At 38.3% G+C, this 133,458-nt stretch overlaps 1 protein-coding gene across 3 annotated transcripts; it reads right to left on the reverse strand.

The window, feature by feature from the left end:
* Positions 1-36,089: 36,089 nt before the first annotated feature.
* On the reverse strand, positions 36,090-121,376 carry NUBPL (NUBP iron-sulfur cluster assembly factor, mitochondrial). Of its 3 annotated transcripts, none has more exons than XM_031049131.2 (11): positions 121,227-121,376; positions 120,103-120,250; positions 114,815-114,849; positions 102,842-102,932; positions 90,675-90,714; positions 90,499-90,589; positions 67,440-67,533; positions 56,160-56,245; positions 51,037-51,157; positions 45,483-45,565; positions 36,090-37,024 (listed from the first exon to the last, which is right to left on the reverse strand). In XM_031049131.2, the coding sequence occupies exons 1-11, from the start codon at positions 121,359-121,361 to the stop codon at positions 36,962-36,964; spliced, it is 987 nt and encodes a 328-aa protein (XP_030904991.2). In that variant the 5' UTR covers positions 121,362-121,376; the 3' UTR covers positions 36,090-36,961. The 3 variants fall into 3 exon arrangements, with proteins under 3 accessions (XP_030904991.2, XP_033918440.1, XP_033918441.1); XM_034062549.1 differs by lacking the exon at positions 121,227-121,376 and adding an exon at positions 120,576-120,681; XM_034062550.1 differs by lacking the exons at positions 90,499-90,589; positions 90,675-90,714; positions 114,815-114,849; positions 121,227-121,376 and having other exon boundaries at positions 120,103-120,124.
* Between the last annotated feature and the right edge of the window lie 12,082 nt (positions 121,377-133,458).

Below are 133,458 nucleotides of genomic sequence, written 5' to 3' on the forward strand. Positions count from 1 at the left end.
TGACAGGAGCGCAGCTATGCAACATCCAGCTGGCTGCTGTCCCAAAGCAGTTAGAGCAGCCACTGACTAGAGAGAGATTTACACCCCTGTGGGCTCAAATACTTGTAGCTTCTCTTGCAGAGCTCTGCCATCCCCTGCTACTGTAACCCACACTTCCCAAGTGACTGTGCAGAACTGCTTGCTGGGTGTTTTTGCATTGCATTGACCCCAGCAATCTTGCCAAGCCTTGGGAGAGCTGGATGGGCAGCTGGCTGCTGTGTCAGTCTGCAAATGCTGCTGGAGGGCTGGATGATGCTGGGATCTGCCCTACATGCAGCCTTGCTCCATGCTGGCTGAAAAATCTTTGCAGCCGAGTTTCTTCATGAAGTAGGGTGGTAGAGAGCTACAGTTTGTGATTTTCTTTGGTTTCAACAAAGAATTTCCACTCTTCCTAATGCATAGGATTCACTTGTTAGTTAATCTACACCCAGAAAAAAATATTTCACTTCTTATTAAGATCAATGTGATGCCTAATATGCGCTCACTCAACTTGATTATGATGATGGTATAAAGCCCATTATTCTATTCATATTGTCCCTTTATAGTCGAAGGACTCAATTCTATCCCCAGCTCATTTGATTACTGCTATTTTATTCCTAAACTGAGCTTGAGGTAATTATTAGCCTCCCTCTTTTATTTCCCACAAATGCTCAGTAATTCAGTCTCCTCTGCATTGTTCTGCCTCTCCTGGGATAGAAGGGGTGACAGAGACAATCAATCATTCACGTGAAAAGGCTGCAGCGGCTGCAGAGTATTCCTCTGTAGTGCATACAGGGCCACTATGCAAGTATTACCAACATCGTCTCTGTCATCTCACTTCCCCATTTCCCACTCACCCCCTGGAATTTCCTGCGGAGTTCTCAGGGAGCTATTGGGGTGCCAGTGAATCAAAAACCTCCTGTGCAAACTATGCTGAGTAAAGACCTTAGGTATGAAACTCATATCCTAGTGATGTAAACCCACCCATGGCCACTGCATTAGTTTTGAGCAGACCTCTGCAAGGTTATGACAGCAATCAATCAGGTACAGTGACAGCTGTTGTTCTGGGGGGCAGCTCCATAATTTTCCCAGTACTCGACAGCCTGTGCCCATTTCCCAGAACTGGTTTTACAAAAAAGTTGCTTGATCTTTGTCACAGTGATAGGACAAGAAGAGTTAATGTCAAGCCAGAAGCAACTCTGGACTGCATACTGGTATTTAAAGCCTGGGACTGAGACCAGAGCCTCATGCTGCACCTGATGTTCAGCCACAGGGCAAACCCATTTGCCTAGGCCAGGATACCTTTTCTCCAATGGGCAAGGAAGTCTTACAATCCTCAGATAGCTACAGGCTTATTAAGAGAGTCTGACCTTCCTCTTCAAAGGCTGTATGAATGGAAAAGTACAGGGGCGTCAGTGCCAAGCTCCTCAGTTCGCTTGGGAAACAGCTGTAGCAGTTTAAGAAGTAAATATGTCACAGCTGCTGCAGACAGTAAATTCCTAGTGTTTGCATGTGATGAGAAGCAGAAGATAAATACATGAAAACTCTTTTATGTATTTCACTACAAAGTTAAACCATTACCAATAAGGCTTAACCTAATCTGTCTCACTTGGCACCGAAAGGAACTGGGAGTACTTACCCAGTCAACCCGAAGTGCTCCTCATCTGAAGGCCTGGAACCAGTAGCTGAGAGTTCAAGGACACAGCCAGGATGTATCTGCAGCCATTACAGTATGTGCTGAAGATTTTTAAGCAGAAGCACAGCTCTGGGCTTGGATTGTTCCTTTAACCATGTTCTGCTCAGGCAGCGTGTTTCAAAGTATGATGAGGATGGATGGGGGGATTAAAAGTCTTAATATGCCACTGCCCCAATCCCAGACCTGTGGACACAGGAATGTCTTTTGGTTTGCCACAATAATGTCTTTTAAAGACCCTTGTACAGATGATTAATTCATCTAAAAGGTTAAAAAAATTGCAAATGAAGGTTAGGTTTTTAAAAGAAACCGAATGGATTTAGGCATTCAAATTGCATTGAGCTTAATACCTCAGGCTTTACTGAGGTAATTTTCTGACCTCCAAGCAAAACATGCACTTGACTGAAGTAGACTCACAGCTACCTGCTGTCTGCTTCATACAATTTTCCTTATGAAAATGAACACCCAGAGATTTCCTCAAAAACATGGAGTGTGAATAAAATAGAAGTGATCTTGTTCACCTCATGTTGCTTTAATGACCGAAGAGACTTCCAGTGAGCGTTGCCAAAGAAAATGGCAGAGAAGATTACACTGAGACACAAGATGTCCCAGAGAAAACACCAACAGATGGGAACTCAAAGTTTCAGAGACAGAGCCGAAGGGAGGCAGAGGAGCATGACTTGCTATTTGTGCATTGCTGACTTTGAAAAGCAACTTACTGGTTCCTCTTTGCAGGCCACATTGTTGCAGGCTGTTACCCTGACCCCTGGGAATCCCAGTACATCAATTAAATGCCACTGCAAATGATGGGTTTTGTCAGCTCCCAAGAACATTAAGTTCTTAAAACAGGAACTGGCAGTTTGACATGCATTTAGAGGGACAGGGGGAGGGCAGAAGCAGTGTCCAGAAAGGAAAGGTCTTGAGGCACTAGTTCCAGGAAAGATCCTGATAAAGTGCAAGAATAGAAAGCAAGACAAAGCGCACCAAAAGAGTTAAGCTCTAGGCGATGCATGCCAAGAGATGGACCTCTGTTGCTGAAATACAGGATTTTTGCTCCAGTGAAGGAAGATGCTCTTCATTTTATCCCCTGGCTGCTCTCTCCAATAAATATCAGTATATAAAATAACATACATGCACAGAAAGGAGAAACTTGGATCCTGCCCTGGAATATTTCTCTTTCAGCTTTGGTGCTGAAAAGTATTACGTCTGGGGTCAACATAACTGTGGTCAGTATTTAAATCCATTGGGAAAAGGAAAACCTCAGGACAAAGTCTCAGTAACATTTCCAGAAATATTTTACCCCTGTTGGCCCAGCTCACTGTTTCTCATCAACGTGTAAGAGGAACAAGCAGTATTCTACCTTTTGCCTACCTGGATTTCAAACATGCACAAAGTGAATATATCCTGTATGTTTGTATTTCAGTATCATCACAGGCTGCAGCTGTGGGTAGTATAAACTGTAAGTTGAATTACTTAGAGTGTGTCAGAAAAACAAGGGAAGGACAGAAGGTGAAGCTGAGAGAGGACAGTGCCTGAGGAAGCAGTATGACCACAGCTCAAATGCATGTGGAAAATACACTCAGGAAAATTTAAGGATGTCAGGGCTGGGAAGGGATGGGACAGAAGAAATGGGATACTATTGATGAGGAAGATGAGTGCAGACCCTTTTCTGTGTTTACCTTTCATGGAGAACAGTAATCAAAGATGTATGGTCAGGGGATATTGTGTTTCTCCCAGCTAAACAGGGTAATTAAGTATAATTAATAAACTCATTAAGAACAAATACAGCTGACTATACTGAGAAGTTATGAAAAGTAGGAGTGAATCAGGCAGCAACTAGAAGACCGTTAACCTCATCCTTGCATAAGCTGAAACACATGATAAATGAGCCTCCATGAAAGGAAAGCAGCTGAGCAATATGTAGTGCAATATGGACTGTAATGTTCAATGATAAGAAAGCACAAGCACGCAGGATATACACAACTTGTGGGGAATGTCTGTGATGTGATAAGTTTGGCAGCTGTGCACACCACTAAAAAAAAGAAGTTTCTCTTGATTCTATTACAGCTTGTGCAGTTAACACATTCCAGGACTGATAGTGGGATCGAAACAATTCATTAAAGAAATGGACATTATCTGCACATTGCCTTCGCTACTCATTGCTTTTGCTATTTACTTAACTCTGATCACTTCTGAAATAGATCACCAAAATTCTCTAGAAAGGCAGACTTCCCAGTGACCCTACTGAGCTGTATAGTGACATATTCCTTTGTAGGGAAAAATGTTTCTTATCATGACTTTTTGCTCTCTCCATACATCTAATGCAAATGAGGTAGAAAAGCTTGGACTATTAATGGAGCTAATCAGTTCAGATCAATCAAGTTAACATAACCTGGCTCTGATGTTTACATTCAACACTTTGGCATCAAAGCTGCTGCATCCCTGTTATAACTGGAACACAAATGGACACAGATCATGTGCACGTATTTATGAGTCAAAGGCTGTAATATTTCACATCACTCTTTCCCTTGCCTGCTATAAACAGAGAGAGAATAGAAAAAGAAAAATGGGCATGTAGAGATTGTTCGGAGAGGAAATCTGGATTAGAGGTTTGGCTTTACCTTTCTTATCTTTGCCCTTACTGAAAGACAAGCTTTTACCTAGGAGATGGTATTGAAGAAGATTAAGGAAAGTCTCTGTTGCCTCTGTGACTAGTGTGTTATTACATACTGTTCTTTCATTTAGTGTATGTTCATTGTTATTTTAAAATATGAGTTTAAACCAGAATGTACATATTTGTATGAACAGAATGACGTTTAAAAATAAAACCCATGCAAGTCTTACCTATTCAGTAATATCTACAATCATTGTAGGAATACACTCTTGTTCTAATTTCATAAATCATTTTGCATTTACACAAGTTACACCTGATTTAAGTCAGTAAAACAATAATAATAATTTATATTGGCTAAATGTATGAACCTTTAAAACAGTGTTTATACTACATATTTCTGATCTTCAGCCAAAGCATATCTGTGAGAGTTTCTCCTGAATTAAAAGGTTTTAACTGATTTTATTTTATTGATAATCTAAGAAAAAGATTGGGTTTTTATTGTTTTTTATTATTTGTAACAACAGAGAACATAGTGTTTCTCTGTTCAGCTTTCTCAAATGTTAAATTGTTGACAATTACATTCTTGCGATGAACATAGAGTCTGCCAGTTTTGATGCTGACTTCACTGTGGGCAGGGTAACATGTTTGAGCCTGTTTCTATGAAAGACAGTGGAGAAAACTCCCCTAAATTTTCATGGCACATGAATAGACATGATCTATATTGAGGGGGTGTTAGGCAGATCTTTGTTCAAGAATCTCCCAGAAATGGACTGATTTGGTTGGCTTGAATGAATACCTTAGCACAGTTTCCAGTCAGAAGCATAAACCCATCTGAGTTAATGTGATCTCTTCAAGGATGCCAGTCTTTTCCAATGACCTACTAATGGTTAACACTTCAAAAAATCACATGGTGTAGACAGCTCATACAGAATTTAGTGTGTGTGGCAGCTTTCTGGTTTAGATCTTCTAATAGCTACACATGATGGGGTTTTGTTTGCTTCGGGTTTTGTGTTTGTTTTCTAAATACTGATGGAGGTACAAAGTCCTGCTATTGGGTCAGTGTTTGAAGAACTGGTATGTCCGAGTGGGGAAAAGTTTCAGTTGAGACAATAATAGTTGCAGGGTGCTTGGGTCTGTTTTGTATTATTTCAGTGAATTCCAGCCTTACAACACAGGTGACCTCAGCAAATAATTGAAGCTGGAAAGCAGATAGGGAATTTAAGTGCAATTACTACAGCCAGTATCTGTAAAAGTATAAACATAAAAGTCACTTGTGGAATTTAACCCATCCTCTACTTATCTGTTATCAACACTTATTCCTGTTGATATGATAACCAAAGGTCTTATTAATATAATGAAAGCAAAAGTAGAAGCTTGGCATAGCCCACACCCAGTAACACGATCTGTGGCTCAGAAGGGGATTTTTCCACTAATCTGGCAAAGGAGTAATGAAAAGGATTTCTACTGATAAAATTGAAGATACTAGTACAATGGAAGTAAGCAGCTGTGCTAGAGAAGCACCCCCGGTCACATGCTGGTTCCTGGGTTATGCAAAAACCAAGAAAAAGTGAAATCTGCTTATAGGCATTTTATGACATCAGCTCAAAGACAGCTAATTAAAAGCAGATAGTTTAAGTAATCACAGCAAACAACCTAAAGAAATAACAGATATTAAAGAAACAATAAGAAGAACATGCATTTACAGTAAGACAGACACAAGCTTCAGCAAATTTGTAAAAATCAGCTATTTACAGTAATTTGTGAAATGGTAAAGAAAGCCTCAATTCAAGTGAGGAAGAAAACCTCAGTATTCCCTGCTGGCTCTCAGCCTACTGGTTACTGGTTGACTGATCCATACAGACAGGCCAGTAGAAGCAAGTACAGAAGACAACTTTGAGGTGGAGTAGTTGGTTAGTTTATTGTATGTTCCTCTAAATGCAATCCAGCATTTGTGTTCACAGAATGAACCCCTCACTATGATCTCTAAGTGTTTGTAGACTGTCTAGTATATAAAGAATGCTACCATACATAAGCACAGAAAAGCAATTTTAATCCACATTCTTATTCATTCCTAATATCTCAGTTTATGCAAATTTTCACTAAATTTAATAGGACTTTCCCCTAGGTAAAGGCTGAAGACACAAAGAGATCATAAATCTGCTTAATATCAAGCCATTATTCTTCTGGTTTTAAATGAATGTCTACTCACCTGCAGATGCTGGATACAAAAACGCGCTTGACATGCCAAAGACATGGAACTCCTGTACTGTTACCTGGGGTCAGGTGTCTGCAGCTGGAAGCTGCCAACACACACCTCGCAACACCCCAGGTAGGCCTGGGAGCAGAAGCTGCAGTACGGTTGTGAAACTGTGCTCGTCTGCTGTACTGTGATAGCTTCTCAGGTGCTTTGGCTGCAGCTGCACGAACAGATTCCCAGAAGTGACCTGAGGGCCTCTCACTAGTGTCAGCATCCCCCGACTCTAGTGAAAAGCCTCCCCCTCTTTGCAGTTGCTTTCTATGCCCTCTCTAGAGAAGAAACCAAGGAAACTTCCTTGACAGAACTGCCACTTTCTACAGGTGAAAAGATGTGGGAATGTGTTATTTCAATGTAACTACCAGCCAGGGTGTTCGCAGTCCTATTCTATTCCCTACTCAGGAGGAAAAAAGGAAACAGCTTTTACCTCCAGAACCCTCCAGAAGCTGTTTCTCAAACAGAAATGGTCTGCATCCTACTTTCCTGTGTTGCCTCTCACTGACTTCAAAGGTGCCCCTGTTTTCCCCCCAGTGTTTCTTGGCATTACTGAGTTTTTATGGTATAGACATGAGGTTTTTTTTCCTCTATGCATGCAATAGTTTTCTATTTGGAAATTATGCCTATATTTTCCAAGTCCTAGAGGTTCTCCTGAGTTGCCTCATCTGTGATGGCTGCTCTGTATTGTACCATGCCTTCTTCTGGTGAACAAAGTTAGGTAAGGGACCCTTAGGAGACACAGAGCTGAGCACCAGTCACTGGTAACAGCCACTCCTGAGCAAATAAGAGTTCCATAGAAGGGAAACGTAGTGCTTTCATAGTTCTTGCAAACCTCCCAGGTTGGTGATGTCGCATAATGTCATGCAGAACACTTCCGTTTGCTGATGGCCAGGTGCAAGTTTGGGTGAACCAATGGGTGTGCCATTCTTCCTACACTGCGTATGGCTGGAAATAGTCTCTTGCTCTCAAACTGAATCCTTTATGTTTTCCCTGGTGTTTATACAAGAACATGAGAATAAAGTCTCCAGGCATGACAGATGGGAACAGTAACTAAGGAAAACAATTGTAATGAAGAGAAACTTACCCAAACCAGGGGGGGTGCACGTATTAGCTTTATTGCAGAAGCCTAGAGACATAAGAACACACATTGCATTGCCTCCTTCCTCTCTTGGTTTGTTCTTGGTTTGTTATTTTTCCTGACTGCTGCTGCTGCATCAAAGCACTCACAGAGAAAAGGGCCTGGCATGACATGCCAGGAACAAGATTGTGCTCAGGCATGAGGCTTTGATCTTGAAGATTCTTCAGCTGTGTACAGCACACAAAGGTGCAGCCTTGGTACAAACTAGCAGAGGGGAAAGATTCCAGTGGTGAGTTTTGCCTGGTGACGGCAGAGTTAGTGCAGGTCAGTAATAAATGCTGTGTGCGCAGTTTTCCATTGCTGATGCAGTTTTAAAACACTGAGCATATGCAGAGGAAGTCCCCACATGGTGGTAATTGCTGCATGCAGATTTTATTTCTTTTTTTTTTCATATCTATGTATTTTTAGAGATGCACAAGAAATGAAATCTTGCGCCAGCAGGAAGTGTGAAAAGAACTTTCTCTGCAATTTGAAGCCATTAGTGTATGTAAACCAGACATATATAGAGAAAAAAAGGGACAGGTAGAGCAAAAATAGTCGCATTTTTTCAGGTTCTTTCACACATATTAATACCCAAACCATATCCAGAAAACTCCCTCTACTCACCATTTTACTATACGCATTTTCAATACTTCTTTGATTTCTTGATTTATACCCATGAAGATGAAAACCAAACAAATACACTTCATTTTTTCTCTAGAACTCCATGTTCCATTATAAAAAACAACCCAGCAGACTTTTCTATGACAGAAATAAAAAAGAAGACACAGAATGTGCTGTGAACTTCTCTAAGGATAAGTGATGTGCTGTGAAATAAACAAGCACGTGCTCCCCAGGCAGGTGCAGTATATTTAGGAAAGGCTGCAACCTCACAGACCATTTTTCAGTAGCATTAGTATGATGCTATCTGTGAGCTAAAGCTGGCATATATCTATCTTTCTTTTTCATTCCTTTTTTTATTCTCATCAAGGGAGAACAGTACCTCAACAAGTGGTTTTTAAACCACCACCAATAACCTAAACTACACTTATAGCTACAAATGTTAAATGCACATCAGCTGGGTGGTTTTGTCAGAGGCAGATGCTTACAGAGAACAGCATAGGCTAAGCACACAGCATGCAAAATTTGGCTTGGCACGCTTAGCCCCATAAAGACCAATACACATATCTTAACACTCAAGGTAAGGTTTTAAGTAGTAAGGTTTTAATTAAAAAGTTTTTAAATAGTAAGTTATCATTCTATCTTTGCGTTGGGTAACTTCCACCTTCACAGTTACAGCGATATAGCGGCACCTTTTCTAGATTAAAAACCATTTTTCAAGTTCAAAAAACCTGAGTATAGCTGATAGAAGTAACAGTGTGTTAATGTCGACATCTGATGAATACAAAATGCAGAGGGAATTGGTTGTTGCTGAAATACATTAGATCATAGAAGCAGCAAAATGTAGCAGTGAGACGCCACCATCATCATTTCAACGTCTGTTCCATATAATTGCAGAGTGACTGCAAGCTAGCAGGGAAAGCTATCTGTCTTTGGGAGTCTTGTAAATGACATGCTATTTAGAATAAGACATCAAGACTGTGAAAAACATTCAGAGGCTTTTCAGCATCTACTGAATTGTGTACAGTCTTCGTGGAACATCGTAAACACAGTTCTCAGAGGAAACAAATGGTTGTCTGAAGACACATTCCTACCAATGCCATTAACACAACTCATCAGCTAACAAGAACATACTTATCTGTCTAGACACAGATGATATTTGAAAAGTAATCACCATAGATCATATTCATGTCCCAGTCCTGAAGGAGCTTTGTGCGGTTTGATTCTGTACCTGCCCTGGCCGGCAGTACTGAATGCAGTCGTCCTCACTCACTGATGGCACTAGTTACCCATGCTCTGCATGAGCAGTGGAGCTCCTGCTGTCTGGACCTGATGAAGTGTCGGTCTGGTGCAGATAAATAGAGAGCTCATTGCCGAACTAGAGCTTTAAAATGCCAAGGAAATAGCTTCTTGTCTCTCCTTCTTCCCTGATGCTACACAGAACGTTTAGATGATTGGCTTATATTAAGCACCCAGCTTTTCAAAAGGTAAAGAAAAAGGACATGATTTTCATCCAACTTGTTAAAACTCTGGTTAAAATACAGAAGCACAAATATTTGCTTTTATATATTATGTTCTGTTAATCATAGTGCTCTAGGTTTAATATAACACTCTGTTATCATAACACTCTGTTGCTCATCATATTCAAGCAATGTTTTCTGCTTGAAATTCATTTGTATGTTTAATCCCTTTCTTGAATTTTCTCTAAACTCTGCACTTGGAAATTATTCTGATTGACTCTCAAAACCACACTGAACCTTTGTTAAAAGGTATTTCTTTTGATCTGCTATGGTACCACTATTTTTTCTTTTGTCTGTGCTTTCATGTAAACGTGATTTCTGTTTAATTCTGGCCAGTTTTCTTAGCTTTGTTATGTAAAGGTTGTCATCAATACTAAGCACATTTGTCCTGTCTTGCTGTATATTGTAGCAGAGTCACAAGTGAAAACTGTCCAAGTCTCGTCTTGAAACTGAAGGTCCAATATGGTCAGAAGGGCACTATCTTAGTTACTATCAAATGCATATTACAGAAACAGCAAAGACTCAGGATATTGATTCAAAGTTATTAAGGAACTTTAAGCTGGCCTTTATGGCTGTGAGATTAGCCTAAGGACACAAGCCTTGGAAGATTTATAAGCCAAAATCTAGAGACAGAAATGATGGTACTTAACTAGTTTCATGTAACTAGCAAGTTGAATGAAAACCTGAATTTATTTTGCTCACATGAGGGAAATAATTGTCTCGAGTTCTGTTTGAGACACTGTAATGATTTTGGGATACCCAGGCTGTGAAGTGTCTGTGACAAAGGCTGGTAGGACACACAGATTAGAAAAATGCATTATGTCTGTACTGCTTCAAACATTGTGCCAGATATGTGAAAAGGTAATAATGGTTATAGATATTATTTGTTTCAGCAATAGCTTTGTATGATAGCAGATTGAGGTAAAATCTGATGCCATATGAATATAAAATATGAATGTACACAAATAGTGCATTTTCTGTTGCAGAAGCTTACACTGTCCATGAATACCTACGAAGTGGACAGAGTACATTTTGTAACAGCCTTGTGTCAATTTTGGTTGGAAAAATACAAGCACCATCTTATATACTTGGAATATATGTGGCCCTTTTTTTTCTTTTCTCTGTTAGGAATCACCTTTCCCCCCAGAAAAAAAAAAAATGTTTCTATAGTAATTTGAGAAGTAAAATATTTATAGTGGGAAGGTTTATCAAAGTCTGAGATTTACATTCACTTAAATTTGTAGCTTTGTAAACAAGTGACACAACTCAGTAATACTTCCATAACAGAGTCAGAGGGAGTAGCACAAGCAGATGATTATTTTGACACCTACAATTTTAACATCTGCAGGGTGACCATTTCAAGTGAGTTAGTGGAGAGAATAATTTTAAAACATGCGTATTAGAAGTTTCTAAACAGTTTATACTTTTTTATTCCAAGTGTGGCAAAATAACCATTAAGTTAAAGCAGACAGTGGTGCTCAGGGTGATTTTGTCTCTACTGAGTCACTGAAAAAGAAAGAAAACAAGAAAACATTTGGAAAATGGCAGACTGGCTCCTCAGCAAAGTTCTTCACGCACAGCTGCTGGCAGATAGATGTATTTTGCTCAGAACTGATATTCAGAGAGATGGATTGAAAAAATGTATCCTAAAATCCACATTATAAGAAAGAGAAGGTTAGTACAGATGCAAAAAGAATTTCAAACAAAATTTAAACATGTTAAATAACTTTTTCTTTCTCTTTGGGATAATTCAAAACCAATATTCAAAACCCATCATTGCTATGTTATACAGATCACAGCACCTCACTCAGGAGAAGATATGCCAAGGCACCTGGTTCCATATGGAAGTCTGAGAACCAGGAGCAGAACTAATCCAGGATGAAAGTGCAGATTCTGCCCTCAGTGTATCTATCATCACATGAACATGTCCAAGAGGGACACTGCCAAATAGCTCTTATAAAGGGAGGGAGAACCAGACCCTGGGTATTCCTTCAGCTTCATCACCAGTACATGGTCAATAGTTCACTTCACAGCTCTAGTTAAGACCTGAGTAAAATGTGAATGCTATCACTCTTTCAGGATGTTCTCACCATCTCCATTCAGAACAGGGTAAAGTACCAGAGCTCTTGTGAGAACAGTAAGTTTAAAGAAATCAAACTTTGAATGCCACTGACAGTTTTATACTCTGCTGAAAGGTGAACTCCACCATTCTTACTGTCACTGTTATTAAACTTCACCCAGTTTTAGGATGTAATAATATCCCCATTACTACCCCAGAGAGAGGCTGCACCTGTTCCCAGATTTGAACTTGTATCCCACAGATTCATCCCTCTCCTGCATTTAAGAGTCTAGACAATTCATTGCCCACTATGGACCAGTATTGATTCAAATCACAAGGATTTCTCCAAAGAATGAGAGAAGTTAACCTTTTAGGGAAAAAAATAGGGCTCCAGGCAGGCAGTTTTGTGTACTGCAGAAACCTATTACTGGCACACAGGACAAAAGCAGGCAGCACAAAACATCATAGCTAAGCTTGACAGTTAACGCTGAGTCTGCTCCCAACAGCATTGATCTCATTAGCGAACACACAAAGCTTCTTCTGGTTCAATGCCAGCACAAGCTGCACAACATGTGCCTGAAGTTATTTAGTACATCACAGACCAGACAGGAAACAAAGATGGACAATCGCCTGTATTTGCCTTCTCATCAGACACCAGATTTCAGTCAGGCACCCCAGATGAGATCAGCTTTGTTACAGATCATTTATTTCAAAGTAGGTATCAGAACTTAAGTATATCCACAGGCAAAGGAACTCTGATCCTTTTTGTTGTGGTACTAAAGAGTCCACAGGTTTGTCACTTTAGAGATTTCAAATAAACAGAAGCAACAAGGTCAGGACTAAACTGCCAAAGCTCCTCTCCTCATTTGCTTCCCCAAGCTTAGCGTGGGCATCCCAGACTCAGGCATTACATGCAGTCCTGCTGTGCTCCTGATTTCACACAAAATGTCAAGGAGGCTCTCACAGCAGCCCTTATCAATAATGCAGCTGCCAACCCTCTGGTAATAAGAATCCCAGTTTCACCAGTGATCCCAGTTTCACCACAATAACCTTGCAGGCAGTGGCTTGTTCTCAGCCCACTAACAGGCACTGCAGCCAAGAGCACCTGCTAAGTCCCTGTCATTGGGTACCTTTGCCTGTGACATGCTCAACCTTCCCATGGATTTCATGAAATCCACATGGATTTTCACAGCTTTCTGACACCTCCAGCTAGATAAGGAGAGAGAAGTGGAAATGTGACATAGAGAAAAATTACAGAGAAAAATGAAGGCTGAAACAAACAAGGCTAAAGATAAAAGATGGCTCCAAGATTATCCCGCAGCTTCCCTGTAAGGCAAGAGAATTTTCTCCAGTGTTGCTGCCTCATATCAGTTCCTAGAGCTACTCTGAAATGATAAATGACATCATCAATCCCAAGGAACAACATGCAGCAAAGCTGAACATTAACTGCTACAGAAACCAGCCACATTGCTGTAAAGATCACACATAGCTCCGGAAGATATTCTCTAACTCCAGCTCTGCTGAGCCTGCGACCACTTGCACATCTGAATTCCTACATGGTTTTATATTTATGTGTCTCAGGTATCTATTAAATATTCATAATACTTAAGTACAAGCTGGTGCTTATCTCCTCATCTGTCTGCATCATAAGCTTTTCATTGCCCTCAACAGAAGGAAACATACTTGAAAGTGTAAGTTAGGTCACAGAAAAACAAAATAAAGGCAGAGGCAAAATCAGAAAAGAACTGAATTAGATAGATACAATTAGGAAGAAACATCCATGGCAACAAGCGTGTATTTCTATAAATAGGTTATTAGTAAAAAGAAGACCAAGAATCAGTTTGCTGCTCATAGGGGAAGAAACCTGTCAGCAGCAGATCTGTAAATGTCAAAGCATCAAATTCATTTAGCTGTAGTCAGTTCACTAACACCAGTAGTACAACAACACGTGGGTTAATATCTCTGCCTAGAAGAAGAGAAAAAACATTTGAAAGAGTAGCTGGATGTTTTCAGTTCACCTGACCGGGTTAATTTAATCATGGGATACTTGAAGAAGTCAGTGAAACAGTGTCAGAAGCATTAGCAGTTATCTCTTGGAGCTCACAGATAGCAAATTATGAGGTCCAGGAAAAGGGAAAAAGGCAGCACCATTCAAAAGAGGTAAATGGAGGGCCTAGGAAATTTCAGATCATTCTATGTAGATACTGTAGCAACAGCACAGATTTGTAGCTTAGATATTGTAGAGATACACATCAAGAAACAGTTAATAGGGAGATGTAATTCATTTTAATAAGCTAACTGATGTAACTTATGAAACAAACCCCAAAGTAGAGACAGTTTCAGGAGCAGTATTGGAGCAAATAAACAAACTACTTAAAAGAACTGAGAAAAGAGAGAGAGGGAGAGATGAGTAAAAGCCAATAACGGATTTGCCAAGAACAAGTCATGTCAAACTATTGTAATTTCCTTCTCTGACAAAGCAGCAGACACAGAAGACAGATAGATAGAAAATAGTAAGTAAGTGCATGTCATATATCTTGACTTATTAAGGCTTTTGGCATGGTCTCACATGACATTCCCAAGCACAAACAGGCTAGGGAAATACAGTTTAGATGAAATTGTTCAAAGACAGGTGCAGAACTGGCTGATAAAAAAACCTATACACTCAGAAGCAGCAGAATGTCACTGTTGAAGTGAAGGATACAGGGACTATGCAGGGAGACCTGCAGAGATCTGTGGGTCTCTGCCCAGCTCTGCTCCTACTGACTATTTTTATGGGCCAGCTGAACATGGGAATGTGAAGTGCATTTGTTGCACCTGCAGGTGACAGAACTTGGGGCATTGCTTTGCTGTGGTTACATCCGACTCCAGCTTGGAAACAATACATAAAGTACAAACAGCAAGGACAACCCTCCACACTACTAATTTGAACGTTTTTAAGTGGTCCAATGAAAATGTTGCTGTTGTCTGAATGACCAAACAGTCTTTATAGGCATCAGCCAGGAAGGCTGATGGGGTGGACAGCTACTGCAAAAAAACACTGACAAGGTACATACTGACATCCTAATAACTGGCATTAGCTTCTGAAATCACATACTAGGCACAGTAAAAATTATCAGTGCAGAAATTATTATTGTAGCTAAGAGACAATCCCTGAAAAACACTATTCATTTTAGTGGCAAATTACTGGGTAAGTCTCCAAGCCGAAGGAGGAACAGTTGTAGCTCACACCATTCCTGTATAAAGTGACACAGATTTATAGCCCATAGAAAGTGAAATTTTGTGTCTTACACACACCAAGTACTGCAACATCCGATTTTGGTTTGCTCAACTCTTAGCCGAGAAAAAATGTTTTGTAGTTCTAGTCTGACAGGGAAAACCACTGCAAAGGTAAGGAGTGAATAAAATGAAGGAAAGAAAGAAAGGAAAAAACACAGCTGGAAAAATCAACCCACTTACATTTATAGTGGTCGTTTTCCTGTCCTATCCCAGCTGAGAGGTGTGATGCAGCCCTTCATTAGAAACTGAATGGCAAAGAATACACTGCAGAATGAACACAGTTCATTTGCTCTTCTACATTCCAAAACATAAAGCAAATACTTTAAAAACACATTTATTCACCTGCTGAAAGATACAGCCCTGTTTATCACACAAGCCAGCTTTGCTCCCCATTATTGCTGCTGAATTTTAAAAGAGAAACAACACACAGAAAGAATTTACCTCCACTAAAAGTATCTTATCTTTAAAGCACACATAATTTTATTATGATCATTGAAGTGGTGCATTACCTGCAGCATTTGCTACCCAGAACTCACTGCTTCCCACAAACGAACAGTAAACATCAAGAACATGGGCGCGTACATTTTGCACTAGATTTGAAGCAAAAGAATAAAGCTAATCAAGTCACCTATCTCATGATTGTTTTCACAGTTCACATCCAGCTGAGTTTACAGCGTGGCAGCAAGCAAGGGGTAGAGCAAAAGCATTTCACAAAGGCAATTTGAAAACGTAATTGGCTTAAGTCATTGTCAAAGCCAACAGGGACACAAGTTTATAGGACAACTATTAACAGGGCACAAATACTTCTTGTATGAAAGCTACTGTGCGTTTAACTGTGTGGAAATTAGTGTGTAGTGCCAGACTAACAACACAGTGAGTACCATATCATTACAAGATTATAGCCTGCTGAACCACAAGGCAAGAATACAGGTTATATGCTAATTAGATTTGGATCGACTAAAGGTAATTACATGGTAATCTCCACGTAGTTACATGGTGTTTAATAGGAAACCCTATTAACTAATCATATAATTAAAGAGCAATTGCATGATACTCCTGCTCTGTGACATCCATGGTGGCCAGAGAAATTAAAGCTCATGGAATTTCATGGCACAGCCTGTTCCTGTTATCAGACTTTAGGGCAGAAGCATGCCTCTCAAGTGGGAAGGAAAATGTACCAGAAGTCAGGGCACTTATCACTCTCTCGATGCACAGAAAATGGCACCTCATACCCAGAACCACTGTTTGTTTCCACAAAATTACTAGGAAGGGAATCTCACCATGTTCTTTGGGTTTGTCTTCACTTGATTTTCCACTTCCCATTTTTTCCCCCACCTTCTCTATAATTGCATTTTCTGTAGCCTCTCAGTCACAGCCATCCTGTCTTCTCTATCAGCATGTTTAAGGCAGCACTGAGTCACTCAGTGCCCCTTCACTTGTTCACAATCATTTTCCTCTTTTCTTCCTCTTAGAAAGTTTTCCACAATTTTGCTATTTTTCTGTTGTCAAAAACTTGATCTTTTTCTTCTTTATATTTCCTTTCCCCTCTTCTGCTTTCTTTTCCTAGGGACTCTCTTTGTCTCCTTTCTGCAGAAGACACTGCCATGTATACATAATAAAGATACTGAAGCTCTCCCTGCAGACTTTTCCAAACCCAGGACTGCAGCCAGTCAGCTCCTCTGCTTCCCTTCCCCTGGCCAGGCATACTTCCTTCCTGTCCTCTGCAGAAGTTGCTCTCTGCTGCCACACTCTTCTCCAGATCGATACTTAAGACAACCTTCCCAATGGTTCCCAACAGGTCACACCACTGACCACAACACAAGTTGCGCAGCACTACCAGGTGGGAAGAGGAGGATGAGCAATGCAGATCAGGTCACAGCAGTGGTGGAATTTCAAAATGCCTCTCTCATGAATGGATGATGTTGCAAAAACAGTTTCATTCCAGAGTGAACAGAAAAAGCTGGAATGTCCCACAAAACAGCATTAAAAACCCACATCAAAACATCTCATTCTTGTTTTCATGGTTTTCTTTTTATTGTGCATTTCATTTCATACCAACTGAAATCAAGGTTATGAAATAGTATAATCTACACCAAAAAGCAAGTGAAAAAAAAATCCAAATCAATGTCCCCTACACAAGTCAGTTTCAATGACAAAGCATTTTTCGAAAGCAAAAGATCTGTCCAAAAGTGTCAAACACTAAGTCTGTTTCTGGGGCTTCCCTAGCCAGATGGGGATGCAGAAATCTCCATTCAAAACTGAAAGCAAGTGAAACGTCAGACTAATGAACTGCTAAGAGCACAATGTGCAATAATCTGTGGACTGTGAGAGCACTACGCACTCTGCTTAGTTTTAAAATACCAAGTCCAATTCTGAAGCCCAAGCCTCAATATGCTGCTGAGCCCCACAGAAAGGAATGTGCCCCCTGTTTGGTTTTGACAGACCTCCTTTTACCTGACCAGAGCATAGCACCAACAGTGGGTACTGCTCCATCCTCAGCAAGTGAGGAATAAAATAAAGATGGGTATGAACACTGGAAGAAGAGAAGCTCCTGTGTTAGAGCCCCATAAAAAGGTAAGCAAAGCTGTGCAATGCTATAGCAACATATAGAGAGGGAGAGCTAACAATACTGTCCTTAAAAATAGAATAGACAAAAGAGAGCAGAAATTATGATCGATCGTAATATTCAATACAATGTCCTGTTCTCACCTTTCACTTTATTATTTCGTATTTGTTTGCTCTATGCTTTTTATAAAGATCTAGAGCTAGATTTACTCAACAATAACTGAGGACCCTTGGGAGTCTGCTGTTATCCTTGAACCCAATGCAGCCTGAAAAGCAGTGGGTTCTGAGTGAAGAGAGCCCAGAGAAGTGCCTATAAAATGCATTATTTTTGTCTTTCTAGTATGCTGAACAACTCTGACACCTTGGTAGGTGATACTTCTGCTTTTGTCCTCCCACGTGAGGGGCCTTGAAGGAATGTGACAGACTCAATACAGTCCATTGTGCCAGTGGACCAGTGATGCTAGGAAGTACCATTCCTTTTCAGTAAAGTTGGCCTACAACTTTTAATTGTGTAGCTCCTAGAAGGGATAATGCAATGCCCATACAGTTTAAAGGTAGACGTAACAACCTTTATTAGACTACCTGGTAGAGCTGGAAAGGCTGGGTAAGTTTTTAGGTTTCTTCAGTTCTATAGCAGTATTGCAGTACTAGTACGTTGAGTTTATACTGAAGCTTCTGTTTTCAATCCAAAGGCCGAAGTTGGGGTTGAGGGCCTGATAGGCTCCCTGAGCTGATATCCCCAAAGATATTCTCTCCACCTGCAAATGTCTCATTGCTTATATTGTTGATCTATCACAGCTGCAACAAGGTACCACCTCAAGCACAGGCAGCCTTTCACAGTGCACTGCATTTACTTACAGCTCAACATATCTGTATGTGCAGGTTGATACCTGGTCAGGATGAAAGAAACCCCTTGTGAATTACAGGGGTATCACACTCATGGCACCACACTGTTAGCATGCCAAATTATACCATCTGCTCTAACTAAAGAATTAGGAGTTTTCTTAATTTCATCTTACTTTACCTGTATTTCAGTCCTACAGCTCCTAGTAGAATCCTGTGAATTACAGTTTCAGAGGCCACTGTGAAGCTAAAGGGAAGGGGGAGAAAGAGGACAACTAGATGCTTTCATGGCTATTTCTACCTCAGCAGTGGAAGGGATGGGAGGTGATGTGCAAGCCATGTAAATCACTCCCAAGTCTCAGTGCAGATTTTACTTCCGTGATCTCTGAGCACCTAATGGCGTTTCAGAGAGAAGAAAACAAAAGCCTGTATGTGTCAGAAGGTCCCCTGAAAAGGAATGTGAGACTGAAAAATTATGTCCGATTGTGAAGCACTGGCACTGGAACAAGTCTGCCAGGCCAGCATATTCACACCACACAGCAGTTCCCACGTGTTCTGCATTCAGTGGCAGCTTGCTAACTAATAGTCTCCGAAGAGCAGGGGAATGTATTAGCATATGGACTTGGCATCTAGGTTACTCAGTGCTGAATCAAATGTCTGGACAATTAAGTAAAGCTCAGCAACAAGAGTGAGTACCTCCCAGTATTAATTCAATTTAGAGATAACAAAGACTTATTAATTAAGAGCAGTGATTACTAGAGTAGAAGAGACTATGAAGTTACCTCTTTCTTTTCCACTATAAAATTCTGTATAAAAGTCTGCATCCAGTACTGATATTGACACAGTTCAGAAATGCAATTCCATTTTATTAGCATACAGAAATCGGCTTCCAAAGTGGATTATGGTTTAGTAAAGGACACTGAAGAGATCATAGAATCACAGAATGAAGTAGGTTGGAAAAGGCCTTTAAGACCAAGTCCAACCATTACCCCAGGACTGCCAGGACCACCACTAAACCATGTCTGAGGGCCTCATCTACATGGTTTTTGAACACTTCCAGGGATGGTGATTCCACCACTTCTCTGGGCAACCTGTTCCAATGCTTGATCACCATCTTGGTGAAGAAATCTTTCCTAATATCCAACCTAAACCTCCCCTGGTGCAACTAAGGCCATTATCTCATGTCCTACCACTTGTTACATGGGAGAAAAGGCTGACACCCAACTCTCTCCATCCTTCTTCCAGGTAGCTGTACAGAGAACGATTCTCTCCATCACTGTTTCTCTTTCCACCACCACTGGGAGTATCATGACTCAGTCTCTCAACACCCACTTCAGCCCCAAAGTTGTTACAGCAGTGCCTGCTTTCTCCTTGCTCTGTGAAGCTCTGGGTCTCTGTTCTTACAGCTGTGGAGCTGTTTAAAAACACCATGGGGCTATTATCCCAGATGCAACCTGTGAGGGAGCTGAGGATGGGAGCAGTCACAGGCATGGGGCAAGGGGTTTCCTGAGCTCTCAAAGCAATTCTTAGTCACTGATTGCTCAGTATTTCCATTATCTCACAAATCATTAGATAGTTACAAACTCTCCAGGAACCCTGTGGACACCATGACTGAGTAGTACCCAGGGGATGGTTTTGACAAGTACAGTCCAAACTAGATGCACCAAAGCCTAATGGAAATGGAAACCAGCACTTTCCTAGTCTGTGAGAACAGTCAGTCACTCTGGGCCCTCAGGGTGGAACGGACATCTGTCATATGTGTGAGCGGTACAGGAACTTGAAGGTGAGCTTTAAGAACTGAAACTTGCCATAAGCAATGATTTTGGGCCATACCTCTAAATTTTTATAGAAAACACACTGACTCACTTGGCAACCATGATCAAGACGTTTTACTTGGCCTGAATCACCAGCCTTTTATGTGTTTAGTAGACACCAGTTATTAAGGCTCATGCTGTGAGTATGTTTCCTTGTGTATCCTTCTTTTCATCTCTCCCTCTATCCAGGATGGGAATATCTCACCTCTTTGACCTTCACCACACACAAAGGTTGTTGCTACTGAGGAGCTGTTTGTGCTAGCACTCCTTCATCAGACGAAGAAAGAAAGAGAGAGGAAGTACAGATAGGAAAGCATTAGGTATGAAGAAAAACCCAGAACAAAAAGTCCAGAAAGTAAATTCACATGGATCAGTCACCCCTTCACCTCACAGGTTGTTTATGCACATGTGAGACAATACCTGAATCTGAGAGCACTGGGAGCACTGTCAAGATTAAGGATTTTAACAGAAAATAAAAAGCTCAGCAGAACTGAATATACAATAAAGTTTAATTTTTGTTAGTCTGAATTACTTACAAGCCCAGCAGAAGCAGGGCCTGGGACTGGAGAAACAAAAGGCAGAGACCACAGCCTGTCTGCAGAAAGTTTCAATTAAAAAGTATATATATGGACAAAAAAAGGAAAAAAGGTAGACATAGAGGTTGTGTGTAAGCCATGTAAAGTAACTCCTTGGTCTGAGCATAGTTTTTACTTCCTGTATCTCTAGATACCTGATACCAGTCTAGCAAGAAACAGAACTGCAACTAAGAGATGCTATAGGCACAGGATTGCAGCACTGATAACTGGAGGAACAAAAGGGATGAGGTAGGAAGGAGGGGAGGATGGGAGCTGAAGAGAGGGAAGGAAGAGAAATGGAAATGTGGAGACTTGGTTTTATTCAGTCACCACTTACTGATGCAGCACTATTTTTCTAGAAGATTCCCAACCAACCTGATGTCTTCTGCATCAGGGATAGAGCTTATTATAGTCTCAGTGTTATCTATAGGGATCCACTTGGCTCAAAAGAGCAGAAATCAGAGCAGTCAGGTTACTGCATAAAGTCCTTATTAGCCCTTTCATTCAAGTGCCAGTAGGAATTTGCTATGTTTGTTTGATGTCAGAGGGGGATAAGGATGTTTGCATCCAGCAAAGTCCCTCATTTTTTCACTCTGGTCCCTCTGATTCAGGAGATAGGTGAGCTCCTTCATAGAGTCATCTGTCCAAGACCTTCATTCACTGAGTATTTATATTTGCCACACTGCAGCCACTGTCTGTTTCCTGCCACAGAATTTCCTTCACTGATAAGCCCTATCTACAACCTTGTTCATCCAGTACCACAGCAGCTGCATTAAAATAGAGCCATGGAAAGCTAATCCTTTGTCAGTGCCTAAGCAAAAAATTAACAACAGTGGGGTTTTGCCCTGTATCTCCACAACCTGCAAGTCTACTGACTGTCACGATTTCACTTAAATATTCCTATTTTTTCCCTCATATTGCAGCTCTGTGAGTTTATTATGTTGACTTCCATTAATACAAAATAACGTCCTAGTCTCCACAGTTGCAGAAACATGAATATAGTCTCAAGTAGAGTCTCAAAAACTACAGGCAAATAAAAAGAGGGTTTTGGTTAGTTGGCTGGTTGGTTGGTTGGTTGGCTGTATTTTTACTTCTCCATAAGCACATTATGAGTTTTACGCAGCCTGATGACTTTTAAATTCAGTTTTGGCAGCACTGAACTTGGGATCACTCTGAGTCAATATTAGCTCCTGATTTTCTGTTCTCACCTTCACTTTCATTTGCCTATAACTGGAGGTCACATCAAGAAATATAAAACACGTGTTTTAAAATATTAACCTTTCTAAGATCTTACAGTGACTTTATTTTAGCCACTCTGACCTCTTTCTCTCCTGGAAATAAAGCCCGAAAAAGCCAGCAGTGACTGAATTCTCCCCTTTTAGCATCAGCTGGTGCCAGCTGAAGTCTGTGAGAGGTGTCTGAAAGCTTTCTGGTGCCTGAAACATCTGGTTCCAAGCTGGATAAAACAGTGGTTTGCAGTTCCCTGTAATTTCTTATTTCTTGATCAGCTTTAGTTGTCCCATCTTGTGCAAATACACCAAGCACTCACATTTCAGCTCCATCACCCACTCAGATCCCTATTTTGATAATGCTTCCTTTGCAATGCCGTTTAAAGCCGTAGGTCAGAGAACAGACCAGGATTTGAAATGTTTGGTTAATTCACATTATGCAGAAAAAACAATACTCAGCAAACGTCCAAATGCCCTGACAGGCCATGGACAGTCTTTGCCAGCTTGACAATTATCATTTTTTTAGTAGGTATGCCATGCATGTAAGGAGATATGCATAAAAGCATATTGGAATCAGAGAGGTTATAACTAGCTCCTCAAAGCTCCAAGCCACAAGGAAGTAACCTTGACATACAAATCCAAGTGGTAAAAACCTAAACTCTAACTAAGCACATCTCAGTATGGAAAAGACAAAACCAGCAAGAATGTGGATGACTGCACTGCTGCAGGCTAAGGCCATCATTCTAATGCAAAATCAAAAAGCAAAACTGGGTACTGGTTTTGCTTCCTTAAATTATTCACAGCCAGTGGTGACCATCCAGGGCTGGGTTCCCTGTTCAGCATTTCACTGTCTCATTGTATTGAAAAGATGTTTTCCTTGACCTTTGCAAAGTTTCGCCTTTTGTGCATAATTACCTGGTATGTTGATAGAAAATGTAGATCTCTACAACAGACAGAAAGAGAAAAAAATCAAACTCCAAACTATTTTCTCACTTCTCTAAAATGAAAAATAAAAATTATCTCTCAAACATAAATTTTTAATGTTTTTTTTACAAAAAAAATAATCATTTATTAAACAGCATGAGCTTATTAATAAATTACAAGGTAACCAGATGTAGAAGTCACTTTCAATGTGTTGTTGAAGGTGTTTATGCTAATGGGCATAAGCAGAAGCTTTTTCAGATGTTTGTTTGCATGGGAAAAATACTAGAACAAGGCTGTGCCAAGAACTAAAATAGAAGTGATAGTTACATAGTGTTCTTAAAGAATATCTGGCAGTATTTGTTCATACATGCTCAAGATGACCTCTCCTCCGTAGAAGTGATTCCCACTCACCATTTTCCAAACCAATTTCCTGGCAGCCCCTTATTCCATAAAATGCATTTTCATCCTTACACGAGTCATATCTAGACAATTGAATCAATAAAACAGTACCATTTTAATAGAAAAAGTATTTTAATTGTTCTGTGAAAGCAATATTAAATCACAAACTTTTTCTATCTCTGGCATATAAGAAAGCACATTCAACCCAACAGGAGGATGGTGAAAAGAACACCGCTCCTACCTAAAGGAATAGGAGAATGGCCTTTGCTTGGTTATTTTAGCATAACAGTTGAAAAAGACACTTCTTTTCTCTTACAGCTCTTTCAGAAGTACATTTTTCCCCCAGAACAAACTCAGGGTTACCAAAGAAGAGCATGAGGGGTATCAGGGCCTTCTGCCACACACGGGTGCAGGCAGCGACAGCAGCATGTACCAGACATAGGCTGGCATTTAGCATGGATGTTTACAGTCAGGTCTATATGCAATGAATTATGAAAGCATACAGGTTTTAGAGCATTACTAGGCACAATATATAAATAAACGTACCAAATATTGTACTTTTATACAGTAGCTACCCAAATGCCTTGTTGTTGTACATATGCTGAAATTACAGACATGGAGAAATCTGGGCTGAAAAAGCTTCCAAATAGTTTTGGTAGTCTGGTTTCCATCCTTTCCTAGAGACAGGTTTACACCTCTTTACAGGTAGTCAGTTAATTTAGACCTGTTTGGTCCCTGGAGCAGGGATTCTTTTGTATGCCAGATTTGAGTATGTGAGTATTTTCTGTAGAAATATTACACCTTCTACATATGCAGGTATTGATAAAAAGCTGTACAAACTGTATTTAAGATGGCTGTATCAGAGACTGAGACGATTCCATCATGTATTTTTTTACCATTACAAAACAGGGCTAAAGTCCAATTTTCCTCCTCCTGGAGACAGCCACCTAACCCAAGCTATGATCTGTGCCATCTCCTTGTGTTTTATTGCAGCAATACAACAGGGTGGATTTCTCAGATGACACAACTACCAAGGCAGAATTTCCTTGCCTCTGCTGTTCACATCTGTGATGAATACATTTATTGTGTAGATCTTGGGGGAAGACTCATGCGGTATCTGATCAAGTAATCTCGAAACTGGACAAGAAGAACAGAGGCTGCAAGGCAGATCTCTAACTCAGTACATGCTGTGGTACTTTACCAAGCCACGCCACCTGTGCTTTAAAACGGGGGAGGAGGCTGGCTCCCTTTTCTTTTTTGAAATCTCAATATTAGCATAAGCTGGGTCAAAATAATGTTATAAATGTAAATTACAGCATATCCTGAAATATAAATGGTAAGCTTTTAGAAGAGAACATTACAAAAACACAGTCACAATCAAGTAGTTGAATTTAGAAGCAATTACATGTGGTAGATATCCTGTCATTATATACTTAGAAAAAGATCTGAAGCAATTGCACACCTATTTATTTTTGTCATAGCATTTCAAATTCATGCACATAATAGGAACTTGCAGAAATAATTTTAACAATGGGCTGGTATAAAATGTACTAAAATTTGGAATAAAAATTCTCATAAGTTGCAATTTGTTCCAGTTTGAAAATCAAAACTTTAATATTACCCATTCTGTTTTGAAAATGTAAAAATATATTTGACAAGAATAAATAAATGTCTTGGAAAAAAAGCTTCTTTTAATGTATTGCATGGGTAGGCGTTAAATATTAAATCATCAGAGAATGTAAGTTTCTTGGTATCCGTCATGAAAATAAAGCCAAGAAAAAAGGATATTTTATGGGAAAGGCCTAAATTAATGGAATCTACCTGAAATGACTACACTGCTTGGGCTGGTGCTTTCTGAAAGTCTTCACCCAAATATTGCTGCTGGCTCCAAAGCTTCCTGCTATTTAGAACTCACACCTAAGACCTAGCTCAATGCTCTCTGTTCAATAACTGAGTCATTTAAAGGAAGCAGAAAAGGGTGAGAAGCAGGGAGGTTTGGGGTTGGTTGGTCAGAGCTTTTTTAAATAATGAAAGGCAAAAGGAAAGTCAATGAAATGAAAGCCAGTGCCTTTCCTAAGGGGAAAAAAATATGAGAATAGTGTTTATTTTTCTTGCCTCTGCCTCTCTGCAAATGCAGTTTTGGGTGGTTAGCTGCAAAGAAACTGTTGAGCACATTTCTAACAAATATAATCTGATTTTTTTATCCTATTCCTAACAATGATTAGACAATCACAAGATAAACGGCCATTTGTTGTTTCATTCTTTTACAGCCACTGAAACAACCTTGTTGATGGCGCACAAGGACTAGGCAATAGTAGTCATCCTACCGCAAAATTGTTTGTGCAGAGCTGATGAAGAGTTTAGCACCATGACTTTACTCTGACATTAAAAAGGTGACTCTATACGCTGCAACAGCTCAACATATCCGTGATTGGCAAGCTGCTTGGAATGCAGAATGAACCTTAAGGGTAAAAAGCCTACCCCAAGCCACTTACTTTCTTTTAGATAAGTAAAGGCTGTTATTTCATCCCTGAATGAAGCAGCAAGATTAAAGTTATGAAAGGAAGCATCCCCTTGTTTTGGGAAGTTACAGCAGGAACGGTGAGTGTCACAGTCATTGTGAGGAAAAAATGCAATGTTTCTCTTTGGAAAAGAGCAGCCAGGTCAAACTTCTAAATTGAAGAATTACTGCTTTAGTTACACATGTGAGAGCTCCCTTATAAAACCACAACCCTGCACTTCTGCTCCCATCTTCTTTGCCTCGTAGTGAAAACCACACTTCTGTGGGACTTCTTTCTTTAAACAAACCCTGCAGTTAGTTTGCAAACACACACAGACTTGTGGCTATCTCTGTATTTCCATGTAGTCTCCGTACTCACCTTTGCATGCAGAGCTTCATGCCTTCTTGAAAACTATATCCAACTTCCCCTTCCACCAGTGTGGCACCCGAGCAGATCTCACCTGACACACACTCCCCTCACCAATCCCAAAGAACAGGCAGGCAGTGCTGGGCAGGTGGTAAAGTAAAGCAGGTAAAAGCAAAGGGGGTAAAAGGGATCTGTAGTGCCTGCATTTGATTTAGAGCCTACAGAGATCTAAAGGGTGAAATCCATTAGGAAGCATTAGGACGGACAGGCTGTGCCCTCATCATGGGCTCTAGTAGATGGACCTTGCTCAGCCTGTCACTGAGCCCCAGGGCTGGCAGCCCATTCCCACAGCCTAGCTGTCTCCCAGGGGGTCACTTGGTCCGGAATATTTCCTGTACCAGAAAATGTTAAGGAAAGCACATCTGTTTTATAGCCCTCATAGTGAATTAAGTGGACTGATATTTACCTTTCCAGAGAAGTTAGTGCTCTGAGCCTCTCTAACACAAAGAAGGAGGTTGGTCCAGGGTGCACATTACAAATGCCAACATTTATTTACACAATGTTCTGCAGTTCATGTGAGTGCTGACTGTCAGAATCACTGCATCAGACTGCGATGAGCCAGTGTGCTGCTGATGGCCCAGTTCAGAGCAGTGCTATTCCATGCTTGCTTTGCATGAAGCTGGCATGCCAACAACACTGCATGACTGAAACAACAGCACTGGTAACACAGCAGACAGCACTGTTAGGCTGAAATCAGGATTGGCGTGCAGAATGGGTGTCCCCCCAAAAAGACGCTAGTCTGCAGGTGATTGCTAACTGCTAGAAACATGCTTAAACTGGATCCAGCCTCTGAAAGCAGTGTGATTTTCTGCTGTTGTTAGATCACTTGACATTGCTTACACCAAAACAACAGCTGAAGAAAACATAATGACAAACACTGGTAATGAGCAGTTAATACAAGCTCCAGGATGAATTAGCTTTGACAGTATTTCTGCTCTTGTGGAACTGCTGCTTCATAAGAGTATCTTCCAATGTTGCTTGCTAAAAGGGAATGAATGCTCAAAACTCTCTTAAGGGAAGCAAGGCTTGAAGTGAGCCAGGGAGAGGTTTCCTGGGAGAGACTATGCATTGGTGCAGCTTCCGCAATGTATGACTGCCCCATGCATAAGCAGAGCTGTGCTCCTCACATTGGAGGTCAATCAATGATTTTTGGGCTACCTACAAAATTAAAGTCTCAGGTGTCTTATGAGACAATATCCCTGGAGGCCAACATTCAGCAATTTCAACAGCTGAATCAAACAGTTTGTGTACAGTAATGCCAATAACTTGTTCTTAATCAAAATGCAATAATCCTTTTGAAGAGCAAGGCTTTCATTGCTAGGAAACTTCACTGCTGCCAGTCTTGTCAAGCTGTTAACTGGCCTCCTACAGAGAGAGAGTGATCTGGTTCTCCATAACACATCACAGGAGTGAAATGAATTAATTTTTACAATGAGGGATTAGTCATCTTAATATTTCTAATTTGCAGAGATCTCTACCCTTAGAGCTTGGCTTTGGGAGGCAGGCAAACTTCTTACCTTTGAGATGCTACAATGTGAACAATAAATGATGCCCTTTGCATTTTAGGTTGACCACTTCTGCACAGATATTTTATATCTTAGTGGCACTAAGCTAGAGAGCAGAAGTTATAAAAAATACGCATGTTTTATGTCCCATAAGAAATTATAACCATAAACAGCTTCCCTCCAAGTTTCCTTCCTTACTAGTCTCATGTTCAAACATAATGTGGAAGACCATTTCCTCATACCATTTTACTGACCCTCAGTTATCTCTGTGTTCCAGCAGGCCCAAATATGTCCTTCGTGGCAAAGAGGAAAGTGGACCGCTCTGCCACACTCTCCTATTGCCCATGCAAAGCTCCTCCCAAAGTTACAAGGGTAGGGTGTCACTATTAGAGTCATTCTCAACACAGGGTTTCATCTTGTGAATGGTAACACTTCAGAATCATAGGGCCACACACTGCCTACAAATAACACAACATTAACTCAAATGGAATGTAAATCAAAGCAACAATCACAACCCTTAATAACTGCCAGGTGCATTCAGGTGCAGTTCCGGAACATAGTTTCCAAGTATTGCACACAGCAACTGTCCTTCTACAAACAGTACCAGCTACTAACAAATATTGACCAGTGCCAGCCCCAGCAGGGATATTGTACACTCTGATAAGCACCACCGGTACACTATGGAGTAAATAGATTCCTGTTTTCCTGGGAAGAGTCGATTGCAAGGTGAAGAACAAACATTTTGGTGAGTCACTTCCTGTGCTGGTGACATTTGAACCTACAGTCTAAAGGTTCAATGCTGACATAGTTTAGGTGTGACTTTTCTCAATAGCAAATCACAGAATGAGTTTGGAGCTCACCTAGGAGGCAAAAACTTCTGTGGCATGGTTTGAAAGCTGCTGGCTCCTCCAGTGTCTGTGCATGCACATGCCAGAACTCTGGGTTCAACAAGTATGTTATTGTGATTCTTAACCATGACAATTAACTGACGTGCTTCTCAAACGTCCTTTGCATTTCATCTGCCATAGTGCATTACTGTTCCCCTGCCAATGAGACAAGATTAAATAAAGACATTCATATACAAAACCCCAGAGCTTCAGGTTGACTTGTGTATGCGTTCTCGAGATACAATTAGTGCCTGCTTAGAATAGTTCCACTCAGACTATCCAAAATTACATCCAACTGGTATTTTACCTCATGATGACTGTAGTTCCTGAAAACTAAACAGAAAATAAACAACAACCCCACTGTTCACCATTTTGCTTTGAAGAAAATTACATAACCTTACCTCAAAGAATGGAATTCCTTATAGGAGCCCCTAGATATAAATATGTTTTCTATTTACCTGACCAACTAACAGTAGTGAAGGGCTGGAAAAAGAAACATTGAATGCTTTGTATAGAAAAAAAAATTACTGGAATAGGATGAAACTTCAGGATAAGCTCCAGTACAGCAATTCAATAAGGTATTCAAAATGTCTCTTTGGTTGTTGGTACCACCCAAGTGTCAGGAAAATTACTTTGCAGTGATCAGATATCCTGCTATTGTATTGAACTTCAGATGCTGTGGTAAAGACAGCGAAAATGCTAACTTTAATAAACCACCACTGTGGGATGGCATGTCATCTGATGCCTGACCAATTTGTCAAGTAACATTCCATGGCAACTGGTTTCAACTAATCACTTGTAAATACATTTTTCAATAGTTTCCCTAACATGCAGAAACTGTGTCCTAAATGATGACTCCTGATGGTTTGCAGAGATCTGATGATTCTGCTCTCCCACCTCCCTGAAGCACCAGGATCCCTGGGCTGGCAGGCACCCCAGGTCACACGTTCCCTTTACTGTACAGTTCTGACAGATACATTCCCAGTTTCATTTCTGACAGTATATTTTATTTCCTTTCATATGGCAACTGCATTTACAAATTAGTAAGACATCCCCTGCTTTGCCCTGACCCATCTGCCTTCACTGCAAATGTAACTGTATTTGTATTTTTGCTGTGCCAAACAAACTCCTGTTGCTTCCAGGCATGAGGTCATTCCAGGCAAGTACCAGCACATCATCTCCCCTCCTGTCACCTGCTACTGCAGATAGGATCATAGAACCAACTAGGTTGAAAAAGACTTTTAAGATCATCAAGTCCAACCTCTGCCCCAGGCCTGCCAAGACCACCACTAAACCATGTCATTGAGGGATTAACATACAGGACTCTGTACACAGGAACTGATGGTGAATAATACTTGTCTGAGTCATATCCTCTGTGAAAATGGCAGACCTTTTCCAGCCAGTGGAAAGCTATCAATTTCAATCGCAATGAGCCCATGGCAGGGGAGTTGGGACTAAATGATCTTAAGGCGCTTTCCAACCCTAACTATTCTATGATTCTATGATTCTAAGTCCTTATCACTACTACTTTCTTAAAAACCATACCTAAGAAGTGTATACATGGGACTAGTTTAAATAAATTAATCTAGTGTGTACTGTTTTCAATGTTCATGAGCTACAAGCTCTTAATAATTAAAAGGCATTTTATCAGCAGGTTCATTTTGTATTAGTGAAGATATATTTCCCATCAGGGTAACAAAACCAACATTTAGCAAGACAATGACTACAGTTTCCTTTATCAACCCAACAGGGAAGAAGGCACTCAGCATCAAACAGCCCTGTCATTTCTTCTTCTAGAGGAATAACTTTCTAGAAGTATTACCAATAGTCAAGGAAAACTGCTTTACAAAAAGAGGTTTATTTACACTGCAGAGAAATTAAACCCAAAGTGAAGTAGCAGTGTCTGTGTTAGTAAGAAATGCATTTGTGAAACACACATATGTAAAAAAAGTGCAAACAAGCAACAAATTCACAGGCTTTCTAAAAGCTTAGGATACTATTACGAAAGAGATGCCAGTAGTGCTGGCACTTGCGAATAAACGTGGGTTTATTAGACTAACTTTTCAAAGCCTAGATGCTTACGAGGCACATTTTCCCAGCCTTTTAACACTTGTTTCAAAAAGTAACTCTCCAAAATAGCCGCTGGGTCTTATTATCCTGCTGGAGGAAGTGGGGAGTGTGAACCCAAACCCTCCCGACTCCATGTGCAATGTAATTAATTAGAGGCCTCAAGGTATCACAGACAAAAGCCTGTTTATATGGAAATTCTTCTGAAAAGAGGCATGTAGAAACTTCCTGATTCAGCAGATAAAACAACTTGTAAACTCATCCTGGCCTGTCTGACCAGCCTACAGACAGGTCTCACACCACCCTCAAAATGCTACTGTAGAGCAGGAAAACGTTCAGTCTCCTGAACTTGCTGTTCATTTTAACAGTTTCCCTCAATGAGATGTAAAAATATTTGCAACATGTACACACGGAATGAATGAACACTCCAACATTAAATCTGCAGAACATGGGCTTGGCTTAATAAGATTGTTTCTCGCCCTGTTTATTTCTCCCAAACATGCAGCCAAACTCGGCTTCAAAAATACATGATAGCATTTCTTCAATATGAGTTTGGGAAAAAAAAACATCCCTCAAAGTAAAAAGGAAAAGGTCCTCAAGAGCAGCATTAGAAAAACATTATGAATAAGCTAACACTTTCCAGAAAAGTAACCAGAAGTTTGTACTTTTAAAACAGGCCTTCTTCAGTAACAGGAAGCATATATGGGGGAGATGAGTGTGGGGAGTCTCCTGCCTTTCTCTCATAGAAAAACCTCTGGACCACAGGAAATAACACAAGTTTCAGACAATCCCAGTGGTATGAGTGAAAAGACTTCAAATAAATCTTTAAGCCCTCAAAACAATGTTAAAAGACAACAGATGTTCTTCCCCTCGCTAGCTTGTTCGAAGACCCACGCACTCCTGAGAAGCTGTTTATTTTCATTGATTACAGTGGGTGTTCAGATTCAGACCCATACAAATGGACAAGCTGATAGGAATAGGTGCGTAAGGAATGAAAAGTTGTGCCTGCACTCTTCCTGCTTGGGGAAAAAAAAACCTACCTCCTAGAAGACGTGAAGATAATGGAAAAATACAGACCTTTAAATATACCTTTTCTGCAGGCTTAACATCTTTATAATGTAAAACAGAGCCCACAAAAAATGATAAGACTTATATTTAGGCTGAAAACAACTTTTGGAATGAAGTTTTTCTTTTGCTGTGTTTTTGTGATACGTGGCTGACATACCAGTGCCTTGGCTGATATGCTGCCAAAATAAAATATAATCACCATTGTAACTACTGCCATTATAAGTCAATTCTGAAATTAAATCAGCAATTCAGATCCATCTTATTGTCAAGCATTCTTAAGCAGGATCTTTTCCCCCTAACCATCTCTGCCAGGAAGCATGCCTATTAAATAAAAATGACAACAACAATACAGGCCTAGATATGGCCGTGAGAAACTAAAATGACATCCATGTAACAGAATGCAAGAGCAGAATCCCAGAATATTTTCTTGAAAGTCTGTAAGCAGCTAAAATGCCAGACATTGTCCTAAGAACTGATCATTTTATTCTCAGACTTCTTAGATAAAAGTCATCACTACGGCTGGGAGCAAGGATCAAAGTCCAAAGTCATTAGGCTAAAAAATAATCAGCTGCGATTAGGACTATGTTCGTTGTTTCTTCCACAAATGATACAGCTTTATCAGAAGAAGTGATGAATGCTCCTCAATGGAAAGACTAAGCCGGGTGGCTGAGGACTTCTAAGTTTAGGAGCTATAGATTTGAATCTGGGAGTAAAAAGTTCATCGCACCTTGGGTAAGTCTGTGGAAAAGTAAGCATGGAGACCTATCCCCAGCAGTGGTATCTGGCAGGACAGGCGCAGTGCCTGCCACTTGGGTGCCTGGGTACAGAGCTCACATGCCAGCCCTGAGGTTGGGGATACTCTGCAGAAGCTTTGAACAGATAAACACCAAAATCCCCTTTATATTGTCACAGAGCATCTCTTCAGTGCCTTCACCTTTGCAAATCAATTCTGTAACCCGCAGAGTATCTCACAGCTCTTTAATCTTTCACCTAAGCAACAGAAGGGTTTTCTTTTCTTGTTGCTCTCCTGCTGCTATTCTCCCACATATATTCTTGCACCTGCAAGCCCAATATTATTATGGCAGGGTCTCTGGGAACCTGGAGATACTCCCACTGGCATAAGATTTGCCCCTTCTCTACTCCCTGTTTTCCCTGTTGCTTGCAGCCTTTGGTTTACATTAGGAGGCCAAATAATAGCCTGAACAAAGTTCATCAACAAACCAGTAAGCAGTACCTGCCTTGGATCAAAGCCTGCTCTAATCAGCATTAACTGCATCGCAATCAGCAAAGACCCAACAGGGAGTTTGAGAAGGTCTAGGTGAAAAACATCTAGTTACTAAGGGAAAAATATGCCTCTCATATCTTCTCCTGCTGCACTGGATCCAAGTGAGTCCAACTAATTGGAAGCAAGTTCAGGATTACACCCATTTTTGTTAATATATTGGAGATGATCTGCTTCTGGAATTTTTTCTCTACGTTAATGTTAGTTCATCACCATGACCACCGGAGCAACTAAAACTGGTTGTAGTTTAAACTCGAACTAGTAGAGCAAAACTATTTGCAAACTATTTTCTTCTCTTACTTTCAAATAATGATTAACACTTTTGTTGTTGTGAGAACTGCAACATCTGAAGGATTGCATAAACCGCTGTCTTGAAGGCTAAACAGTTCAAGACCTGAACACAGCAATAAAGATTTTATAACAAAATACTTCACTGATGCAAACAATTCTGTACCCTCCTTTAGTTTCATTTTCATCAAAACCAAAACTGTGAATGCTCCATCCCTGACCAGGTTGGATGAAGCCTTGGGTGATATGGTTTAGTGTGAGGTGTCCCTGCAGGGGGGGGTTGGAACTAGATGATCTTAAGGTCCTTTCCAACCCTAACTGTTCTATGATTCTATGATTCTGAAAGCCAGGAAATGCACTGTGTTAAGACCCAGCCCATATGCTCCTCATCCAAGCAACAACAGGAATTGTCTGCATGCACAAGAACTAGATTCACTAGACAAAGGGCTGTGTCATGAAAGCAAAAATAACTGAGAGTGATGTGAGGTGATCCTGGGAATCTTGCTCTTAACCTACACAGGAGATAAGCTGGGACTGATGCTGGCCTTTGGCCCCATGCCTCACAAGCCTTCTTTCTTCTTTCTCTTCCTCTGTGGGATTTTGCAGTGCGTTATCTGCAGCTTACAGTGCTACAGGCTTTAATAAATCTGTGCTGGTAACCCATGATCACAGTAATTTTGCAGTAAGTCTCCACTGCTCCCGAGCAAAGAGCATCTACCCCTAGAGCTCAGGAAAGTCAGGTCCTACTGTCAGGATTAGCATTTTTAGAAAAAATGTACTAGTACACTAGGAAATATCACAGAGATGAAAGTAAAATATTGGAGTTGACAAAAGCAAACAACACTGTGTGTCAAGTCTATAATCTGTATTTATAAACTATGGTTAAATGCCACGATCTCCTGCTCAACCTCCAGCTGATCCAACTACCACCAACACAATCCACTAACTTGCATCAGTGATTTTATGAACTGTGATTTGATTTCAAACCTAGTATGTTGGCTAGAATTCATTAATATGTATTTACCAGTGTACTGTGTAATAATAACAGAAAAAACAAGAATGTATTTCTATAACATTAAATAGCAATAACACTGTGTCAATGCTCTTCATTTCCTTTGCGGGGGACGGGCTGGGAAACAGATACTTCTTCACTTGTGCGAATGAGGAAAGTAAAGCAAATGTGTTCTCATTTTAAATTTGGGTTGACCACTGCTGTCCCTGAAAGCTGAAGTGTCCTATCTATTCCGTACAATTATGTGGGGTTTTTTAATTACTGACAATTTTTAATCAATAAATCAGGATTCACCAACTACACTGTGCAATCCTTCCACGACAATGTTAATTACATACGAATTCTCAGATTGGCTTAGAAAAAAATATTTAATCATTATAACCACTTTCCTGACAAAGGCATTCAAAAGAGTTCTGCAGCTGAAAGATTCAGCAGAGCAAAACTGCAGTACTTAATTAAAAGTGAAAAAAATGTTAAAAGGAGTAAAAATAAAAGGACATTTGAAAGCAAATTTCATCCCTCAACTAACCCAAAAAATAATGAGAAAGAAAAGAAAGGGCAAACAACCAACCATATATCTGTATACTGATTGTTCACCCAGCCTGAACATGACCTGGGTGTCAGAGACTGATTCAGAAACTTAAGAGAATTAAAATAATAAATACCAATGCTCAGAAAGTATCACAGTCTTTTAGTAAAACAGGCAGGTATTCCATTTTTTTCCACTGAAATTTGTCATTATACTATGCCAAAACCACCGCAGGATTACTTAGATACACATTATCAACAATTACAGTATGTAAAGCAGAAGTGAATAAATAATATGTGTAGACATAAAACTCAATTAAAAACCCAGGTAAGTTATCAATAAAATATGAAAGGGCAGAAAAGCCAGCTTTAATTTTTGTAAAATGTATCAGATAACTGAAAGGAAGTGAATATCCATGCCAATTCTACAGACATGGGATAACAGGCTACTGAAAAAGCTGAACATTGGTATGAGATCTTATGGGAAGGGTGCAGGGGAGAAGGTTTGGAGATTGACTTGATGTAAAAAATCAAGTTTTGGGCTGTATAATTTACATGTTTACAAAATCACCTAAGCTTGAAATTCAATCCATAATTTATGTTCAGCTTTCCCATGTAAATTCTGGGTAAATATTACTTAAATATTCCTAATGTAAAGGTATACCACCTTTTTATGTTGTATCACTTCAATACGAAAAAGCAACTACATTCAAAATTATGAACAAATAACTGAAGTACAGGGAAAATCTTGATCCCACAGAGGTCAACAGCAGAACTCCCTAGTACAGTTAAATTCCCAGTGTGGTATGGTTAAGCTGTGTTCTTAAGATACCCATACTTGATTATGTAAATCAAAAAGCCTAAATGTCAACTCAAACATTTAATTGTAAATGGAAACTCATTCCCTGAAGGCATGTTCTTCCACTTCCACGCACTAACACAAAAATAAAGATTGAAGAAATATAAGGCAATGAAAAAAAAAACCAAACCAGAAGGCCACGCAGTTTGAAGATCACTTTTTTCTTTACTTCAAAAATTTCTTTATATTCAAATTCCAAGTTGCTGCACTATGACAGGAATATGCAATCATAAATTTAATTTATCTTGATCATCTGTATCCCCCAGCAATCTGAGCTCAGGCACAACATACAGCTTTCAGTGAAGACCTTGGCTACCAGTCTTCTGACTGGGCCCATTATAATGCAAAGCAGTCAAGAAATAAGCCTCAGGGTGATGTAATCCGTTCTCCACTAAACTTCAATTGCCTCATGATCGAACATTTTCCAATAACAGATGAATCTGCTCAGGATCCACAACAAGAACTCTTCAGAGTATACAGGGATTTTTTAAATTCTTTTTGAAGATGAACACGCAGAAGTATTGCAGTTACATCACTCTATTTGCTTCTTCAAATTTTGCAGAGCTGAAGGTCAGCTTGGTAGTTAACCCAGTGAAGAGCTGAACCCAACTTGACAAAAAATTGGAAGTATTGCAAATGTCATTTTTTAAGCAAGAATTATGCCTTGGCATTCCTCTCATCATTCTCATTGGCTGGAGTAGCTGTTTTTTCATTCTTGACCTTAAAATAGGACACATGTGAAAAATGTACTTCATCCCATCTTGCCTGATGATGTTATATACTGTTGATGTTGAATACTGTCTATCATCTTTTACGTATTTTAATCCTTTTGGACATGCCCAAACAATGATTTGAAAAACAGTAAATATCATAATAGTATCTTAACCTCTGGTAAATTAATTCCCAAAAAAGTTCTTAGAACTAAAATATGGCATCCACATTATTAGGTAGCAGGACTCTTCTTGACTGGTTGCATTAAAAGATTTGCTTTTTTGCTACATCTCAGTGATAAACACTTCAAGCAGGAGGTACTGGTAGTCGTCTTACTATTTCCATAGCTATCTTTAGATAGGCTTTAGCCTGTAAAAATAGAAACATATGTTTAGCACCTTTCATTTTCTATAAAAAGGAGTATTTTACATCCTGTTAGATATCTGTTCTTTTACACACTTTCAAATAAACAACAAAATGTTACAATAAATGGGTTCAATTCAGCCAGTTTTGTGTTCAGGAAAAATGATGCATTAATACATAAAAGAAGTACAAGCATTATCTAAAACACTGGCAGGGGGTTGTAAAACTTAACTTTGGTATTAGTCTGAGAATAGAACTTGACTGAACAATCTGTCTGAAACAGCAAGCAGAATCAGTAGCCTTCTGGAGGGGAAGTGTTGAGAAGGAAGGAGACTCTTTAGTCCCATGGGTACTATTAATCATAAACTTCCCTCATCCTGAAGACTGAGATGCACTTATGCACATAACTGAGATAGAAAATGAGAGAAAACAATGATTTTGTTTTAAAAAGATATACAATTAACTTATTACAGATTAGACCACACTACATCATTTCCTATATAGACATTAAAAGTTACTTTCAAAAAAGACATCTTTCCAAAAGGCAAACGTGGTTACTGGAAAGAACTAATTCCTCAACAAAATAGCAAATCCTCCCTTTCACACCAATCTCTAACACCTGGAGGGCAGAAAAGCACACAGCTGTAAGACTGTCGGGGCAACCCTAATACACATACTTCTTTTAACATCTCTAAAAACATGACACAGATAGGACTGTGTTCAGTCTAACATCAAGTATTCACAATTTTAATGTCAAGAGACATGTATAAAAACACTGCCTAAAGTTCAACATAGAACAAACCACAAAAGGGAAAAAATCCTGTACCAAGCTTAACAGCTTTTAGTCAAAGTGGAACATGCTTTTTAGAAAGGTCTCCAATCTTGAGGCACAGATTTTCTACTAAAAGACTACCTTTTTGCATATTTGTGTGTGCATACATATATATCTTGTACATTGCTTCCAAGGTTGATTACTCCCATTGTTAAAAGTGTAGACCTTATCTAAATTTGAACTTGTCATGTGTCAATTTCCAGCTGGTGCATCATGTTCCATGCTTGTCTAGTACAAGAGAAAACTCCTCCACTACTCAGCTTGCTTCTACTTTGTTAAATTACAACCAAGCTACTTCATCTTACCAAGTAACCCTGCATATGGAGCCCACATGGACAACTTTCCGTTTTATTAGAAGAAATCACCAGAATATTCCCTACCACGCTGATCTGTCCCGTCCCCTGCAGCTCTCTTAGATGGCGCTACCTAGAGTTGGAACTTGTATCCCTGATGAGCCTTTAAACAGCAAGCAGTCTGACAAATGCCCAAGACCAGAGCTTGAAGGGCAGGAAGAGAAGGTCTCTCTCTCACTTGGACCACCGGCACCAACTGCCACTGCACTGAAGCAGGCAGCAGCCTTTGGCAGGGCCAGGCACCCCTATAACATGCCTCCTCTCTTCTAAGGTATACTCCTGGCTTGTAAGGTTTTCTCTTCTGGAACCCCCAGCCTCAGTGCCTCACAGTCTCAGGGCTTACGTCACCTTAAAACTGAAGTCAAGTCATTTTCTGAGTTGGTAAGGCATGCAGACCCCAAGGTAGGATTGTCTTCTCTCATATGTGAGACTTGGTGACAAGAGCTACAGAACTTAAATCACAAGCATGAAATTCAAACTACTCCTATGGGTACAACTGCAGTGCAGTTGGGTAGCACCCACCACATTTAGCTATGAATTCCCTGGGTGATCTAGCTACTCCCCAGCTAGCCACCTGCCTAGATGAGATAATGGACCAATGTGAAATAAGGTGACTGACTGAAGACAAGCTGCCTATGCAGTTAAGTATTTGACTAATTGGTGTAGGAGTGCTCCAGCTGGGAATTTTAGGCTATCTTCAAGAGTCCTGCAGACAGCTCCCACTTTGCACAGATCAATTTTAGTGTTTTAATAAGTCAATTAACAACTTGCATGGAAAATCTGGCCCTTTCTAGCAATGGGCTGGGCTGTTCCTGCTCCAGAGCTGGCCAGATTGTACACAAAATTAAAAATGCACTGTATAAATTGTTCCTGTAGATGCAGAAATAGTAATATAAGAGAGTGCTTTTGTAAACAGTTAAGATAGGAGATATTTTGCACATAAGATAATCAGCAGCAATGGATCATTCATACTCTCCGGCAGTCATACAGGACCATGAACTAGCTGTATGGCTAAAACTGAGCTAAACAGCAGTTCGGGGAGTCTCGTTTGATCCAAGACAGCACTGGCACATAGACTTCCATAACCAGCCAGATAGTAACCAGTCATCCTGCTTGGGAAACTTGATGGCTTGTGTGTTATCCTGTGTCAAGATCCCAGTAAACTGTATTTTTTTCCCCAAAAAAAGGCACTGTTAATGAGTGCCTGGGCAATGACTGCACAATGTACAGGGACTCTCATTTGTCAAGTGACTGATCTGTCACTCCATAACAGGTTCCTGGTACAACTCTTTGTAGCCAGCATGCTAGTATTACATAACTGCTGTTAGTGGCAATCCATCTTACCTGCTAACCATCCTTTTTTTGTTTTCCTAGATCACTACTTTATATGTTGAACAGACCTGTATCTCATACATGTCCTTACAGAACATTATCTGTCTAACAAAATCAACTGTTTCAAGCCTCAGTTTCCTATAGTTGAACAAATCATTCAGCTACAAGTGAGGACCCAGCTATCAATCAACATATATGGAAGGTCTAAATGGAATCTCAGTGAGTGTCAATACACCTTTTACTACATACAACTGTACTAAATAGTTTCTCATACTCATGATTTTTTCAATGTAGCATTTGGAGACAGCTCAGGTCCGCTGTTTACCATTACTAAGCAAAAGAAGTTGGGTTGCAACTTAAAATGGAAAGGGGTTTTACTTCCTTTTTGGGTGGAAAGCCACAGGATAAAAAATAAAGGATGTGTTCTTATCACTGACAGCCATAGGATAAAAGTGAACTTTACAGATTAGTTTTTCCTTTTGTGGTTTGGAAGCTCTAAATGAATGGTTTATACACTGTCTTTCTGAAAACAGTTTTTTGCAGATAACTTCATATTTAACAGTAACATATCAGTTAGCTGGAAGCCAAGCATTCTCCCTGCTTCAAGAGGATGAAGGAGAAGGGCACAGGAAGTCAGAATGCCCAAAAAACAGACTTGTTCATTACAAGTGCTGCCTAGATAGCATCTGAGAGCAGCACTGCAGAGGGCAGAGGCAGAGGTGGAAGCTGATGTTCAGAGAGTTGAAATAGCTGGATAATGGCCATGTGAGTAATTGTTCACCTCTCACACACACAAACACTGCCAGAAGAACACAGCATTCTTTAAATCACAGGACTGAGAGGGCATGGTAGATGATCAAGTGACTAATGACAGCACAGATCATGGAGTAGGAAAAATTAAGAACTTGTAATGAAGTTCATCAGGAAAAGGACAGAAAAGTCCTACTTAGCCTAAAAAATCAGAACATTCTGATTCATTACTGTCATGGAATAATAGACATGGGATAGATTTAAACTGCAAGTCTTTTTATTAGCTCATCTAATTAAGCACTAAGGTAATCCTAGAAAAAATGTGAGCCTTTCAGTTATGGCATTTCATTCTCCCTAAAAATCTTACCCATGAGGGAATTATGCATCACTGCTATGACTACTACAAACTGACAGTACCTATCATAGCTGACTGCCCTCTTTTCATGGATAGGCTTGGCTTGACCTGCTAGTCTGCCTTTTACTGAAGTGCATATCTTAGCTGGCAAACAGCTCACTACAGTGGCTTTCAGTGTCTAGTGCAATGGCCATTCAAATACAGAATAAAATTTACCCATCATCGAAGTCAAAACAAGTAGCTGATACCACATTTGCCTTCACCCAAACCACTGCATACAAACAACTTCAGACCAGCAACTTTGAAAGCATACTGATCACATCACTTGGTTGTGAGCCAAGTACATCACAGGGTGGAAACCCCAGTACTGACATGGTGTCTAACTTCTGCTTGTGACTAAGACTCCAAGACTATTAAGATGCTTTATCCAGACCAGCAGCCCAAGGGAGAATCTATGCAAGGCCCAACTATCTGGAATATCAAACGCTGTGGATGTTAATATACCTGTAAAGAAGGATAAGGTATTTAGGTCTGCTGAAATGAGCTGTTAAGGGCTTATAGTTTATTCATTGCTAAAGGAAATTAGCAACCATAAGCAACTAATTAAACAGTAACTGTCACAAGGAAAAACATTAGACTTAACTAGCATCTGCAAGAGAATAATGATAGGTGATAGCTTCTGTTCTTATTAGAACTCTCTTTGCTCAACCACAGGTCATTTTCCATCTCAATCAGATTTTTAAATAGCTTTAATTTCTATGAAAATTGCTTGCTACTTTGACATAACTCCCACTTTCAGTGCATGACTGCAGCTGCCCTCAGAAGAATGCATTTTTGTATGGTAAACTCAGAAGGCACTAAAAGCATGAAGATAAACAAAGCTTTAAGTGAGCTTCCACTTCAGGTGAAAGCTTCATGTCACCTAGAGAAATTCTTGTTTACTGCAAGACTCCCTGAGTCCTTCCCACTTTGTCCTCCTCTGGGCAGTTCTACAAGATTCTTTGCATGTATTGGCAACTCCTGCCAAGCTTCTATGAAGTCTCAGCCCAGACAGGTGACTTAACAAGACAATAAAAGTCAGTCTATAGATTTCAACATGAAATGGAAGGGATGAGTAAGTAAACTGGATACTTCCTGAATCTAATACCTAAAGAAAAAAAAACAAAACCAAAACCAAACAAAACAATCCTTAGTGTTCATGGGAAATTTCCTACTAATCCTATATACCAGCAGTTGCAACAGCCATGCCATCATCTGGTGGAGCATTAGCTGGGAAACACTGCTAGGCCCAAGGTGCCATTATACATGTATATCATTCAGGTGCCATTACATACATCAAAAAATACATCCTGCCCAGAAAACATGGTTAAGTAGAAGAGTGCAATTCAAAGGCAATATAGTAACATCCTTCAGACAGACTATCCTACCACTCAGCACTTTCTTCAGCAGAAGAAACATAAATGAGGGTCTGATGATGCATTGTACTATCTACAACCTGAATGAAGGATTTGAACTTACAAGTACCAAATGTTACTGTAATCATTCAAAGGAAGCTTTGATGATAAAGCATACTATAAATCATCTATCATGCAGCCTTCTTCAGGGTTTGCTTTTCTTTTAAAGATATCACACTCTGGAGAGACCACTCTCTAAATGGAATTATTGATGACAGCTAAACAACAGCACACATTATTTGCTGCCATTACTCCCATTTTTCTCCAACTTTATTTTTACTGAACAAGAGGGTGAACTCAAAATGTTTTTCCTTAATACATTCCAAATGCTTTCCACAACAACATTTGGCAAGAAAACACTAAGGCATTGACTATTTCATATTTCATGGAATTTGGTTTTGGTTTGTTTCCTTTATATTTTCTGCCATGAGGGCTCAGTACCTCTTTAATAATGGGGAAGAAGGTGAAATCTAAACTTCACTCTTTCATGACCTCTCTGCTGTCTTGGATACATTATCCCTGTTGAACCTCACAGGTGTGTCATCTTTCCTCCACAAAAACTTTTCTTTTTTTTTTTAAATCTCATTCCCAAGTCAAGAAGATGACAGACAACATCTACTGCTTGCCTCAGCCTCCGGCATATCTCCTACCTGAAATGTGAATCCCAACAAAATTCCCTAGCTTCTAGAAGGTGAATGGACATGCTGGCACAGCAAAAGTATTTTGTACTTGCTTGAGCTGCTTCTTTATCTTGAGACAGATGGAAGTTTGGTGCTGAATGGTCACAAATAACCTGTTTGTTCTAGCAAGGCATTAACAAACCCACTGTGCCATCAAGACTGTGATATACCCAGAAGTTCCTAGCAGCAAGTCCTCACAAGATAACCACCAACTGTCCCACACCTCTCTGGGTTTTATGCTCACAGACCGAAGAGTCCTTAGGAACTTCTGCTTACTTTTTCCCAAGTACTAATAGAGAGATCACTGGGCATTTAAATTCATTTGGTGGAAGAACGACTCCACTGCAATTAATCATGTTCTACTTGCTGTGTTTCTAGCCCTCTTATCCAAAAGTTTCATGATGACTCTTTCAAACACCTATTTTCCTGCCGGTTCCTTCTCATGACCCCTAAGAGATTCCCCTACATCTGAGCATGATGAATTCTACCTAGTTTCAGCAACTCCTTTGTTTTCCTTATTCTGCCTTTTTCTCTATTGTTTTCCCAGTTTTATGATTTTTCGCAGTGTTCCTGATTTCACTTCACTAGCTTTTGCTCCTAGAGATTCTCTTGTATGTTTGGGTGAGCAAAAAAATGAAGCCCTAGTCAGCCAATCCACCTCCACAGCTTGATGAAGGAGAATAATGCTCTCAAGACTCTCAATTATCTCCAGAAGGGTCTGGTAAGTCCTCACTGTTGATTAAACGAAGAAATTATTATCTTCTTGTAAAGGATCTTAGATCACTTCCACTTGCTGCAGTGTGTTTGTTCTCTTTCTGTTAGTCAAGTCCCTGCCATTTAGGCTAATATGTGACTATAACAATATTGCGTTTCTATAGCACGTAACAGTTTTGTCAATGAAGAGTGTTAAGAAAAAGCCACAACTTAAAAAACTGACAGAAACACTAATGTACACAATGTTATATCAAGAGCAAAACCATTTTACTAGCAATGTTTATTTCTCCATGGGGACTGTTCTTAAACTTCACCAGAAGAGAACTCCAGCCATTAAGCTTCACAACCTTTAGCTATATAGTCAACCCTTAAGTAGATGAGTCTTACTTATTCTGAGCATCTCTGAGGAAGAACTTTCTAACTGTCACATGTGCACAATATTACAAGTAATTTTCTTTTTGGAAAGGCTTAGTTGCTTACAATTTCCTTGCCAGTTGTGAAAAAGAAACTTCCTTTTGCAACCAACTACATTTCAGCTTTAAAATAATGAATTTAGACAAGTTTGCTTACACATTTTAAAATTCCACTGTAGAGTGAGAAGTTTACTTTTATGTATCAGCAAGGCAAGCCGAATGCCATGGCAGGTGTATAAGCAAAAAAAAGGTATTAGCTAACGTATTTTAAAAACACCCTTTACTCTAGTCTTGAGAGAGCTGAGAAGATGTGACAGCATGCTGGGTTTCTCAGAAGTCAGTCGGTATCCTTATTCCCCAGTGTTTGAATCTGCTAGGTATTATTTCAGTTCTATGACTCCGTATTTGATTTGTAACTGTGTTCCAACAAAAAGAGCACAGAATTTTCTATAAAAAAACTCTCTAAATTTCAGGGACAAGAGCCGACATAATTTTATATCGTTCTCTGTCTAAAAAACTGTGATTGTTCATGAATGAGTAGCCAGGGTTTTAATTGATTTGAGAAACATGGCAATCGGTGTCATGTATTAGCGATATGTGTCATGTATTAATGATTAGAATCTGACCTTATATGACCTCTCCCATCATCACTTATGTGCTAAGAAATTATATTTTCTTTTAAGTTATAAGAGACCAACAATAATTTTATCGGTCTTTAAAATGAGAAGCAAACAGTGGAAAGGAAAAGAATATTTCAGCACTTACCTAGCAATCATGATGTTAGAAAGGTTATCAATGCTAAAATGTACCTACACTATATTCTACCTATATATATGATTGATTCCATGATCTATTATCAGCATTAACCACTTTTTTTTTAAATGGTAACATCTAAGCAGCAGTCAAGAGTGAGGCTGCATCATACCACATACTGTGCAAACACAACGGGGCAGACAACACCCTGCCCTACAGAACCCAGAAGACAAATTCCAGCAGAGGACAAAAAAAATACTAGCCAGGAAAATCTTACTCTGTCAGCATTAATGAAGTTTTCTATGAGCAACTGTTTTTCTTTACAGACATGTATATTTTACTTGCACCACCTCGACAACTTGTATTTTCCTTTGGTAATAAAATGCTATGATAAATGCATCTAAAAATCAATTTCCTTTTGTGTGTAATTTGCCCCACTTCCTGCTGTAAACAACCTAGGTAATGACAATACACAGATTTTGTTCCAAATATCTTTGGAGGACCCTTTAACAGTTTCCAGGCTCAATTACCAAATGTCCAACTGACAGTTTTAGAGGATCTACATTAGCTGCAAGGTCTCCTGAGACTTGACACTGACCTTCCTCTTCTTGTCATGCCAAAGAAGCCCAAACCTAAAGAAGCAGAATGGATGACCAGTATTCCAAAGTGAAGGGCCTGTTACCTGCTGATACTACCCCTCTTTCACTTTATTTCCCTAAGTTACATTCAGATACATGTTTCTTTTCAAACAGCAATCAGAAGAAGTATTCTCTATTCACTTTTGCAGGAGGGCTTTTTGTTGTTTTAAATGAAGGGCACCAAACTTACAGCATCACTCTGGGGCTGCGAGATCACCACAGGCTGTCCTGAATCACACATCTCCCGTATATTAACATGCAGTGGAATGTCTCCTGTATCAAAAATACAAGATACACATATGTGACTACCTAATATTTCATAAATGTTTCATTAAAATAAGCCTTGAAGCAACATGAAATCAAATTCCAGTTTGGTATATTCTTGAATCTGAATCTCAAAAAATTAGCATTTAAAACAAAAATAGGCTGCAGTACAATTTCTGTACATCCGTAATGATTAATGCCAAACATATTCTGTATTTTTGTTGTCTGAATACGATGTACCATACTTTGTAGTCATTTATTAGAGAGGACAGCTTGCTTTTTTATGTAATAAACAGAAAAGCACAGGCTGAGATATAAATTATTTTGCATATATAAAAATAGTTGCTTGAATGTCAGGTAAATGCTTAGCATGCATCTTACTGTTCAACCAATCTTCTCCACTGTATATTCTTTCCAGGGCTGTTTTAAGATTCTAATCGCTGTTCTAATACTTTTTTGAATACTTAATTTTGAAATAATATCATTTGTTACTGTCTTTATTAGGCTCTGGATCCAATTAAAAGGTAGACAACTATTCACTTCATTCTTTTTTCCAATAGGAATCTTCTTTATATTCTGTTTTTATAACAAGCAGGGAACTGTCAGAGAGGAAAGGAACTCTTTAATGGAGAATCAATTAGCAGCCCTATTCCACTCTGAAGCATACTTTCTGAAATAGTTTTTCAGCACTACAGAAAACTCGGAATTCCCACATTTAGTTCATTGCTACATAGACAATTATGAAATTACTTGAGGATCAACTTTTCTTATTAAAAGATAATGGAAGACAGAGCTACATTTTAGATACAGACAGAACAACCTACCTTAGTTCAATCTTGACTGGTCTCAGAAACTGTATATGTCTAATCATACACTTAGCAACATTTATTTAACCCAAACCAAAGCTGGTGTAAATCACTGAAGTTCAAATAGGTCAGAAAAAGAAATGGTAAAAAAAAAGAAAGAAATAAGATTGACATAGCTTAAGAGATAAAAAAACCCACAAAAAATAAACCCTGAAAGCAAGCAGCAATACAAACAAAAGCCCAAACAAACAGCAAACACAAAAGCTGTAGCTCCATTAGTGAGCTGAATCTTTGAAAAACTTCTCTTGACTTGTAATATGATGAGTATAGTCCATTTCCCTCAAATTTGTTTTTTACTTGTTTTAGTCATGAATAAATTTATTCAGGCATAAAGCATAGAAGTCTGTTTATTTATTCATTACAAAATATATTTAGGGGGGCCTTTAAAAATTGTTGGGGAGTTTTGTGGGTTTTGGTTTGTTTTTTTTGTTTGCTGGGGCTTTTGTTTAAACTTAGACATTCTTAATAGAATAAGAGAAACTTTGTAAATCTCCCAGAAGTTAGTTCCTACCATTATTTCATGCAGAGACTAATCTTGACTTTTTCCCTGAAGGATGTTTAGTTAATGAAAAAACACTTCTTCACTATCAGCTTAATAACAATCTCAGAGAATTACAAAAAGAACTTACAAAGATGTGCTGGCACTACAAGAGCATAACAGAACTTGTATGAGCAAAAGTGCGAGTCAGAAGTTTCTGTACTACTCACTACGGAATATGATGGGAACTTGCCACTACTTTTTTCTGATACTAACAATTATTGCTGACTGCAATAAAAGGGTAAGCGCTGAGGATAATTTGAATCCATTGTAGGAAGTAAAAACTAGAAGAGTATTAGAAATCTGGGAGTCATGTTGCTGGTTCTATTAGCAGATGCAGCTTAAAATGTTATGAATTGCCAAGGTCAGGATGGAATAAGGATACAGAAATTATCTTAGTATTATGTATATTAATGGTATAGCTTTATGGTGACAGTTACCGTCACCAAACTAAAAAGAAAGCCAAACAGGGGTATTTCAGAGACAGGGAGAGAAACAATCAGCAGCACAAAGTCTTTCTCACAAACTCTGATACACTTTCCTTCAGGTAGCAATAATAAGACAAGACAATCAAAAGTACATGAAAAAATGAACTATGTAAAAAGGTTTACTGGCAACTGGCAATTGTCTTCTGCCATAAACAAAAAACAAAGGAGGTATTCAGTACTACTAAAGGCAGCCAATTCTGAACAAATAAAAGGAAAATACTTTCCTGTCCTGCACACTGTTAGCTTGCAGAATCTGTCAGATGTTACCATGTAAAGTAAAACCTTGTCTGTTCTCTCTAGAGGACTAGGTGCTTGGCTGAACAAACAAAACAGCCACAGGTGCTGCACAATATGAGCAAAATAAATTTAGAGATTTAAAAATATAGAAGTGCTAATTTTAAATATGATGATGGCTTGACTTCACGAACGAAGATTTGGAAAGGGCTTTACCCACGCTTACTACAAGTGCGCTGACGACTAAAAAGGACAGTGTGGAACAGGCAAATGAGGTTACAACAAGCACAGCAAAAGGTCTCCTTGGGTGGTATAGGTGAGGCACAGATCTTTCTATGCTGTCTTTTCTCCTTGAGATTAATTCTGCATGTGTTCTCAAAGGAGACAACAGCATTACACATGGTGCGTCTCCAAGTCTCCTGACTGGAGGCCAAGGTGGACCACTGATGATAGTCAATATGGCAAAGGCTGAAGTACTGTTTCAGGGAGTCCTTGTATCTCTTCTTTGGGGCACTTCTCTTGTGGCAACAGGTGTGATTTCACCGTAAAACACAGCCTTAGGGAGGCAGTGATCCTCCATCCCAGAGATGTGCCCTGCCCAGCGCAGCTGCGATTTCCGCAATACAGCCTCGATATTGGTGACCCCTGCCTGTTCGAGGACAGTAACATTTACACACAGTCAGTCCAATGGATGTTTAGAATTGTCTGGAGGCAGCGCTGATGAAAGCATTCAAGGAGTCACAGGTGATGGCAGTAGATAACCCATGATTCAGACCCATATAAAAGAGTAGACAGTACAATAGCTCTATAGACACTAACCTTTGTACATTTCTTCACGTGTTTATTGCACCAGACTCTTTTATGGAGTTTTCAGGAAAGCTCTATATGCCTTTGCTATTCTGTTATCTATCTCTCTGTCAATCATGGCATCTGAGGAAATAATGTTTCCCAGATAGCTGAACTGCTGAACTGACTTAAACTCTTGATTTGCCAATGGTAATTTGGGGATGACGATAATTTTCTTGTGGTCCTCTTCAAGCTGACTTCCAGCCCAAAAAACTCAGCCGCCTCTGCAAAGCAAGATGTTAAGAGCTGCAGAGCTGCTTCTGTGTGGGCAACAAGGGTAGCATCGTCAGCAAAAAGCGGTTCACGGACAATGTGATTTAAGGACTTAGCGTTGGCCTTCAGTCGCCTTAGACTGAATAGGCTCCCATCAGTAGGATATCAAATATAAATGCCGTTTCGTTTGTCGAGGTCTACTGTAGCCCTTTGAAGCATCATGCTGAAGAAGATTGTGCATAAAGTTGGTGCAAGAACGCAACCTTGTTTCACACCACTGGTTATTGGGAAGGGCTCAGAGGGTGCATTGCCATGATCCCCATGTAACAGAATAACCATTTTGAGGAACCTGGGGGGACAACCTAATCACTTCAAGATCAGCCACAGGCCTTTTCTGCTCACAGTGTCAAAAGCTTTGGTGAGGTCAATAAAAGTTACATAAAGCCCCTTATTCCGTTCTCTACACTTGCAGTTGCCTGAGAACAAATACCATGTCTGTGGTACTTCTATTAGCTCTGAAACCACACTGACTTTCAGGTAGAAGTTCTTCCGTGATAGCAGTTACTAATCTGTTCAAAGGTATTCTTGCAGGGATTTTTCCAGCAATGGAGAGCAGAGTTATACCTCGGTAGCTTGAGCAGTCTGACTTTACGTCTTTTTTCTTATACAGAGTGGTGATGATGATTGCATCACGGAAATCTGATGGCACTTTACCTTGTTCCCAAGAGCACAAAACTAGCTTGTGAAATTTAGCATGATGTGCTTGGCCTCCGTGCTTCCAGATTTCGGGTGGGATTCCATCGACCCCAGCTGCCTTGCCAGTTTTCACATGCTGTATAGCCTTAAGAGTCTCTCCCATGGTAGGGGATATATCCAATTTGTTATTCACTGGACACTGTAAAATGTGCTGGATTCCTACACCTTGGGCTACATGGTTAGCACTAAAGAGTGTTTGAAAATGTTCAGATCAACAATTCAGGATTTTATTATATACATGTAACAATAAGTTCTTTAGTGTTTTGGGCAGAATTCATATAATGTTGGAAAAAAACTTCCACTTGGGATAGATTAATGTAAAATCTGTAAGCAGCAATTCTTATAATACCATACTATGTAATGGTACTATCCGTGTATACTGCTGTATACTAGGAGGATACTAATAAGATCAAGTACAATAATTCTAAATTTAACCCTTGTGGCATTATACTTAGTCCAATCTTTCATCAACAGTCTGAAAGTAAACTTCACTGTATTTTTCTTCATATATCTCATCCATTCCCTGCTAAACCTGTAAATCTCACATCACTCATAATAAGTGCAATCACAATCAATTCTGGCCTCTTAGGGAATAACAACCATCTATGGACCAATAGCATGGCACGTCATTTGTGCTTGTATATCTAAATGCATGTTTGATTCAATGGCTTGAAGAGGATTTGCATCCATCCACATAACCCAGGGCTGCAGAAGTCCCCCTGGGCTCTGATCACAACTCATTATATATTCAGAAAACTAAAAGATAGCCCAAAAGCATGTCTTTAATTATGTGTTGCCTTGCTATCTTAACTTTATGTCAGACCTTGATGTTTCTGTGTTGATCTTCCTAAATGAGCTTCCTGGTTCTTTTTAATGAATTAGCTATGGAAAATCATTGAGATAATTATAGTAATACATGGAAACACATCATTAGCACATGCAATTATCCCATTTACCAACTTAATTACGCTGTGTTACATTCTGTGATTTTTTTTACTGACAGCACAGGTTGAAATATGCCTTTTTAAAATAGCAATGTTTATTTTAAAGATCAATGTGCATTTCAGCTTATAGGCATGCCAGATTGTTTAATCATGGCTAATTTTTTGTTTTCAATAAAGATAAATATTCTTTTGAAACAACATTTTGCAATTCATCATATTCTTTTAATCTCAACACTTAAATAAAATCCTTACAGTCTGCTTGCTTCCATACAAGAGTCAAGATATCTTCATATGGGCATAAACCCCACTGCTTTTAAGGGACTACATTTCAAATTACCATGTTTATTTCAATATGCAATGACTCATTTCATTTCAATGAAATATATGAAAAAGCATCTATTGACATTGACAGACAGAGTTTAGGTCTGTTTTACAAGACTAAATAGAATTCTTCATTATTGGTAAAAATTGTTGCATGATCAGCAACATAATGAACTTCAAACTAGGATGATACAGCTACATACTTCAGTTAATGTTTCTCTCATGCACACAAGTATTTTTTTCTTCAAAAATAAAACTGCTTCTATATTCTTACCTAAAATATCCAACCCAAGGGTTTTTGCTAGATCTCTTACACCATCAGCTCCAAAAATGTGCGTCTCATGCTTACACTTGGGACACTGGAAAACACTCATATTTTGAATCAGTCCTAAAACCTGTTAAGGAAAGGAATGTTCATTTCCATTACTCATCTGACAATAAAGAAGAGGTTATCAACAATAAACTAACAAAGACTACTCATTCATAATGATAAATAGTATACATATGCTAAATATATATAATTAGATGCATTAGCATCATCAACTATTCTTAGGCATCTCAGTTGCATTATCATTTTCACATTTATACCTCTCAAAGATGAACAAACTTATGTCTAACAAAAAGTACCTCTTGTACAGACCTATCTTTCCAAGAACTCTCCCTGTCAGTATTTCATTTTCGAACTATGAATACTGAAAGAATTTTCAAGTTGTATTTTATAGCTTTGTAATTTGCAGTTTCAGGAAACACAAACCAAAAATGTACCATTACAAGAAACAACACAATCAGACATGCTTTTAAGATATTTTTGCAAGTTATCCTGTAGGGAAATGTTTTCAAAAAGGCCAGATTTGTTATTGTTCTGAAGAGCAGAAACACATTTTAAAGATCAAACAAAAGAAATAATTATGTGAAACTAAGTGGCAAAACCCACAGCATAAAAATCTAATACACATGTATTAGGTACCTTTCTGTCCTTACAAAATACGTCCAAAGAAAATTTGCCAAATCATGCACACAAAAATCTTCTTTCACAACGTACAATAATGCTAATGATAGCATTGATCTCATTTTATTCACCTAGTAAACATAACTGTTCATTGAGGCAGGGCAGGATTTCTCAAAGTGATGAAAACAGCATTCATGCACTACAGAGTAAAAGCTTCTACCTATCTGCTAATCAACAGAAGACCTGCTTTACAAAATTCCATGGTACAATATTACACTTGAAGATCTCTGTTATCTAGATATATCAAACACACTATAGCCAAGTTTTAAAAATATGAATATATGTTTCCAAGCACAAAAAGCTGATATTTACTTTGTAACTTTGGAATTTCCCTTAGCATTATAGTTTTGTGCTTGAACAAGCTGGCCTGTTTATTAGAAAAGTAACATATCCACTATGCTAATAAAGCATATCTAAAAGGATACACCAGTGTCCAGTGCAAACAACATTTACTGTTATTTAATTAAGTGTGAATGTGCAACTTTTAGCAGCAACCCCCACAATAAAAAAGTATGTTATTTTTAATATCTTAATAAAAATTTCCTTAGATATAAGCTAAAAAATGATCAAAATATGATCATGTGGGGTTTTGTATACCACCCTAATGTGCATTTCTAAGAGGTCTTCCTTTATTTGTTTAAAACTTTTAGAGGGTTTAAAGCATGGAACATTTTAAGATACAGTAACAACAATAAAGATTACTTACTTTTAATTTACCACCACAACTTTCCGCATTTTCTACTCTTTGGGACTATCAGAGGAGGAAGAGGAACGTATTTCTATTCACTAGGATGTTATTACAAGTAATTTTCTCATACAGTTCTTAAACTAAGAGACATGAAATACTACATGGCCAAGGGTACAAGGTGCAGGGCAGATAAAAAGATCTCTCTACCCAACTTTAGTGTTGAAGTGTATTTTTAACACACATTTCTGCAGATATATTTACGGAAGGAAGCGAGTTCACTAGGATCTCTGGAGCTTTTTAATCTACAGACAAAGTAATAGGTCTTGCTAATAAAGTCAGTAATAACTCTCATTTCGCGGCTCAAATAACCGATCTGGAATAGCTTCAAAGCAGCTGTTCACATCCACATGAACTATCCTGCAAGAATGTGTGACTCCTATTCTAGTCCATAGTGAGTTCCCTTCCCTGTACGTCTCTCAGCAAACTTGGCTCAGTAATGACATGGAAACTAGCATGATGAGATGCACCCCAAACTGGAGCTAAACTATGGAAGCAGAGGAGAGGATAGTTATAATCCGTGGAACTGAATTTCATTTAGTCAAATCATTATTTTAAATGGTGAAGAGACATCTATCAAGAAACTACATGAGAGAAGAAACCTTTTATTATAATCTGCACACACAGTTTATGAATGTTTAGCTATTTCTTATGCTCAGCTAAACTTTTGGTTATAACAAATCATGCCAAGATCCAAAGAGACTACCTTCTAAGTTACAGAAAATACAGTGAGAAAACCAGTGCCCTCTGTCCTTACTCAAGGAGACAATTCCTGAGAAACCCACAAAAGTCATTCACTGTACTTGAGGATGGATGGCACTGAGGTCTGACTCCAACTTGACAGGGGCTGCAGTGATCAGTTACAGATCTGCATCAACTTCCTATGTAACCATCAGTCAGACACTTGATATTTTAGTACTTCAAGTAAAGATGCACAGTAGTTTTTATGTCTTCCTGCCTTTCATCTTATAATGAGCAACTTTTGGCTCTAACATCCACTGCCAGTATGAAGCCATAATCTTGGCTGGGTACTCTGGATGCTACAGAAATACCCGAAAGTACACAGCCAAATAACCTATTTTAGTACATCTGAGAAGGAAATACATAGCTTAGTTTACATAAGCAGTTTTTTTGAAACCTGTGAAATCCACAGCATAACCTTCCACTTCCAGGAAGCTACCAGAAAAGTTACAGATCTAACTATACCCCCATCTTTTTCTTTCAGGAATATGATTGATAAGATAAATCATACTGAACTGAACTCAATTTCAGTAGGTGAAAATAGGCAACTTTTTCCTAAATACTCAAAGTTATTCACTTTTTCTGTCACCTGCCTAGAGCAAGCCTCTGGGATGCATAAAAACGATGGGCAAAATCACGTAACGGGAAAGAATCTTGAAACTTGCGGCGACAGAAGTCAGTATCACTTTGCAAACTCCTTCCTTACCAGGTGCGCTCCACTGCACAAGAAATGGCACTCCTCTTTTAATGACTATATCCTAAGACTGAAAATAAGACTTTTGCATTGTACTCCTGGTTCTAACACTGACCCTTCATTGCCAGCTTTTCATTGGTTTCTTCAGTCATTCTACTCTAATTTCAGTGCAGTAAAGGACAAGTAATGTTAACAATTGTGACTTTACTGTGATAATACTACACGTCATTTGAGACTCAAGGGTGAGAGGAAGATGGTGCATGTATACCTGTATGGACAAGGGAGAGACTCCCATTCATTAAATATAAGCAAGCATATTCAAACACTCAAAACTCAGCAACCTATAGACTTCCTGATTCTTTGAAAAGTAGACTCTTTGCAAGCACTTTTTAAAGATTAAAGATTTTAAAGATCAGTCAATTATATAATCAGAATATGCACTTTTAGCACAGTCCCACAGATTCCACCTCTTTGATGTAAACCTCAGGTTTGAAGTTGTCCATCAAAAATTACTTAACTGATTTTTTTTTTTTTAGATCCCCAGATTTTGTTGACACTTAGAAATGTAATACGTAGGCAGGGGCTGCTTTATACTGGAATAAATGATACATCTGTACTGATGTAAGCTTAAAATAAAACGAAGTAGCACCATGGTAAAGGTAAGACCTGATGACTGGCTGAAGTGCACTCAGCGTCTGGCACAACAGCTTTGCTATGGTTTTCATTTCATTTAGAAAGATCTGGAAATTCCAGCAAATCAACATACATCATATTTAATTTCTTAGCCACCGTTAGTCATCAATCGCAACTAAGCCTATTCTAGAATGCATAATATTCAGAGAGGCCATTCCCTTCTAAGAACATTGAACAAAACAGACTTAGAAAGAAACCTTGGTGATTTCTCCTTAAATAAAAAGGAAAATCCAGCAAAATACTAACCTGAAGACAGTTTTATTTCTGTTCAGGTTAGTGTGCTAAATGTTTGCACGATTTTAGCAAACCCAAACATAAAACCAAAATGAAACACTTTATGTTTCTCTTTTGTTATATATATTTGTTTTTTTTTCTAGTAGCAAATGATAAATGCTACTGTAATTTCATTTTGGTGCAAATATGCTTAAAGAATAGTTAACAATAAGGAATTTACCAATGCACTTCTTTTGTTAAGCTACTCTGTAGACTAAAAAAAGCAAAAAACCAACAACAAAAAAAACAAACCAAAACAACCCCAAAATCAATGCAAAACAACAAAAAGCTAAACCCACAGCGCAGGAACAGCCGCTTCAAGATTTCTGCTGCATTCTTCAAATTAACAAAGCACTAGCTATGGAAGAAATTTCCTCTTGATAAAGAGTAGAAGTAACCTTCATAGAGGTAAGAAAGAAGTATTACATGGCTTTTTTTCTTTATTGTTTAAGATAATGAAGCACATTTCAGTTTATATTTTCTCATCAACTACACATTTCAAATGAAAACTGAATGTCTTCATGAGCATACTCCAGAGTATAACATTCAGTTACTTAGCAACTTGTAGCACACATAGAAAATACCAAGTCAAAGATGTCACCCCACTTAATATTTTCTCCTAATCCATACCAGTACTGTAGATATTTTCAAATTTTGAATTTCCCACACAAGAAAGCTACCATATAAGCTATAAAGCTCATGAAAAGAAAGTGATATAGACAGCTTTCTACTTGTCATGATAGTCACAGAGCCCTTCACATGGCTAAGTAACAATTAGGTATATGCATATCTTCCAAAAACTTACATTTCTTTCCTAAAATATACCAATATAAGATTTTTTCCGTATTTCAAGAAATTTTAGATTTTAACCTCCAACACATACAGTGCTGAAGAGAATACATAATGAGGATATAGTAAGACAGTACAATTGGAAAACAGTGTTTGATAAGATACTCTGTTCAGCAGCCTGATCCATTCCAGGTGATAAACAAACTGACTTAAAAGAAATCAAGTACTACTATGACCTTGACCTGAGGACATTCTTTCTTTTCTGTTAAAACAAGTTCCTGATACAGATATAACATGTATTCTAATCCCTATTTTTCAAACAAGAATTTATGAAATTCATCTGATTCTTGAATGGCTTGTTGACCTAATGCAGTATACAGATAAATTTTATTATTACCTTTCCTTTACATTTTGGGGATGCAATCTACTAATACATTTAATATAGGGACTTACAGGCACATGAACTTTTCTAAACATTTCAGCTCCTTTGCGTGCATCCAATAAAGCCACGTCTTGTGGAGTGGAGATGATCACAGCTCCTGGGAAAAGAAAACACTAAATACCATTAAAATGTGTATTATAAATTATACTGTTAAATATTTTTACTATTAGTACATTACCAAATTCCAAGTAGGTACACATTTATATGCCCTTTTTTTTAAAGAAAAAATGATGCTACATTTTTTATTATGCAGCAACCAAAATCACAGACAAATTATGAGAAATATGAAGTGATATAAATAATTTAGATATCTTCATTGTAAGTTTTCTGTGTAGAAACCACTTATATTTTCCAAATGAGAAAACTGACCTAGCTGTCTTATGACCATTAATATAAAATAACAATGGAAGCCATGGTCCACATGCTGACATGTTGCAGAGGTGGTACCTACACAGTAGCTGTCCCACGCGATAGCTGTACTTGAAAACTTCTGATTTAACAATAAGCCTTGTCCTAAAATCAAGATGCAGCTGCCTGTGATCAGACTGCTGCTTTCTGAACCTGCTACACTTTCTGATACAACCACTGACAGGCACAGTCTTGAAACATGTTACACTATACACACCACCAGCGGGTTTGAATGAATGATACCACGAAGTGAGAGGCGAACTCATGCACACTTGCACTAGGCTCAAAAAATACAAGTACTGCTCACTGTTCAGACATGGCTCCAGGTTTCCTGTTAATTAGTACTCCCAAGCATATAAAACATCTACAATCTAACCTTTGTCAACGATTAGAATCTAAAGTAAGCCTCAAGGTTACTATCCTATGTTACCCTGTATCACTTCTTGATTAATACAGCCTGCAAAACCAATACAGACATTATAATATAGCACATCACTTCACAAAGACCATCTTTTTGCATATGCTCAGGGGGTTCAATTCTTCAGAACTTGCATCAAGTACCTGCTCATTCTTGTCCCTATTTCAGAAAAGTTCAAAGTAAAGGAGGACTTTACTAGTCAATTGATTAGCTCTGGTTTCACAGTGACCATCCAGTCTCCAAAGTATCTGTTACAAAAGCATCTCTGCAGAGCCATGTTAAGTCAATGTTGCATAAGACATTTATGGCAAACTTCACACTAACTGTAATTACAATTTTAGATGCATGAGACATAGTTTCTTAAGGGGCCTGCAGTTCCCTACCATACAAGGCAAAGAAGTGTGTAGGTTTCCAGAGGCACACAGCACTGGCATTGCTGGCACAGGCAGGAGCACTGGGAGCCTTGTTTGCCAAGAGCACTCCCATCGCTGGTAGTGCTGGGACAGAGAGCCCCATCCCTCACACCAGCCCCATGCCATCCCCTGCCTGCCTGGTGGCATCCTGCCTGCCTGACAGCCAGCCATTTCCAAACACCACCTGACAGCACGTTTGAATGTTTTCAACCAGCGCTCTTAACCTCTAATTTGTGAGAGAAAAATACAATCTGGCACCTCCATCCCGAAAAGCTGCCAATCTCTGCCTTACATAATATTAGACACAAGTCCAAAAACTGAACGGCATATGTAATGTACTAAGCAAATGCACTTTCCCTATTGTTCACTAAAACTCTGCCATTCAAATAATCTGCTGGTTTTCCCAAGTAAACCTTTTGCCAACAGCATCGTGAAGAATAACACAGAAGCCTTTCAGTTCCATGCAAGTCATCTTAGCTCCTTGTTTCACTATGTATAAGGTTATACTTTGCAGCTGACATTGAAATGTAGGACTAATTCCACAAAATGAATGCACCCTTTCCTAAGAGTACAGTCCACAAATAAGCAATTGAGAGTCAAAGTCCTGGGGTTTTCCATGTATTTACAAAACAAAGGTTTTTCAATACTTGGGAAAATGCTTATTACTGCTTTCTTTCCAGACAAATTTGGAAATCTGTGTCTTATGTGTATACACTCATGTTAGCGCTTTCACACTTTGGTTTACACTCCTCTCTGAAGATGCTGGCTCAGCGTTCCCTGACTCTTCAGGCAGAAGCTAATATGCAGTCAACAAAACTGAAGTCTGTATTTTTTTTAAGAATCCAGTAATTGGCATGGCATAAAGAACAACGAAAACACCCACTAGAACCACAAGAAGCATATCCAAGAAATATTTTTGACTAACAAATTTTCTTCCAAAGGGAAAAAGCTAAACTGCCAAAAAGACCCGATGGCATATTGCAGAGGTTAGGCTGCCGCAAACATCAACTCCCTGTACAAGAAACTGGCTTCTGAAATACATGAGTTATGCTCGTGGACAACTTGCATGTCTTCTTCCACAGAACGAAAGCCAACATGCTCAAGTAGCTGCTGCTGAAGGTGTAATAGGTGTACCTCTCCTATTTTCCTTTCACTCTGAGCTTGATTACAGACAAAATTTATTCACAGCCAGGTTCTGCTGACTTACACCAACGCCCATTAAAATCAGTACCTTTTCTTTTTCTTTGGTGCAACTGCTAGTCCAGCAAACCCAACTTGAAGTTCAAGAATTCAAATTATTATCAGCATTATTTCCTTCACTAGCAGCTGAATATGGGCAATGAGACTTTTTATGGTGCTCTCCTCCCCAGATAAGTTTGCATTTGTTTAATTCAGCAAATTATTCAAATGATGAGCAAGAAAGAACACAGCCCACACTTTCTTTGGCATCTTGGCTCTACATGGTTAACAGGAATATCAAAGAGTAAAAAGTTATTTTGATCAATAAAGTAATTAAATACAATTGAATTCATGTGCACAGTATGCCTCTTGAAGCAATACACACAATGTTTACACAAGCCTCTGTCTGAATGAGCAAACGAAGACTGACAAATTGAACAGAGAAGCTGCAGAAACTATAATGCTATCACACAGCACATTAAAACATACTACAAATTCTGTCTGCAGCCGTGCACAGAAGAGTGACTTTTGTGCCTTGAGCATAGTAAGATATCTAAGCTGAGCACATTTAAGTTTAACTGACATATCGACTTATTCATGCATTCCATTTATTTCTGTAACTTCATCATATTCTAGATGACAAAAGAAGCTGGTGCATTAGTAAAAACTGTGCTAACTATATAATAGCATGCATAATAAATAGAAACAAAACTAACAGCAGCCTGTAACGCTGATGTTTGCCTTTCATTTTTAACCCCAGGTCCTTAATCCTCAGTAAGAGAGAAGCGTGCCTACAGAGCACATTGGTACTCATCCTTCTGGTGGATTGATGTTCAGGAAATTACAAGCGCTGAAACAGTCCATAATTTCTGTGAATAGTAAATATCACTTATATTCACTGTATCATTAAGGTTTACATTAGATGCTCTGGGTTACGAGGCACAAGGTGGCATCTCGCCAGACCTTAACTAGAGTCAATTTCCACCCAAGCGATAAACGGGAAGGTCTAATAGGCAGCAGTTTAGAAGGTATATACCTTAAGATGAAAATAATCGCATATCCTTTTTTCTCTCCAGTGTCTTCAAAGGTAGACTTTAGAACCAGGCTTCATGCATCTCATCCAAACAGATTAAGAACCCTCTCAAACATAAGTATTACACCATGTCCTCTATAACCCTGATTCTTATTAAATTAGCAAATAATATTACCTCAAAACCTGCGAAGTCAGATGTAACTGACCAGAGAGACTGACAAACACTGTTCTGGAGGATGTACACAGAAGAATATCTTACATTTTTCTAGTAATTGCATCCGCTGACTGACAGGGACTGCAGGCCTCAATGCAGCTGTGGATGGCCTGAGACCACACCACTCATGGATTTTTTACAACTTTTGCTACCTTTTCCACAACATCCATTTCAAGCTTCTAGCCAAGACTTTCAAGTTATGAACAGCCTGGTGGATCTGAATCTTCCTACTGTGGATCTCTTCAGTCCCTCTCACCTTCTGCTAAATTTCTTCTTGCACACGTAAAATGTGCGCGCAATTACAGATACAGCTTGCACTTGAAGATGCTGAAAAAGATCTTGCAAGATCAAAGATTTCTCTCTTTGCTAGGATTGCAGCTAGTGATGATTACAGATACATTAATATTTAAAAATTGTCCATCTCCTTGGATAAACCTTGTAAAGAAGTTCCTTTAGCTTTTGAGCTTAAAAGAACCACTACTGTGATTTTCCCTTAAGGTATGAGACACATACTTCCCAGCTCAGAACTGTCCCAGAGGCAGGTTCCTGGCTGTGTTACACCTCCAGCCTGCTTGCTACCTCCTTGTTGGAGGAGTCTTTGAACAACGGCTCAGATACTGTATGTTTCCAACAGCCACACATCCTCTTCTGCCCATGAACTAGTGGTTAATTAGAGACTGGGACACTACCACTTTGCCCACATGAAAAGAGGACATAAATCTTAGAGCAAGCTTCTTCCTTCTGGCAAGAAGAACTGTCAGTGAAACCACTGAGCTAAGGAATATCACAAGCTGAATAAAGCTGTCACCCTGAAGTTAAACTGCCCTCATCTAACTGATCAGTAAGTATTATAACATCCATTTCACACTAGATCATATGGAGAAGGATGTGGAAAAATAACTGTCACTATGTTAAAATGTCACACTGATACAATTTAGGATGCAATATTTATTTAGCGAAGTGAAAACACTGAAAACATTCATAATAACATCTGTGAACAAGCATTATTTGCAAAGTATAGGCAGGCATAAAATAAAAAGTTACTCCCTCACAGACAGGCTGCCACTTTACACTTTTCCTTGGCTAATCTGAATTAGCATTTTTCCACTCTACTCCATTCCACCTCCTGCTTTCAAGGGCAATTATAATGAGCATTGTACTAGGCAAGAGCAAAGTCCAAACAGTCTCTTTTGATGAATAAATTTTTTGTAAATGAAAGGTCCTAATGTAAAGAGGAGAACTTAGTGAGTGATGCTATACAGGAAAAAGACCACATTCAATTCACTTTAGCCCCCATCCACTCCCACCCCAGAGATGGGGGTATTAAGGGGCAGATTTAAACATCTATTATCTCATAATAAATAGCTAGAGGAGAGAATGTGATATGGATTTCATCTTTTGCAGCTGAACACTATGCTCATTTATTCCTCCTATTCAGAATAATTGGTGTAAAAAAACCCACAAGGCAACTGCAGCTAATCTAGTACTCAACATACCCTTAGCCACTGTTGCCATACCTCAGAGAACCTCAGTTTTCAAAGCCTCTAAACTTCACAGCTTTTTTTACCCAATACCTGAAAATTGGTTTTTAGGAATGACAAAATGTAAAGAACCTGCACATAATATACCGTAACTTCAGCCTGGACAGGCAGTGTGTCTGAAATCAATCTCCATTAGCCAAGAGGTAAATTTAAATTTATACTGAGTGTGAGGCATGAACGTGTAAATTCATACTGTATTTTGATCTTGAAATTAAGTTTAGAGAGTCTACCGAGTCTGACACTTCATAATGAAGTACCAGGAGTTTCCAAAGCTAAGATAACCATGAGGATAATTTCCATTTGTCAGCTGCATTTTTCCTGACAACAGAAGCAAAACTATTTCAGCATACAAATTATATCTGCATTAATATAAAGAACTGTTTTAAAATCCTCACTGGTGTGACTAAGGTTTTGGGGATTTTTTGTTGCTTTTCAATCTATCCTAAACCTATGGCACTTCCTTTCCTGCAATTATTTAAAATATCAAAATAGAGCACAAACGAAAGAGTAAATCTACATGAAAGTCTGATATTACAAATATTTGCCATTCAAAAATAGATCAAGTAAAATCTACTATTACCCAGATGACTTCCATAAAATATCTTCAAAAATTTACTGTAGAAACTAATTATGCACCTCTTCCACAAAAGAAGAAAGCAAGCTCAGAAATGGAGAGAAACATTGTATGTGATTGTTAGTTAAACTAAAGGGAAAGAAGATCAGATGCCTTGCAACTGTGATTTGCATCAAAGTAGAAAATATTCAACAAGGGGCAAATAGACACTTCACAAAGAGCAATGACAAAATACAGCTACACCTCTAATCTTTTCACTGTGTGCTACACACAACTTGTATTGCAGCATTGAGTTTGGGGTTTTTTTGATCATTTCTCTTCAGAAAAGATGAGAATAGCACTGTACCTACTCAGCTTGCAATTCCAGAGAATTATAAAGACACCTTTATCCCACTAATCACATCTTTTTTTTCCATGATAATTCCTGCACATCCAACAATACTTTAGTTTTTAAAATCTTATTTGAAATTCTCTTTTTTGTTGTTTTTAATGCTTATTTATGAATTATAGTCTAATCATCATCCTGGAATTTCCTGTTCTTATGCATTATTTTATGCTGAGGCATTGTCTCAAGTCCCACACAGTTGTGCACAAGCCTACACCCTGGTCTGTGTGCCACTGACATAAATATGAGTAAATAGTTTGGTTCACCAGTTTGGTATATCACATTTCATTCAGAGTTTAAAATGCCAAGTGTCTTCAAGTTGGTGGCATCCTTCTACTCTTTCCTCTTCAATGTACATGTCTGAATAGAAGCCAGACTTTTAATATTTAAACAGTAAAGAGAGAAATATGCTTTTTGTTTTTATTTAAACCTATCTGTCAGAACACTGCCATCAAAAGAAACCTTTTTAATTACAATTCTTTGAAAATTCGTATTTGAAGTAATAAAAACTGCTTTGGCAAATATCTCAGCCTTACCTGCAAAAGACATTCAGGAGATAATTAAGATCTACATACTGGTGAAAGATGGGTGACTCCATTCTAAAAGGTGATGAAAAGTCATTCCCTGTATGACTAGCAATGACAGTGCCTCCGCTTTTATAGAACTTGAAACATAAACCAGCATTCACATTCCTTTCATTTCACTTATCTTGAAGAAATTCTTTTCTGATTCCTATTAAAAGACTTTTTAGAGTTTATTATTTTAAGGCTATAATAATATATGTTTTGTGGGAAAAAAAGGGCTATTCCCAAAAGGCAGGAAAACTAAGACACTGAAATAAAACACAAAGCCTTTTACCTTTAGATCTCCTGTATAAACACAGTTCAGGCCAATGCCTACTGATGTAATTATTAAAAGACTGTTCGGTAAGATGTGAAATTATCTGGCTGTCTCAGTCTGCTCAGTTCCACTAGACAGATATATATTTCTAAAGGTTTTTACTGCCATGGCATCATGATATCCAAAGAAAAGAGGGGTATGACAAAGTTTAGCAAATGAAACAATTCCAGTATTAACCCAGAGCTGGTTCTGTCAACTGAGACAGTGTCAGTCTCTAGAGCTGTCAAGCTGTTGTGCTTCACTAATGTACCCTTCACTTCAGCATTAATAAAGAAGGGGCAGTAGGCAGCCTAATTTATTTAACAGCCAGCCAACACAATGCAGCCTTCCCATGAAGAAGAAACAGTTGTGCAAGGCTCTAAGACTGTCTCTCAACAGAGATGCCCTTGCAGCTGCCCACAGCCTTCAAATTCCAAAGGGAGAAAATTATAATTTCTCCCCAGATCTTTAGGAGGCTAATCCTCCACCTCCAAGTTTATTAATTTGATTTTTTATGGTTCCTTTATCTAATCAAACAAATACCCACGCTTAGATTTCTGAATTTAGCAACTAGGTAATGCAAAAGAATCACAAGCCTTACTCTTCATAATATCTGCAGTTCACACTGTATCTTGATATCAAACATCATAACATCATCTGAAACCCCCTGTGCTTTAAAAGCTGAAAAACATCTAAGGACACTTCAGCTTTCCCAAGCATGCATGTTCAATACATGATAAAGAACCTACTTCTACACATCTTATGCTAAAGATGAAACAGAAGAACAAAGCAGAAGTGAAGAAATAGAACTAAATACTAATGAAGAAACAACAGACCATAAACAAAGCCTTTTTCTCCAGATTGACTGTGGATTTTTATCTGGAAAGCAGACTTGCATCTGAAGAGAAAAGTGGTGGTTGAGCAGAAATATATATCACATTTTCAAGCTACTATATAATTTCTCACCTACTAGTTTGTTGAGGAATGACTGCAACATGAGAAAAGCTACAGGTGATTAAAGAATAATATACTAAATAAGATGCATCTCCTTGTAAGGTGACTAAAAATAATACAAAAAAAATGAAAGTCTCAGTAGTTTCCTTTTTCATTTTCTTTTAAAGGAAATGTACCCACACAAAACTGTCACTCCAGCAAGACTGATACTCTCTTTAATGACAACCAGAATTATAAGACACAGAATCATACAATCAACTAGGTTGGAAACATATTTTGTTGTTTGCTTTTACCCAGCAGTTACTGCTCTAATCTCTTTCTGACTCAAGAAAGTTAGGGTACCTGTGATTGAGGATAAAAGTCCTTTAAAATTAAAAGTCAATGACATTTCACACATCTTTTCTGTCCTTTTCTTATTGTCAGATACTGCAATACTGCAGTTTTTCATGCCCAATCAGGGCAAAGCTCCCCCCCCAAAAAAAAGTGTTTACCAATGTTCTTTCTCACACTCACAGAAAAACCATTAAGTGGCTGGCAAAAACATGTGTGCAGGTTTTGTAAATTTATTTAGAGGGAGAATAAGAATCTTCTATACTGTCTATCCCTAGGAAGCCACAGATAAATAATGAAGAAACCAGAATGCAAATACTGTATCTCACATATGCATGCATGCAAATCAAAGTACAACTTTCATGCAAACTAGATAATGCACTTCTAAATAATACGTAACTAAAATGCACATGCTGTCTATGAGGAGAAAGAAATAAATTATGTCACTAATATCAAAGGAAAAGAAAGAACAAGAAAACTGCAGAGGGAACAGAATGGCAAAACACCAAATATTTTCCGTAAAAAAAAAAAAAGACCACACAGCTTAGAAACATGAATTGCAAATTAAGATGGAGCCCACAAAACCAGCAGAATTCTGCAGACTGCTCCAAAGACATCATCATGGAGATTTGTAAAACTGTCTTCTTTACCCCTGAAAGGGACAAGGTGAAGAAAATAAAAGCATGCTAAACAAGGCTATGGACTGTCAAAGAGACAGAAACCAAGTAACAAGGATAAAAGAAAGCACAGTTCAAGCTCTAACACACAAAAAGAAGCTCTTCCAGTGACAATGTAAAACACCCACAATACACAACAGAGAAAATTCTTTGTAAGTCACTAAAATTCACTGAGCCAGTAACACTACAGGGAATTACAAATGTTATCAGGCCTTGTCTGCTGTGTTTGTCTCCATCAAAAGCACAATACACTTTTGGGTTTTTTTTTAAACTGCAAGAGTTGACCTCAACGTGCTCAACAAAACCAACTAACGTGAAAGACAAATGTTAAGTGTTACTAGCACTCCTAACGCTATGGAGTTAGGACTGATGAAGTAATAAGCTGACTGAGCAACTGTGGTAACAATGTGAAGCCATTGCAAAATTCAAATCAAAACCCTGTTTTCAGTTAGGAAGTTGTAAAAGTGCATACTTGCACAAAAAATGTCAGAAAATCCAGGTATCATGGTTTGCTTTATGTTATATGCTCCAGGCCACAGATAAACTAAGGCGCTAGAAGCTTCCACTTCTACTTCTTATGGGAAAAAAAAATCATTAAATCCTTCATCACAGCTCTGATCTGCTCCCTTCCACTGGGCAACAGGACCACAGACAGCAGAGAGAACCTTCCATGGCTGTTAACAATTGTGGGGCAACAGGGTTATGGCTGAGTTAGCATGTGCCTTAAATTTTTTAACATATAAAACTCGAGTGTGAAGTTTTTCTGAACATCTGATCATGGAAGATCATGAGATACCACCGTGTGGCCCCAGCACTAAGTTTAACAATTTGTCAAAAGTTTTGGCTTGTAGATAAATAAGTAACTGTGGTTATCATGTATGACTGCAGCTGAGACATGACTGTGTTGAGGAACAGATACAAGGTGCTGCCTGATTGTTTAAGGCCTCCTTTCATTCCCGTGGACTTCACTGTGCTGTAAGAGTGGTGACGGTTTTGCTGCGAAACCAAGATGCACATCCTAAATTCTATTAGTTCTATTCCATTTATACATGGGCATGTCTATAATGCCTACCAGTCTTTCTATCCATACCCATAGCTAACTCTTCTATCCTATCCTATTAAATTCTAGAGATGCACCAGGCAACCTGGTATGAGTTCTACATGCAAGTAAAATAGTTTGACAAATGTAATATTTAGTGACTTAAACTCATTCATTACTGTCATCAAAGTGCAGAAAGAAAGGAGTGTCAGGGGGAACAATAGTTTGCCTGTGCACATGATCTAGTCTGCAATCAGAAAAGAGTAAGAGCAGTTGAAGATGATACTATTTTGGATTTGTACCAACATATTTATGTGCTATCACCAGAAAGTGGAGCAAACTGTCCCACTGATTCCTTAAGAACTCAGAATCACAGAATTGCTGCTTAGAAAAGGCCTCTGGAGGTCATGTACAAGATACACTAGGCAGGGCCAGCCAGGGCTTTGTCTAGTACAATCTGGACAACTGCCAAGGATGGAGATCTCATGTACATTTTGGGTAACATGTTCCAGCACTGCACTATCCTCCTGGTGAAGAGCCACTGAGCAATTACTGAATTATTCCTGGAACTGTAAGGATTGCTTTGTCTCTTTTACCACTGAGCTCCTAGCACTGATTATGTTGGCTATTGACAACTGCTTCTGTTGAAGTATGTCAGACAGGTAATAAGCCATTACATCTCATGAGACACTCAGCATTCTTTCAGAAGCAGTATTTCTGACTCCTGCTGAAACCAATGAGATTAGAGGACAGCCTACATAGCTCAAGATTAAGAAGTTTAAATCCCCTACAAAAAGTAGAACACAAGAAGAAAAAGAATGCACTAGTGTATTACAGTGCTGCACAGCTTATCTGAATAAAAGGTGTGCATTAACAACACTGTCAGCTTCCAATTAAAAAGCAATCATGAAGACAAACTGCTTTATTAGCTTTATTATGCAGTGGATACAGACAAAATATTTTCTACTACAAACCTTGCCAGTATTTGGCATGATTGCCTTTCCATTAAGAGTATTCCCATATTTCTCCATCTTTTTGCAAGATAGTTTAAAACAAATAGAGTCATAAATGCTGACATGTTAAAAGTCATTGATAGCATTTTTCATCACGACACAACTGACAAAACAGTTTCTTAGTGTGTTAGCAAAACAATTAAAAGTATTTTTGAACAGCATTTTAAAATAAGATCTTTCTAAAGCTACCAGACTTAATAACTTCAAAGCTCTGAAACAGTCAAGAACACATACCTGCAACTGGAATATTCTGTGAGACTGACAGCTGTACATCTCCAGTCCCAGGTGGCATGTCAATTACTAAATAGTCCAGTTGACCCCAGTCAACCTAGAAGACAACAATAAAAATGTATATTGAATGTTTGAAATGTTTTTCCTTACAGCACTTTATGGTTTATTGCAGTCTTGTTTCCTGTAATACAAAAGACAAATGAACCAAGGATACCCCAAAACATGCCCTTTTAGTCACACAACATATGTAAGATCACACAATAAAAAAAATTTACTGGTTGCTAGGCATGAGAGTGTTTCTGATATACAAGATACAACAGTATGATCTGCTTTAATACAGGACAATACAAAATAAGAGAATTTTACTTTCTCTTTTATTTTACACATTCCCTCAGTGTCATTTTAACAGCAGAAACAACTGACATTTTTCCAGTTCCCCAGCTGCTGTCCTGAAGTGTTAGACCCCACCAGGGGCACACTCATTCATTTTCACTCAATTCCTGTACAGATGATGATCTTCTGGGGAAGCACAAGCAATGTGAAATCCAGACCACAAACCCAGTGCAGCACTGCAATAAGAAATCAAATTTTTCAAGGCAGACTGATGAAGATGGAAGATTTCAGAGCACTTATGGGAGAAGGGGGATGGGGAAGGTTAGTTTAAAACTCTGACTTCAGACACCTAAATTAGGGACTCTCAGGCACACCTCCCCTTTCTCATTTTTTATACAAAGGCTGCAGGAGTACTAAATGGTGCTGAAGACAGTCCTGCTAAACAGGAAATGCTACTTATGTTAACCACAGCAAACACTGCACTTTTTCATATTTAATATTGATCTGTATTATCTATACTACGTTATTTTATATTATCTGTATTTTGTCAACAAAAATAACACATACCTAGACGATTTTTAAAAGTAATTGGCATTCATAATCATATTAAGACTAAGAAAACCCAAATAAAGATTACATATATGCGCAAAAATGTATGCATAGGGTAGAGAAGATGGTTTATCTACAAAATAAACTATTTTTTACTTTGTTGTTCTTTGCTAATCTTGCTTAGCTATAAAGCAAGATACATGCCAGTGCTGGTGAATGCCTTCTTTTCCCATGAAAGTCACCTGGCTCACATGAAGGCATCAACTTTAAATTTCTGCATTTCTTAATTAAATATTAACCATTATAAAGGTGATAAACTGAAATTACAGATATTAAAAAGTAGTAGTTTACAACATGAGTCAAGTTCCTTAAAGATTCTCAACTAAACACACAGATCCTCTATAAATAATCACATAAATCTCAACACGCAAAATTGAATCTTTCACAATAATCACAGCCATTTTGAAACACTGCAGTATAGAGAGGTTTACTTTTTTAAAAGTATTAACTCAAAATTCCTTTTTCACCCTATCTCTTTATAAGGACTGATCCTGGCATCATTTGTTAAATCCAAATTTGCAAGTCCGGTAATCATATTCTCCTTTTTTTAGTTTTCAGACCTTTGCTCCATAAGCAAATTAATTCACGTCCTTTTAGGTACAGCACTGCCTCATGTGAGTAGTACAAGACAAACCAAATCCCACCCTTATTAGAGATAATTTGTATAAAAAAAAAGTAAGCACATTGGGGTTTTTTTCCCATAGTTAAAAGTTGCCTGGTTTTGGATACACTTGCTGGCCCTAACTTTAAGCTCATTCCTTGGTGGAACAAGGGGACTTTCTAGTCCTGTCCTATAACTTTTCATAGTTACAAGAGGTTCTGCTCCTCCAATTTCTTCCAGCACTAGCATCCTGCATCAAACTCCATGTGATCCTCCTACCTAGAAAGCATTACAGTTCCGTGAAGGAAACGTGGCTGTGTCCCACTACCATGTGGAACACTAATGGAGAAGACCTTGAACACCAGTGCTCAAAGCCTTTCTCAGATGTTCACTTTTGTGGGGAAGTACAAAGCAGTTGCTGCTGGTCTAAGCTGAAGTAGCTGCCTTGGTAAAAATGTCTCCATGTAGAAATTTTAAAGTAAAAGAGCATGTGTATAAACAGCTTTACTGCTTCACAAAACAACTGTTGCTCAAGAAGTTACTTTGAAGATTTACCACATGTAGATGAATGGAAGAATGGGTACAGAAATCAGTGGGCACCAGAACTTCCTGCCTCAAGCTTCCTTAGTAAGTGACCCTATAAAAACGAAAATAACTTCTAACATGCACTTTTTGGATTGCCCTATGAGTAATGATTCTTATTAAAGTTATAAACCTCTGAAAACAGAAATTAATAATGGAATCTTAAGCACATGGTGAATCTCACTGTAAATCTCATTGCTAGGCAACAGGAAAAATACTCTTAACAGAGCAATTAAATTATAATGCCTTATTTAATTTATGGCATTGAAACCATCTTATTTCATATATTATGTTCAAATCCATGGATTAAAAAAAAGAGGTGTCTTTATCAAAACTGTGTTCCATTATAATGCTTTTAAATCTAGCACAGAAAAATGGAGAAGCTACACCATCTCAGCACCAATGGTGAGGATTTGCTGCTGCTGTACACTGCAGGAGGAGGACATGCTCTGTCACAGAAGTTCAGAAAAGGCAACAGTGCAGATTACCTCCACACACCTCTCTGTGTCATGTAACTGCTGTGGCACTGAACTGGTGGAAATCAGTTAGCAAAACTAGATTGGAAATGGAAAACTACTCCTTACTAGAACTAACCTTGCTTTTTATTTTGGTTGGAGTCAGATATCCTCACAATTCTACCCTCTTCCTTTTCATTTGTAATTCAAGGTGAGATTGGAGAGCTGCACCACCATGACATAGCTATAATTGCTGAAAAGACCTGAATTAGTGTTTTTGCCCAGTAACAAGCAGTGTCCTCAAGATACGGATTTGCTCAGCCAACTCTGCACTTCATCTGATTTCTCTCTGTAGACTTCCTCTTACTCTCTTCTGTTCTGCAAAAACATGGCAGGGAGGTTGGAACTAGATGATCTTAAGGTCCTTTCCAACCCAACTATTCTATGATTCTATGATTCTAAGATGATGATGAACACTACTGAGTTCAGCTGCTCTTCACTAACACAGAAGCAGTATGGCAGTCTTTTATTAAACAAGTTACTGAATGTAATTGGAAGGTATATTGATTTGTTGTAGAAGTATACATACTTAATGAGAGAAGAAATTCTAGGTCTGTTACTATATTTCAGCAAAGGAGAAAAAAAAGGGGGGAAAGACCTTTTTAGTTAAATTTTGAACTGGAACATACAATCAGAGGAGTGGCTTTCTGAAACCTACTACTGCCATCCATTCAACAATATCAGAATGGGATATATAATCAGGCAGTGACACAAAGCACCAATTTGAATGCAAATCCTGTTTATATGCAACAATTTACCAAATCAGAACCACTAGTCCTCATGTTCTCAATCAGTTCTGAGAAGTGTGTCTCTATGCAAATGTGGATGCATACAAGTAAATGAGCTCACATTAACAGCACATTACAGTAAACCAGTTCCCTTTGCAAGCGATAAGCGGACAGTGGTTACAAAAGCCTGGCTTATAACATCTGAAATCTGTCAGCACCTTTGCATGTACAAAAGCATTAATATCGTTGCCCCTCTAACATATACAGTGTGTACAACATCTTACACCATGGAAATGTAATTGCACTTTCCTTAAGTATAACATTCATCTTTTTTTAAAAAGGTTTAACTTGACATTTATTGTTAAGCAATGTAATTAAGTGCCATGTGCTTCTGTGTATTTTCCCTTGTTCAGAAACACCACAAATGCTTCCATGTAAATTACTTTAATCAATCACTCTGTTTATGTGACAATTCATAATCAAAATACCAGATATTCATTGAGTAAGGGCTCCAAATAGCAAGTTAAACCTGAAGTAGAGCACAGAGGTACAGAGGGCATTTCTATTGACGAATGAAGCCTGAACATCCACTGTGCACGAGGCAGAAATGACAGAATATTAGCACAGAAGAGGGATTTCTACTTGTGGTTTTGAAGTAATCCTGGTGTTTGGTAAATAACAGAAGACATTATTTATTTGTTCTTAGTAAGAGGAATACATGCAGAGTTTCAATCAAGCAGCCCTGCAGGTGCAGACTTGGCAGCAGTCATCCAGACTCTGAACACCACTATCAGAAAAGTACCAAGTGCTACATTGCAGGCAGCTTAAGGCCTACTCCTGCCAGATCCCTGCTCCTCCTAACTAGTTTGCTGTGTATACAAATGATTTAATACATGCAAACAGCAGCACAAAATAAAGGTAAGAAATGCTGTTGTTAAATGAATATGTATAGAACTGTTTACATATATTTATATGTTAGTAGAAGATAAATATTTTAAAATATTTCCTTGAAAAATTAAAGATTCTGCTTAAGCATACACAGATATTGGGAGCAAATAAGTAGTTTCATGATGTAAGAAAACGGATAATTTAGGAACAGCATAATGAAGTATGGCATTTTAATTTAAAAATATTTTCAGTTATTTCCACAAATATTTGATATAGGAGACATTCCCCAGACATAAACCAGAAGATTTTCATTCCCTACAAAACTTTCTGTCTAGTAGTGAAATAGATACTTACACCACAGCATGATATTCCACAGTGCATAATACGACTCTTCTTTCTGTATACAGCCTAATACAACACCCTCAGAACAAAGATGTCTGCCCCTTTGACTTGTTCTCTGACGCTTAAGCAATCTCAAAGCCTTGCATCTAACCATGAAAAACAGATGCATTGCAATGGTTCAAATTCCCTTGAGTATTTCTGAGAAGCTTGGCTTGATCTGCCAAGTTCAGAGAGAAACTGAGGTGAAGAACAGTTTGCTCCAAAGGTTTCCATAAAGAGAAGGGAATTTTCCTATTCTTTCTCAATATAGGCTAAAAGTATCTTTCAGAAATAACTGCCTAGGAAGAAAGCCAGGGTCCTGTTCAATTAAACACCCAGAAACAGAAACTGGACTCCCACTCGTCCATGATGGCTTTTAATAATATGAAGAACTTGGCAAAAACGCAGTAGCCTGAAGTTTCCATTACCTTCATTTATATAACCTACAAAACTAAATAACTCCCAGAAGATAACAATAAAGAGGTTATTCTCTATGGGGCATTCCAGGAGACAGAGGAAAGGCACTCAACACTAGGCTCCTACTCACCTTCAGAAAGCTCATTCAACATTACGTCATTCCAAAGAGAAGATGGCATATGGCTGTGCAAAAGCCTGGCATGTCTGTGTCATGGTTTGAGCATGACAGTCTGCAAGGGTCAGGGGACGGTATCTGGGAATGACTGAAAAGAAATAGCTCTGTGCAATTCCCCACACAACTGCTGAAGACTGTATCAGCACTATTGCATATAAAAGAATTCCACTACATTCAAGTTGTTACTACAAGGAGCTTTGATGAGCTGAGATTCCCATTTCTCAGGGATTCTAAAGCAGTTATTTTTTAAAAGATGACAGTTGGAGAAGCAAACTTCTATTACACAGTCAAGTCTTGAGACTAATCCTTGATTTGTTGCTCTCTATCCTTGACCCACAAACAGTCTGCACTACATAACTGCAGAAATATTTCTTCAGAAATACACCACCTTTTTTTTTCTTGTTCTATGATACAGAGCTGTCTATAGTTCATCTGACACCTGGAAAACAAATATGAAATGAGGCAAATTCCCATCCTTATGTCTTTTAGCAATAAAATTAAGCACAAAAGTAAAATAATATAAAGGTAAACGAATCAGAAGAAAGTAGGTTAGCATCAGATCATCTAATTCAACTAATCACCAGGGTGATGCAGCTATGTTAAACACACCATCTAAACCGTAAATTCTCTTTGAGTTCTCCGTAACTACTGCACAGAAGGGCAAAACCACTGTTCAGCTATCAATACCAACAACACATTTTTGAGGAACCATTATCAGGACCTGATTTATATGTGCTGTATGATTCAGATTTTTCCTACAATAATAGCAGAAGGAAATACTACAAATGTTGACAACAAATATCAAAAGGGAGAAGCTTATTAAGCCCACTCACAGTATGTATTTTTAGACTGTATTTCTGTAATGGTGTTAAAACATGAATGCTTAAGCTATACAATTGAAAGCAATGTTCCTATTTCTCTTCACAAGTTATTTAACTTCCTTACGCATCAGCTCATACTCCAGCATAATAAGAAAATTAGTAAATTTGTTACTGGGATACGAACAGACTAATATAGGCATCATTTATGCCCATCACAGACACAACAATTTTAAATTAGCGCTTAAACTTTGATTAAAAAGGTCAGAAAATTATTTCTTCAGTATAATGCATGACGCTTTTTTATACACAAAAAGGAACTTCTAGAGGCCAGTCTAGGGTCTTCAGTAAAAGGATTACAGAAGAAAATAACATGATAGATGTTATTCAAGCCACTTAAAATGCTGCTGAAGAAAACAATATTACCATAAATCATGCAATATAAAGACTGGAACAGAATCAATTAGCTGGAGACCACTGAATAGAGGCCAAAAGACAGTAAATCTCAATATAGGGCTTGGGTTTTCACCTGGTGAGATGTTATCAGATCTCAAAGTAGCCTTGAGGTGAAACATTAATAAAACGTTATTTTACTTTTTTTAAAATAACCTGGTTTTCAAACATATGGACAAAAATACATCCTTACAAGCTTTCCATACTTAAAATTCAAAAGCATATCCTGCCCAGCCACTGAATTGAAAATAGTCTACCCTTGCTAATGAAACCTGAATTGGAGAGTGTGCTTGAATTACTCTGGAGCACAACAATCAATATTCACAACAAGAAGCCGTAAAGCTGCACAAAATACAGAACCTTTCAATTCCACAGGATGATTCAAGAGGATGAGAGAGCATGAAAAAAGAACATAAGCGAGAGTATGTGCTAGAGCCAGAAGAGCAGATGACTGATTTGCTGGGATTCTTGGCCATGAGACTATGACTGTGAAGCTAGTATACCTTCTCTGGTAAAAGAACTGCCTTTAGGTCAGAAAGGAGTAACTTACAAAGAGTCCTTACAAAGAGTGGAACACAGAAAGAGCATTAAAGACACAGACAAGATGTGAAAATGAAAATAAATAAAATTTTAAAATTGCACACATTTTGCAGTTGTATACACAACATTCCCATGATTTAAAGATGTGCTGAATGTGTTATTCCTAGAGTAAAGCATTTACTATGAATGAGACAACTGATAATCTGTGTAAGAACCACATATAGATGGCCAAAATAATTGCTGTGCCCACAGAACCAGGCTTTTGCATTCACCAGTGCCCTCAGTCATGAATCTGCAATAATAAATTAAAAGTGCTATGTGTATTCTAACTCTACATAAATCATTTGCTGCAGGTGCTAATACTATGTGTTTCAGGGACATTCAGTGATTGCTGCCAAGCAAGGGACAGTCTTCATATTTTCATTTGCTTCCTAGGTTTTTATTTAGCTCCAGTTCTTACTTAAAGTTTCTTTTTTTCAGGGAAAAAAAACCAAACCAAACACAACTGTTTATACCTAGCACCCACTTTGGATGCACAATAAAACAAGCTGTATCCCAAAGGTATTATTCTGCTGGGAGAACATATTCCTTCTTTTAGAAGATTCTGCTGATGGAGCAAAACACTGTAAGAGGAGAAACATCTACTGCAGATTCATAAATAGTATGGAAAAGTGGGAGCTTTCCTTTGGGGGAAAGCGGGAGGAACAAGTCACATAAATCTCTGGTACCTTAAGCACAATTACCTTATGTTTGTGTCAATCATTTGGTATGTGAGAAATAATCACTTTCCACAAAGAATACAGGTACAAAAGCTGCTGCTATTCTTGGATATCTGCAGTTATTTTCTGTGAGGAAAAGAGATATGGAAGGATGGCGTGAGTAGACAATCAGTCTGTCAGATTCCAGAACGCCACCTGGATTATTTAAAATAACAAACTCTGTGCAATCAGTTTAAACATGTTAATTCAATATTAAGTTTTAAAAGCTGTTTATATAGTTATATTCCTAGTATATTTACTAAGTACAATTAGTGTGCAATGTTAAATAATAATATCAGTATTCAGGGGTAAGGAGAGTACACTTTTGTTTTGATCAAAAAGATGAAAAAGAAATGGTGAGAAATGAAGGAAAATACAAAAAAAAAACAAACTAAAAAAGCAGCTTTGCGGAGCTCCACCTACACATTCAGAAGAAACCCTACAAATTCTCCCAAAGATCTTGACTACTCAGGAAGCGAAATACTAAAATCTCCATTAAGCACCAAGTTTGGAACAGAAGCCCACTTGAGATCCATTTGTTTGTGAGAAAGGAGCAAGTCTTACAGGCCAAATCTAGCAGGCATGCTCTAACTGCACCTACCAGTAATAACACTGAATCCAACACAAAGCTGAGCACTTGCAGCCATTAAATAAAATTAAAAGCCTGTGGTTCTGCTGACAAAGCTGCAGCTGCTTAATATCATAATTAGACATACAAGAGAAACTCTATGAATTGGAAGATGTGTGTTTCAATTTCTCAGGCAGGTGGTATTTAACTGGGCCACTGTACGACCAAGAATGCAAAAGCCATAGGAGCAACCAGGACCCTATATAAAGCCAGTAGCCGGGGGATTCACCTGGAAGGGTGAAACTTCAGATTGACTGAACTTCCTGCCTAGCACTGCTCATGCTCCACCTTCAGATGTCTGGTTCTGGCCCCAGGAATCTTGCATGCCTAGCTGTAGAGCGGAAGGTTTTAACTGCTCGATGTGATTTCATGGTTCTCTTCTGGTTAGCAGGAAATACAGCTTAAATCCTAAACTGAGCTTGCAGCTCCCACATCCTGGCTGAATGGCTATGGAAACTTGCCAGGTTGTTATTATAAACACAGAATACGCCTGTCAAGTTAAGGCAGAGAAAGGTCTTGGCACCTAACAGAAGATATTAGACTTTGGTTCTAAATCTCTGCTACACAGAGCTGTCCAATACAGGCTACAATTAGGTGCTGAAATCCAGGACAGGGAGTGAGACATATCCCATAAGCTTTTCCGAAGAGCCCTCTTGCTCAGCATCTTTGGTATTGTTCATTTCCAGCCAGCAAACCTACCAACTTTGACTTACAACGTTAATTTCCATTTATTCCACACCAAGCTCTAAACTCCCAGACTCAAAGATACTGCAGCTATCCTGCTATGGCACCACTGAAAAGTCCAAATTACCTGAAGTAACCTCTCAGTACCACTGGGAATGACAAGCGATGTATTCCCATTTCTGGTATGCAGTGGCTTTAGCCTAGGCTTTAGTTTAACTTTCCATCCCCTTCCAGCCTGCAGGCAGGCAGAGCACCTACCTCTTAGGCATTGCCACATTCAGCACAGCAACACCCATGGCCCTTTTTGCATCTAAGATACAGCAGTAGAAAGAACAGATGCCCTTATTAGCAAAGAAGAACAGAGAAAGTAGAACACCGGCATTAGGTGACTACTAGTTTTTGGAAGCTCCATTTAGGAAAGAGAACAAATAGTAGCACCTTCTTTTCGTAGTTTGTCTACCACCGGTATTCCTGTTTAGCAACCACTTCAGAATGTGTTTAAATCACCACCTCTTTCCAAGAATGAAGCTGCATGCCACTCTGAACTTTGCTGCTGAGAAACCTTAAACCTCACAACAGTTTCCTTTAAAAGCTCAAGGGAAAGAGAAAAAAAAAAGGAAAAAGTAAAAAAGAAAAAAAAATCTGTTTTAGCCCCAGCACAGCCATCTTGAGACACCACAAGTTCTCTTCTGTTTCTTCCTGTCTAGTCAACAAACCCAACAAAACAGTTGCATGTTTTGCCTTTGTTTTGTTTTATGCAAAGGAGGGCAGACACATGCATACCTGTGTGATCTGTGTGAGAGATGAGACTACTGGAAGCAGAGCAAAGAAAACACTCTCACAGCCTGTTCCCACAGCAGCAGTAGTTGCACAGTCATAACCATGACAGCTGAGGAACCAGGCCAAGAAATGTTTGCTGTAAATACATTCTCACTATGTGCTAGGTTTGCCTTTTTTTTTTCCTGCCTTTTTTTTTAATCCTCAAAGACAGCTAAAGTACATTTACCGCAAACGCTGCCAGTTCAGCAGTAACTTGTTGGCTAATGTTTTTGTTTTCTTCTGGCTTTCTTAACACTTCTTCTGTGATTGTCAATTGCTTTCAGAGACTATAATCCCTTCTTCTCATATCAGCTGCTAATGTGAGCCAATAAAGCAACAGGGATCCATATAGATTCTGCTTCCTTCATTAAAGAAAGAAAAGCAACAGAACAGGTTTTGTAGCTTGAGTTGGAAACAAAAAGAAAGAATCAAGCCTATATTCATTTAGTCATACCCATCCCAAAACATACAGGAACAGCCAAGTCGATAGGTGATAGTACAAACACTTAGTTAACTCCAGTTAAACTGGGGGGCGAAGGGGTGGAAATAAGGAGCTTTCTGTCATCTCCCACACTTTTGGCTGCTGTGCATCTCTGGATCTATGTCAAGCTTCTCATGTCCAGGAAGTGCAATATATACATACTGATTGGGACTGGTTACGGTAGTTCTCTCTGGACAGACAGGTGGTTATTAGCATGAGTAAATTAGTGATGATTATACAAATTCCTGTAACAGAATTTCTAAACATCAACATCACAACTCAAGCATCGTGGAGAAATTAGTCAAGATTTCCATTTACCTCAGTGGGTTCTGGATGACAAGAAATTAGTTTATTTGTTCTTTAGTCTTAACAAAATAAACTCAACAAAAGAAAATCAGTATAGTCAATTTTTAAACGAAATTCTTTTGTAAGGTACAAGTAGGTAATCTGTTTAGCTTGTACTTGAAACAGGACAAGCTATATTTTCCTTAATTTCTGCAATGAGGTATGCCAATTGACCTTCTTTGCTTTAAATTAAAGCTTATTAAAGATTTAAGGAAAAAAATCTCACAAGCTTTAATAGTTATTATTCACTGTCTGCCAGCTGAAGATGCAGTCTTAGCAGCAAACCCAAGTGCAGTCTTAGCACTGCAGTTTGACCACTATTTATGTTGTTCCTTTTTTTGAAAACATCTTAACAGCATTATCTATTTCTAAATAGAACAAATACATAATTTCAATGACCTTATGTGTAGGGATGAAATGTCTGGATTTTTTCATTTCTGTACTTTGGATCACAAAAATTAAACCAGAAAAGCATCCCAACTCCCTAAAGATGCAACTGCTCTTACTGTTCTGAAGAACAGTGATGGTTCAACCTCCCCACTCCCAACTGTAACGTAGCAGATGCTAGCCTGAACTAACAATTTCTATGCCCATCTCAGGCTAAGATAACTCAAAACAGGAAAATAAATAAAATAAATATATATTTTAATTGCTGAAAATTTGGCAGATATTTCACTGTAGTGACACCTGGTAAGACTACTGTATTTTAGAATTATGCACTGCAAAGTATAAACATGTCTTTGTAGTTTATAAGCACAGCTTTGTTTAGCTCTGTGAAATATAAACTGTAAATATCCTGCTACAGACTATCTGCCTCAATTCCCCAATGACTTGCAGATAAATACATGAATATTGTGAAACACAAGTCGATTTTGAAATTAGCAAAAATTCTCAAATGGATTATGCTGCCAAAATATAAAATATAGAAAGAGGAAAACACTATTAATCTGATTTTAGTTTATACACTTGAAGCACATCTACTCTGTTAATAAACAGATGAGTGTGCACAGACTCTTTAATGTGTTTTAAAAGGCAAAAGATGATAAAGTCTGAAAAAAAAATAAAAATACTAAGAGCTATTCATGTGTGCTACAGTTTCCCACTGCAGCATCTCACTTCTCTCCTGTCTTGAAAATTTACTGCCATAATGCAAGTTAAATGCCTTCAAAGGTAATCTCTTGACAGAGTGCCCTTCCTAAACCAAAAAGTATTAAAAATAAATTCCAGACTCAAAAATAGTAATAATTAAAAAAAATCATCTGGCTTTGTTGCAGTGCTTTTCCTTAACTTGCTCTTTACATTTACAATAAGAATAATTTTCATCATTGACTCACTATTACTATTCTGGGGATCCTTTCAGTCCATTCAAAATACTGCTCCACAAAAATCAGAGCCATCAACTTGCTATTGTCGTCTTCCTCCTGATCTAGTACGTCATTCTCTGCTAAATCCTATTTCACTGCTCCCTCTCATCCACCAACACACTCTCTCACTGATTTTAGACTGATAAGACACAGGGTTTTTGACCACACTATTAATAATTTAATCTCTGAGAAAGCCCCTAATGACACCATGTAAATGACAAAACACAGCAAAACTGGAACTTTACATGAATTTGCTCAAGTCCTGGATCCAAAGGATAAGAAGTTTTCACTACCTTTAAACTCCAAGGCTTGCATCTGTTCTCCCATTAACAGTGCCAAAGTGTATGAAGGTAAATAGTACTATTAGGAATGACAAGCGATGTGTTCCCACCATCCCAGGTACGCCTAGGCTTTAGCTTGACTTTCCATTCTTGCACACAGGGCACCTACCTCTTAGGAACTGCAATGTTCAGAACAGCAATACCCATAACCCTTTTTGCATCTAACCTACAACAACTAGAAAGAAAGATTAGACTCCTTTGTTAGTGGGGAAAAACAGAGAAAAACAAACACAGAAGAGTGGCTTTGAAATTAAGTACCACCAGTACTGTTGTTTAGATAACACTTCAAAACATGCTAGCCTTCAAATCCATGTGTCCAAAGTCTGTTCCTGAACATACCCCTGCTTGCCTTTCTTCCTAAAAATCTGGACATACGAGATTAATTCTACACTTGTAACATCCTCCTTGAAGATGACACCAAGCTGTATGGTTCAGCTGATATGCTGGAGGGAAGGAATGCCATCCAGAGGGACCTTGACACGCTTGCGAGGTGGGCTGATGCCAACCTCATGAAGTTTAACCATGACAAGTGCAAGGTCCTACACCTGGGTTGGAGCAATCCCAGGCACAGCTACAGGTTGGGCAGAGAAGAGATTCAGAGCAGGTCTGGGGAGAAGGACTTGGGGGTGTTGGTCAATGAGAAAATGAATGTGAGCCAGCATCAGTGTGAACTTACAGCCCAGAAAGCCAGCCATATCCTGGGCTGCATCAAAAGGAGCAGGTCGAAGGAAGTGATCCTGCCCCTCTACTCTGCTCTCATGAGACCTCACTTGGAGTATTGTGTGCAGTTCTGGTGTCCTCAACACAAAAAGGACATGGAACTGTTGGAACAAGTCCAAGGAGGGCCACAAGGATGATCAAGGGACTGGAGCACCTCCTGTATGAAGACAGGCTGAGAAAGTTGGGGCTGTTCAGCCTGGAGAAGAGAAGGCTGCATGGAGACCTCATAGCAGCCTTCCAGTATCTGAAGGGGCCTAAAGGGATGCTGGGCAGGGACTCTTCATTAGAGACTACAGGACAGTGGGTAATGGGTCAAAACTTAAATGGGGGAAGTTTAGATTGGATATAAGGAAGAAATTCTTTACTGTTAGGGTGGTGAGGAACTGGAATGGGTTGCCCAGGGAAGTTGTGAATGCTCCATCCCTGGCAGTGTTCAAGGTCAGGTTGGACAGGAACTTGGGTGATATGGTTTAGTGTGAGGAGTCCCTGCCCAGGGCAGTGGGGTTGGAACTAGATGATCTTAAAGTCCTTTCCAACCCTATTCTATGATTCTATGTCTTTTGCTGCCATCTTTGAATTTTTCTTTGTCCAACTTAGACTGTAAAATACTCAAGACTAACACTGACAGCAGGGTTTAAAAAAAAAACCAAGAAAATCAACCTATGTCTCTCCATGCATTACAGAGGAGGGGCAGATGTCTCAGATTGTTTCATAAAGGTCTGCATCCTAGGCAGCAAACTGTTAAAGCTAAAGCAAAAATTGCAGTCAAGTCTCCAGCACAATCTTCTTAGTGGCACTGCTACTCAATTCTAAGATCCCTTAGAGCACATTAATGCATACAAGACTAGAATCTCCATATTTTAAACCTCTTCTAGATCAAGCTATTTCACTCAAGAGGAAAAACGTATTTATTGTTTTTTATTTCATAGTTCATATTAAGGATGTGCACTTCAGAGATAAGGTTTATTTGGGTTTGACTTTTATGTCTAATAAAACAGCATCTAAACAGCTAAACAGTGATCTACACAGCATCTTGAAAGTCTAAAGAGACTGGCCAAATAACTGGAAATGCTACTGAGAAAAGGATGCTCTTGGTCATTATGCTGAAACTTGCTCATGTGATTGCAAGACATAATTGTATATTCATTTGAGCAAGAGAGATGAGCTAGTATGTCTGTACAGCTGAATGATTAGGGCACTCAGAGAGACACCTGTATTTCAGTGTTGGTTTTGACTGAATACTCTAACCAGTCATATCTGTGAAAGGCAGAACCGCTTTCTTCTCTTTGAGCTACAGGCTTTAACAGAGTTATATACCAACAGTCAAATAGGCAGTAGAATGCCAATTTTAGAACTAATCCCACATTCAAAGAATAACTTAGGTTTGAAGGGACCCAAAGAGGTTGTCTGTCCATCTTGTTGCTTTGAGAGCAGGCTACTCAAAGTCTTGCCCAGCTGAATTCTGAATATTTTCCAAGAGAGAGATTCCAGAATCTCTGCACAACCTGTTCTGATGTGAAATTGTTTTCACTGTAACAAATCAAACAACCAACCACACATTCAGGAAGCATCTACTTTCACCTTCTCTGTACCTACCCATTAGGTAGTCGAAGACAGCAGTTCTTACCTCCCTTTAACTTTCTACCAAAATACATTATACTCAATAGAAAAAAAAAAAACAATAGATTTATTTCATAAAGATGAAATGTATCAGAGAAAGATGTTTATATTTACTTGGAAGTTGGAAATACTAGTCTTTGTATTTTTGTTTCTCAAGTGGTAACTCACTATGGTGCTAGACATTGAATAAACAGAGAATGAAATTGCCAGAGTCCCAAAAATGTAAGGCAAAAGACAGTAGGTGGGCACAAAGAGAAGCTGAAGGACAACCATACTAATCAATCAGGCAGATGGCTCAGCAGGTAGTACCTAACTACCTTACTAACAATGCTCTTGTCATGTACTGCTTCCAAATCAAATGCTCATCATTCCTTCTAATTTGTAATGTTTTCCCCTAGTTTCTCCATTGTTCTGTTTGTAAGAAATCTATTTATACACAGAGGCAAACAAGACAGTACAAAAACTGTGGAAACTTATATGCTGAAGAATTTGTGAGATTTAACACAGCATGTTATAAACACATGATAAATGAGGTTGGACTGATGTCTATAGAAACCATATACAGAACATTCTGCTGCATAGAACATGCACAGTAAACAGTCAATGGTGGCATGGTAGCTATTTTACCAGGTATAAACACATTTGCTCTCAGTACCTTATGTATTTTTCTTGTCTTCTCAAGTGCAGCATTATTATATACCTAAAATAAACCACATTTAAAGAAAAATTGTCCCTAAATTCACATATGCCACCTCTCCAATTAAAATGCTGGAAAGGAGAACACCAATAACCACATAAACACTCTTCAAACAGCAACAACTGCACAAAATAATTTACTAACTAATGTATGTCAAACAAAAATAATACTGACCAGCTATAATCTCCTCAATAGAGATGGGCCACTTCAGGGAATGATCAAAAATCTTCAACAATATAGCTTCCATGGTCTTTCTCCTCTAAGAATTAAACACTACTACTGTTTCCAAATTAATCTAATCCCAAATCTTTAAACATTAATTTTTATTGTTCAATTCACTCCACTGTTGCTTTTATGGCAGCTTTTCAACAGAGGCTCTTGAAATATCCCAGACCTCACAAGCTGCAGTCTGCTCAATATTTCAAAGAAAATTTATCCATCTGTTTGCATCTTTCCTATTTCCAGTAACACATGAAACTCTACAACTACTTACATATGATAACTAATCATCAGAGAATTGAATTACAAAGTTTGGGTACATACATACACATTCACATATACACAATCTACTATACAAATACTACCACCATTACCTCTGGCAAGTGCTACTTTCAAAACAATTGTTCTCTTGGTAGAGGACAGCTTCAGAAGAAAAGTAGCATACAATATCTCCATCTCTAGCTACATTTTCAAAATTACATACAACTGTAACAATCACATAAATTGAGTTAAAAGTCTTTTTAAAGGACAAGACTGGATCTTCAGACTACAGTCTTACTCAGCTTTGGGTTGAGCTAAGAAAATAACATTCATCATCCTTCTGCTGAATTTATGGTTTCCAACATGAATCTACAGGAGATATAAGCCTGTCCATGCTTCAAAGTGCAACGCCTCATTTCCTTCTGCACATGTGCAACTGCTCTGCATTGAAAGGTTTATATATTTTACTTTCTAACTTCCCTGTATTCTTTCCTTTCTAATTATACCCCTCCCAGTGAAACTTTGTTTCAATTTTCTTTCAATACATAGCTTTCATTTAAAAAGTGGTGCTACAAGCAGCAGCAAGAAAGAGAGGAGGAACTACAGTTAGATAATAAGAAGAGTATTTTAGGGACTCACTAGAATTGAGCCACTCCAGGAAAAGCTTCGTCATCTTTCTGGAAAAATGTATTCATCCTTGTCAGGTACATCTAAGGAACCCTTAGAGGTCTCAATACACTTAATACCGCTGAGGCTCTACTTTATAGCCATACTATACCAGGGATGCTGCCAATGCACAAAATGTTCTCGATGCTCTAGAGAAGAATGATAAGGGAGAAATACAAGAGCCTTTCCATGTAAAATCTGACTAGCTTACAAAAACATAGGTTGAAATGTCATAGTTGGGGTAAGAAATCCTGTTAAGGACTTTAATCAACCAGAGATCCCTGCCTTGAAAAGAGCACATTTTTGGGCTAGTTCCAAGAAGACAGTCTGCACTTAACTGAACTGCTGACACCTAGAATTCATGCGTAGGTAATGCTTGTTTCTAATAATGATACAACTTTATCTACTGATATGACAAAGATACATGGAGAATACTACATACTGAAAAATGCACTTGTATTTTACCTGGGGCTTTTTTAATAGAAAAGCTAACTTGTCCACTGCATACTGATTTTTTTCCTTCTCTGTTGGTATTTCAACTTGATAACACAGAAGACAGAATTCAAGATCAGAGAAACCAACACTTACTCTCCTCTGTATTAAAAGTTTTACTGACTACTGCCTAAACAAGAAACCCCCTCTATCTGTATTATAAAGTGCCTCATCCCCCATCTCAACCTTTTGGCAGAACAATTGCCACAGTATACTCCAGAATGCAAAGCAGCCAGTCACACTGCTCCTGGATCAGTTCAGGTTTGTGGCTTCACCCTTCTAGTTGCTCCTTTGCCACTGAACTGTCAAGATGTCCTCAGACAGAAATGAGAATGATGCTAGAAAACTTACCATACAGGCTGTACGGAACAGTAGCAATGACCATTTAAAATCCTCGTTGCAAAAGCAGTTTAAACCAGCAAATTATTTTGCTTGCCTTTTTTTATTTTTTTTAAATAATCTTCATATTTCTAAGGTTCTTCACTGCCTACTTGATACTTCTTTCAACAGAGCTTTTCAGATAAATTGCTGTTCAAGTACAGGTTTTAGGTAACTCTCAAAAAAGTCGTATCTTTACTATACTTAGCCTAAGGCTTGTCAGAAGTCACTCCCACAACAAATACACCAAGATGATGCATTTTGAAGTAACTTCTTTACTCAGTACCAGTGTAGTGAGTCAAGACACACACAGTGGAAAGGAGCAAGTGCTAAACGGGACTATACATGAGTAAGCAGCTTCTGAAGTGTTTGTTAAGTGAAAACTGAATAGAAAAAGCCTACTACAACAGATGACACTGGAAAACTATCAAAACTTCCTTACCTGGGCTTTAACAGTATCTTCAAAGAAAAGAACTACCTTTTGAAAAACTCACGTAAACAAATATATACTCTCTACTATCTCACCTACATGCAAGCAAGACTCAAAGGAAGTGTTAGCAGAGGTGAAAAAAGTTTTACATTAAGATAAATGTGGCAAATGGGAAGAGTTAAACCCAGATAAGAGAAAAAGATGACCCTGAAGTGTGAACGGGCCTACACAACATGTAAGTATGAGAACAAAGAAGTCATTTTACAGCCACAACAAAATTATGAATAATTTCAAGGCTTGTAAAATAGAGATATACATAACTGAAAGAGTTCTGAATATATTTGTATAGAATCAAATGTTCCACTACTGTTTTTAACTTAGTGGAACTTAACTAAGTTAACTTAGTGGAACTAAAGTTAACTTTTAACTTAACTTTTTCACTTTGCTACAGGTGAAAAACCATTTCCTTATATATCCTTGTTCTTTCAATAACTATCATCATCCCCTTCTTTCTTTTCTATAGAGTAAAACTTTCAATAAAAGTAGGACACATTATAGAATTCATACACTATGTATTTGCATCTATATACTGATTTGATAAACATACACCAATATATATGTAAAACAGTATACTAAACTGCTAACTATTTTGTATTATAAGTTACATTTCCTTTTTTAAGGAAAAGGTTATGTTCCAGAAAACTGCCTGTTAGGGTTTGGGTAGCGGCTGTACTTGTCTCTGGAGTTGACATAGCTGCTGAACTTGGAGCTGGAGTAGCTGAGCTGTCTGTTGCAATCGAAGTTTGAGTAGCTACTGTACTTGTCGCTGAGGCTAGTGTAGCTGCTGTGCTTGGAGCTGGAGTCGCTGTGCTGTCTGCTGCTTTGCCATCAGATCCAGGGACATTTTTTTTCTTTTGAAGGTGCTGGATAGTGCTGAACAGGGCTCTGTAAGCATAGGCCAAGCCCCAGCACATTACCATGATTTGTCCATCTCTGGTATGACCAGAATTACAACACACCTCATTTAAGTGTTTTACTAATTTTTCTGGATTTTGCACTTCTACAGTGGTGAACTTCCAAAGCACTGGAGGGGCCCACTGGCCTAGATACTTGCCCATACTATCCCACACACCCTGCCACTCATGACTGTCCAGCCTCGGGAAAAATCTCTTGGTCCTCCTATATTGTTGTCTAACCCTAGACAAGGCCCAAACCCAACTCTGCTTAACTCTCGAGATCAGACAAAATGGTCGTGGGTAAAACACACTCTGTATGCGTGCCAATATGGTGATCCCCATCATAATCAGCAGGCACATCCCAATGGTACCCAAATGCCATTCAAAACCTTCAGAGCTCTCAAATGATGTTGTAAATGGTCTTGGGGGTGTGGGGTGGGGGGGTGGGAGCGTAAGAGAATGTCTCCTTCACAGGTTGACCACCCAAGAAGGAGAAAAAAGATGTGTAATTGCTAAGCACTTCTATTATATACCTGCCAAAGTATAGAGGTGGTGATCACACTGGGAATGCAAGCCAGATCAGTTTCATGATCAATGATTCTATTGTATTACAAGTAATAACCATAAAGTACAATGAAACAAGAACCTTAGCCCAAGGCCCCCAGCTGATAAACACTAACACAGCAAATACCAGCTGTAAGTAAGGTACGACATGCTGAAACTGTGAGACCAAGAGCAACAACTTTGAGAGCCAATAAATCAGCATTGTGACGAGTGACTATTAATCCAAAACAATTAATGCTTATCACAAATACGATTGGACACACTCTGGTCAGATCTGTCATTATCTCAACCCTTTGTGCCCCACGCGGGGCACCAAAAAAGAGCTGTCGTGGCATATTTAAGTCCAGTTAGTAACTCAGAACCACACAGCCATTCACTCACTCCCCCCCCTCCTTCTTCGCCCCCGATCCTGGAGGGATGGGGAGGAGAATCAAAAGAATGTAACTCCCACAGGTTGAGATAAGAATAGTCCAGTAACTAAGGTATAACACAAACCACTGCTGCTACCACCAATAATAATAATGATAAAGGAAATAACAAGGGAAGAGAATACAACTGCTCACTATCTGCCAATTGATACCCAGCCCGACCTGAGCAGTGATCTCACCCTTCTGGCTAACTGCCCCTACTTTATATACTGGGCATGACATGCTGTGGTATGGAATACCTCTTTGGGTAGTTTGGGTGAGGTGTCCTGCCTCTGCTTCCTTCTGGCTTCCCCTCCTCCCTGGCAGACCATGAGACTCAAAAAGTCCTTGGTCAGAGTAAACATTACTGAGCAGCAACTAAAAACACTGGTGTTATCAGCGCTGTTCCCATGCTGAAAGTCAAAAACACAGCACTGCACCAGCTACTGAGAAGGAGAAAAATGACTGCTACTGCTGAACCCAGGACACTGTCCTTGCTCACAAGACACGGATTATGAAAGAAGCACTAAGCACTAGTTTTGATGTTCAATGTTATTTATTGCCTGCTACCTACCAGTCTGACACAGTGCAATACACAAGGACAAAGGTAGCTTCTCAGACAAGAGGGAAGCGGCAAAAGGAGAGCCTGGAATTAAAAGGTGGTGTTTTATCTAAAAAGTAATGTAACCTGGTCATATGCAAGTAGAAGTGAAAAGAGACAAGTAAGAGGCTGGACTCTGGACTGAGCTGAAGACATTCATTCACCAAAGAAGTAAAACCAGAGAAAGACAAATATTCACCTATTACAAATAGAGAGGTTACATGCAGAAGGCATTTAAGAAAGCACATAATGTATATATTTAACGAAAGTATTTTCCAAAGTAAGAATTCCAGAAATTTAAATAAGTTGCAAGTGAAAGAGAAGCACACACTCATACAGGCACAGACTGATTAGGAGTCAACAATGAGCTAGCAAGTCTTCATTAATGAATTGGAAACTAGGCCTTTCAATGCTTTACTGGAGTATCTGAAGCATGATAAAACCCTGGAAAACAGATTTGTTCATACAGAAAAACAACAAACAAGCACACAAACAAGTATCACAGAGTGAATGCATAGTCTCGATGTAATTAAACTAAAACTCCTCTACCATCTAGAACCATTGTAAATACCACCAGTGTTTTTCACGCAAAAGTCTGGGAACCTCTGTGTTTTTCTATCTGTCTGACTTGATTATTTTAAGAACTTAGTATGTTCTCAGCTTGTCTGAATGCATACAAACTCCATACACTTATACTATATATCTAGATTATAGAGCTAATTTAGATGGTTTAGAGGTAGCTATAGAGGTAAAACAGCTATTTCTTAAGAACAGGCATTTAGGAAGTTAAACACAAACAGAAGTATTTTACTCTTGCAAGCAACCTTATACTCTCAAACACAAGGTAATAATAGCCAAGACCAACCAGAGCAGAGAAAGAGAAAACAAGGAAATATTTCAAAGCCCCCAAAAGATGACTAAATAATTTCTAACATAAAATGGAATTACAGTATCTCTAAAAACATCATTGCATGCTGCAATCCTCTCTTGCTTAGGTGTCCAAGGCTATTAGACTTTTGGTTCTACAGCTAACCTCTTCTTGAGACTGATGAATAACTATGTCAGAAGGGAGATTAGCACATGGTAGTCTGGACACCACCTGCACATTACATAGAACCTGCTGGTTCTCCCTGTGATCTGTGAGCTTCTTTCTTAAAAGGAGGAGATTAAAAAAACTTTTTACAGCAGATTTAAAACTATCCTGGTCATCATTCAGAAGCAAAATACTTGTGGGGACAGAAGAATTTAGCTGTAAAGCCTTCCTCTTTCAGAATTCAGGTTCCACCGTCAGGAAATAACTGATGCCCCAAGCATTAATGGACTCTGTCTCATTCCTACAGCATGATCAGCCAGCATGTAACTTGCTTCATTGGTTGCTAGGGAGCAATGAGCTCATTACATGGCATCATCCACACCCTCCACAAGGATGCTGGCACATGCTTCCCATCTGGGGATACTAGTGATTGAAGCAACAGCACTGGAGGTGCCTGCCAGTCTTCAGTCTCCCAGGGGGGAGTATGCCAATACAGCAGGTGCTAACTTTAGCTCTATCTTCGAGGTTTTAGGCTCAAGTCTTAGTGAGCCTGGCCAAGGCAATGCAACACACAAAGAGATCAGAATACCCTTCCACAGCTATTGACATGGATACCACATATTTTTAAAATAAAGACAAATAAAGACAAATCTAGACAAAGATATTCTTCCTGAAATTTTGGAAACACGTGGCTTTTCTGACTAGGGCAATGAGCGCACTATTCTAAAATCTGTGTTAGAGGAGAATTCAGTAAAAATGGAAAAAGTCTGCGGAGTTAAAAAAAAAGAGTATCTTCTTTTTTTGCTGTCATTAAGGGTGTACAAGATTTGGAGGCATTTACAGAAGACATACAGAAACCCAGTGATCTCCAAGCTGTATACATTAAATCCCTGGAATAGATGTTAAGCTGTGAACAATCTGGGTCACTTCAAAGTCTAAACATGCAACCCTAATGCATTTTTTCAGTTGTTTGTCTCATTAGCACTTCACAGATCTATTCACAATAAAAAAGGGGGGGGAAGGGGGGGAAGAATCTGTCAAGAAATAAAAAAGCCACCCCGCTTCCATATGCCAGGAAATTTATTAACTAACAATCTATCTGCATTACACAGAGATGGTATCTAATGATTTTCATGTACCTGTCATATGCCAAACACCATCCAAGAATTCTTAGTGCTGGTGAATTAACAAGCACATAAGGGAATACAGCTGTAGTGATGCATAGATACCTATACATTCAAATCCTCAGGCAACCTCAAAATGCCTTTTTTTTTATTAACAATTGCATAAAGAAACATAAAAAGGAATGGGAAGGAAGGCAAATTGGGATGCTTCACTCATGAAATGCATAGAACAACAGTTCTGTTTGAAGGAGATATGCAAATGCAAAAAATTTCAACTTTTCCTCTTACCTGAAGCTAAGATTGAATTTAAGATGAACAAGATACAAAAATGCTCACTGCTAATATATTAAATAATGCCATTGACACTCATGTATCAGTTAAATGCATCTTAAAATAAACAATCTGAAACACCAGTATGTACCCTAAGTCCTTACCTGTCTCAACAATTTTTCAACAGCTGACATTACCATGAGCCCCCTCCACACAATGGGGGCAGTCTCTTCTATCAAGAAGCCCATAGACATGCTGAAACAACAAAGCAAAAACTTAAGCACAACACCACCAAGTACATCTGTAAAGAAGCTTGATTTAAATTAAAACATATGCTCACCATGCGATTCCATAGTTCTTAAGGGGCCTCATTAGATTTTCTAAAACAGAAGCAAAGAAGGTTTTTTGGGGGTGGGAGTTGCTTTTGGGTTTTGTTCTTTTTTTTTTTTTTTTAAGAAATAAGCTTACACTTTCTTTTTTTTTTTCTTTCCTTTAAAGCCAGTTTTCTCTCTCGGTTAAAAGCATTCATCTATTTTTCCTCCTCATCCTTTCAATATATGTATACATTTATCTATTCTATCCAAGAACGTGGCCCCACTTTTTCTCTGTTTTTACTGACACCACTCATCTTTTTCCAGAATAACAGTGCATTTGCCTATAATATAATATCACTTTGTGCTGTCACCGTCGAAACGAACCTCATGTATTTGTATGAAATCCCCATGCTGTGAGGCATAAATCCCCTATTAGGCAGCCTTCTACTTCTGCAACACTTCACTAAATGCTGAGTCATTTATATCAGAACAATATCAAAGTCCTGTAACATGATGGGATTTTAACTTCTTTTTAAGATGTTATTCACTAATCTCATGAATAAGAGGATTTTTCCATTAACACACCGGTGTTTTAGGGAATTATTCTCCTGGTATTCAGTGCGCTTGGAACCCCAGAGTAGAGGTCCCAGATAAAGCCACCCATAAAATAGATGCTGTCAACAGCTCTGGATAAGAAGTCCTGGATGTCTTGTTACTGGCACAAGTCTGCAGGACTTCCAAATTTTCTGTAGGAACAAAAGATGCGTATTTGAACATTAGAGAGGTAATGCCCTTATCATGCTCCATATTCCTATGCCTTCCAGTGTCAAGAAAGCAAAGAGGGGAGAAATACTGTCATTGTTCTGCTGGCAAAGGGGCAGGCAAGCAGAAAGTAAACAAACATGAGTGCACTCAAAACCTCTCAAAGCCAAGAACTCAAGATGGAGTCTCTGCCATCCAAATCCATACCTTACCTCAAAATGGCACAGAGCCACACACACAAAAGAACAAGGGGGATTTTACTTGGTCTAGTTGGTTTATTTTAAAAGCATGCATAGACAAGAACCAGAATAAAAGTGAAATACTACTTTAAGCAATAAAAAATATATTATAATACATATTTTGACAGAAGCCTTTGATGGACCCGAAGTAAAATATATATGGATAGTAAAATAAAAACAGTGTGAACATAATGCAGGCCATTCAAATCTGAACTACAAATTCAAGCAAAATAACACCAAAGAGCACACAAATTAAAGAGCTAAATTCTACAGATGAAAGCTTTCAAGCAATCAAGTAAGCGGACATTCAAGCCGTGCAATTTTGTAGAAATATGGATGAAAATAAATGGAATGTTTTGGTTTACAAATCAAAAAGAGTAAAATAGGAAGCTAAACAAATCACTTGTATAACTACTGCACTCAGGAATGAATACAGAACTACCACTGGAAAAAGAGATGGGCTTGGACTGTTGTACTGCACCAGTGTTAACACAACTTTTCTCTACTTGTTCAGCTCTCCAGTGTTTAGTCACGGCTTATTCTGGTGTCATTAAACTGCCTAACCTCATTTCTAGGAATCAGTGCCTTACTTTTCCCCCCTACAGTAAGATACTTTGTTATGAAGAGCCTGATGACATTTGAACTTCAGCCTAGAGCTATCTCTAGCACTGCTTTGCTGTCCTTGCAAAGAGTGTATGTACTGCCACAAGTTACAATACTAAGATTTGAGAAGAATGACTACATTTTTACCTACAAGAAGGTTTTGAAAACAGGGATAAAAAAAGGTCCTGCGACAACATATGTAACTGCAGGTTCAAGGACTACTTCATTCTTGCAGTGAAATAGGAAAGATTTTAAGAAATAACAAAAGAAAACAAACAGAGGAGGCCAATCCTTGACCACTTAGCACATGGGGACCAGGAACCAGAGGGTAAGAAGTATGGAAAAGATGTATTCATTCTGAGAAAGTTCACCAAAATGCTAACTTCTCAGTTCAATCCAAGTGCTCTACAGTACATTAGTCAAATATCTAGAGGCTAACATCTCAACAGCCACTGCCTGCATGGATAGTTTCCTCTGTAGAGAGCTTAGGCAGACATACTCATCTCACAGAACAGACACACCTTCAGAGATCACCCTCTCCTTCACCCCAACGGGTAAAACAAAAAAGTTGCTGTGAGTACCGAATACTGACCTACAGAATAACCAAGGGGCCCCTGCTGTTGAAACACATGCACTATTTATTTCTCAACGGCAGAGTTTAATTTCATGAAAACTGGATCTTATTGTCTTTGATTAACAACAAGGACTATAAACTGCTCTGAGCAGCAAGATCTAATCAAATTTATACAATGCACAAGAACAATTCACAACCTGCTGTACATTATGGCTATAATATTCTGCATAGTTTCAAAGTAATACAAAATACTGCAGAGCACCCCACTGTTTGCCTACTGCTAAAAAGCATTCTTAAGACTATCTCAAATCTAAAGTGCTTCAGTGAGCTCTGGTAATCACCCTTGTCTCATCAAAAGCAACAGGCATTCCTCCTCTTTCACCATGCGTCTTGTGAAGATTTTCTAAAATGTAACATATAAAGAAGATTAGCTTAATGAGATCTCAGCAACATCTCTAATTCCCATTGCTTCCAGGATAAATACTTCCTTCTCTGCTATCAGATGCCTGCCATAAACCTCAAAAAATACAAAATACAACAAAACACATTTCCTAAAATCACAACACATAGCAGTACTATGCCACCTACGCCAAGAGATCAATACTCTTGTTTACAACCTTCCAGTAAGCTTGGTGGCCCTAAATAAAAGGGTGCTGTAATTCCTCTAAACAAAATTCCTCATACAAAATCAGATCAATAGGATCGACAGAGCACCAATGAAATATCAATAACATGCCTTTTCTGGTACAAGTAGGGCACTATAGAAGGCAGGCATGTGCAAATTCATGACAGCATTACAGCAGATTGCCAATTAAAAGAGTACTAGGACTGGTCTGAAGGCCGGACTGTTACTCACATGAGGAAGAATGATGCTGAAGTCATCAGGATGGATATGCATTTCGATTTTGTTTTGGGGGGGTTTGCTTTTTTGCAGTGGGGTTCTGGGGGTTTGTTTGGATTTTTTTTTTTTAGAGGCAGTTTAAAACTTACTAGAAAAAAATTAAGCCTTACAGACTAAGCCAACAAGCTAACTGAGTTACTCCATTCTTTTTCTCTTGAATGCCCAACACAGTCATTCAATGGTGGTCATAGGTTAGTGCAGCACAGAAAATATGTACAGAGCTATATTTATATGGTTTTGGCTTTGATAAGAGTCAATTTCTTCACAGTAGCTTGCATGGTGCTGTGCTTTGGGTTTATGATGATAACACATCATCACTGAGATATCTTAGTTATTGCTGAGCAGTGCTTAGATGGAGTCTGCTCCTCACACCACCCCACCATCAGTAGGCTGAGAGTGTACAAGGAATTGGGAGATGACACAGCCAGAACAGCTGACCCCATCTGACCAAAGGGGTATCCCATACCACATGGTGTCATGCTCAGCATATAAAGCTGAGGGAAGAAGATGAAACTGAGGGATGTTCAGAGTGATGATGTCTGCCTTCCCAAGTAACAGTTATGTGTGATGGAGCCCTGCTTTCCTGGAGATGGCTGACACCTGCCTGTCTATGGGAAGTAGGAAATTAATTCCTTGTTTTGGTTTGCTTGCATGAACCTTTTGCTTTACCTATTAAACTCTCATTATCTCAACCCTCAAGTTTTTGCACTTTTATCTTTCCAATTGTCTCCCCATCCTGCTGGGGGGAAGTGAGCAAGTGGCTGCATAGTGCTCAGTTGTGCACAAGGGTTTAAACTACAAGGAGACATTTCAATTCTTGGCTTAGTTTTCAGAGAAGGTTTACTGACTGATACATTACAGTACGCAAAGTCTTACATATAGTCTTAACTCATCAGGTAAGTAAAGCTCAGTACTGCAAAATATCGTGATGTTGATACTACACCTTCCTAGCAGACACCATGCTATTTAATAAAAGCAAAAGACAACTTATAATTATTAAATATGACTGGAGTGGATCATGCAACACCCTAGCATATCTATTTTGGGCTCACTGACTGAGCACTAATGCAGAGGAGTTGCTCAGAGTTCTTAAGTGTCTGAAAAAAGGGGTAGGTTGGGGATTTTTACAATTTCAAAGGCAAAAAAAATATGCAAACAGGAGTTAAGAACACTAGAAGCTCAGGTTTTTCTTCCCTGTTAAACATTTCCTATTGCACTCAGCTATTTTTGGAACTTACCAATATAATACTATCAGAGACTTCTTAGAATGGTAACTGATTATCTTACTATTTGTATTCAATAAATCTCAATAGTCACCTGTCTCTCCTAATTGGATTTTGGTCATTGAGCAGGAAGTGGTGCTTTTAAGTTGTTCTATGATCGGACATCAATAGCTAAATCTAGAAAAAGGCAGAACAATTGTGTGATTTTCCAGTTTAAAATATCCTACTGACCTTTCCGTACAGACTTCCAAATGTCTCCAAACACACTATCAATGCAAAAGCGTTTGCCAGTGCAGACACCACTGTAAACTGCAGGCTATGCTCTGAATGAGCCTGTTTCCTGATCCTTAAGTTTTATGCAAGCCCTGTTTCTGTAACACCCATGCACCCAAAATGAATATTTTTCTCTAAAAACATGCTTTCGAGATACGGAATTATTATCTCATGTAATAGATGAGAGAACCAAGACCTGCACAGTGAAGCTTGCTCTAGGTTATTCAAGAATACCGTGGATTTAGAGACCTGCTCTCCCAACATCTGATGTTCTAACTGAGCCACAGCTCCACTTAGAGCATCTTCAGTGTTGGAAAGCATATAATGCACACCTGATAAACACTTAGATCTAGACGTTTAGGTGGATGTATTTTCCCTTGAAACTCCCAAATATACCTGAAAGAATTAAAATTTTAAACAGCAGACTGAGCACAACAGAAAAAGCTGTAGAAAGTTACACTACATGTTATTTGGAGATTTAGGTATTAGTCACAATATTTTAGCATCTCACATTTAAGCATTAAAATAGCAGCTTTAAAAACGTATTTCTGAATAGCTCATAAGTTTAAGTACTCCTTCATCTTTCATACTATGTTATTTAAATAAAACCCATACTGTAACTCCCCTGTATACATTTATCAAAATTTGAGCAAGTTGATATTTCTTCATAATTTATGGAAGTTAAAGGGTTCTGCTGCTGTTTGCACAGTTCAACATCAGCTGAGGTTTTTCATGACAAATTGCTATTTTGCACCTCCTCACATCTCAGTGGTATCTCACTACCTGAAATGCAGATGATGTACAGCACAACAAAACACACAACCACTAAGCCATTAATAGAGAGACATGGCAGAATAGTCTGTGGATTCCAGTACATTTAAAAAGATTATTTGGGGCAAATTCAATTAATGTGCCATACATACAGACAGATTTTCAGCATGGTCACTTGTAGAATCTCAAAAATTTTTGTATCATCTGGTTTTTAATTGTGTACCATTTCATGCTGCAGTGACTACACTGAGTTAGGACTAGCAACTTACACAGCACCTTCTGCTAATCACAGTAAGCAGTAATTCTCCTATGGCTGTCGCTATGTAGAAGTATAAGGAACTTATCTGCTGTATATTTTCAAAGTCACCCCTTAAGATCAACGTTCTGTAATGGGAGGATCCAGGTTCCTGTCAAGAACATAAAGACTTCAGACTATATAGGGTTTCCATCTATGAGGGAGGGAAAGAAAGAAGGGAAGGAAGGGAGAAGGAAAGAAGTGGGGGAGGAACAGAAGAAAGTAAGGAGGGAAGGAAGAACAAAGGATGGGGACACAGGAAGAGTAACAAAAAGGTTGGGACCTACTTGTATAAATACAGATGTCTCCACCCACCCTGGATGCCTTAGGGAGCTGAGATTTATACAGGGCTAGCAGATTTGACACAAAGCATAAAGAGAGCCATACCTCTGGAAGGAACAGCTAGATGCCAGACACCATGCTCCACTGTGTTTAAAGCAGTACTAGTTTCTTAAGCAAAGGCAAATGAATTCCACCCACAGTGCGGTAAAGGGAAAAGAACTGCACTGGAAGGGAGGGGACAAATAGGAACAGGTCTCCAGAGTATCCCACAGTAAAACACAGAGACACCAACCTGTGTCAGAGGAGAAAGGATGCTGTCACCAAAAGGTTAGTCAGTGTCACAGATTTTAAATCCTTAACTGCTTATGCCAGAAGCCCAGAATATTCTATGACACGTGACAGACTAATTGAGACTTCAAGCTTGATTTCACACTGTTAAAAGTTTATTTGCAGGATTGCCCTAGAAATACTGCAATTTGTATTTTAAGCTTGAAGAGCTCCACACAAGGCAGGCTGTGATTTCCCATTACACCCCGCACTAACAGTGTTATCTAACCACGAAGACATCACAAATACTTAAACCAAAGAAAATGAGACTCAAAGAGCATTATTCAGTGCTCACAGTTCAACTTAAAGAAACAAATGCATAAAGAAACACAGCTTTTCCCAAAAGATTTGCTTCTCATATTTAGTCAGCCTACCAATCCCATTATCCAGTAGGTTTTCCACTTTTTTTCTTCCTAATAGACTGCAGAGAAAAAAAAGCTCTGTAAAAGCTTTTTCATTAACAGAATTGTTTTGCAGATACAACATCATCAGTCTTACCTAAAAGCAAAAGAATTAATTGCTTGCTGGAATACTCCAAAAGCAAGTCTGACACAAGTAAACAGCACAGTGATTTAGTCATATCTTTGTTACATTTCGAAGCACTACTGATTTTTTAGGTTTAGAATACTAATACGGGACTAGTTTTAAGCATCTCTCCATTAACTTTCATCACATCTTCCTTACAGTTGCTCAAATAAACCACAGAGCCAAAAAACATTATTTATAGTGGATCAAAAGCTTTATTAGATTAATTTGGGTGTGTTCTTTTAGTTCATTATACACATGAGGAATGATATAGACTAATATAACATTCAGTTTAAGGCTTTTGTCCTGACATGAAAAACCTCTGCCAAGGCTCATAGTGTCTAAAGCACTGACTGTCTCCTGTGAGAGGGGGCTGCCCAGGTCAGCCACGTAATAGTGTCAGTAAAGCAGAACAGGGAGAAGCAAGAATCACAGGGGCAGGCATTCCCTACATTTTACCTTCAGCTCAAGATCTAACTTCAAAAAACATTCCAGCTAACAAGGGACTTAGACTGCTTTCAAAGAACACCTGGACACTGATAACACACGTAAACTACAGGAAACTTGTTGATCCTCCACTTTAAAAAAAGTGTTTCTGGGTATAGTAAATATTCCCTTTTGCACTTCACATGAACTCCCTCATGCATCCTTCTGTGATTTTATTCCGATTTCACCCCTTGCAAAGTGGAGTTCTAGGTACTTTACAAAATTATGACCACCAACTAAAGCCATGGAAACTGATGCTAACTTTTAAACTCCGTCACTTTCAGCTATCAGTCAATATAGGGAAAGGACTGAAATACATTTTTTTCTGTTTTTGAGGTATTCCACTTTGTTTCTTTATTCTGAAAAGCCACTCCATCGTACTGTAGAGAACAAAAGAGGGAAAATACAGCAAAAAACTCACAGAAAAAACATAAACATGGAAGTGAAATTGCTATGCAAAAATACTGTGAAAATACAGAATCATAAAATCATAGAATAGTTAAGGTTGGAAAGGACCTTAAGATCATCCAGTTCCAACCCCCCTGCCATGGGCAGGGAAACCTCATGCTAAACCATATCACCCAAGGCTTCATCCAACCTGGCCTTGAACACTCCTAGGGATGGAGCATTCACAACCTCCCTGGGCAACCCATTCCAGTACCTCACTACCCTAACAGTAAAGAATTTCTTCCTTATATCCAGTCTAAATCCCTGCTGTTTAAGTTTCAACAGTTCTTGAATTTTACTTCTACCAGAAGAGAGGGATGGAAATGTTTATTCCTCTGAAATAAGCATAAAGGTAAATGTGTTCAATTAACAAACAAAAAAGAATAATTTCTATCATTTATGTATATACAATGAAATGTATATCTATCATGTTACTGTAAGAAAAGCATTTTGCAATTTAATTCCAATTTGTATACAAGTTGAACTAGGCAAACAGTTCGTATCTCTTAAGAGGAAACTTCATGAGGTAATGAATAACTTGCTAGCCATAATGCATATTAAAACATTTATAATTACTGCACTCCGGGATTAACAACACAAAGAGTAATACACTTCCGCTTTCAAGTACTTGAAATGTATTTTTTTCAGGTTACAGTGTTTCAGTAATTTATACTGCAATAGCATTTACGAAAATTTGATTTGCCATTTATCTATAAAAGACTGCTCTCAGTAAGAGACTTTAATTACTGCACTACATTTCTCATCTTATACTTTTCTGCCTTACTTTTTGGTAATTTTAAGTATGAATTTATGCATAATTAAGAATAAAATTTTAATAAATTAACTGTCCCAAGGTTTTTTAATTTTTTTTAAACAGCAGCTAACAACTGCATATAAATGTAACATGCCTATGAATAATTCCTTGTAGAGTTCAGTATCTTCCATCTCCTTTCCCTCCCAATGTCAACAATTTTTTCCACAAGTGAATTCAACAATAGCTGAATTAATCAAACTTGAGGTTGTTACAAGCTTCAGGCCAATAATCAGGTCCAGAATAAAGTATTTAACACTTCAGTATTCTTCACATTTTAAACTACTTCATCAAGTATGAAAGAGCTTCCAAAATATAAACCACAACTAATTATAATTTTCTGAATCATTATTTTGTCAAATGTAAGACATGGGACTACTCCAGTCACCCTGATTAACTGGGTTAAGGCCTCACCAAAAGTAAAACACAGGGTTTCAGTTCAGACTTCTTCCAAAATAGAGTAAAGCATATCATTAGACTAAACACAATCGCAAATCATTTGTTCTCAAATCGAGAGTAATGGCAATAGCAATTATTACTTTTTTTGAAAGAATCAAATTTTGGTTTTCTTTAATTTAATCATGATAGAGTTCTGCTGGCAAAGCATGACAATGTTCTTTGAAACTACAAGCTGTACTTCTAAAATTAAACCCATATGCTAGATCAAGAAACTTCTGCATGACTACCTCAATAACTACCCTACCTGTGTTGTATTTTCTCTGTTTAAGTAGTCCACTCAAAATTTTTATTTATAACCCACAAACCGCTGCACTACAATCCCTTGATATTTTCAGCAGACATCTTTAAGCAGTTTTCAACAGATGCTATTTAAAATTATTACTTTCTGTTACAAGATTCAGCAATCACAGTCTAAAGATTATCAGACATGTACATGTGTCCCAATGAAAAAATGCACGTGTCCATTTCTGACTTTGGTATTTTATCAGGAATTTAGTTTCTATAGCCCCTGCAGTATTATCAGACTTAATGAGGCAGCCATAACTCCTGCTGGCTTTCTCTCAGAAATTACTTTGTATTCCGAATTTGAAACTCAGATGCCCACTACTGATCCTTCAAATATACTATTTTATTAAGAAATAAAAAAAGACACTGAGGACATCAAAGGCAACAAAGGTTCGAAATATTAAGAGAGCACTCAACTGTCATGAAGAAAAAAAATGCACGCCATAACCTTCATTATCATAATTTAAATTAAGCAAATAAACATTATATTTATCTGGCAAAATGGCAATGTCTTCTCGGCAGTATAGCAGCTTTTACTCTGGCATCTAGTTTAAATGGCAGATTAAAAAAAAATAAAAATAAATAAATTATGCAGTTCACTAAGCCAGAAAACAGCTTTTAAATAAATTATTTGGGGTAAGAATAGAATCAATGCTTTTGCTACTTGCATTAAAAATGCTGCCCTGTGTCTATATTGTAGCTGATATTAATATTTATTCCATAGTTAGATAATCCTCCATTAGCTAATTAAATTCAGTTGTGAACTTATTAAACAGCATTTCCCTAACCATGTCATTATAGTATTTTGAATGACACCCTATTAAATGTTAACAGACTTTCCAATGTACTACAGTTTACAAAACTAAATTAATGGAGTGTCTTACATTTATACACTCTCCCCTCACTAAGAACTCCTAATTCATTTTGAAAACTTAAGTTACAGTATAACTATAATAATTCCTATTCAGAACTAATAATTGCTCCATGGATTTATTCTGTATAGCACTGGACATCCCTAATCCCTTTTCAGCTACTACGTGTGAGAAAAGAACTAGAAGTCAAAGAGTGTAAGCATGCTCAGAACCTGAAAGGATTACTCTACAGTTTCATTTACAAATCCAGGCCTCACAATGAACACAGCAATAGAGTTTAAACACAATTTTTGGTTGCTATGCTATTGGAAAAAAAAGTTTTTAATTGACTTATGTATACATTGTTAATGCACATCTTTAACACTGAACTGCCTGGCTTTGCTCAATCTCTGTACAAAACTATTTATTCAGAGTTTATGTTTTATTCTTGAAAATGTAGCAAGAAATCAGAAAATAACACTAAAGCTCATTATACCAACATACAAGGGTCATACATATTTTTGTGTCCATATATGTATATATACACACACATATATATTTACACACACACCCACACACAACCACCCACCCCCCATGATGGATCACTTCCTTGCAAACTTATCCTATCTGTCACTCATTAAAAGGAGCACTGGAAGTTCACAATTAAAGCCTCCCGCACCCTCCAAATTCCTACTTTCACAATGAAATCATGTCAGCTACTTTGTCAGCACTGTTGTTCTTCCTCTACAGCTTCAGCAACTCAAGAGTTAAAAGCACACACAGAAGTGAACAGAATTCCTGAAATTCAAATTCTATCCTGTTATAATTCATACTGAATTACTACATGAGTTCGCCAGTAGACTAGTGTAATGTGTTCAGATGTGAAATACACATATGCATCTTCTGTCAGTTAAAAAATAAGGAATGTTTTTAAATCATGGTAATATTTGCTTGCACATTCCACACAGAAGTAAAGAGAATACATCTTAGCGATCAAAATATTAGTGCTCAGAAGTCAACAGCACCAATTCAGGGAAATCCTCCAATTTCTTTCCATTATATTGAACTGTGTATTTTTAACACTTGAAACATGTTAAGACAAAAGCTTATGGTGAATTGTCAGCTATATACCCAAAATATCTATTAGCTGAAATTTACGTACAAACAAAACTGAGCTGCCCTAATACCAGACTGAATATACTCTTCAGTTCTTGCATCCCTAGCAAATTAATTTCTATGATCATACAAGATAGACTGGGCAACTTGCTTATTTGTGGCTCATGACATGGATTTAAATTTTGTACGACTGACAAAAAGCACAGCAGAATGTGTAAGAAGTTCAAATTAATCTAATCAATGTTTCAGACAGTGAGGAAAAAATGGAAAATTTAATTTTTATCTCATCTCCTTTGGCAAGTTAAAAATCAAGGTCACATTAAAAAAGGAGAGATATGAAGAACACCACAATATAGTCCCTTTTCTGTTCATCTTGCATAATGCACTTCAAATGAAAAATTCACTGCAAAAAAATCTGTCACAGGAAAACACGGCCTGTATGACATACACCTTCAATGGGGTCCAAAGTACAAGAAAATACAAGAATACTTCAGCTTGTATGAGGGAAGTCAAACTCTACTGATGATGCATGAGAGGATGCATTTATTTATTTATTCACAACATAATTAGCCTTTGACTTCAAAACAGAAACACAAAAAATAAAACCAAGTATTCTCCTTTCTTAGAAATTAATTTAATAAAACCTGTATTTATGAGCCAGGTACTTAAATCTAGAATGTACTCAATTTGACAGTTTCTCCAGTAATAATCCACAAAACTCCCAAAGCCTGTGGCCCAACATTAAAACAAAACAAAAACAAAACACACCCCCCCCAAAAAAAAAGACAACTGCTGAATATTGCTCCTAGCTGTACAAGCTAGCTTTGAAAGCAACCTCATTACTAAAATTAAAACAAATACACTAAGTCTTTATGTTCTGTTTGCATTCCCTCTGCCACACCAAAGAGTGAGCCATGCTCATCCATGTACAAACAGCAAGAAAAAAAAATTACTTCCACTTACTTGGTGTTAATTCTGGGTTTCCTTTTAAGTTCATCATCTTTGGAATTGAAGGTCCGTATATGTCTGCATCAAGCAAACCAACTTCTTTTGTCTGTGTAAGGAACAAATGAAAGAATGTGTCAAAACGTATCTTCTTTAATGAATTACTAGTTGACCAAAATGTAAAAAGTGCCCATACAAATAAAAATACTCTCTTGATTTTAGACATATCACTGTTTGTTTTCTCTCTGAAATGCAACTGAAGCATGAAATATAACAATGTCTCTAGAAGCTGAGCCAGACATCTTCAAAAATCAATTTACAACACACAGAATCATCACTTGCACATTTTCTTACTTATAAAGTAGACCACAGCCTTCATATTAAAGCACTGTAAGCGATGTTCTCTATATTCCATGCAAATTTATGCAGAAATAAAATTGTCTTTTTTAAAATGTATCAGATTTTATTGAAAAATAAAAACAATTTTTTTTGTAAATATATTTGAATTAATGCAATTTGAGTTATATTAGTGATCACAAGAGGGAAAAAAACATTTTTATCTTCTGTTGAAGTGGTCAGCATAAACATTTGTGGACATTTGTGGACATCTTGAAAATACCGAAATGCAAGTCTGTGAAGCCAATTAAGCAGGCATAAAATTTTTATCAAATGCATTAGCACAAAAGAATGCTAAAAATGGGTTTATTTAACTACATATGGTACATTTCAACTACATAGTCTAGTCTTACAGGATTGATTTCTATGTGCTACTTTATAGATATATATACACATATTTTGTGGAAACTCAACTGTTTTTCCTACAGATGGCAAGACACACTACCAATTACCAAATTATGCAAATTAAGTAGTAAAGAGCAAGCCCTTAAAAGTGCTGAACATCAAGTTTCTCTATATAAAAACCTAACTGTATTCATCATTTTGCAAAATTGCAAGCAATTATGTTTAAGGGCTTGTTTGAAAGGTTAAGGCAGCAACAGGAGCTTTTCCAACAATGCCAAATCAGACTTTCACTGTTAGTGTTTCAAAATGTGTGCTTTGCTTTCTGGATAATGTTTTTGTAATGTGGTATCATAAATTAAGCTATTCTGTTATAACAGTATTGATAGGAAGGATGGAGAGAAAGATAAACACTCAGTGCTATCTATCACTGTTTTGGTTAGAAGAAAGTTAAGCAAGGCTTTTAATGCAAGTATGCAGCATCTCTGGCTTTGATCACAAAGTATATTCTGTGGCATCACAATCAGTTTGGGTTTTCTTGTTGGGGCTTTTTTGGTTTGGGGCTTTGCTTTGTTTTGGGGTTGATTTTTTGTGGGGGTTGTTTGTTTGTTGTGGGGGGTTGGGATTGTTTGGTTTGGGTTTAGCTGGCTGGGTTTGGGGTTTTTTTGTTGTTGTTCGTTTGTTAACAGAAATGCACCTGGATTAAAACCCCAGGTATTCTGGCCACTACTTCTGAATAATTCTGAACTTTAAATTAGATACCGAAACTAACTCATAGAAGCCTAGATACACCAGAAGCAAGACTGACCCTTTTTACTACAACATACATAATAATTCGAGTTTGGAGAGTTTCATGTGGGAGTTGCTTTCTTCTGTTTTTTTTTTTCCTTCTTCTGTTTTTTCAAGCTGTTGATATTGAACCGTGAAGAAATCCTTAACAGCTGAACAATTTGAAGTGTTAAATTCACCTAATATAAGTCAAATGCCTCTTAAATTTTAAAACCAAGAAGTAAAAACTGAACTACCGTATGTAATCTATGTACTTTCAAAAATAAGGTTTTACTACAAAAATCAACCAAATTTGGGTTCAATTATTCAAAATACTTTTTTTATGGAAGAGAGCAAAGCATGTGTAATTATATGAATTAATTTAGATTTGTTAATATTGTTTTCTTTGTATAACCTTATTAAAACTATTACAAAATGTTCAGGAGTTGCTCTGACAAATTATTCTACTTTTTGCCTACTGTATGAAAACTGCTATTTCAAAAAGACTGAAAAGACCCATTTTTGTGTTAGATTTCAAAGACATCAACAACAGTATTAGAGCTTCTTTGTTCTTGTACAAAAAGCATATTTTAACAGATCAGAAAGATTCATGACTCAGTCCCTTTATCTGTGCCAGCAGCTAATCAAACCCATCAAAACATCATCTAGGGGCTGTACCACATAATTCTTTCTCAAATAAAAGTAAATATTTGCAGGAAAACCTCCATGGTGTTTTAAACCTGACTGATACAGATTCCCTCAATTTCTTGAGGGCTTCCCCCTGAGCAAGGATCATGACTACCCACTGACTAACCACAGTGATCTTACAACTCACTACAGTTTTGTTTTTGGCCTGAAGGAACTGAAGATTTAGGATAAGCTAAATTAATTAGATTGTCTTTATGACCTTCTCGGCATAATATGATCTTTACCACTACAGGCCACTTATTCCTAAGAGTCAGCAGGAATGTATCTGCAAGCATACCAAATTTCCTGAAATTAAAAATAATGCAGGCACACTGGAGAAAAATATATCTCATGACCAAGGAGGAGTTTGCAAATTCAGCTACTACTTCAAACTAAAAAGCTGATCTTGTTTCAAGCTCATACAATAAGCCTGACAGTTTTTCAAAGAAAAAAAAGAAAAAAATTTAAAAAAAGAAACAAATTTTACTCACTTCCTCAAAATTCAGAAAGATGCCCATTTCCCAGATGCATTGCTTTTGTTTGTGGATGTGGTTCAATAAAACAGTTGTCTTCAAATGGAAAAATAATAGATTCTCCAGTTTCTACAACTCATGTTAATGAAAGCAGAAGTGCTCCTGTAAGCATGGTGCTTTCTACAGGATTGTAGGAGAAAAGTCTTTTGGAAATTCTTCAAATCACTGGCAGAACCTCACTAAAGATTGCCTCAGGTACGTTTTTTACTTCACCAAGCAATTGAACGTGTTAAGTCAAAAGAGTTCATATTGCCTAAAAATAGCAGCTTATGCAGAAAGCATTGGCCCAATAAGCTAAGGTTTTGAGTTTTGATTCTCCCAACTATCCCTGCATTTGCAGTATGTAAGCATCCCTAGAATAGTAGTAACAACCCTTTACTCAAGGCTTAATTATCTTGGAAAAGCATTAATGGCAGCTACCAAGGGATCTTTTAAAACAGGCTCAGCACAGTCCAGATCACCTCTTCTAGCATTTATAATGTTTTAAAACCCTGAGAGACAAAATAATTTTCACACACCTGGATGCTACCACATGAAAGTTTTAAACAGAATTACCAACACCCCATTACTTCACATTTTCAGTAAAGTGTAATTCAGATGTATGACTTACGCTAATTAAAAAAACCCAAATTAAATGTTAATAGAGTTTTCACCCATATAACCCACACCTCGTATAAATCTGTACTTCTTTCAAACTACTGCTATATTAAATCAAACCTGAAAAACATACGTAACATCAGACAAGGTAGAAAACATCTGGACAAAAGGGAAAGATTACAGGCGATCACAAGCAGGAGCAAAAAGGCGACTGAAAGAAAAAAGGGGGGGGGGGGGAAGCTCTAGGATTCCTCTAATGTCCTCTGACATTATTTTGATATGCATATACATCTCATACCAATGCTGAACTGCTTTTTTTTCTTAAGTAATACTAGTGTTAGGTAGACAGAAATACAGCACTCAAAGCACATCCAAGCATGTCTAAATCACCTGCTTCCAAGTGTTTTTCAGGGCACAGCACATACCACTGCTATAGCCATCCTCAGCATTCTGCAGGAAAAGGATTCAGGTGCAACAACTCCACCATCTTCTAATGACTGCATTTTCTCCTTATAAAAATATTTCTATCCTGTGCTATTAAATAAACAGCATTCCATCTTTCCAGCTGGCATAGCTATAACCTAGGTCAAAACAGCTGTTCTCAAGTTAACATTTGCCCTTTTCCCTCCACCTGCCCAGCTGTGGAAAAAACTCTGAATCAATCTTCAAGTTTACTACACTTGGAAAATACTTTCTAGAGACCGGTATTTTTGTTGCCTTATTGCAAGTTCTGAACAGCTTAAACTGACAATGTAACCATTCTTACATGATTTAATTAAATACTTTTATGTTACCGTAAGCTACTGTATGTTTTTCATACACTAAACTAACACATGCAGGATTATCAACCTCTTCATTCAGAGTAAGATTTTTAGCGATACTCCATCAGGCAGAGAGAACACAAAACTGGAAATAAATATAGTACCAACTCTTTCTTGGTACAGTCTTGGTCTGTTCAGCAAAACGTATACCTAAACCCTCACTGACATTCATATTTGCCTTCTTATCAATTGTTTTAATGTTTCCCCTCTCTCTAGCTAAATGCTCCCCCCCTATGCTAAACTACTGCTAGGATTTGCTCTTCCTGCTGTGTTGGTGCTAGCTGTCCTGGTCTCTCCTGAGCACTGGTGAGCACAAGACCACAAAAAAAATAAATATACAGGATAAAGGACCATGGTAAAGAAGTATAACTCCTCTTCAGCTTCTGCTTTTATATTACCAATCACATAATCCTTTTTACTTCATTACCATTAATTTTCTCAGCAAGATATTGATTTGCTCCATTAGACCTCTCTAAACATTTCTGACAAGTAATCAGCATAAGATACATTTATATAATCACCACATTTCTTACTCCAGTACACAGTAAAGTTTTCATTCCAGTTTAGAAACTTCTCTCACCTACAGTTTTCAGTCACTAGGTATAATACTGTATTTACAAGAAAAACAAATGCTTCATCAATAGATAAAGAAGATATTCTTGCATAAATCCCTTAAAGATGGGAAACCTACAGCTTCATTTTCTGCATTGTACAAATCACAGGCATAGATAACCTTGCTAAAAAAAATCCTTTCCTTTAACTTCCCTTGCAAAATTCTTAACATAATTAAAGTTCAGTTTAGCCTCTGAACTTGACCACTGCTTTGTGAGCGACAGAGATTTGCAAGATAGCTGTAACCAGAATTAATGATTTTCAAGTGCTGAGCTTAATTGTAATAAAATCTTTTGGGGAGCTAATTAGAATGAAGTTATTGAAGACCGTATCAGACACAGTCCTGCTACACTGGCAGAGAGAGGTCTTATTAAAAAAAAAACAGTAAATTTTGCCTCCTTTGCTTTTCCTTATGCTGATTCAAAATTATTCAATTGCTATTGTTTGTATTCTTAGGCAGATGAGTTCTACTGTACCTGGTCCTTGTACAGATGACATAGGCCCACACTAATGACAAAATTATCCATATCCTTCCTCCTGTTAACTATTTCAGCAAACACTTAGGAGTTGCTTGGTCTCTCTAATAAACTTTCTTTATGTAGGTTCCTCTTTTTGTCTTTCAGGTAATACTAACCATGAAATCAATTACGTTTTCCAGTAACAGATTTTTCAACCAAATGCAAACAGTTCCATTCTTATATCACAGAGGACCTCTCCATACATAATACTGTGTTCAGGGGAGAATCTGGTGACATTCGTTGATTTCTTCGAAGTTGCCAAATGCTTTATTGAGGAACAAGGCTGACAAAAGACTTTATGCCAACACAGACAGAATTAAAAAAAAAGAAAAAAGATACTATAAATAGCTGTTACTTAACATAGCCTACATTAGTGCTAAACACCCAGAGACTCTTTGACAGCATTAATTTACTTTTGCTCATCTTCTGTGAGAATTTTTTCCATACTTGGTAGGGCATATGTATCCCCACTGGACATTACTGGATATTTTACTTTGAAAAAACTCTGCAGACCCCCAGAATTCCCTGGTGTTCATCCTGGGGGAGGGGGGGGGGGGGGGGGATAAAGGCACAGGTTAATGACATATCTTTCCATATGGTGAAGGATTCCCCACACTAGAAGTGCTCCCAGGATTTAGCACCTGCAGCCCATTCCAAAGACAGAAAAAACAGCTTTGATAAATGAAGGTGCCAGTTATTTTTAAAGCTGGTGATCTTAATCCATCACCAGGACTCTCAATTTACCCTTTTAATGTCATTATAGACTTAGAACTAATCCCAAACTGCAAGCAGCAACACACAGGACAAAAGAGAACTTAAAATCAGGACAGGCTCTAGGTTCCTCTTTTGACATACTGACACACTGAATACCCATCTTTTAATGTCTAATACTCTAACTCTTTCAGCTGCACACTATTTAAGTGCCTAGCTGTAAATTGGATTAAAGCCAATAAAGTACCTCTGCAGTTTCCTGAGTCTGTATCCTAGAAATGTAGACTTGTTTTAAACACTCACATTTTCCTTCATATGAAGATCATCAGATTTTCTGCCAGCTATAGAACTTCTCTGGCACTTTTTCCACAAGAGTCTGCAGTAACTCTTAGGTTTCTGAATAATCAGACACCAGGAATTCAACCTCTTTTGGCCTTCTTGCACATTATGTATCACAGAATCATAGAGTGGTTTGGGTTGGAAGGGTCCTTCAAGAGTATCTAGTTCCAACCCCTGACAAGGCAGGGACACTAGACCAAGTTGCACAAACCAGGGATGGGGCATCCACAACTTGTTTGGGAAAACTGTTTGAGTCCCTCACCACTCTCACAGGGAAGAATTTCTTCCTAATATTTAATCTATATCCACCCTCTTTCAGCTTGAAGCTGTTGCCCCTTGTCCTATCCCTACATGCCCTTGTAAAAAGTCCCTCTCCAGGTCTGTCAACCCCCTTCAGTTACTAGGAGCCTTCTCTTCTTCCTATTGAAAAATTTAAAGCAGCACAATTTTACAAATAAACTACCAAAATCCAAAACAGAATCTTAAACATTACTACATCTCTACAAGATGCCTCACCACTTTCACAGCATGCCAAATCATTGTAAACTTGCTCCACCATTCACATCAGTCTCTGACATCTGCATTAGGCTTTCAATGACTTGAAGACTCAGGATGCAGGTAATACTTAACTCGGGATTGCAGGTACCTACATATAATGCTTCAAAAATGTTTTATTTTATTCAAATGAATATATGCTTAATTTGAGGATTTTTTTTTCACTTTTTTAGTGGCCTAACTTTAAAAATATTTTAAATTTTACTAATTTTTTACTTGGAAAACGGTAAGATTTTTCAAGGTTTATTCTCTCATTTTCTCAGCTGATCTAGCTGACCTGTCATTGCAAAATAACCCAAATCAATTGTAACTGGCAGCTCCAGCTTTATTGATACTTTTTAGCATTAAGTAACAAGCATGCACACCTTATCTATAGCAATTAAAGTCTTCTGATTCACTAAGCAACAAAGGTAAAGAAATCAAATCCTAATAATTAAGAAAGCTGCATAGGAGGAGGACGAAACAGGTCAGAACTTGCCTTTATTCTACTATTATTCAGTGAAGGAGCCCATTATTGCCTAAATTCTTCTAGATTTGCTTGTTCCCCCATACGGATTTTTTTTCCTTACCAGAAAGAAATGTATATACATTGTGAGGTTACCTAGTAATGCAGTAATCGAGTATTATCCTGTATACAAACAGTTTAATGGCAAGGACTAAGTATTTGAAAAAAAGCTGGAATGTAAGGAAAATAGGGCTGAGTGGATTTTGAGTAGCTTCAAAATTAATGTGCACTGTTTGATTAAATATGCAGTCTGAAATAATTAAAACTGATTTTATTACCACAACAGTGAATTTACACAAAGACTCTGCTCACAACTACATAATGTCTGTGCTATAACTTACTATGTATTAGTGAGAAACCTCTTAACCGTGTCTGCATATAATAGGTTGATATCCACACGAGTTTTCTGTTTCAAAAATAAAAACAAACCCTGCGTTGTGACATTTTGACAGTGATATTGTTTGAATTAGTGTTTTTCATGTAGCTAATCATCAACTTTCTCCAGCTTTATTTACATCACAAGACAATGTGTTTGGCCTTTCAGTGCCGCAGGTTAAAGGAAACGCCAGGGGGAGAAGCACCCTGCTCAGCCTCCCGCACTCCCTCTGCTGCCAGCCTACTCTGGCCGCCTGCATGCGGACACAGACACGGATGGTCTTCCATTTAAAATACTACGTTGCTCAGCAACCAGTGGGTTTGCTCGCTAAAACAAAGGCCACTCCCTAAGATAAGTCACACTTGTATTTCAAATTTTGTATTTCAAATGTTGGTTCTCGTCAGCTTGACCCACTAATCCCCTGACAAGGAGTTAGGCTGGAATAGTTACAACTGATGCATTAAATAATAACGTCCCCCACTACTGCAAGCAGAAGCCACTTGCTTACACCTACATGCTAATTTTTTCCTTATGGTGTTATTTGCTCCTCTGTCTTTTGCAACATAAAAACCATTTCATCTGATAGGGAAAAATGTAAATCTTCTTGGAAAGGAGAGTCAAAAGGAAATCTGACTGGGGAACTTGCCTAACAGTGACAGCACAAGCATGCAGCCTCCCAACTGGATTTGTGCCATCCTTAGTCATGCACAGCTGGTGTTTGCTCACCAAAATACTCTGTTCATAAACAAGCAATCTCTATCCTATTATTGCTGCCATCTATTAATTCAACTTGTTTCTACTATAATAAATTGTCTCTGGCCAGGCAGCTTTCATAAATAGTCATTCTAGTCTGAATATGAATTGTCCTGGCATGAAACCCAAAAATTCTTCCCAAGTGCTCCTAGGGGAGCTGCTAGTACATCAAAAGAATGAAAAGAATCAGCTGTCAAATTACGCAAGCAATTAAAAACAGGACACAAGGGTAAAACACAAGGTTAATACAAAAAGAACACTGTATAGATTTATACATCTTGGTAGAGGCCCAAGAGCTTACACAATTCTTAACTAATCCATCTACAACAGGTAACCCGGGGTACCAAAACCCTAATACTCCAGAAAGGGATAAGACACTGCCCTCTAATGCAGGCTTGCATCTCTGGTGCTGCATTAAAAAAAAAAAAAAAAAAAAAAAAAACCCTCTTGGACGTAGTTATCTAGGCATCTAAATGAAATCCTGTCTTGAATTATTTATCCTGTAACCATGAGGCAAAAATATGCCAAACAGACTGAGCACCAGCATGCAAGACTTGAACTCTTGAATTCTAATCACAGCTCTGCCAACAACACTGTATGCCAACGACAATGTCCAAGGCTCTGTCGATGCCTTAATACTTCAAGCAATCTGTATAACTGGAAAAGCTTTCACATGAAAAAAAGTGAAAAAAAGAAAACCTATCTACATAAACAGTGGGGTTTTGTTTTTGTTTTTTTTAACTATATTAAGTAGACTTTTAAGAGAAGTTGGAAGCTTTCCTTTATCAAGAGGACAAAATATTCCTTATGCTTTGACTGTTAATCTCCTTCCTACTCATGACATTATCAAACAACAATATGATGTCACAGCTGCTACTGAAAGCAGAAAGAATCTATTCTAATCCAATCTCCTCTGAAAACATATTCCTCAGATCTCCCTCACTAGAAAACATTGTTCTCAATAGCCTGTGACCTGTGATCTTAGAAAAAGAACACTTAAAAGATCAGAAGACAACATTATTTTAAAGTCATTTAGCTCTGGTATACTACTTGCTTTGAAAATCTAGTTACAAACATTGAACTTGTAACAGAAAGAGACTATATCTAACGAAGGAAGCACAGATCTGTATTGTCATGGTGACCTACCTTTCTTCACAAGCCCTTTCCTTTAAGCAGTACATCAAGAATTGGTTTCTATAAATCTATATTTGCCTTATGAGAAATAAGGACTGTAATGAAGCTGCAGAAGGCTGCTGATGCTCTAATCTACTAACAGCAACATTACTGCTTCCTCAGAAAAAGGTGAACTTACAATAGCAATGAAGGGAAGGGAAACCACATGAAGCTGATGCACGATCAGTAGTTATTACAGTAAAATTAAGAGGTCCATTGCTGCATATCTGAGATCAACAAAATTCACTATAAACTTCAGCACAAGGCACCAATGGACTCTGGAAAATAACCACTCTATTTAGTTCACCACAAGAAAACCAAACATTGCAATGATTCCTACAACTCAGAGCACTGGACAATCCCAGCCTGGAACAAGGTCCCAAGATACTACTTACATAACCCTGACTCACAAAACTAGTGAGCCGAAACAATGGCAGTATGCAAAAAAACACACCAACAAATTGAAGCCCAAAGATTAAACATAAACATGATGTATGTCATCATTATGTTTATACATATATATAAATGCATGAACAAACATAGAGTTAAGCTTATTCAATCCACCTTAATTTTGTATGGTCTAACTCTACAATGCACAACTGCACCAAGGCAGCAGCTTGCTAGCTTGTGACCATCAGCGCATGCAAGTCACAGCTATGTCATCAATTACAGCTGCTCTTCCCTGATTAACATCCTTCAGATGCTGGCCTCCAATTTTATACCACTACATAATCATAACATCAGAAATGACTAGCTTATTCGGTGTTTATTTAACTTCACTGGCTCAATTTAATTTAAAATTATTTCTCAGTCCCTGATTTTCCAAATAACTCTGGCAACAACCTCTTCAATCACTCTAGACTATGGTCTCTCTTATTTGTGTGCTTTACAAGTGTTTCAATGGGCTACTGAAGCGGTGTATCACATTATTATGTTTAAAGACAGACACTTGACTCCTAACAAAGGGCAGAATCTCAAAACTTGTGTATGTCAGAATTACTGAGAGATGCTTTATCTAAACATAAACAATGCACAAAACTGGATGTTTGAAATGTATCTGGCACAATTCTAAAAACAAACTGGTACAGAAAGTTATGTGCAATTAGTTGACATGGTTTCCATGGAACTACTCAATGACCCTGCCACAATACAGACCACATTGCAGGATCACATTCATTCTGTACAAATATTACAGCAACTGCCGTGTCTTAAAGTTAATTAGAAGGAACCATTCAAGCAGTTTTGCTTTTCAAGATGATAGATTTTTCTCTGAAATCAAATTACTCCAGCAGCCTATTTAAAACACAGAATTAAAAACTGTGAAATATCAAGATCAGATGCTATTGCAAACACTACATATTTCATATAACAGCTTTAAACACTCTCTTATCAAGTATGACTGAGTTTATGGACTTTTTTTTAAACCTATTATAAAATTCCTAAAGCAAATGTGCAGATCTCGTATAAATCTCACTCCCTCTACCTGTTTTCTTTTACTTATCTTTTGCAAGAAGAAAAAGATGCTACCTTTAAAGTACTTGAGGATACCTTCTATTTAATTAATGCTTTACAAGTACAAAATACGCATTATATACTACACCCTTACACAGAAAGTGAAGCTTGCTTCCAAGTTTACCTCTGTGGCAATAAATGTACACAATGGCACTACTCCCAGTTTACAGCAGTGGGTGGACAGAACAAAGAGCTGTTGTTTTTACACTTGAATGATTCCCACTGTCCATTTATAGCCCAAATAACAGTTTGAGCAATACCAAACTGGCCAACAATATTTTGTCACTCAAATAATGTATTTCCAAGCTTTAGGGAAGATACACAGCTCTTTTTTCCTTTCAGCTGTTTATTTATAAAGTTTATTTACACATTAATTTCTCCAGAAAAAGTGAATCTTTAGAGCTGCAAAAAATGTTCTGAATACCATCCAGCACTTACTCATATTTTTTCCAACTCAGTGCTCTGAATTGATAGAGTTTAATTATTTATTATATGTGTCCAACCTGCACAAACATCCTCTACTATGTCTACACAGCCTTGCAGAATTGCAGTTGAACTTAGAGATACACAAGGGAAAGAACACAGACATACCCAGATGAAGGATGAGAGCTATTAAGTCATTCATGGTATTGATAAAATAAAAACAAATAATCTCAAAGGTCCATGAAAAACATGTAAAGACATTAAATGTCAAGAGTAAATACTTAGATTCAATGTATGCGACTGCCCCCAGCAGTAACCATTTTAATTATGACACACATGCTTGTTTCACATTAATTAGATGTTCACCTACCGGATCATTTGCTGCTAGGGCAAGGGCTATATTTACTGCAAGAAAGAGGAAAAAAATAATTAGGTGAAAGAAAAGTTGATTCCTAAGTATTATTATTACTATCAATGTTATCACCACTAACAAGATAAAATATAAATACTTAATCATTGCATTCATCATCTTGGCTCTTAGCTGCTTGCACCTCTACAATACTGCTAGTTTAAGTGGCAGCAGCCCCTACATCTCAGCCCATGTTGGCTAACAGGCTAAAATACTCAAGCTCATCTGCAACAATTTACAAATTCAGAGTTTCTAGAGTACACTGAATAATAAAAATACAACTTAAGTATTTTGTCAAAGGATAACATTAGGAAACAAAATTTTGAGGTACCCACTCAACTTTTGAAAAGTGGACACTATAAAATAACCCTACGAACAGTAACTTTCACCACCACCTCCAGTGAACTTTCTTAAAACTAGAAATTAGGTATGTATTGATCTAAACTATCAAAGTACAATGACTAGAGACATGATCATACCTCTTTTTTTGATTTCTTGTGACATATTAAACAAGAATATTTTCTGGAATAACATGTAATGTTTTTCACTTGATTTTTATGTCAGAAAACAAAATCTCATTTACCCTGAGAGCATCTGTAACAACTAAAGAAACAGAAAAACAGGATGAAGCAATTAAAAAGACTGTGAGTTTGATTACAGCTTTTAAATTTCCATCAATACTTAACTTCCATATCTAAAAAACACACATAAAAATATTATCATTTAATGGCTCAGGAGCTTCAAATATGTTGGAAGACCTCTTATTAAGCTTCAGTATAACCAAACAGTAATTCTTGTAATCAAAGCAGTAACATGTTTTAAAAGAAGGGGAAAAAAAAACAAAGAAACAAACAAACAACATTGCTGTGTATCAGCCTACAGAGCCTTTTAAGAAAGGCAAACTGAGTCAGCCTTGTTCTATGGAAGGTGCTGAGAACAAGCTAGGGAGCCAGACTGTCATCTTAAAAAACCTGGAATTCAGAAAGGTAAGATCCTTTAAACAAATGGTGAGAAGATTAACAAAGAAAATCTCCCTAAGAGACACACAGCCTCTGTTTACTTCTAAACTGAGAAAGCATACAGATTTTATTCTTCAGCTTGCTATTTAAACAGATGCTTGATTAACCATTCCCTGAATTGATCAGTGGAAAATTAATCCTCTGAAACTTAGAGACCAATCTACAAATCATAGATTAATGAGAAAAAACAGCAAAACAACAACAAATAAAAAAAGAAAAAAATCAACTGCAGCTTATGTCTGAAGAGGCACAAAGGAAGCAAGCTGTTCCACACACTGTCTTAAAACCACTTTCCGCATCCATCGCCTTCCTATAAAATTACCATGGGTGAAAATTAAAGTACAATCCACAATACTTCTCCAATAAAAGATATTAGATTATCAAAGGGAAAAATGAGATACAGCAGGAATAATTTAATGGGAAAACCTGAAGTTTTCAGCTGGACACCTCATCTTCTCTGTTGAATCCCACTCTGTTGTCTTTATATTACCACTAGTTCTAAGAGGATGCAGAGATACAGTATGGGACCTAACCTGATGTTGACACGCTTCTGAGGTGGGCTGATGCCAACCTTATGAAGTTTAACCATGCCAAGTGCAAGGTCCTACACCTGGGTCAGAGCAATCCCAGGCACAGCCACAGGTTGGGCAGATAAGAGATTCAGAGCAGCCCTGCGGAGAAGGACTTGGGAGTGTTGGTCAATGAGAAAATGAACATGAGCCAGCAGTGTGCGCTCGCAGCCCAGAAAGCCAACTGTATTCTGGGCTGCATCAAAAGGAGTGTGACCAGCAGGTCGAAGGAAGTGATCCTGCCCCTCTACTCTGCTCTCATGAGACCTCACTTGGAGTATTGGGTACAGTTCTGGTGTCCTCAACATAAAAAGGACATGGAACAGTTGGAACAAGTCCAGAGGAGGGCCATGAGGATGATCAGGGGACTGGAGCACCGCCCATATGAAGACAGGCTGAGAAAGTTGGGGCTGTTCAGCCTGGAAAAAAGAGGGCTGTGTGGAGACCTCACAGCAGCCTTCCAGTATCTGAAGGGGGCTATAGGGATGCTGGGCAGGGACTCTTTGTTAGGGACTGTAGTGATAGGACAAGAGGTAGCAGGTTAAAAAGGACAAGGGGCAACAGGTCAAAACTTAAATGGGGGAAGTTAAGATTGGATATAAGGAAGAAATTCTTTACTGTTAGGGTGGTGAGGCACTGGAATGGGTTGCCCAGGGAAGCTGTGAATGCTCCATCCCTGGTAGTGTTCAAGGCCAGGTAGGACTGAGCCTTGGGTGACATGGTTTAGTGGGAGGTGTCCCTACCCATGGCAGGGGGGTTGGAACTGGATGATCTTAAGGTCCTTTCCAACCCTAACTATTCTATGATTCTATGTTGGCCCTAACAAGTAAGTTCCCATAGCCAGGAGTCCAGAAAAGCAGAGCAGATACATTCCAGAAGTTCAATAAGACTTTTTTTTTCTTTAATTATTTTTTTAAAACTTCACAGCAATCTCCAGCCATGCTAAGCCAGCCAACCAGTATCAAAAATGATGCACAAGGAGATCTCTTGAAATCAGTATAAGTTTGAGGGTTTGTTTTTTTTTCAGTTTGGACCTCATAACTTCCAAATCCAAACCAGCCTAGGAATAGCACAACTGAATTCTCAGAACACTGAACTAACAGTACAAATAAAAGTTTTTGGCCCAAAATCAGACACGTACAGAGGCTGCTGAATGTGTGTCTACATCTGTGATATGGTTAATCTGCATCATCAGTAAGATACCTATAACTAAGATGAACTCTCTGAAAGACAACTTTCAATGCTTACATCTTATTGTAAGTGGATTTTAGAAATAGAGTAACTGGTTTATGACTTTTTATATTTTTTTTTAACAAGTAAGGAAAGCACAGAACCAAAGAAACATGACATCAGTCCTGCAAAAGAGCCATGAACTAACAGTATCGGCACCTTTGCCAAAGCCTGGACTTGTGTCCAGGTTGGTCAGGCAAATAGGTGGATTTGAGCCTCTATCTTGAAAAAGTGAGTTTCAGTAAGAGCACATCCTATGTGCAGAACAAAAATACGAAAGAGAAAAAATAAATAAATAAAACACAGTTAATACTGCTGAGGGAACATAAACAAAAACCAAACAAACAAAACAAAAAAAAAAAAAAACACATTTGGCCAGATGGAGTAAATACAACAGAAACTTCACAGGAAAGACACAGGTAACAAACATACTAACACACAAGGCAAACAAAAAACAATAAAACCAACCAAAGTATTTAAACATGCATTAAATATTCTTTTACTAATTTACTACATTGATTTCAGAAGACCCAAAAAATGCTAGAAGCAACACAGAATACGATATGAAAGCTAAATGCAATAGTCACTCATCAGGTTAAAGAACAGCCCTGACAAACCAGACCAGAATACATACCCACCTGTCCTTAAATGGAGACCCAGAGCAACTGAAACATAAACGTGCTGAAGGAAAGAATATGAAGACCCTTGACAGTCCTTCTGAGAGATGCAGAAAATAAGACTGATTATATTTTCTATGATGATTTATGAACTAGAGGTGCACCTGTCCCTCCTTTCTTTTCAAGTCCTGCTCTCAAAATGAGTCAGCAGAGTTGCCACCAAACATGTTTCCCACAATCCTCCATTATGAACATCATTCTAAGTACATCATTCTGCAATGCTTTTTGTTAATGAGTGATTTGATCTTCAGTTGCTCATCTGAACCATGTAATATATTCTCATTTTAATAAAACAGGAATCTCAACTTGTTCTCAATATTACAAATGAATACGCTCAGTAACAAAAGGCTGTCCAAAACAGCAGCGTTTGAATGTTTCATTTACATTTCAACACTCTTATTTAATGCTTGTTGAACCCCAATTTTTTATTTTTAAATGCATTGTTATGAAGTCCCAGCTCAAAGGATTAATTATATGCATCATACTTTATGTACAAATTACAGATACACACAAATTACTCGCAGACGCCAGTTAGCAGAACTTAAATTAGCACATTTGTTTGCAGACACAAGGAGGATAATCTGAATTTACTGTTCAAATTACATTCATTTTGTAAATTGTTGGTTTAGAAACAGATATTTGGTATTTTCAATAACCTGAAACAACCAGCATATTAATTATAACCATCGACAAAAAAGTACATTATTAAGAAATGCATTATTAAGAAATGCAAGTCTTGACTGTTTTGCATAGTTTTGTTCAGATACCTGTATCCTATGAATAGGATAGTATTTATGTCTATCCTATGTACAGAAAGAAGTAATTTCCGCATTGTTTTTTTAAGTACAGTTACTCCTACTATGGATATGTTTGCTGTTCTAATATTTTTTCTTTTTTAGAAAGTCCTTTTCAAGCATGGCTGAAGTACAAACCAAAAAATGAGAAATTAATAGCTATATCAATGTGTTTATCACAGCAAATAGAGATGAATAGTAGATAACATTCAACTAAAGAATGACTCTTTCCAATCTAGATACTAAGGAAGAGCTTTTTATACAAATTTCTAACACTTTACAGAGATCTTTTCAAACATGTTTACCTTCAATGTCATCCTTTAAATTCAAGGAAATTTCTGAAGTACTAGTAAGCTGTGTACTATCTTGCTCTACCACCTAGGAACTGCACAGTTACAGAAAAACTGATTCAGCACCTAACGGTGGGGCTGAGAGAGGAGTTTACGGTGCTTCACAAAGCTCTGATCAGTTTGTGTGACTTAAAACCACTGCTTCACCTTTTGCTTATGAAATGCGTACAGAAGTAGTTGAGAAAATTGGACAGAGACACGATTTTGAAACCTTCTAAATATCAGTATCCCCTACAGAGCACATGACTCTGCCTACATAGCACAGAGGAGTACTCTACAGGCACACCTATCTTGCTAGGGAAAAAGGAACAGTATCACTGCAACGGTATATTATCCCCTCCACCTTTGCTTACATCACCTCTTAAGAAAGCCAGCTGTCCTGGGACAGCACTGAACTATTATGAAGATACTGCTTCAAAGCTGTCTGCTCAATTTGCGTCTCATTTAAAGCCAATACCTCTGTACCCAGACAGATTCTCAATGGCTGCAATGGGACTTAACACAGGTGAAGGGCTGTGTTAGTGGGCCTCAATTCCAAAGTAAATGACAAGTGCCCAAATATTCCTTACAAAGTATTACAGAATGTTCAAAGTAAACAAACAAATCTTACCTGCTGCTGTTGATTTTCCAACTCCCCCTTTTCCAGAAGCCAAGACCACCACCTGCTTAACTCCTTCTATGGGCTTCTGTTTCGGCAGCCCACGTGCCAGGATCTGGGCTCGTTTGTCCCTTAGAGCCTCATCCCTGGAGCCTGAGGACTAACAAAACCAGAAACCAAGTGAGTACGAATGCACCACCCTGCAGTCCTCACTGAGAAAGCTGACAGGGAAGAACCCACCTGCATGCTGAGAAATTTTCACTATGGGTCCAAAACCACGCAGTTTCTCCCAAACACAGCCTGTTTCACAGGCAGGCATAATGAGTGGAATGGGCCTGCTCACCCCCAGCGGGCATTTTCTTTAGACAAACTTAAATATGATCTTAACACTTAAAAATAAATAAATAAATAAAGATAGATGACTTATGTGAAAATAAACCAAAACACCACTTAAGAAGTTGGAATCTTTCAAAAACAGGCTAGACCTTGCTGTCCTTTTACGTTACAGTTGCTTCAAGCACGACTCTCACATCCAGTAACGAAGGAAGAGAAGCGCTGGGTGCTGAGCCGCCGATGGAGCCCAGGCAGCTCTCCAGAAAGCTGTTCCTCCCAAGGAGTGGCAGAGGCATTTGTGCGAGTGCCGGTTAGCTGCAGCAAGTCCCCCCGAGCCGTTATTTCGGAAGAAGAGGTACCCGACAGCTCCTCCGCACTCTGCGGGCGCTCCGCAGGACAGGAGTCTCCATCGATATCGGCAGCATCCCACCCGCTACCGGGTGGCCCAGTTCTACCATCACCACAGATGGCGAGCGACCGCTCGCTACTTCCACAGAACTGACCCGAGTCCAGGCAAAAAACAGGCGGACTCGCGTTCCCCCGCAGACCGCCCCGCGCCACTAACGCTGCAGCGGCCGTACCCCCCCAGCACGGAGCAGCTGCTGAACCGCCTGCGCCACAACACCGCACGGCGGGACTCCCCGAGGGGATCTGGGCCGCAACTGCCCTCCTGCCTCCCTGGCCGCCGGGAATCCCCCTTAAGCTCACGGACAGCCCGACCCTTCGCGACCGGCAGGCAGGGCCATCCCGCTCCCCTCCCGCCCCGGACTCGGCGCACGGCGGAAAGCTCACGCTTCACTCACCGCGGAGTCGGCAAACTGAGCGGTGCCAACGGCGGGCCCGCAGCCCGGGTCACACCGCGATGCCGCTGGAGCCCTCCCGCCGCTGAAGGGGCAGCTGGCAGCCCGCAGTGCCCAGCGCCAAGCGAGAGCCCCCATGCTCGCCGCCGGCTCGCCCCGGCGCGCTGAGATGGCGCCGTCTCGCCGCGCCTCGGCCCGCCCCTTGAACCGGGCCGGGCTTCTGTCAGCTGGGCCGGTGCCCTGCGCCCCGCGGGGGGGCTGAGCGGAACCATCGGGCTCCGGTAGCGAGGAGACCTTGTTGGAGATGGAGGACTTTGTGCTGAGAGAACGGCTGCGGGTGGGAACCTCGCTGGAGACTAGCGCCTTCCCGAATAGAGTGCCGAACGGTGGCACTGCAAAACAGCCGCAGCACAAGAAAGCAGCTCCCTGCCGCTGTCTGTAAGAAAACTGGGCCCAAGGGCAAAATACCGGGTGACCATAAGTATTACAAAGTGGTTAGGGGTTATTCCTCACAGTGTTGCACATGTCCCCCCTGGCTCTCTTTCTCTGTGGCATTCCTTCGGCTGGTCGGTGCCTTCTGAATTCTCTTTACCCACACAATGGGTGGCCAAGAACTTGGTCCTTTATGTGTTTGTTCTCTGCAAATAAGTATATACAATTTCATAATTTGGGACATTAATTAAAAGAACAAAGAGACCTGTAGCTGGGACAGATGCCACCTGATTTGTTACATTGTTTGGTTTTCTTTGTTTGTTGGGGTTTTTTGATACTGATACTGAAGCACTGATCATTGTTCTGGTTATAGTTTTGGTTTTCCAGCCATTTTACACCCACTCCATGGAAGTTTCATCAAAGCCACGTTTCTTGTGGCTTTGTGTGAGATTTTTTTAAAGCTTTAAAGATACAAAAAATCATCTACTGCTTCTCTTCCACCTACAAAGCTTGTAACCACAGAGTGGAAGGAAATTAGATCGGTTTGACATGATTTGCTCTTGACAATTCCATGAATAGTCCTTATTCATGTAAGTGGTACTATAGAAGTAATTCAGATCTTGGCAGTTTCAGGCCATTAGTTTTCAAAGGTAAAATACAGTGTAGACAGTGTCTTTTATTGGTATCTGTTGTAATAGGTAATGGGTCAGAGGATTTTACGTTGGTTTAAAGTGTTATTACAATAAACATTTCCTCTATTTCACAGCGACCAGAAATTTTACTAGTTCAAATTTTATTTTTTTAACCTGTTATTAGCATTTTACTAAAAAATACCATTTTCAGAGGCTTATGCCAATGCTCAGCTACCACACAAAAATTGTAATTATAAAAATAAATTCTTCTACTATCCTTTAAGTGATTCTTATTCAAACTCTCACTTTTTGTTGCACCAACATGAGCATATTTTGAATAGCTAACAGACACCTGAAGACGTCAAATCATTTTTCAGTAATTTACCCTACTGCCAAACCAAAATGCAAAAGAATCCTGAAAACAAATGAGCCACTTCTTTTTGAAACTATGATCCAGATCTGCCTCTAGGGCCTTGTTTTCACTGCCTCAGGAAATCATGTTACCTCTTGTCATGCAAAAAAAATGCGTAATTGGTTTTCCTACCTTGAGCAGTTGGAGGCAGTGTTAAAGTGCAAAATACTGTTGATTTCATAGAAATAAAACCAATACAACAGATCACTGGAAGGCATACAGTTCAGGTATCCACCACTTCAAAGTCTATGCAAAGAAAAGAAAATGGCAAAAAAGTTCCATTGTATACTCTTTGGTTCAGAGAATAGTTCTAACAATGACTGGAATAACCTTCATGAATATTTTTTGTGGGACTGTTGTTTTGTAAAGCTGATCTACCATAAAATAATATTGAAAAGTACGCTGAAGGAGCTTTCCAAAACTTACTAAGAAAGAACAATTCTCAGTATTTTTAGTTCTAAAGTAATTCCTTTTAGCCTGGTTTGTTAGTAACAGGAGAGCTAATATGGCAGTAGGTTGTATTGAATGCAAATATGAAAAGTAGAATTTGGCCATTAGAAAGAAATTTAAATTTGTTCATCAATAAAGCAGGCATTTTCAAAATACCTTGATTGTTAACAGTAGAATACCTGAATTACAGTTTGAGATGTACTCCATCATCTCTTCTAATTATAAAGACAGTTTCATGGATTATACGCTTCTCATAATTGCTTTTGGCTTCCTATTTAAATTTTCACATTTGAAAGTATTGGTCTAAGTTGTTTGCCCAACATGTCATCGCAGTCCACATACAGTTGTAAAATAAAACACTAGGAAGATGCAACCAAAAATTAACAAAGATTTTACTTCCAGATTTGAGCCTTATGGAAACTACAGGCAATCTCTGCATCTGTCAGAAAATTCCACTCTGGACTTTTCAATAGTTCAAAAAATGAAAGACACAATATATAATTTTAATGCAAATTGATGACATTTTCTTTAAGTAAGTGAAAGAAAATGTCTAAATTTCTATTCAGCCAGAATGCTAACATGATAAATATACATTTTTTTTATCTGAAATCAGTTTGTCTTGTGTTTAAGTGTATTCTTTCTCCAGCCAAAATCAATTAAGGTTATCCAGGCATAGCGAGGGAAGATTTGCTGCCAAATGACTCCAAATTTAAAAACTGAATTAACATTTGAAAATTACTTGGTAGCTTGAGTGCAGTAGAAAGTCAGAAGCTAAAAAGAGTGTTTTATCAAGTCTGTAAGCTTTCAAGGATGATGGAGCCCTGTATTTCCATTCACATTTCTGTGTATCTGCACAGTGGTGTATTAATACCATAGTAACATATATACTATAGGACATGTTGCAAACTCTACTCATATAATCCATCCATTTTGGTCACAATGGATGTGACCAAAACACATGATTGGTAAACTAGAAATTACATTAAAGGAAAGCTAAGGAAATGTTCTTCAAAACTAAGGGGTCATTTTAGCTTCATGACCAGGCAGGCCTGTAATCTTTGGCCATGGCAAGTCTGTGCGGCATGGGGGTCACTGATTTCATTATTTTAGCTTGTCTGATCAGCCAGCTCTGGCACATTTAAGATAAATAATGTTAAAATGTTACTTTTTATCATTTCGTCCACAAAACAATAATTATTTGGTTGGTGAGGAAAGGAAGTCTAAGGTACTAAAGTTTTAAGCCAGTTATCAAAGCTCATGTGATGGACTATGAGGCTGATAAGAAATATAGATGATTCTATCATTAAATTATAATTTTCCATATATTGTTATATAGTAAAATAAGATACAGTGCCTTAAAGAGTTATGGAAGTTGTGGCACTTTTGGGAAAGCTAGGAGAACTCACTATGGTTTCCTGTTAAAACTTAGACACTCTGCTACTATCTGAGCCTCAGACTCCTGTAGAGCAAGGAGGGCATCTGGGATCATCACATTCCCATTTTTCCATGCTACATAAACTGGAGCAGTTGTTCCCAAGCTTTGTTAAAGTTAAGACTAGTTTGAAAAAAATAGCGATCTTCTGTGACTTCTTGTGCTCTTACCCAGCAGCTGCTAGAACTCAAAGCCTTGCTGCTCTGCCCTCATTTCTGAGCCTTGGGCTCACTAGTGTGTTTCAGGATGGCTGCCACCTTCCTCCTTTGGCAAGAGACCAAGCCAGAGTTGCTCTCATGGCTGTTGCCAGAATATCATTCTCCTGTGGGGCTCACAAACTGTCTTCTTTCTGCTAGGCTTAGATACCAAGGCCAGCATCACTGATATTGAGACACTTATGACCACTTGTTGCAAAGTAAATTTGGCCCAAAGGATTCTAACAGATTCTAATTTCAAATATCCACACAAAACAAGTGAGGTTTACTTATGTTTCCATATGGAGCATTACCTTAAGAGGCAAACTTTGTTATATACAGCAATACTTGAAACTGCAACATCCTAACAAATACAATGAAAACACATAAAACCAGTTTTATTTTTATTTTTCCTTTATCATGTGTATTAATATTTTCAATAATAATAATAATAATTTTTACTGTGACAGTGATGAGGTATTAGAACAGGCTATCCAAGGAGGTTGTGGCTGCCCCATCCCTGGCAGTGTTCAGGGCCAGCTTGGAATGGGCCTTGAGCAACCTGGTCTAGTGGAAGGTGTCCCTTCACATGGAAGGAGGTTGGAACTAGATGATGTTAAGGTCCTTTTCAGCCCTAACCGTTCTATGATTCTGGGATAATAGCACAAAAGTAACTTCATCCTACTTAGATAACTGCTTTGCCAAACCTTAAACTATGACAAAAATTACATTGTGAAAAAAATTAGTTCTGCTTTGCTGTATGAGGAGGAATCTGGCAAAATTGAGTCTGGTTTAGTTTGTTTATTGTTTTCATGTGGACATTTTAATCAGTGCAGTCTTTCACAGTCAAGAAGAGATGAAAACCTTATTTAAACTGTTGCTAGATTCTTCTGAAGCCACTTACCAAGTTCTTCAGGTTAACATCACTTACTATAGTAGTAGTCACATCACAGTGAAGATGCAGCTGGTATTACAGCAATTTTCTCAGCCTTAAGCAAGTGATACAGAAAATGAAGAGATTTACTTTGTTGAATATGCCTTTCAGTAACAAAGCCACATAATTTTTTTATGTACCTGATATATAGATATTCCTTGCATGAATGGAATGAACTCCAATTAACAATATTTCCATTTAACGAAAAGCAAAGGTTTTGATTTCTTTTTAAGTATTCTTAATGTTTGACATATATGAAGGAAGACTTGCATTTTCTAGTCTTTCTTTCTTTCTCCTTTCCATTTTCTTTCCTTTTTTTTTTCAGCAATGGAGTTAAATTGCAACAGTAAGATTCCTGGGGCAGAAAGACTCCTATTGTATTAGAGATTGTACAAATACAGGATAAAAAATTATGTTTACTGGCCTAAAAGCGTCAGTAAACCATTTGACAGCACTGGTCTTAGTCATAAAGGCATTTAGTCATAATTCCAGTTTATGAAATAATTTTAATTCTGCTTTTCATTAATTTTTTCTCAGTAATGAGCTTATGCTTTAGAGGAAGTATTTTTGTTAACATCAGAACCTTAAGCCTAAATGATTTCCATATAGCAAATGATTCTTATTTGGCCAATGAGGCTGATGGAGACATTACAACAACTTTTACTGTTTCTGGGGTTTAATAATTATTTTAAAAATCTGTTTCATATTCCAAACAAGTTCAGTTTTGCTTCATGGCCATTTAATACTTAGAAATACCAGTACACCACCAGTGCAAGGTATTTCAGAAGGGCACCAATACACTTGGGTATATTCCATGAAAGCTTTTGCATTATGGATCTTGGAACTAATGTGTAAAACCTAACTCTATCACAGAAATAAATGCAATTTACATTCATCTAATTACTGCCACTAAAGGATTGCACTGTACCTTTTGAAATACTGATTTAATCAAATTTTGACATGAGGAAATGTAACTATTAGAGGAAATATGGAGACTATTAATAGAAAATAGAAAATTGTTTTGACAGTAAGTGATTGTTGAATTGAGCCCTTAGCTTATTAGCTCACACTTAGGACTCATGGAAGTCATTAGAGAAAGGAGATTTGCAAAGCAGGGTTGTGCTGTGTAACCAGCTTCTTGACAGTGGGCTCTGTCCCTTATTAACTGCTGATCCAGGAACAGAATTTTGTTAGTGAATGAGCCCTAGCCAAAAACGCATCAAGAACTGTCAAAAGTAAAGATGAGTCACAGTGTCCAAAGAATATTTCCTGCAATTAATTAACTTCCTAGTACAGATGTAAAGTAGAATCTACAGATGTAGAAAATTCACATGAAAGTAAACTGAATCATTCTCTAAGCTGCAGAGTGCATTAGTTAGATTTGTGTTTTCTATATCAGGAGCTAAAACAACTCATATTTGTGGGCATCAAAATGACAGGGTTTTTTTTCATTTGGACTTGGCCCTCACTCAGACTGTTGCTATGAAGATGCAATTGTTCTTTTGTTGTGACAACAGAGTATCCAGGGAAAGATCAAATATCTGTAATTGCTATTAAAATATGGCACGTTACAGAGTAATTGTTTTACCCAGGTATTCATAAGAATGTAAGCCTCTAGCAGTTCCAAGAATTATCTGTGAAATAAAAAGATCTTTAAGAAGAAGTTACACCAAACACCATTTTTCTATTCTGTTAGAACATCAAATATTGAAGATAAAATATTTTACTTCCACTCTGTAGCAGCTATTTAGCATCTATTGTAAAAGAAAGAAACTCTGACCCTTTTGCAGCTTAAAAAAAAACAAACACTGAGAGATGATGTGAAAAATCTCTTTTTATCATGGCAGTGCTTCTGAGTTATCAAATAAAGTAATGATTTCATCCCAAAAGAGTTCAGAAACATGCATGAAAAAAAATTTGCGTTTTAAGAAAGTGTGAAAACTCAGTATTAAAAAGCAATTCTTGAAACTGGAAGCTCCGTGAAACATGTTAAGCCACACTGGAAATCATAGCAGGAAGCCACATTATTTCTTGACACATGGTCCATTATCTTATTTGAAACCATGAATATTCATTACAATTTACAATCTTCTATTATTTAGCTCACTGCATTAAACATCTGCTTTTTTCTCACAAGACCTGAGGGGAAACAAGATCACCTTCTATTAGTGTTGGTTAAAATAACAAAAGGATTATATATTCACTATTGCATTGAGTGAACCAAACCATCAAGGGTGATGGTAAATGCAAGTCTAACAGTTGCTATTTGTTTTAAGGGGAATTAGTTCCCAAAATACAATTTTAAGAAAAGCCCACAGATCAACATTACTGTATCTGTATATGATGCAGTGCTACAGCAGAGCAAGATACCCATTTGTGTTGTAATGGGATGTTCTTACATTGAAGGGAATAAAATGCCAAAATCTGTCAACCCTGCTTGGCTCATTGAGCTCTGGCAATCTTATTGAACTGTGCCATGAAAGAGGCTGCCATTTTCTAAGAACAGCTCCAACAACTGATAAATGATAGACTAAGCATATAATTAGTGCCTTCTCAAACTCACCCAGTTTCATCATGATGCATGGCAAATAGCTCTTTGGATGACTTCAGAGGTTTTCCATTTAGAGGATTTTCTAATGACCTATCATTTGTGTGCACACTTTCCTGACTAGCTAAGGATAAGTATGCCTGAGGGGAAAAAATGATAGGAGCTGTGGCTCAAGGAGAAAGCTTTTGGCCTGAAGCTGTAGCAAGTTTTATTTTGAAAGTCATCCACATAAAGGCAAGGAAATTACACACAGCCTGATTATGCCTGCATACTCAACTGTAACTGCAGGCAAGGAGTCCTCCAGGTACACAGAGAATAATAAATGACCTTTCATTCTATTGTGAAAGGAGCAGAAACAGCCACATCTCAATCCATGTACATTTTTAATAATAAAATGAGGCTTTATACCAATAGCCTGATAATTTTACGTATGAAATCTATTGCAAACATAGAAACTCAAGTTCCAGCTCCTAGAAGATAGTGATACATTTTTGTCTATAGTAATGTCTTCACATTATCATCAAAATTTCTCACTGAAAATGAAACAAACAAACAGAACAGCCTAACAAAACCACACCTCTGTAGCACTAATTACTATTGCAAAAGTGTTTATGAGGTGCAGAGAGCAGTGATGCAGCAATATCTGGGGAGGAGAACAGATCTGAATTTCTTTACATGGGAGAAGCAGAGGGCAGTATACAGCATAATAGGGACAATGATCCAGGGGCTGTGAAGCACAGCACAAACACTTGTTGGAGTCACCTTGGGCCTGCATCAAACCAGCCATGACCGTAGGGCACAAAGAATGTAGGATCTGTGTTCTGCAGGGCCTCTGCAAGAGGGTTCAGTATAAATACCTCCTCCCTTAGAAGGAACCCAGTTTGCACCACCCATCTAGAGCAGCCAGGTGTGAGTTAGCTTAGTGACTTGAAGCAAAGCAGAACTGCTACCTGCCACACTGCCAGACCAGTGCCAGGCTCTGCACAGATGTATGGTCAGCAGTTCCATATGGAGAACAAGAACCTGAAGCTGAGATTCACTGATCAAAGCTGGCTTGTGGAGTATACCAAGCTTGCTCAGGGCTGGCAAACAGCCTGTTCAGCTGCAAACTCGATCAGCGCCCTTACTCCTTGCTCTTTGTGCTAGGCCCTGTGACCATAAGGTTCAGAAAGGTTCAGGACCAAAGCTCACTAGAGTAGGTCAGTTCTGTAAAAAAACACTGTATTGCTTATAATCAGTACAAGGTGTTACAATTATACCCTAAGGCACATGCAGTAGGTAGGCTATTCCCACTGCTCTGTAGATTTCTTTGGAGCAGGATACAGAAGTCCTTAATATTAATGTCTTTCAATCATGCAGACAAAGGTTTGGTATGGGAGACACCCAAGCAGGTGAAAATTATGGTGTGATGTTTATGTGATGTTTAACACAGGCAAATGAACATGCCCAACACCTGTAGAGAAAGAAACCATCATTAATAGTGTGCTTAGTTCCTTTAGACAATATGGTAAGCAAACAAGTTGTGTCGTTATCTGGCTACCTTCCTCCACCCCCAACAGTCAAATTTCTGCTTCTCACTTAGAAAAGCTGTAATTGTACGCAACACAGCTTTCACACTGTTACTTTATTCAGAAATTTAATTAACTTTTGATACTCTAACATTTCAGTATCAGTTTTGTAACAGTATGAAGGACTAAACAAAACACTGATCTATTTTTACTAATGTATTTAATTTTCGCTGCATACTTTAAACATGCATAAAATCAGCTGCTTAAATCACAGGATTACTCTTCCACAACAGGAATACCAGCCTTCACTGGAAACAATTGAGACATTCCTGAGGACAGCAAGTTGGCTCTGCTGGAAGAGATGAAGAGGTGTGCCAACTGAAGCTACAAAACTGGGGCTGAAGAGGTCACAACCTTCCTCAGGGCTATAGTGCAAACCAGAAAGATAAAAATCACAATGCCATCTCTTCCTCTCAGTCACCCTCCCCCAGCATTTCTTTTGAAGGCTAAACAGATCTGGAGGTGTCTCTGGAGGCCTAGGCTGCTGGCAGTCCTCACTCCATGTCTTCTCTGAAAGAGCAATTTCTGGTAGCCTTACACAGGCATTGTGCAATACTTGTGGATTTTAATTGACAAGACTGCTATTCCATCTTATTTCTGCTGCTTGACTTGCACTATGGAAATTCTTCATACCCTCTCTCTGTCTTCCTTATTTTTAAACACCTCTGGAAGAAGGAGAATGATGGCTGGGAGGCAGACATTCTCATGACCTTAATGTCTGAACAGCAACTTGAGTAAGAAAGAAGTCAGTACTAAATACAGTCATCATAATGTGTCTAAATGTCTGCTACTTAGACCAATAAAATGATTCTAACACGATGTCCTGGGTTCAGCAGTTGCAGTCATTTTTTTCTCCTTGGTGGAGAAAAACCTAACCCTAGCCTCTGGGGGGGGGGGGGGGGGGGGTGTGTGAGGTGTGTGTGGAGGCAGACCTGGGATGCCTGGCCAAACTAACTGAAGAGGTGTTCCATACCACAGCACATCATGCCCAGTGTGTGAGCTGGGGGCAGTTGCCTGGAGCGGTTGGATCACTGCTCGGTCAGGCTGGGTATCAGTTGGTGGGTAGTGAGCAGTTGTATTATCTTCCCTTGTTATTTCCCTTATCATTATTATTATTGGTGGTAGCAGCAGTGGTTTGTGTTATACCTTAGTTACTGGACTGTTCTTATCTCAACCTGTGGGAGTTACATTCTTTCGATTCTCCTCCCCATCCTTCCAGGAGGAGTGGGAGGAAGTGAGGGGGGTGAGCGAGACTGCATGGCTGACTGGGTTTAAACCATGACACACGACTACCTAATCCTCTCTACATCCACATCACTGTTCAGCAGTATTTCCTCTCTTCCAGTTAATCAGCATTTCAGCTAGCAATTCTGAGGCTGTAGAAAGAAAAAAACTTAACTGGGTCTTGAACTAGATGGAAAAACAGGCTACAAAAAAGTAAAAATCATCAAAAATGAAGAGCCAGATAGCTCATCCCAGATAGCATGTTAGGCTTCATAGCTAAGTAACAAGCAAAATATGTAATCTGGGAGCAAAAGAGAAGAAAAAGTTATCCAACAGAAAGCAAAGTACTTGACTCAGTTCAGGATGTAAGATGGTAAACATCCCTTCAGAAACAAAACACACTGCCATTCTGAGCTGTCTTGTGGCAGTTTTAACATCTTGAAAAAAAGATATTGCGTATCTATGGTTTTTCTTTGAGGGACTGAGCTGTTCAGCATGAGCAAATTAAAAAGTGTACTTTTATTATGTCTGTCCTACAAGCGGTTGTTCTACCTTACCAGCAACCTATTTTGTATCTTTGTTATCCAAGTGCCACTGCAGCTTTGTGTGGTTTCTCTTTAAAACAGATGACACTGTTGATGTGATAGCTGCTTCAAAGACCTTTGATCATGGTTTCAGACACCACAGACAAAGGAATTGCATCCAAGATGCATCTTGTCCATTCAAAGTTCCAGTCAGCTACTGCCCCTGCCACAGAGTATGCAACTGCAACTTAATACTAACAAAAAAACAATAATCATTCCTAGGGAAAAATTCAAGACCACTTGAGATAGTTTTGGTACTGAAAGACCTCTAGCATTTCCTCGTCTGATAAAACAGGAGAAAGCCAAGTACACAGAGGCAAAGCTCCCAGCACCCAGCCCCCTCTTCATTCTATTAAATGTAGATGAAATATGCATGACCATTCACACAAAGGGGAAGGAAAAAACACATGTCCACTGAAATGTGTAGAAGTGGTTCACACTGCCATCTGCCCTTCCAAAAGAGAACTGATGTGGAAGTAACCAGAAATATCTTCTGAATACCATTCTCAAAATACCTACTCTCTGTCCCATGACAACAAGCAGAGGATAAAAGAAATACTCTGGGACAGCTGTCAAATCTGAAATGTAGAAAAAAACTATTTGTATAAATAACTGATAAAAATATCAATATAATTTATGCATTGCTATATACTTTAGGTGTCAGGAGGTTTGTAAAAAAGCAGTGAAATCCAAACTTTTGTATAAAACGTAACCAACAAATTTACTGTCATTCTTTGGCATACAAAGAGAGGCTCTTAACCTAACTATGGACCAAAAAGATTCAAGAAATTCAAGATGCAGTACAAGAAAATTCATTTGTCTTCCCAAAGAAAATTCTACCAAGAATCCAAAAATAAACAATGATGTCATACTAATTTTTCTATACACTGTTTCACACACATCTGTGTTGAAACTTGCACATAAATAAATGTTCTTCATCAAATCCTGGTGTAAATAACAGTACTGCAACAAAGAACAATCAACATCCTTGTGTATTACTATCCCTCTATAATCTGCTGACATAATTTACTCAGACTGTAGTATAAACCATTTGCTTTAACAATTTATATCACAAAAACACATGGAGAAAAAACTTATTTTAAATGGATTGCTACAACATTAAACTCTTCCTAATGAGTCTGGGGATACAGCTTTCGAGTAAGTGAACAGAAGGTATTTTAAATAAAATTAGCCAAGTTAAATAAAACCAGCTCATACTCAACAATACCCTACAGCTAACAAAACGTAGCTAGTTTATGCACTAACCACTTAGTACGATTTCCTCTTCTTCCATAAAGGTTTGCTTTGGGAAGAGCAACATCACTGAACACTCATGCAAGAGAGAATGTTATTTTTAAATAACACAGAGAAGCCAAATACATCCCTAGGTATAACACTAGCTATTCACAGCTGCATATTGCCCCTTCCTGTGCAGTAATCATCTACTCTGTGATGGAGCCCAGGTAACAAAATTTGTCTTCTCACCCAAAGTGAGAAGTATTATCTTAAAAAAAAAAAATTAACACGATTGTAAAAATAAAATATTCAGTTTTAAAATTAATTCAGAGAGAGGCACTGAATTCTGCATCCCTGTATCCTGACTTTCTGAAGCCCGTGTTATTAAAAGATTGCATCTGTCAGATTTCATGGATGGGAGGAAGGCAGTCTTCTAATTTCGGAACTGTCCAATGACTATCTGGGTATGTAGCCAAAAACCTGACAGGTAACAAAGTAGTATTTGCAATACTTGAACTTTTCCCGTTAGCACTGGGGTCCCACTTCAGAACTAATCTTTTTGCCATTGTTTTGATCCCTCCCTCTCCAG

Source organism: Melopsittacus undulatus, chromosome 4 (assembly GCF_012275295.1).
Source record: "Melopsittacus undulatus isolate bMelUnd1 chromosome 4, bMelUnd1.mat.Z, whole genome shotgun sequence".
NCBI lineage: Eukaryota > Metazoa > Chordata > Aves > Psittaciformes > Psittaculidae > Melopsittacus > Melopsittacus undulatus.

Excerpts from the sequence above, each read along its gene's own strand:
- NUBPL (XM_031049131.2), bottom strand. The coding sequence starts at position 121,361 with ATGGGGGCTCTCGCTTGGCGCTGGGCACTGCGGGCTGCCAGCTGCCCC. Across the intron at positions 90,715-102,841 it reads AAACCCAGAATTAACACCAA|AAAATCTAATGAGGCCCCTT; the intron begins GTAAGTGGAAGT and ends CTTCTGTTTTAG. Across the intron at positions 90,590-90,674 it reads AAGAACTATGGAATCGCATG|CATGTCTATGGGCTTCTTGA; the intron begins GTGAGCATATGT and ends TTGTTGTTTCAG.